The sequence below is a fragment of the Oncorhynchus mykiss genome, chromosome 6 (assembly GCF_013265735.2).
Source record: "Oncorhynchus mykiss isolate Arlee chromosome 6, USDA_OmykA_1.1, whole genome shotgun sequence".
In the NCBI taxonomy this organism is placed as follows: domain Eukaryota; kingdom Metazoa; phylum Chordata; class Actinopteri; order Salmoniformes; family Salmonidae; genus Oncorhynchus; species Oncorhynchus mykiss.
In genome coordinates, this window is record NC_048570.1 from 100,367,975 (window position 1) to 100,512,153 (window position 144,179).

Sequence of the window (144,179 nt, forward strand, 5' to 3'; positions counted from 1 at the left end):
TCATTGAAATAACCTCAGTGTTCTCCATCTAGCTAGCTAACACTTTGTGTCATTGAAATAACCTCAGTGTTCTCCATCTAGCTAGCTAAGACTTTGTGTCATTGAAATAACCTCAGTGTTCTCCATCTAGCTAGATAACACTTTGTGTCATTGAAATAACCTCAGTGTTTTCCATCTAGCTAGCTAACACGTGTCATTAAAATAACCTCAGTGTTCTCCATCTAGCTAGCTAACACTGTCATTAAAATAACCTCAGTGTTCTCCGTCTGGCTAGCTAACACTGTTTCATTAAAATCACCTCAGCGTTCACCATCTAGCTAGCTAAGACTTTGTGTCATTGAAATAACCTCAGTGTTCTCCATCTAGCTAGATAACACTTTGTGTCATTGAAATAACCTCAGTGTTCTCCATCTGGCTAGCTAACACTGTCGTTAAAATAACCTCAGTGTTCACCATCTGGCTAGCTAAGACTGTGTCATTGAAATAACCTCAGTGTTCTCCATCTAGCTAGCTAACACTTTGTGTCATTGAAATAACCTCAGTGTTCTCCATCTAGCTAGCTAACACTGTGTCATTGAAATAACCTCAGTGTTTTCCATCAAGCTAGCTAACACGTTGTGTCATTGAAATAACCTCAGTGTTCTCCATCTGGCTAACTAACACTTTGGGTCATTGAAATAACCTCAGTGTTCTCCATCTAGCTAGCTAACACTTTGTGTCATTGAAATAACCTCATTGTTCTCCATCTGGCAAGCTAACACTTTGTGTCATTGAAATAACCTCAGTGTTCTCCATCTAGCTAGATAACACTTTGTGTCATTGAAATAACCTCAGTGTTCTCCATCTAGCTAGCTAACACGTGTCATTAAAATAACCTCAGTGTTCTCCATCTAGCTAGCTAACACTGTCATTAAAATAACCTCAGTGTTCTCCGTCTGGCTAGCTAACACTGTTTCATTAAAATCACCTCAGCGTTCTCCATCTAGCTAGCTAACACTTTGTGTCATTAAAATAACCTCAGTGTTCTCCATATAGCTAGCTAACACTGTCATTAAAATAACCTCAGTGTTCTCCATCTGGTTAGCTAACACTGTCGTTAAAATAACCTCAGTGTTCACCATCTGGCTAGCTAAGACTGTGTCATTGAAATAACCTCAGTGTTCTCCATCCAGCTAGCTAACACTTTGTGTCATTGAAATAACCTCAGTGTTCTCCATCTAGCTAGCTAACACTGTGTCATTGAAATAACCTCAGTGTTTTCCATCAAGCTAGCTAACACTTTGTGTCATTGAAATAACCTCAGTGTTCTCCATCTAGCTAGCTAACACTTTGGCTCATTGAAATAACCTCAGTGTTCTCCATCTAGCTAGCTAACACTTTGTGTCATTGAAATAACCTCATTGTTCTCCATCTGGCAAGCTAACACTTTGTGTCATTGAAATAACCTCAGTGTTCTCCATCTAGCTAGCTAACACTTTGTGTCATTGAAATAACCTCAGTGTTCTCCATCTGGCCAGCTAAGACTTTGTGTCATTGAAATAACCTCAGTGTTCTCCATCTAGCTAGCTAAAACTTTGTGTCATTGAAATAACCTCAGTGTTCTCCATCTGGCTAGCTATCACTTTGTGTCATTGAAATAACCTCAGAGTTCTCCATCTAGCTAGCTAAGACTTTGTATCATTGAAATAACCTCAGTGTTCTCCATCTAGCTAGATAACACTTTGTGTCATTGAAATAACCTCATTGTTCTCCATCTGGCAAGCTAACACTTTGTGTCATTGAAATAACCTCAGTGTTCTCCATCTGGCTAGCTAACACTTTGTGTCATTGAAATAACCTCAGTGTTCTCCATCTAGCTAGCTAACACTTTGTGTCATTGAAATAACCTCAGTGTTCTCCATCTGGCTAGCTATCACTTTGTGTAATTGAAATAACCTCAGAGTTCTCCATCTAGCTAGATAAGACTTTGTGTCATTGAAATAACCTCAGTGTTCTCCATCTAGCTAGATAACACTTTGTGTCATTGAAATAACCTCAGTGTTCTCCATCTAGCTAGCTAACACGCGTCATTAAAATAACCTCAGTGTTCTCCATCTAGCTAGCTAACACTGTCATTAAAATAACCTCAGTGTTCTCCATCTGGTTAGCTAACACTGTCGTTAAAATAACCTCAGTGTTCACCATCTGGCTAGCTAAGACTGTGTCATTGAAATAACCTCAGTGTTCTCCATCCAGCTAGCTAACACTTTGTGTCATTGAAATAACCTCAGTGTTCTCCATCTAGCTAGCTAACACTGTGTCATTGAAATAACCTCAGTGTTTTCCATCAAGCTAGCTAACACTTTGTGTCATTGAAATAACCTCAGTGTTCTCCATCTAGCTAGCTAACACTTTGGCTCATTGAAATAACCTCAGTGTTCTCCATCTAGCTAGCTAACACTTTGTGTCATTGAAATAACGTCATTGTTCTCCATCTGGCAAGCTAACACTTTGTGTCATTGAAATAACCTCAGTGTTCTCCATCTAGCTAGCTAACACTTTGTGTCATTGAAATAACCTCAGTGTTCTCCATCTGGCCAGCTAAGACTTTGTGTCATTGAAATAACCTCAGTGTTCTCCATCTAGCTAGCTAAAACTTTGTGTCATTGAAATAACCTCAGTGTTCTCCATCTGGCTAGCTATCACTTTGTGTCATTGAAATAACCTCAGAGTTCTCCATCTAGCTAGCTAAGACTTTGTGTCATTGAAATAACCTCAGTGTTCTCCATCTAGCTAGATAACACTTTGTGTCATTGAAATAACCTCAGAGTTCTCCATCCAGCTAGCTAAGACTTTGTGTCATTGAAATAACCTCAGTGTTCTCCATCTAGCTAGATAACACTTTGTGTCATTGAAATAACCTCAGTGTTCTCCATCTAGCTAGCTAACACGTGTCATTAAAATAACCTCAGTGTTCTCCATCTAGCTAGCTAACACTGTCATTAAAATAACCTCAGTGTTCTCCGTCTGGCTAGCTAACACTGTTTCATTAAAATCACCTCAGCGTTCTCCATCTAGCTAGCTAACACTGTCATTAAAATAACCTCAGTGTTCTCCATATAGCTAGCTAACACTGTCATTAAAATAACCTCAGTGTTCTCCATCTGGTTAGCTAACACTGTCGTTAAAATAACCTCAGTGTTCACCATCTGGCTAGCTAAGACTGTGTCATTGAAATAACCTCAGTGTTCTCCATCCAGCTAGCTAACACTTTGTGTCATTGAAATAACCTCAGTGTTCTCCATCTAGCTAGCTAACACTGTGTCATTGAAATAACCTCAGTGTTTTCCATCAAGCTAGCTAACACTTTGTGTCATTGAAATAACCTCAGTGTTCTCCATCTAGCTGGCTAACACTTGGTGTCATTGAAATAACCTCATTGTTCTCCATCTGGCAAGCTAACACTTTGTGTCATTGAAATAACCTCAGTGTTCTCCATCTAGCTAGCTAACACTTTGTGTCATTGAAATAACCTCAGTGTTCTCCATCTGGCCAGCTAAGACTTTGTGTCATTGAAATAACCTCAGTGTTCTCCATCTAGCTAGCTAAAACTTTGTGTCATTGAAATAACCTCAGTGTTCTCCATCTAGCTAGATAACACTTTGTGTCATTGAAATAATCTCAGTGTTCTCCATCTAGCTAGCTAACACTGTCATTAAAATAACCTCAGTGTTCTCCGTCTGGCTAGCTAACACTGTTTCATTAAAATCACGTCAGCGTTCTCCATCTAGCTAGCTAAGACTTTGTGTCATTGAAATAACCTCAGTGTTCTCCATCTAGCTAGATAACACTTTGTGTCATTGAAATAACCTCAGTGTTCTCCATCTGGCTAGCTAACACTGTCGTTAAAATAACCTCAGTGTTCACCATCTGGCTAGCTAAGACTGTGTCATTGAAATAACCTCAGTGTTCTCCATCTAGCTAGCTAACACTTTGTGTCATTGAAATAACCTCAGTGTTCTCCATCTAGCTAGCTAACACTGTGTCATTGAAATAACCTCAGTATTTTCCATCAAGCTAGCTAACACGTTGTGTCATTGAAATAACCTCAGTGTTCTCCATCTGGCTAGCTAACACTTTGGGTCATTGAAATAACCTCAGTGTTCTCCATCTAGCTAGCTAACACTTTGTGTCATTGAAATAACCTCATTGTTCTCCATCTGGCAAGCTAACACTTTGTGTCATTGAAATAACCTCAGTGTTCTCCATCTGGCTAGCTAACACTTTGTGTAATTGAAATAACCTCAGAGTTCTCCATCCAGCTAGCTAAGACTTTGTGTCATTGAAATAACCTCAGTGTTCTCCATCTAGCTAGATAACACTTTGTGTCATTGAAATAACCTCAGTGTTCTCCATCTAGCTAGCTAACACGTGTCATTAAAATAACCTTAGTGTTCTCCATCTAGCTAGCTAACACTGTCATTAAAATAACCTCAGTGTTCTCCGTCTGGCAAGCTAACACTGTTTCATTAAAATCACCTCAGCGTTCTCCATCTAGCTAGCTAACACTTTGTGTCATTAAAATAACCTCAGTGTTCTCCATCTAGCTAGCTAACACTGTCATTAAAATAACCTCAGTGTTCTCCATCTGGCTAGCTGACACTGTCGTTAAAATAACCTCAGTGTTCACCATCTGGCTAGCTAAGACTGTGTCATTGAAATAACCTCAGTGTTCTCCATCCAGCTAGCTAACACTTTGTGTCATTCAAATAACCTCAGTGTTCTCCATCTAGCTAGCTAACACTTGTGTCATTGAAATAATCTCAATGTTCTCCATCTAGCTAGCTAACACTTTGTGTCCGGGCGGGGATGTTTACACTAGAGCAACAGGCGAAAATGGCGGTGATGTCACCTGTGACATGAGTTCAATTCCCGACTTCTCTCTGTCCCAACTGACATAGGAACTTCTACAGACGTGTAAATCAGAACATTGGTACATTGTGGAAGGCAACCTGTCTGTCTACAGAGACTAGTGGCCAGAGGGAATCACAGTCAGAATAACAAAGTCTCAGTGTAGTATCAGTGGCCAGAGGGAATCACAGTCTGACTACCTGAGATAATCCCAGAGAATTCCAGTCTGACCAACGGACAGAATCCCAGAGAATCCCAGTCTGACTAACGGACAGAATCCCAGAGAATCCCAGAGAATCCCAGTCTGACTAACGGACAGAATCCCAGTCTGACTAATGGACAGAATCCCAGAGCATCACAGTCTGACTACCTGAGAGAATCCCAGAGCATCCCAGTCTGACTACCTGAGAGAATCCCAGAGCATCACAGTCTGACTACCTGAGAGAATCCCAGAGAATCCCAGTCTGACTACCTGAGAGAATCCCAGAGAATCCCAGTCTGACTAACGGACAGAATCCCAGAGAATCCCAGTCTGACTACATGAGAGAATCCCAGAGCATCCCAGTCTGACAACCTGAGAGAATCCCAGAGAATCCCAGTCTGACTAACGGACAGAATCCCAGAGCATCACAGTCTGACTAACAGACAGAATCCCAGAGAATCCCAATCTGACTAACGGACAAAATCCCAGAGAATCCCAGTCTGACTACCTGAGAGAATCCCAGAGAACCCCAGTCTGACTACCTGAGAGAATCCCAGAGAATCCCAGTCTGTCTACCTGAGAGAATGCCCGAGAATCCCAGTCTGACTACCTGAGAGAATGCCAGAGAATCCCAGTCTGACTACCTGAGAGAATCCCAGAGAATCCCAGTCTGACTACCTGAGAGAATACTAGTAAAACCAGACAATGAATAACAGTACCTGTTGGCTGCTGACCCCCGCTGTGTTGGAAAATAACATGACCTCCCCACTACGTGTTGGCCAATCCCAGAGAATCCCAGTCTGACTACTTGACAGAATACCAGAGAATCACAGTGTTGGCCAATCACATGACCTCCCCCCACTGTGTTGGCCAATCACATGACCTAGAGTCTTCAGGTAGTTTATTTTGGTCCACACAGAGCGGAGACAAAGACTTACAGAGGGACGGTCCATCCATCCTCTACCGGCTCCAGGGTGGTGTGTAACCTTCCCAGGCTGAACACCCACACCCTGACAGTGGGCACAGCACCGGGCACAGCCCCCCCTACCCTCCAGAGACTGGTGGAGGAGCTGAGACCCCTGGTCAGGGTGAGCTGTGAACCCCTGGTACCTTACTACCCTAACACAACACTATCCCTGGTACCTCACCACCCTAACACTACTCTACCTCTACCCCTGGTACCTTACCACCCTAAAACTACTCTACCCCTGGTACCTTACCACCCTAACACTACTCTACCCCTGGTACCTTACCACCCTAACACTACTCTACCTCTACCCCTGCTACCTTACCACCCTAAAACTACTCTACCCCTGGTACCTTACCACCCTAAAACTACTCTACCCCTGGTACCTCACCACCCTAACACTACTCTACCCCTGGTACCTTACCACCCTAACACTACTCTACCCCTGGTACCTCACCACCCTAACACTACTCTACCTCTACCCCTGGTATCTCACCACCCTAACACTACTCTACCCCTGGTACCTTACCACCCTAACACTACTCTACCTCTGGTACCTCACCACCCTAACACTACTCTACCCCTGGTACCTTACCACCCTAACACTACTCTACCTCTACCCCTGGTACCTTACCACCCTAACACTACTCTACCCCTGGTACCTTACCACCCTAACACTACTCTACCTCTACCCCTGGTACCTTACCACCCTAACACTACTCTACTCCTGGTGCCACACCACCCTAACACTACTCTACCTCTACCCCTGGTACCTTACCACCCTAACACTACTCTACCCCTGGTACCTTACCACCCTAACACTACTCTACCTCTACCCCTGGTACCTTACCACCCTAACACTACTCTACCCCTGGTACCTTACCACCCTAACACTACTCTACCTCTACCCCTGGTACCTCACCACCCTAACACTACTCTACCCCTGGTACCTCACCACCCTAACACTACTCTACCTCTGGTACCTCACCACCCTAACACTACTCTACCCCTGGTACCTTACCACCCTAACACTACTCTACCCCTGGTATCTCACCACCCTAACACTACTCTACCCCTGGTACCTTACCACCCTAACACTACTCTACCCCTGGTACCTTACCACCCTAACACTACTCTACCTCTACCCCTGGTACCTTACCACCCTAACACTACTCTACCCCTGGTATCTCACCACCCTAACACTACTCTACCTCTACCCCTGGTATCTCACCACCCTAACACTACTCTACCCCTGGTACCTTACCACCCTAACACTACTCTACCCCTGGTACCTTACCACCCTAACACTACTCTACCCCTGGTACCTTACCACCCTAACACTACTCTACCCCTGGTACCTCACCACCCTAACACTACTCTACCCCTGGTATCTCCCCACCCTAACACTACTCTACCTCTACCCCTGGTACCTTACCACCCTAACACTACTCTACCCCTGGTACCTCACCACCCTAACACTACTCTACCCCTGGTACCTCCCCACCCTAACACTACTCTACCCCTGGTATCTCACCACCCTAACACTACTCTACCCCTGGTACCTTACCACCCTAACACTACTCTACCCCTGGTACCTTACCACCCTAACACTACTCTACCCCTGGTACCTTACCACCCTAACACTACTCTACCTCTACCCCTGGTACCTTACCACCCTAACACTACTCTACCCCTGGTACCTTACCAACCTAACACTACTCTACCCCTGGTACCTTACCACCCTAACACTACTCTACCCCTGGTACCTCCCCACCCTAACACTACTCTACCTCTACCCCTGGTACCTCACCACCCTAACACTACTCTACCTCTACCCCTGGTACCTCACCACCCTAACACTACTCTACCCCTGGTACCTTACCACCCTAACACTACTCTACCCCTGGTACCTTACCACCCTAACACTACTCTACCTCTACCCCTGGTACCTTACCACCCTAACACTACTCTACCCCTGGTACCTTACCAACCTAACACTACTCTACCCCTGGTACCTTACCACCCTAACACTACTCTACCCCTGGTACCTCCCCACCCTAACACTACTCTACCCCTGGTACCTTACCACCCTAACACTACTCTACCCCTGGTACCTCACCACCCTAACACTACTCTACCCCTGGTACCTTACCACCCTAACACTACTCTACCCCTGGTACCTTACCACCCTAACACTACTCTACCCCTGGTACCTTACCACCCTAACACTACTCTACCCCTGGTACCTTACCACCCTAACACTACTCTACCCCTGGTACCTTACCACCCTAACACTACTCTACCTCTACCCCTGGTACCTTACCACCCTAACACTACTCTACCCCTGGTACCTTACCACCCTAACACTACTCTACCCCTGGTACCTTACCACCCTAACACTACTCTACCCCTGGTACCTTACCACCCTAACACTACTCTACCCTGGTACCTCACCACCCTAACACTACTCTACCCCTGGTACCTTACCACCCTAACACTACTCTACCCCTGGTACCTCACCACCCTAACACTACTCTACCCCTGGTACCTTACCACCCTAACACTACTCTACCCCTGGTACCTTACCACCCTAACACTACTCTACCCCTGGTACCTCACCACCCTAACACTACTCTACCCCTGGTACCTTACCACCCTAACACTACTCTACCCCTGGTACCTCACCACCCTAACACTACTCTACCCCTGGTACCTTACCACCCTAACACTACTCTACCCCTGGTACCTCACCACCCTAACACTACTCTACCCCTGGTACCTTACCACCCTAACACTACTCTACCCCTGGTACCTCACCACCCTAACACTACTCTACCTCTACCCCTGGTACCTCACCACCCTAACACTACTCTACCCCTGGTACCTTACCACCCTAACACTACTCTACCTCTACCCCTGGTACCTTACCACCCTAACACTACTCTACCTCTGGTACCTCACCACCCTAACACTACTCTACCTCTACCCCTGGTACCTTACCACCCTAACACTACTCTACCCCTGGTACCTTACCACCCTAACACTACTCTACCCCTGGTACCTTACCACCCTAACACTACACTACCCCTGGTACCTTACCACCCTAACACTACTCTACCCCTGGTATCTCACCACCCTAACACTACTCTACCTCTACCCCTGGTACCTTACCACCCTAACACTACACTACCCCTGGTACCTTACCACCCTAACACTACACTACCCCTGGTACCTTACCACCCTAACACTACTCTACCTCTACCCCTGGTACCTTACCACCCTAACACTACACTACCCCTGGTACCTTACCACCCTAACACTACTCTACCTCTACCCCTGGTACCTTACCACCCTAACACTACACTACCCCTGGTACCTTACCACCCTAACACTACACTACCCCTGGTACCTTACCACCCTAACACTACTCTACCCCTGGTATCTCACCACCCTAACACTACTCTACCTCTACCCCTGGTACCTTACCACCCTAACACTACTCTACCCCTGGTACCTCACCACCCTAACACTACTCTACCCCTGGTATCTCACCACCCTAACACTACTCTACCCCTGGTACCTCACCACCCTAACACTACTCTACCCCTGGTACCTTACCACCCTAACACTACTCTACCCCTGGTACCTTACCACCCTAACACTACTCTACCCCTGGTACCTTACCACCCTAACACTACTCTACCCCTGGTACCTTACCACCCTAACACTACTCTACCCCTGGTACCTTACCACCCTAACACTACTCTACCTCTGGTACCTTACCACCCTAACACTACTCTACCCCTGGTACCTTACCACCCTAACACTACACTACCCCTGGTACCTTACCACCCTAACACTACTCTACCCCTGGTACCTTACCACCCTAACACTACACTACCCCTGGTACCTTACCACCCTAACACTACTCTACCCCTGGTACCTTACCACCCTAACACTACTCTACCCCTGGTACCTTACCACCCTAACACTACTCTACCCCTGGTACCTTACCACCCTAACACTACTCTACCCCTGGTACCTTACCACCCTAACACTACTCTACCCCTGGTATCTCACCACCCTAACACTACTCTACCCCTGGTACCTTACCACCCTAACACTACTCTACCCCTGGTACCTTACCACCCTAACACTACTCTACCCCTGGTATCTCACCACCCTAACACTACTCTACCCCTGGTATCTCACCACCCTAACACTACTCTACCCCTGGTATCTCACCACCCTAACACTACTCTACCCCTGGTATCTCACCACCCTAACACTACTCTACCCCTGGTATCTCACCACCCTAACACTACTCTACCCCTGGTATCTCACCACCCTAACACTACTCTACCCCTGGTATCTCACCACCCTAACACTACTCTACCCCTGGTACCTTACCACCCTAACACTACTCTACCTCTACCCCTGGTACCTTACCACCCTAACACTACTCTACCTCTACCCCTGGTACCTCACCACCCTAACACTACTCTACCCCTGGTACCTTACCATCCTAACACTACTCTACCCCTGGTACCTTACCATCCTAACACTACTCTACCCCTGGTACCTCACCACCCTAACACTACTCTACCACTGGTACCTTACCATCCTAACACTACTCTACCCCTGGTACCTCACCACCCTAACACTACTCTACCTCTGGTACCTCACCACCCTAACACTACTCTACCCCTGGTATCTCACCACCCTAACACTACTCTACCTCTACCCCTGGTACCTTACCACCCTAACACTACTCTACCCCTGGTACCTCACCACCCTAACACTACTCTACCCCTGGTACCTTACCACCCTAACACTACTCTACCCCTGGTACCTTACCACCCTAACACTACTCTACCCCTGGTACCTTACCACCCTAACACTACTCTACCCCTGGTACCTTACCACCCTAACACTACTCTACCTCTGGTACCTCACCACCCTAACACTACTCTACCCCTGGTACCTCACCACCCTAACACTACTCTACCCCTGGTACCTCACCACCCTAACACTACTCTACCCCTGGTATCTCACCACCCTAACACTACTCTACCCCTGGTACCTTACCACCCTAACACTACTCTACCCCTGGTACCTCACCACCCTAACACTACTCTACCCCTGGTACCTTACCACCCTAACACTACTCTACCTCTACCCCTGGTACCTCACCACCCTAACACTACTCTACCCCTGGTACCTCACCACCCTAACACTACTCTACCCCTGGTACCTTACCACCCTAACACTACTCTACCCCTGGTACCTCACCACCCTAACACTACTCTACCTCTACCCCTGGTACCTCACCACCCTAACACTACTCTACCCCTGGTACCTTACCACCCTAACACTACTCTACCTCTACCCCTGGTACCTTACCACCCTAACACTACTCTACCTCTGGTACCTCACCACCCTAACACTACTCTACCCCTGGTACCTTACCACCCTAACACTACTCTACCCCTGGTACCTTACCACCCTAACACTACTCTACCTCTACCCCTGGTACCTTACCACCCTAACACTACTCTACCTCTACCCCTGGTACCTTACCACCCTAACACTACTCTACCTCTACCCCTGGTACCTTACCACCCTAACACTACTCTACCTCTACCCCTGGTACCTTACCACCCTAACACTACTCTACCTCTGGTACCTCACCACCCTAACACTACTCTACCCCTGGTATCTCACCACCCTAACACTACTCTACCTCTACCCCTGGTACCTTACCACCCTAACACTACTCTACCCCTGGTACCTCACCACCCTAACACTACTCTACCTCTACCCCTGGTATCTCACCACCCTAACACTACTCTACCCCTGGTACCTTACCACCCTAACACTACTCTACCTCTACCCCTGGTATCTCACCACCCTAACACTACTCTACCTCTACCCCTGGTATCTCACCACCCTAACACTACTCTACCCCTGGTACCTCACCACCCTAACACTACTCTACCCCTGGTATCTCACCACCCTAACACTACTCTACCCCTGGTACCTTACCACCCTAACACTACTCTACCCCTGGTACCTTACCACCCTAACACTACTCTACCCCTGGTATCTCACCACCCTAACACTACTCTACCCCTGGTACCTTACCACCCTAACACTACTCTACCCCTGGTACCTCACCACCCTAACACTACTCTACCCCTGGTATCTCACCACCCTAACACTACTCTACCCCTGGTACCTCACCACCCTAACACTACTCTACCCCTGGTACCTTACCACCCTAACACTACTCTACCCCTGGTACCTCACCACCCTAACACTACTCTACCCCTGGTACCTCACCACCCTAACACTACTCTACCCCTGGTACCTCACCACCCTAACACTACTCTACCCCTGGTACCTTACCACCCTAACACTACTCTACCCCTGGTATCTCACCACCCTAACACTACTCTACCCCTGGTATCTCACCACCCTAACACTACTCTACCCCTGGTACCTTACCACCCTAACACTACTCTACCCCTGGTACCTTACCACCCTAACACTACTCTACCCCTGGTACCTTACCACCCTAACACTACTCTACCCCTGGTACCTTACCACCCTAACACTACTCTACCCCTGGTACCTTACCACCCTAACACTACTCTACCTCTACCCCTGGTATCTCACCACCCTAACACTACTCTACCTCTGGTACCTTACCACCCTAACACTACTCTACCCCTGGTACCTTACCACCCTATCACTACTCTACCTCTACCCCTGGTACCTTACCACCCTAACACTACTCTACCTCTGGTACCTCCCCACCCTAACACTACTCTACCCCTGGTACCTTACCACCCTATCACTACTCTACCTCTACCCCTGGTACCTTACCACCCTAACACTACTCTACCTCTGGTACCTCCCCACCCTAACACTACTCTACCCCTGGTACCTTACCACCCTATCACTACTCTACCTCTACCCCTGGTACCTTACCACCCTAACACTACTCTACCTCTGGTACCTCCCCACCCTAACACTACTCTACCCCTGGTACCTTACCACCCTAACACTACTCTACCCCTGGTACCTTACCACCCTAACACTACTCTACCCCTGGTACCTCACCACCCTAACACTACTCTACCCCTGGTACCTTACCACCCTAACACTACTCTACCTCTACCCCTGGTACCTCACCACCCTAACACTACTCTACCCCTGGTACCTTACCACCCTAACACTACTCTACCTCTACCCCTGGTACCTCACCACCCTAACACTACTCTACCTCTGGTACCTCACCACCCTAACACTACTCTACCCCTGGTATCTCACCACCCTAACACTACTCTACCTCTACCCCTGGTACCTTACCACCCTAACACTACTCTACCTCTACCCCTGGTATCTCACCACCCTAACACTACTCTACCCCTGGTACCTTACCACCCTAACACTACTCTACCCCTGGTATCTCACCACCCTAACACTACTCTACCCCTGGTACCTTACCACCCTAACACTACTCTACCCCTGGTACCTTACCACCCTAACACTACTCTACCCCTGGTACCTTACCACCCTAACACTACTCTACCCCTGGTACCTTACCACCCTAACACTACTCTACCCCTGGTACCTTACCACCCTAACACTACTCTACCCCTGGTACCTTACCACCCTAACACTACTCTACCCCTGGTACCTCACCACCCTAACACTACTCTACCCCTGGTATCTCACCACCCTAACACTACTCTACCCCTGGTACCTTACCACCCTAACACTACTCTACCTCTACCCCTGGTACCTCACCATCCTAACACTACTCTACCTCTACCCCTGGTACCTTACCACCCTAACACTACTCTACCTCTACCCCTGGTACCTCACCATCCTAACACTACTCTACCTCTACCCCTGGTACCTTACCACCCTAACACTACTCTACCTCTACCCCTGGTACCTTACCACCCTAACACTACTCTACCCCTGGTACCTTACCACCCTAACACTACACTACCCCTGGTACCTTACCACCCTAACACTACTCTACCCCTGGTACCTTACCACCCTAACACTACACTACCCCTGGTACCTTACCACCCTAACACTACACTACCCCTGGTACCTTACCACCCTAACACTACTCTACCCCTGGTATCTCACCACCCTAACACTACTCTACCCCTGGTACCTTACCACCCTAACACTACTCTACCCCTGGTACCTCACCACCCTAACACTACTCTACCCCTGGTACCTCACCACCCTAACACTACTCTACCTCTACCCCTGGTACCTCACCACCCTAACACTACTCTACCTCTACCCCTGGTATCTCACCACCCTAACACTACTCTACCTCTACCCCTGGTACCTCACCACCCTAACACTACTCTACCTCTACCCCTGGTATCTCACCACCCTAACACTACTCTACCTCTACCCCTGGTATCTCACCACCCTAACACTACTCTACCTCTACCCCTGGTACCTCACCACCCTAACACTACTCTACCTCTACCCCTGGTACCTTACCATCCTAACACTACTCTACCCCTGGTACCTTACCACCCTAACACTACTCTACCCCTGGTACCTTACCATCCTAACACTACTCTACCCCTGGTACCTCACCACCCTAACACTACTCTACCTCTGGTACCTCACCACCCTAACACTACTCTACCCCTGGTATCTCACCACCCTAACACTACTCTACCTCTACCCCTGGTACCTTACCACCCTAACACTACTCTACCCCTGGTACCTCACCACCCTAACACTACTCTACCCCTGGTACCTTACCACCCTAACACTACTCTACCCCTGGTACCTTACCACCCTAACACTACTCTACCTCTACCCCTGGTACCTCACCACCCTAACACTACTCTACCCCTGGTACCTTACCACCCTAACACTACTCTACCCCTGGTACCTTACCACCCTAACACTACTCTACCCCTGGTACCTTACCACCCTAACACTACTCTACCCCTGGTACCTTACCACCCTAACACTACTCTACCTCTGGTACCTCACCACCCTAACACTACTCTACCCCTGGTACCTCACCACCCTAACACTACTCTACCCCTGGTACCTCACCACCCTAACACTACTCTACCCCTGGTATCTCACCACCCTAACACTACTCTACCCCTGGTACCTTACCACCCTAACACTACTCTACCCCTGGTACCTCACCACCCTAACACTACTCTACCCCTGGTACCTTACCACCCTAACACTACTCTACCTCTACCCCTGGTACCTCACCACCCTAACACTACTCTACCCCTGGTACCTCACCACCCTAACACTACTCTACCCCTGGTACCTTACCACCCTAACACTACTCTACCCCTGGTACCTCACCACCCTAACACTACTCTACCTCTACCCCTGGTACCTCACCACCCTAACACTACTCTACCCCTGGTACCTTACCACCCTAACACTACTCTACCTCTACCCCTGGTACCTTACCACCCTAACACTACTCTACCTCTGGTACCTCACCACCCTAACACTACTCTACCCCTGGTACCTTACCACCCTAACACTACTCTACCCCTGGTACCTTACCACCCTAACACTACTCTACCTCTACCCCTGGTACCTTACCACCCTAACACTACTCTACCTCTACCCCTGGTACCTTACCACCCTAACACTACTCTACCTCTACCCCTGGTACCTTACCACCCTAACACTACTCTACCTCTACCCCTGGTACCTTACCACCCTAACACTACTCTACCTCTGGTACCTCACCACCCTAACACTACTCTACCCCTGGTATCTCACCACCCTAACACTACTCTACCTCTACCCCTGGTACCTTACCACCCTAACACTACTCTACCTCTACCCCTGGTACCTCACCACCCTAACACTACTCTACCTCTACCCCTGGTACCTTACCACCCTAACACTACTCTACCCCTGGTACCTCACCACCCTAACACTACTCTACCTCTACCCCTGGTATCTCACCACCCTAACACTACTCTACCCCTGGTACCTTACCACCCTAACACTACTCTACCTCTACCCCTGGTATCTCACCACCCTAACACTACTCTACCTCTACCCTGGTACCTTACAACCCTAACACTACTCTACCTCTACCCCTGGTATCTCACCACCCTAACACTACTCTACCCCTGGTACCTCACCACCCTAACACTACTCTACCCCTGGTATCTCACCACCCTAACACTACTCTACCCCTGGTACCTTACCACCCTAACACTACTCTACCCCTGGTACCTTACCACCCTAACACTACTCTACCCCTGGTATCTCACCACCCTAACACTACTCTACCCCTGGTACCTTACCACCCTAACACTACTCTACCCCTGGTACCTCACCACCCTAACACTACTCTACCCCTGGTATCTCACCACCCTAACACTACTCTACCCCTGGTACCTTACCACCCTAACACTACTCTACCCCTGGTACCTCACCACCCTAACACTACTCTACCCCTGGTACCTCACCACCCTAACACTACTCTACCCCTGGTACCTTACCACCCTAACACTACTCTACCCCTGGTACCTTACCACCCTAACACTACTCTACCCCTGGTACCTCACCACCCTAACACTACTCTACCCCTGGTACCTTACCACCCTAACACTACTCTACCCCTGGTACCTTACCACCCTAACACTACTCTACCCCTGGTACCTTACCACCCTAACACTACTCTACCTCTACCCCTGGTATCTCACCACCCTAACACTACTCTACCTCTGGTACCTTACCACCCTAACACTACTCTACCTCTGGTACCTCCCCACCCTAACACTACTCTACCCCTGGTACCTTACCACCCTAACACTACTCTACCTCTGGTACCTCCCCACCCTAACACTACTATACCCCTGGTATCTCACCACCCTAACACTACTCTACCCCTGGTACCTTACCACCCTAACACTACTCTACCCCTGGTACCTCACCACCCTAACACTACTCTACCCCTGGTACCTTACCACCCTAACACTACTCTACCTCTACCCCTGGTACCTCACCACCCTAACACTACTCTACCCCTGGTACCTTACCACCCTAACACTACTCTACCTCTACCCCTGGTACCTCACCACCCTAACACTACTCTACCCCTGGTACCTTACCACCCTAACACTACTCTACCTCTGGTACCTCACCACCCTAACACTACTCTACCCCTGGTATCTCACCACCCTAACACTACTCTACCTCTACCCCTGGTACCTTACCACCCTAACACTACTCTACCTCTATCCCTGGCATCTCACCACCCTAACACTACTCTACCCCTGGTACCTTACCACCCTAACACTACTCTACCCCTGGTACCTTACCACCCTAACACTACTCTACCCCTGGTACCTTACCACCCTAACACTACTCTACCCCTGGTACCTTACCACCCTAACACTACTCTACCCCTGGTACCTTACCACCCTAACACTACTCTACCCCTGGTACCTTACCACCCTAACACTACTCTACCCCTGGTACCTCACCACCCTAACACTACTCTACCCCTGGTATCTCACCACCCTAACACTACTCTACCCCTGGTACCTTACCACCCTAACACTACTCTACCTCTACCCCTGGTACCTCACCATCCTAACACTACTCTACCTCTACCCCTGGTACCTTACCACCCTAACACTACTCTACCTCTACCCCTGGTACCTCACCATCCTAACACTACTCTACCTCTACCCCTGGTACCTTACCACCCTAACACTACTCTACCTCTACCCCTGGTACCTTACCACCCTAACACTACTCTACCCCTGGTACCTTACCACCCTAACACTACACTACCCCTGGTACCTTACCACCCTAACACTACTCTACCCCTGGTACCTTACCACCCTAACACTACACTACCCCTGGTACCTTACCACCCTAACACTACACTACCCCTGGTACCTTACCACCCTAACACTACTCTACCCCTGGTATCTCACCACCCTAACACTACTCTACCCCTGGTACCTTACCACCCTAACACTACTCTACCCCTGGTACCTCACCACCCTAACACTACTCTACCTCTACCCCTGGTACCTCACCACCCTAACACTACTCTACCTCTACCCCTGGTATCTCACCACCCTAACACTACTCTACCTCTACCCCTGGTACCTCACCACCCTAACACTACTCTACCTCTACCCCTGGTATCTCACCACCCTAACACTACTCTACCCCTGGTACCTTACCACCCTAACACTACTCTACCCCTGGTACCTTACCACCCTAACACTACTCTACCTCTGGTACCTTACCACCCTAACACTACTCTACCCCTGGTACCTTACCACCCTAACACTACTCTACCCCTGGTACCTTACCACCCTAACACTACTCTACCTCTACCCCTGGTACCTCACCACCCTAACACTACTCTACCCCTGCTACCTTACCACCCTAACACTACTCTACCCCTGGTACCTCCCCACCCTAACACTACTCTACCTCTACCCCTGGTACCTTACCACCCTTACACTACTCTACCCCTGGTATCTCACCACCCTAACACTACTCTACCCCTGGTACCTTACCACCCTAGCTAACACTTCTCTTCCTACCTTGTTACCTTACCAGGAACAGCAGAACCAGGGAGGAGAGGAGGAGAGCACAGTAGGAAGTGAGGAGGAGGAGAAAGACACAGATCACAGAGATCCACCTGTCCTCAGTGGAGTCACAGCAACAACAGAAGACATGGGACACACTCAGTCCCTGGAAGACGTGGCCAACTCAGATCCCTCAGACACAGACCTGAAGGAGTGTCTCCAGGAAGGTAAGAGCTGTGTGGGGAGGGAAGCAGACTGCTGTCAGGAGAGCTGTTACACCGTTCACCCAGAGGACCAACCTGCAGACAGTGAATGGTTAACCACAACAGACTCTATCCCCACCACTAAGGGTCTGTCAGACTCTGACCCCTCTCCCCTGTCAGACACTTCTACCCTGGACAATGGACAGGACATGCAGGAGGGTACAGCTGACTCTGTGAGATCATGTCCTATAGAGATAGGGGGCCTCAGTGAGGGTGAACCTCCACTGGAACAAAGTAAGAAAACAGCTTCTGCTAGGGCTGGGGAGGACTCTGGTGGCTCCACAGAGGAACAGTTTCACAACTCTGAGAAGGGCAGCCACGGGGCTCAGGAAACTGGACTCCATTCTGGGGACTGTGATGATAGAGAAATGGGAGATGCCTATGGCCCTGTAGAAACATCTATGGACCATGCAGCTGAGATCTCAGTTATCAGTGGCTCTATGGACAGTACAGTAACAGCAGTATTAAACTGTGGAGCGTTGCTGTTCTCAGGAAGTGGGCCTGCTGATAGAGAATCTGCTGATACACCACCAGAACCCCTGTTAGAGCCTGAACCCCTGTTAGAGCCTACACCAACAGAATCCCTGTTAGAGCCTACACCACCAGAACCCCTGTTAGAGCCTACACCACCAGAACCCATGTTAGAGCCTGAACCCCTGTTAGAGCCTGAACCCCTGTTAGAGCCTACACCACCAGAACCCCTGTTAGAGCCTGAACCCCTGTTAGAGTCTACACCACCAGAACCCCTGTTAGAGCCTACACCACCAGAACCCCTGTTAGAGCCTACACCACCAGAACCCCTGTTAGAGCCTACACCACCAGAACCCCTGTTAGAGACTACACCAACAGAACCCCTGTTAGACCCTGAACCCCTGTTAGAGCCTGAACCCCTGTTAAAGTCTACACCACCAGAACCCATGTTAGAGCCTGAACCCCTGTTAGAGCCTACACCACCAGAACCCCTGTTAGAGCCTGAACCCCTGTTAGAGCCTACACCACCAGAACCCCTGTTAGAGCCTACACCACCAGAACCCCTGTTAGAGACTACACCAACAGAACCCCTGTTAGACCCTGAACCCCTGTTAGAGCTCTACACACCAGAACCCCTGTTAGAGCCGACACTAGAGCCCTACATACCAGAACCCCTATTAGAGCTGACACTAGAGCCCGCAATAGAGCATCACTCAGAGTCCTCATCAGAGCCTCAGTCAGAGCAGGTGTTCGAGGGGGAACTGCCACTAGAGGGCAGTTACAGACAGGGTGACAGAGAAGGTGAGAGACAGGGTGTCAGACAGGGCAAGCCCATAGAGGCTGGTGACTCTGGCCTCAGAGCTGAGATCATGCAGGGTATGTTAGGGTCAGAGGTAACAGAGGGGAGACTGTCTGTACCTGCAGACCTCCAGACAGACCACCAGACAGACTTGCAGGACAGTGAGCCCCCTCCAGAGGACAGGGATGGGACTACCCCCATGGATGGAGACCTCCCGCCCCCAGAAACAGGCTCCAACTCTGGGGGAGCGTCTGGTGGGGCAGGTGGAGAGAAGGATGGAGAGGAGGGTGGAGAGGGTGTAGAGATGGAGATAACGGAGGTCCTAGGGAGACCTAGTGAAGCCCCCTCGGTTCTAGGGGAACACATTAGAGACCCCTCTGACAGGACAGTGAATCAGGAGTCCTGTGGCACCAGGGCGGAGGAGGGGTCAGGACACCCAGACAGTCAACCTGCTACAGACCAAGCCCTCAACCTCAACCCCTCTGTAACCCTCGACCACTCCGTGACCCTAACCCTGACCCTCGACCCCTCTGTGACGTGGTCAGACTGTGGAGATGGAGATGACGTCACTGCTGTAGTGGTGTCCACATGTACAGGGGATGTCCCACCTAACAGTCCAGTGTCACCTGAGAACATACCTGAGAACCTACTTGAGAACCTACCAGAGAATCTACCTGAGAAGGCACCTGAGATCCTACCTGAGATTCTACCTGAGAACTTACCTGAAAACCTACCTGAGAACCTACCTGAGAACGCACCTGGGAACCTACCTGAGATTCTACCTGAGAACGCACCTGAGAACCCTTCTGAGAACCCGCCTGAGATCCCACCTGAGATCCAACAAGAGGACATACCTGAAAACCTACCTGGGATTCTATCTGGGAACCTGCATGAGATCCTACCTGAGAATCTACCTGAGAACCGAAGCGATGCTGTCTGTTCTGCAAGTCACCTTACTGTCCCTGTTGAAGGTAAGGCTTCTTGTATCAAGTCACCTTACTGTCCCTGTTGAAGGCAAGGCTTCTTGCGTTCTTATTAGTTCCATTTCAGATGAGATTACAGTATGGATTAGTTCCATTTCAGATGAGATGACAGTATGGATTAGTTCCATTTCAGATGAGATGACAGTATGGATTAGTTCCATTTCAGATGAGATGACAGTATAGATTAGTTCCATTTCAGATGAGATGACAGTATGGATTAGTTCCATTTCAGATGAGATGACAGTATAGATTAGTTCCATTTCAGATGAGATGACAGTATGGATTAGTTCCATTTCAGATGAGATGACAGTATGGATTAGTTCCATTTCAGATGAAATGACAGTATGGATTAGTTCCATTTCAGATGAAATGACAGTATGGATTAGTTCCATTTCAGATGAGATGACAGTATGGATTAGTTCCATTTCAGATGAGATGACATTATGGATTAGTTCCATTTCAGATGAGATGACAGTATGGATTAGTTCCATTTCAGATGAGATGACAGTATGGATAAATTCCATTTCAGATGAGATGACAGTATGGATTAGTTCCATTTCAGATGAGATGACAGTATGGATTAGTTCAGTATGACTCTTACCAGGGTAACAGTATGACTGGTGTTCCTCTTACCAGGGTAACAGTATGACTGGTGTTCCTCTTACCAGGGTAACAGTAAGACTGGTGTTCCTCTTACCAGGGTAACAGTATGACTGGTGTTCCTCTTACCAGGGTAGCAGTAAGACTGGTGTTCCTCTTACCAGGGTAACAGTAAGACTGGTGTTCGTCTTACCAGGGTAACAGTAAGACTGGTGTTCGTCTTACCAGGGTAACAGTATGACTGGTGTTCCTCTTACCAGGGTATGACTGGGTATGACTGGTGTTCCTCTTACCAGGGTTACAGTACGACAGGTGTGCCTCTTACCAGGGTAACAGTAAGACTGGTGTTCCTCTTACCAGGGTAACAGTAAGACTGGTGTTCGTCTTACCAGGGTAACAGTATGACTGGTGTTCCTCTTACCAGGGTATGACTGGGTATGACTGGTGTTCCTCTTACCAGGGTAACAGTATGACTGGTATTCCTCTTACCAGGGTAACAGTAAGACTGGTGTTCCTCTTACCAGGGTAACAGTATGACTGGTGTTCCTCTTACCAGGGTAACAGTATGACTGGTGTTCCTCTTACCATGGTTACAGTACGACAGGTGTTCCTCTTACCAGGGTAACAGTATGACTGGTATTCCTCTTACCAGGGTAACAGTAAGACTGGTGTTCCTCTTACCAGGGTAACAGTATGACTGGTGTTCCTCTTACCAGGGTAACAGTACGACTCGTGTTCCTCTTACCATGGTTACAGTACGACAGGTGTTCCTCTTACCAGGGTAACAGTAAGACTGGTGTTCCTCTTACCAGGGTAACAGTAAGACTGGTGTTCCTCTTACCAGGGTAACAGTATGACTGGTGTTCCTCTTACCAGGGTATGACTGGGTATGACTGGTGTTCCTCTTACCAGGGTAACAGTAAGACTGGTGTTCCTCTTACCAGGGTAACAGTAAGACTGGTGTTCCTCTTACCAGGGTAACAGTATGACTGGTGTTCCTCTTACCAGGGTAACAGTAAGACTGGTGTTCCTCTTACCAGGGTAACAGTATGACTGGTGTTCCTCTTACCAGGGTAACAGTAAGACTGGTGTTCCACTTACCAGGGTAACAGTAAGACTGGTGTTCCTCTTACCAGGGTAACAGTAAGACTGGTGTTCCTCTTACCAGGGTAACAGTACGACTGGTGTTCCTCTTACCAGGGTAACAGTACGACTGTGTTGGTGGTTCTGTGTTAGGTGTTCCTCTTACCAGGGTAGCAATACGACTGTACATGTTCCTGTCTGCATAAATAGGACCTTCTGAAGACTGTTGTCTGTTCCCGTCTCGAACCTGTTGTCCTGTTGTGTTGTTCTGGTTGCAGACTGTCAGAGTGTGAGTAGTTTCAGCACTACTCTCCACAAAGACTCAGACAGCGACACTGAGAGCGTCTTCAGCACAGGAGAAGACAGTGTTTTCAACAAGGTAAGACTTTTCTTTAGCCTGTTGAGTGTAGGGGGCAGTATTTGATGTTTGGATGAAAAACGTACCCAAATGAAACTGCCTATTTCTCAGGCCCAGAATATGCATATAATTGTCAGATTAGGATAGAAAACACTAAAGCTTCCAAAACTGTCAAAATATTGTCTGTGAGTATAACAGAACTGATATTGCATACGAAACCTGAGGAAAATCAAACCAGGAAGTGCTGTTTTTCTTCAAAATTGGATGGCTGGGTGCCAGCAGCGTTTTGCATGCGCAACAGTTTGGAGCAGACATTTTCTCTCTCTCTCCTATTGAAGAAAGTACAGTCCGGTTTAAATATTATCGATTATATATTGTAAAAACAACCTGAGGATTGATTATAAAAAATGTTTGACATGTTTCTACAAACTTTATGGATACTATTTGGAATTTTCGTCTGCCCGGTCTTGACCGCTCGAGCCTGTGGATTTCTGAACATAACGCGCCAACCAAATGGAGGTATTTTGGATATAAAAATAATCTTTATGGAACAAAAGGAACATTTATTGTGTAACTGGGAGTCTCGTGAGTGCAAACATCCGAAGATCATCAAAGGTAAGCGATTCATTTTATTGCTTTTCTGACTATAGTGAGCAATCTACTTTGCTGCTAGCTGTTTGTAATGTTTTGTCCTTATGTAAACGCTTGGTATGCTTTCATCGAAAAGCTTTTTTGAAATCTGACACGCCAGGTGGATTAACAACAAGCTAAGCTGTGTTTTGCTATATTGCACTTGTCATGAAAATTCAATATTTTTAGTAATTTAATTTGGCGCTCTGTAATTCAGCGGATGTTGACGAAAATGATCCTGCTAACAGGATGGGTGCATCAGGAAGATTTTAAACAGGGATCATTTATTTGTCACTGTAATAGTTTGATGTTTGAATAGAGAATAACAATAGAGATGATGAAAAACTGCTGGTGGCTTCAGGGTGGTTTGCTTTGTGTAAATGATAATGGGGGATGTTAGATAACTTCTCTATGAATGACTCCTGCTCTCCTCTCCTTTGCTCTACTCTCCTCTCCTTTCCTCAACTCTTCTCTCCTATGCTCAACTCTTCTCTCCTTTGCTCAACTCTTCTCTGCTTTGCTCAACTCTCCTCTTCTCTGCACTCTACTCTGGGGGGTTTCACTACTCTGGGGGCTTTCTTTAATCTGGGGGGTTTATCCACTCTATTCTATGCTGGGAGGTTTGTGTGGGTCTCTGCCTGGTCCTCTAGCCAGTGTTAGCTTTGCCGGCTGAACACCTGCGATTAAACAGGGACTCTTTGTCCCTTGCAAACTCAAATGTAAAGTGAGAGTTTTTTTTTTTTTTTTGTGGTTCCTGAAGCGCTGCCTAAAAGCTTTAGGCACCAACTCATAAGCCCACAACACGGTAGTTTTAACTGTATCGAAGTGTAAACTGTCTTCCAGGGAGAGGGCAGCTACCACTTCCTGGGCTTTCCCAGACAATTTACATTGCAACAGGAGCAGCCAAACCTCGAGTGGCCAATGCAGCGCAGCAGCCACAGGCTCAAACGCAGAGAAATAGGAAACAACTTCCGCCTCCAGGAGGGAGCTGTATTTGTGCTGACATCGAAGTGATGATGAGCAGGTTGTGGAGTCGCACTGGTGCCAGCGGCTCCAGCTGTCGGATCCTCACCTCCTTGTCGTTATCCATTTTCCTCATTTCTAAATCAAACGTCATCTGTCTATCTCGCTCTTAATCTTTTTGCTTGATTTCCAAACGGACCAGCCTCACAATCAAAAATGCGTTCTCACTAAACCCTCCCTGACTAGCACCACAAGCTCAGCCTTTAGGGCTTTCACAGGGATGAAGAGTCCATAATGGTCAGCTATGGGGCAAAGGTCTACGTTACGCAACCCCACCAACCGATCAACAGATGGTGCTTCAATAAACTGGGAGACTGCTGAGGCAGCCATCTTGTACACTGCAGCCTACTGAACACACGCAAACTAAACAAGTCAATCAAACTCACAGCCCACCATCACACCATCACACCTCAATCACCAATAACACAGACCTCAGAGCAGCAGGGTCCGGTCACACCTCAATCACCAATCACAGAGCTCAGAGCAGCAGGGTCCGGTCACACCTCAATCAAGAATCAGAGAGCTCAGAGCAGCAGGGTCCGGTCACACCTCAATCACCAATCACAGAGCTCAGAGCAGCAGGGTCCAGTGGGCTTAATGATCCCGGATGAGCCCCCATTATGTTATGTACACCTCTAGGAGGGAACGCAACACCCTGCTACACTGTAGGTGGATGTAAAGAGGTATGGGACTGTAGGTGGAGGTAAAGAGGTATGGGACTGAAGGTAAAGAGGTATGTGACTGTAGGTGGAGGTAAAGAGGTATGGGACTGAAGGTAAAGAGGTATGTGACTGTAGGTGGAGGTAAAGAGGTATGGGACTGAAGGTAAAGAGGTATGTGACTGTAGGTGGAGGTAAAGAGGTATGGGACTGTAGGTGGAGGTAAAGAGGTATGGGACTGTAGGTGGAGGTAAAGAGGTATGTGACTGTAGGTGGAGGTAAAGAGGTATGGGACTGTAGGTGGAGGTAAAGAGGTATGGGACTGTAGGTGGAGGTAAAGAGGTATGTGACTGTAGGTGGAGGTAAAGAGGTATGGGACTGTAGGTGGAGGTAAAGAGGTATGTGACTGTAGGTGGAGGTAAAGAGGTATGGGACTGTAGGTGGAGGTAAAGAGGTATGGGACTGTAGGTGGAGGTAAAGAGGTATGGGACTGTAGGTGGAGGTAAAGAGGTATGTGACTGTAGGTGGATGTAAAGAGACAGAGGCAGAGAATATTACCGTTTACTGGGAATTAATTTCCTCCTTCACACGGTAAATTGAGGAAAAGGGGCTGGATGGAACCAAAGCAAAGAGAGCCCACTCTCCTACCTTACCTACCCTCTCCTACCTTACCTACCCTCTCCTACCCTCTCCTACCTTACCTACCCTCTCCTACCTTACCTACCCTCTCCTACCCTCTCCTACCTTACCTACCCTCTCCTACCCTCACCTACCTTACCTACCCTCTGCTACCCTATCCTACCTTACCTACCCTCTCCTACCTTACCTACCCTCTCCTACCCTCTCCTACCTTACCTACCCTCTCCTACCTTACCTACACTCTCCTACCCTCTCCTACCTTACCTACACTCTCCTACCCTCTCCTACCTTACCTACCCTCTCCTACCCTCTCCTACCTTACCTACCCTCTCCTACCTTACCTTACCTACCCTCTCCTACCTACCCACCACTTACCTAACCTTAACGCCACCTGGCGAGCTAACCAAAATACAGGGGATGGTCCTCCCAGGTCTTACCTAGTGTGCATAGAGAAAGAAAGAAAGAAAGAAAGAAAGAAAGAAAGAAAGAAAGAAAGAAAGAAAGAAAGAAAGAAAGAAAGAAAGAAAGAAAGAGCATACTTAAATTCACACAGGACACCGGATAATAGACTGACCCTAGCCCCTCGACACATAAACTACTGCAGCATAAATACAGGAGGCTGAGACAGGAAGTGTCAGGAGACACTGTGGCCCCATCCGATGTTACCCCCGGACAGGGTCAAACAGGAAGGATATAACCCCACCCACTTTGCCAAAGCACAGGACCACACCACTAGAGGGATATCTTCAACCAACAACTTAACATCCTGAGACAAGGCCGAGTATAGCCCACAAAGATCTCCGCCACGGCACAACCCAAGGGGGGGGCGCCAACCCAGACAGGAAGATCACGTCAGTGACTCAACCCACTCAAGTGACGCACCCCTCCTAGGGACGGCATGAAAGAGCACCAGTAAGCCAGTGACTCCGCCCCTGTAATAGAGTTAGAGGGAGAGAATCCCAGTGGAAAGAGGGGAACCGGCCAGGCAGAGACAGCAAGGGCGATTCGTTGCTCTAGAGCCTTTCCGTTCACCTTCACACTCCTGGGACAAACTACACTCAATCATATGACCCACTGAAGAGATGACTCTTCAGTAAAGACTTAAAGGTTAAGACCGAGTTTGTGTCTCTGACATGGGTAGGCAGACCGTTCCATAAAAATGGAGCTCTATAGGAGAAAGCCCTGCCTCCAGCTGTTTGCTTAGAAATTCTAGGGACAATTAGGAGGCCTGCGTCTTGTGACCGTAGCGTACGTGTAGGTATGTACGGCAGGACCAAATCGGAAAGATAGGTAGGTGCAAGCCCATGTAATGCTTTGTAGGTTAGCAGTAAAACCTTGAAATCAGCCCTTGCCTTGACAGGAAGCCAGTGTAGGGAGGCTTAAAGGGAAGACATCCTCCTCCCTCATGTGGTACCCTTCCTGCAGGCTTATCCTGACATGACCCTCCAGCATGACAACGCCACCAGCCATACTGCTCGTTCTGTGTGTGATTTCCTGCAAGACAGGAATGTCAGTGTTCTGACATGGTCAGCGAAGAGCCCGGATCTGGGACCTTTGGATCGGAGGGTGAGGGCTAGGGCCATTCCCCCCAGAAATGTCTGGGAACTTGCAGGTGCCTTGGTGGAAGAGTGGGGTAACATCTCACAGCAAGAATTGGCAAATCTGGTGCAGTCCATGAGGAGGAGATGCACTGCAGTACTTAATGCAGCTGGTGGCCACACCAGATACTGACTGTTACTTTTGATTTTGACCCCCCCCCCTCCCTTTGTTCAGGGACACGTTATTCCATTTCTGTTAGTCACATGTCTGTGGAATTTGTTCAGTTTATGTCTCAGTTGTTGAATCTTGTTGTGTTCATAGAAATATTTAATATGTTTAAGTTTGCTGAAAAAAAACCCGCAGGGTGACATACAGTACAGTGTCCAGTATCTATTACATACAGTACAGTGTCCAGTATCTATTACATACAGTACAGTGAACTACTAGACTCATGACAGTGTCCAGTATCTATTACATACAGTACAGTGAACTACTAGACTCATGACAGTGTCCAGTATCTATTACATACAGTACAGTGAACTACTAGACTCATGACAGTGTCCAGTATCTATTACATACAGTACAGTGAACTACTAGACTCATGACAGTGTCCAGTATCTATTACATACAGTACAGTGAACTACTAGACTCATTACAGTGTCCAGTATCTATTACATACAGTACAGTGAACTACTAGACTCATGACAGTGTCCAGTATCTATTACATACAGTACAGTGAACTACTAGACTCATGACAGTGTCCAGTATCTATTACATACAGTACAGTGAACTACTAGACTCATTACAGTGTCCAGTATCTATTACATACAGTACAGTGAACTACTAGACTCATTACAGTCCAGTATCTATTACATACAGTACAGTGAACTACTAGACTCATGACAGTGTCCAGTATCTATTACATACAGTACAGTGAACTACTAGACTCATTACAGTGTCCAGTATCTATTACATACAGTACAGTGAACTACTAGACTCATTACAGTGTCCAGTATCTATTACATACAGTACAGTGAACTACTAGACTCATGACAGTGTCCAGTATCTATTACATACAGTACAGTGAACTACTAGACTCATGACAGTGTCCAGTATCTATTACATACAGTACAGTGAACTACTAGACTCATGACAGTGTCCAGTATCTATTACATACAGTACAGTGAACTACTAGACTCATGACAGTGTCCAGTATCTATTACATACAGTACAGTGAACTACTAGACTCATGACAGTGTCCAGTATCTATTACATACAGTACAGTGAACTACTAGACTCATGACAGTGTCCAGTATCTATTACATACAGTACAGTGAACTACTAGACTCATGACAGTGTCCAGTATCTATTACATACAGTACAGTGAACTACTAGACTCATGACAGTGTCCAGTATCTATTACATACAGTACAGTGAACTACTAGACTCATGACAGTGTCCAGTATCTATTACATACAGTACAGTGAACTACTAGACTCATGACAGTGTCCAGTATCTATTACATACAGTACAGTGAACTACTAGACTCATGACAGTGTCCAGTATCTATTACATACAGTACAGTGAACTACTAGACTCATGACAGTGTCCAGTATCTATTACATACAGTACAGTGAACTACTAGACTCATGACAGTGTCCAGTATCTATTACATACAGTACAGTGAACTACTAGACTCATGACAGTGTCCAGTATCTATTACATACAGTACAGTGAACTACTAGACTCATGACAGTGTCCAGTATCTATTACATACAGTACAGTGAACTACTAGACTCATGACAGTGTCCAGCATCTATTACATACAGTACAGTGAACTACTAGACTCATGACAGTGTCCAGTATCTATTACATACAGTACAGTGAACTACTAGGAGGATGGCAGACTCATTACAGTGTCCAGTATCTATTACATACAGTACAGTGAACTACTAGACTCATGACAGTGTCCAGTATCTATTACATACAGTACAGTGAACCACTAGGAGGATGGTAGACTCATAACGGTGTCCAGTATCTATTACATACAGTGTCCAGTATCTATTACATACAGTACATTGAACCACTAGGAGGATGGTAGACTCATAACGGTGTCCAGTATCTATTACATACAGTGTCCAGTATCTATTACATACAGTACATTGAACCACTAGGAGGATGGTAGACTCATTACAGTGTCCAGTATCTATTACATACAGTACAATGAACCACTAGGCTCATGATAGTGTCCAGTATCTATTACATACAGTACATTGAACCACTAGGAGGATGGTAGACTCATGACAGTGTCCAGTATCTATTACATACAGTACATTGAACCACTAGGAGGATAGCAGACTCATTACAGTGTCCAGTATATATTACATACAGTACATTGAACCACTAGGAGGATAGCAGACTCATGACAGTGTCCAGTATCTATTACATACAGTACATTGAACCACTAGGAGGATAGCAGACTCATGACAGTGTCCAGTATCTATTACATACAGTACATTGAACCACTAGGAGGATAGCAGACTCATTACAGTGTCCAGTATCTATTACATACAGTACATTGAACCACTAGGAGGATGGTAGACTCATTACAGTGTCCAGTATCTAATACATACAGTACATTGAACCACTAGGAGGATGGTAGACTCATTACAGTGTCCAGTATCTATTACATACAGTACATTGAACCACTAGGAGGATAGCAGACTCATTACAGTGTCCAGTATCTATTACATACAGTACATTGAACCACTAGGAGGATAGCAGACTCATTACAGTGTCCAGTATCTATTACATACAGTACATTGAACCACTAGGAGGATAGCAGACTCATTACAGTGTCCAGTATCTATTACATACAGTACATTGAACCACTAGGAGGATGGTAGACTCATTACAGTGTCCAGTATCTATTACATACAGTACATTGAACCACTAGGAGGATGGTAGACTCATTACAGTGTCCAGTATCTATTACATACAGTACATTGAACCACTAGGAGGATGGTAGACTCATAACGGTGTCCAGTATCTATTACATACAGTGTCCAGTATCTATTACATACAGTACATTGAACCACTAGGAGGATGGTAGACTCATTACAGTGTCCAGTATCTATTACATACAGTACAATGAACCACTAGGCTCATGATAGTGTCCAGTATCTATTACATACAGTACATTGAACCACTAGGAGGATGGTAGACTCATGACAGTGTCCAGTATCTATTACATACAGTACATTGAACCACTAGGAGGATAGCAGACTCATTACAGTGTCTAGTATCTATTACATACAGTACATTGAACCACTAGGAGGATAGCAGACTCATGACAGTGTCCAGTATCTATTACATACAGTACATTGAACCACTAGGAGGATGGTAGACTCATTACAGAGTCCAGTATCTATTACATACAGTACATTGAACCACTAGGAGGATGGTAGACTCATTACAGTGTCCAGTATCTATTACATACAGTACATTGAACCACTAGGAGGATAGCAGACTCATTACAGTGTCCAGTATCTATTACATACAGTACATTGAACCACTAGGAGGATAGCAGACTCATGACAGTGTCCAGTATATATTACATACAGTACATTGAACCACTAGGAGGATAGCAGACTCATGACAGTGTCCAGTATCTATTACATACAGTACATTGAACCACTAGGAGGATAGCAGACTCATGACAGTGTCCAGTATCTATTACATACAGTACATTGAACCACTAGGAGGATAGCAGACTCATTACAGTGTCCAGTATCTATTACATACAGTACATTGAACCACTAGGAGGATGGTAGACTCATGACAGTGTCCAGTATCTATTACATACAGTACATTGAACCACTAGGAGGATAGCAGACTCATTACAGTGTCCAGTATCTATTACATACAGTACATTGAACCACTAGGAGGATAGCAGACTCATTACAGTGTCCAGTATCTATTACATACAGTACATTGAACCACTAGGAGGATGGTAGACTCATTACAGTGTCCAGTATCTATTACATACAGTACATTGAACCACTAGGAGGATGGTAGACTCATTACAGTGTCCAGTATCTATTACATACAGTACATTGAACCACTAGGAGGATGGTAGACTCATTACAGAGTCCAGTATCTATTACATACAGTACATTGAACCACTAGGAGGATAGCAGACTCATGACAGTGTCCAGTATCTATTACATACAGTACATTGAACCACTAGGAGGATAGCAGACTCATGACAGTGTCCAGTATCTATTACATACAGTACATTGAACCACTAGGAGGATAGCAGACTCATGACAGTGTCCAGTATCTATTACAGACAGTACATTGAACCACTAGGAGGATAGCAGACTCATGACAGTGTCCAGTATCTATTACATACAGTACATTGAACCACTAGGAGGATGGTAGACTCATTACAGTGTCCAGTATCTATTACATACAGTACATTGAACCACTAGGAGGATAGCAGACTCATGACAGTGTCCAGTATCTATTACATACAGTACATTGAACCACTAGGAGGATGGTAGACTCATTACAGTGTCCAGTATCTATTACATACAGTACATTGAACCACTAGGAGGATGGTAGACTCATTACAGTGTCCAGTATCTATTACATACAGTACATTGAACCACTAGGAGGATGGTAGACTCATTACAGTGTCCAGTATCTATTACATACAGTACATTGAACCACTAGGAGGATGGTAGACTCATGACAGTGTCCAGCATCTATTACATACAGTACATTGAACCACTAGGAGGATGGTAGACTCATTACAGTGTCCAGTATCTATTACATACAGTACATTGAACCACTAGGAGGATAGCAGACTCATTACAGTGTCCAGTATCTATTACATACAGTACATTGAACCACTAGGAGGATGGCAGACTCATTACAGTGTCCAGTATCTATTACATACAGTACATTGAACCACTAGGAGGATGGTAGACTCATTACAGTGTCCAGTATCTATTACATACAGTACATTGAACCACTAGGAGGATGGTAGACTCATTACAGTGTCCAGTATCTATTACATACAGTACATTGAACCACTAGGAGGATGGTAGACTCATTACAGTGTCCAGTATCTAATACATACAGTACATTGAACCACTAGGAGGATGGTAGACTCATTACAGTGTCCAGTATCTATTACATACAGTACATTGAACCACTAGGAGGATAGCAGACTCATTACAGTGTCCAGTATCTATTACATACAGTACATTGAACCACTAGGAGGATGGTAGACTCATTACAGTGTCCAGTATCTATTACATACAGTACATTGAACCACTAGGAGGATGGTAGACTCATTACAGTGTCCAGTATCTATTACATACAGTACATTGAACCACTAGGAGGATGGTAGACTCATTACAGAGTCCAGTATCTATTACATACAGTACATTGAACCACTAGGAGGATGGTAGACTCATTACAGTGTCCAGCGGATCAAGTATTTTTTTATTTTACCTTTAATTAACTAGGCAAGTCAGTGAAGAACAAATTATTATTTTCAATGGGTTAACTGCCATGTTCAGGGGCAGAACGACAGACCTTGTCAGCTCGGGGATTCGATCTTGCAACCTTTCGGTTCCTAGTCCAACGCTCTAACCACTAGGCTACCCTGCCGCCCCTATCATTCAGTCCTATCAGTTATTGGTCTCTCTCCTGTCATCTCCCACATAACATCTCTCTCTCTCTCTCTCTCTGTCTCTGTCTCTGTCGCTGTCTCTCTCTGTCTCGCTGTCTCTCTCTCGTAACTAAGCTCCCCCTGATCTGTCTAACTACTCTCTGTTTCCAGGGGGATGATACGGTGATGGGGGACAGCACCAGTGAGGTGTCTGTATCCTGTTCCTCCACAGATGACACGGCCAGCGGGGATCCGACCAGCTCCAGCCCAGAGAGCTGTGTGGAGGGGGGCCTGGGGGAGAGGGGCTGCAGGGACCACGGCCGCAGCTGGAGCCCTGTAGAGGGCCACACACAAGGGCCCACGGCAAGAGAAGGTCCAGGAGGAGAGGCAGAGGAAGAGGTGAAGGACAGACTGACGGAGGTGCCACGGCGCCCAGCTAAACATCGTCCCAGCATCAGGTCTCTGTCCCCGTTCAGACGCCACAGCTGGGGAGCAGGGAAGAACACAGCAGGAAACGGAGACATGAACCAATGCAGGTACAGGAGACTGGAGCTGAACTGAGCAGGGCCGGGAGGTTCTGAGGAGGGTCTGTTGAGGCACAACTTTTACCAGCACAACAGTTGCAGTCATGTGGATACACTTTACTGTACTTTACTGTACAATACTGTAAATTACTGTACGTTACTGTACAATACTATACTTTACTGTACAATACTGTAAATTACTGTACGTTACTGTACAATACTGTAAATTACTGTATGTTACTGTACTATAGTTTCCACACCCATCCATCAGTTTTGATCACTGATCATAACATGCCAGGCTGTCATCTTGATGTGTGTAGAAATCCATTTAATCTCTCTATCGTTCCTCTCATCCCTTATCTTCTATCTCCTTCAGGGCCACACAAAGTCCCGGGGAAGGACAGCCAACGTTTCACAGGAGAAGGTACTAATGGAACTTATATTATGTTCATTAGATTGACGTTGTTTAACAATGGAAGCACTACAACGCCCCAAAATACTGCATCCTCATACTGAACATTTAGTACATTACCCCAAAGTACTGAATCCTCATACTGAACATTTAGTACATTACCCCAAAGTACTGCATCCTCATACTGAACATTTAGTACATTACCCCAAAGTACTGCATCCTCATACTGAACATTTAGTACATTACCCCAAAGTACTGCATCCTCATACTGAACATTTAGTACATTACCCCAAAGTACTGCATCCTCATACTGAACATTTAGTACATTACCCCAAAGTACTGCATACTCATACTGAACATTTAGTACATTACCCCAAAGTACTGCATCCTCATACTGAACATTTAGTACATTACAACACCCCAAAGTACTGCATCCTCATACTGAACATTTAGTACATTACCCCAAAGTACTGCATCCTCATACTGAACATTTAGTACACTACAACACCCCAAAGTACTGCATCCTCATACTGAACATTTAGTACATTACCCCAAAGTACTGCATCCTCATACTGAACATTTAGTACATCACAACACCCCAAAGTACTGCATCCTCATACTGAACATTTAGTACATCACAACACCCCAAAGTACTGCATCCTCATACTGAACATTTAGTACATTAGTACATCATACTGAACACTGATGCTCAGTTCCACTCAGACCCTCTCCCTCTCCACTCAGACCCTCTCCCTCTCCACTCAGACCCTCTCCCTCTCCACTCAGACCAAACCATTGACTTAAACACATCCCAGTAACTCCATTCCCCTCCACCACCTCTGAGTGGTTCTGCCGTGGTTCTAAGGTACTGTGTCTGAGTGGTTCTGCCGTGGTTCTAGGGTACTGTGTCTGAGTGGTTCTGCCGTGGTTCTAAGGTACTGTGTCTGAGTGGTTCTGTCGTGGTTCTAAGGTACTGTGTCTGAGTGGTTCTGCCGTGGTTCTAAGGTACTGTGTCTGTGTGATTGGTACTGTGATTGTCAAAGGTACTGTGGTTGTCTAAGGTACTGTGGTTGTTTAAGGTACTGTGGCTGTTTATGGTACTGTGGTCGTCTAGGGTACTGTGGTTGTCTAAGGTACTGTGTCTGTGTGATTGGTACTGTGGTTCTGCCGTGGTTTTTCCAACATGCCATACCATTCTGTAGCACCCCGCAAGCTGTGCTGCAGTATGACACAACTTTTATAGGAAGAACTAGTGTACATGACTCAGGCTGGTTCCCAGAGTATCCCTGTACAATATCTTCACCAGACTCCATCAACCATCTCCCTGTACAATATCTTCACCAGACTCCATCAACCATCTCCCTGTACAATATCTTCACCAGACTCCATCATCATCAACCATCTCCCTGTACAATATCTTCACCAGACTCCATCATCATCAACCATCTCCCTGTACAATATCTTCACCAGACTCCATCATCATCAACCATCTCCCTGTACAATATCTTCACCAAACTCCATCATCATCAACCATCTCCCTGTACAATATCTTCACCAGACTCCATCATCATCAACCATCTCCCTGTACAATATCTTCACCAAACTCCATCATCATCAACCATCTCCCTGTACAATATCTTCACCAGACTCCATCATCATCAACCATCTCCCTGTACAATATCTTCACCAGACTCCATCATCATCAACCATCTCCCTGAACAATATCTTCACCAAACTCCATCATCATCAACCATCTCCCCGTACAATATCTTCACCAAACTCCATCATCATCAACCATCTCCCTGTACAATATCTTCACCAGACTCCATCATCATCAACCATCTCCCTGTCCACCTTCCTCTGATCAAGACATGAACTGATCAAGACATGACCTGTCCTCTCCATCTCCCTGTCCACCTTCCTGTGGTTGTGAAGGTGGGGTCTGATGGTGCTTTTTGAAACCTGGTGACCCCAAGGCCTGCAATTCTTTCACAGTGATTCTTGGGGATTTTGTTGCTTCTCTCACCATCCTCCTCCCTATCTTGGGGGGCAAAATTAATTTGCATCTTCTACCGGTGAGGTTTTCAACTGTTCCATATCTTTTGAATTTTCAAAAAATTTCCCTGACAGTGCTCAGTGGTATATTCAATAGTTTGTGGATCTTCTTGTAGCCGTGACCAGATTTATGAAGGTCTACGACCATCTGTCTCGTTTGAACTGCCAGTTCTTTTCTCCATGGTGTTGGATGACAAAGGGAAATTGCATGCCTGTTACCTCATTTTATACCCTAGTGAAACAGGAAGTGATGTAATGGCTCAATATAGTTCTTTAACACTTAGACGCACTTAATTTAATAAGTGGAATTTAATTCCTGGTTTAATTTTGGTAGGTGTTATTTACAATAATATTTAAGGGTGCCATTAGTTGTGAAACCTTGATTTTGGAGGACATTGATTTTTAATTAAATCGATAAATTATTTTGGTTGGTTCTGTTGAAACATGATTAAAGTCCAGTATTTCTCACATGTTGGTATTTTGAGTTTATCTCTATATTTATATTGTTTATATATTTTTAAAGTTTTGTTTGTGCATTGCCAGTCAGGGCTGCCAGTCATTTTGGAGCCCACTGTCCATTGCCACTCAGTGTCTATGATACAGCACATTATTAGGGTAATTTATAGTATGGTACACCACAATCTGTAATATGTCCTATGTACAGTCCAGCAGATTGACTTGTTCTTCTTCTCAGCTACAGCCTGGAGGGTCTGAGTGAAGTAAGTGATGACGGGAAGTCGGCCCTGGGCGCCATTACCCAGGAGGCCAGGCTGCGTGGAGTGGTCTGTCACCAGGGCAGCAACGAGGAGAGGGTCAGGTCTCTAGAATCTCTGACAGAAGAACACCAATCTGAGCTGGGGGTTCGCACCACGGAGCACGGACAGGTAAGTCATTATGGATCTGCAACACAGTCTCCACCTAACATTCAAATAGTTGTATTGTTGTGAGGCGGCAGGTAGCCGGTTAGAGGCAGGTAGCCTAGAGGTTAGGTAGCCTAGTGGTTAGGTGCAGGTAGCCTAGTGGTTAGAGGTTAGGTAGCCTCGTGGTTAGAGGCAGGTAGCCTAGTGGTTAGAGGCAGGTAGCCTAGTGGTTAGAGGCAGGTAGCCTAGTGGTTAGAGGTTAGGTAGCCAAGTGGTTAGAGCAGGTAGCCTAGTGGTTAGAGGAAGGTAGCCTAGTGGTTAGAGGCAGGTAGCCTAGTGGTTAGAGGTTAGGTAGCCTAGTGGTTAGAGGCAGGTAGCCTAGTGGTTAGAGGAAGGTAGCCTAGTGGTTAGAGGTTAGGTAGCCTAGTGGTTAGAGGCAGGTAGCCTAGTGGTAGAGGCAGGTAGCCTAGTGGTTAGAGGTTAGGTAGCCTCGTGGTTAGAGGCAGGTAGCCTAGTGGTTAGAGGCAGGTAGCCTAGTGGTTAGAGGCAGGTAGCCTAGTGGTTAGAGGTTAGGTAGCCTAGTGGTTAGAGCAGGTAGCCTAGTGGTTAGAGGAAGGTAGCCTAGTGGTTAGAGGCAGGTAGCCTAGTGGTTAGAGGCAGGTAGCCTAGTGGTTAGAGGCAGGTAGCCTAGTGGTTAGAGGCAGGTAGCCTAGTGGTTAGAGGCAGGTAGCCTAGTGGTTAGAGGCAGGTAGCCTAGTGGTTAGAGGAAGGTAGCCTCGTGGTTAGAGCAGGTAGCCTAGTGGTTAGAGGTTAGGTAGCCTAGTGGTTAGAGGCAGGTAGCCTAGTGGTTAGAGGCAGGTAGCCTAGTGGTTAGAGGTTAGGTAGCCTAGTGGTTAGAGGCAGGTAGCCTAGTGGTTAGAGGTTAGGTAGCCTAGTGGTTAGAGGCAGGTAGCCTAGTGGTTAGAGGCAGGTAGCCTAGTGGTTAGAGGTTAGGTAGCCTAGTGGTTAGAGCAGGTAGCCTAGTGGTTAGAGGCAGGTAGCCTAGTGGTTAGAGGCAGGTAGCCTAGTGGTTAGAGGTTAGGTAGCCTAGTGGTTAGAGCAGGTAGCCTAGTGGTTAGAGGCAGGTAGCCTAGTGGTTAGAGGCAGGTAGCCTAGTGGTTAGAGGTTAGGTAGCCTAGTGGTTAGAGGCAGGTAGCCTAGTGGTTAGAGGCAGGTAGCCTAGTGGTTAGAGGTTAGGTAGCCTAGTGGTTAGAGCAGGTAGCCTAGTGGTTAGAGGCAGGTAGACTAGTGGTTAGAGGCAGGTAGCCTAGTGGTTAGAGCAGGTAGCCTAGTGGTTAGAGCAGGTAGCCTAGTGGTTAGAGCAGGTAGCCTAGTGGTTAGAGCAGGTAGCCTAGTGGTTAGAGGCAGGTAGCCTTTTTTATTGTTCTTAGCTGTCTTGCCTAGTTAAATAAAGGTTAAAAAATGATTTGGTTGATTGTTTTTTGTTTTTCTACATCAGAAGTCCAGGAGGTATCGTCCGTTGAGACACAGCTGTCCTCCCATGACACTCCCCCTGACCAAGTCAGTGTCCACGCTCAGAATCAACCAGAGAGACATGGATAGTCAGTACAGTATACCTCTTAGTCTAACCCTGACCTTGACCCTGACCCTAACCAAGTCAGTGTACTTCATCCCCATCTGATAGTTTGGTGTCTCCATTCAGTCTCAGTGCTCCATCCCTCTCTATCAGGTCTAGTTCCTGTGACATGTTGGGTTCTCTACCAGGTCTAGTTCCTGTGACATGTAGGGTTCTCTATCAGGTATAGGTCCTGTGACATGTAGGGTTCTCTATCAGGTCTTGGTCCCTGTGACATGTAGGGTTCTCTACCAGGTCTAGGTCCTGTGACATGTAGGGTTCTCTACCAGGTCTAGTTCCTGTTACATGTAGGGTTAGGTCTAGGGTTACATGTAGGGTTAGGTTACATGTAGGGTTAGGTCTTTTGACATGTAGGGTTCTCTACCAGGTCTAGGTCCTGTGATAACGGGTTCTCTACCAGGTCTAGTTCCTGTGACATGTAGGGTTCTCTACCAGGTCTAGTTCCTGTTACATGTAGGGTTAGGTCTAGGGTTACATGTAGGGTTAGGTTACATGTAGGGTTAGGTCCTTTGACATGTAGGGTTCTCTACCAGGTCTAGGTCCTGTGATAACGGGTTCTCTACCAGGTCTAGTTCCTGTGATAACGGGTTCTCTACCAGGTCTAAATCCTGTGACATGTTGGGTTCTCTATCAGGTCTAGGTCCTGTGACATGTTGGGTTCTCTACCAGGTCTAGTTCCTGTTACATGTAGGGTTCTCTATCAGGTCTAGGTCCTTTGACATGTAGGGTTCTCTACCAGGTCTAGGTCCTGTGATAACGGGGTCTCTATCAGGTCTAGGTCCTGTGATAACAGGCTTTCTATCAGGTCCTGTGACATGTAGGGTTCTCTATCAGGTCTATGTCCTTTGAAAAGTAGGGTTCTCTACCAGGTATAGGTCCTGTGATAATGGGGTTTCTATCAGGTGTAGTTCCTGTGACATGTAGGGTTCTCTATCAGGTCTAGGTCCTGTGACATGTTGGGTTCTCTATCAGGTCTAGGTTCTGTGACATGTACGGTTCTCTATCAGGTCTAGGTCCTGTGACATGTAGGGTTCTCTATCAGGTCTATGTCCTGTGACATGTAGGGTTCTCTACCAGGTCTAGGTCCTGTGACATGTAGGGTTCTCTATCAGGTCTAGGTCCTGTGACATGTAGGGTTCTCTATCAGGTGTAGGTTCTGTGACATGTACAGTTCTCTATCAGGTCTAGGTCCTATGACATGTGGGGTTCTCTATCAGGTCTATGTCCTGTGACATGTAGGGTTCTCTACCAGGTCTAGGTCCTGTGACATGTAGGGTTCTCTATCAGGTATAGGTCCTGTGACATGTAGTGTTCTCTATCAGGAATAGGTCCTGTGATAATGGGGTTTCTATCAGGTCTAGATCCTGTGACATGTAGGGTTCTCTACCAGGTCTAGGTCCTGTGATAACGGGTTCTCTTCCAGGTCTAGTTCCTTTGACATGTTGGGTTCTCTATCAGGTCTAGGTTCTGTGACATGTAGGGTTCTCTATCAGGTCTATGTTCTGTGACATGTAGGGTTCTCTATCAGGTCTAGGTCCTGTGATAATGGGGTTTCTATCAGGTGTAGTTCCTGTGACATGTAGGGTTCTCTATCAGGTCTAGGTCCTGTGACATGTTGGGTTCTCTATCAGGTCTAGGTTCTGTGACATGTACGGTTCTCTATCAGGTCTAGGTCCTGTGACATGTAGGGTTCTCCATCAGGTCTATGTCCTGTGACATGTAGGGTTCTCTACCAGGTCTAGGTCCTGTGACATGTAGGGTTCTCTATCAGGTATAGGTCCTGTGACATGTAGTGTTCTCTATCAGGAATAGGTCCTGTGATAATGGGGTTTCTATCAGGTCTAGATCCTGTGACATGTAGGGTTCTCTACCAGGTCTAGGTCCTGTGATAACGGGATCTCTTCCAGGTCTAGTTCCTGTGACATGTTGGGTTCTCTATCAGGTCTAGGTCCTGTGACATGTTGGGTTCTCTACCAGGTCTAGGTCCTGTGACATGTTGGGTTCTCTATCAGGTCTAGGTTCTGTGACATGTAGGGTTCTCTATCAGGTCTATGTCCTGTGACATGTAGGGTTCTCTATCAGGTCTTGGTCCTGTGACATGTAGGGTTCTCTATCAGGTCTAGGTCCTGTGATAATGGGGTTTCTATCAGGTGTAGTTCCTGTGACATGTAGGGTTCTCTATCAGGTCTAGGTCCTGTGACATGTTGGGTTCTCTATCAGGTCTAGGTTCTGTTACATGTACGGTTCTCTATCAGGTCTAGGTCCTGTGACATGTAGGGTTCTCTATCAGGTCTATGTCCTGTGACATGCAGGGTTCTCTACCAGGTCTAGTTCCTGTTACATGCAGGGTTCTCTATCAGGTCTAGGTCCTTTGACATATAGGGTTCTCTACCAGGTCTAGGTCCTGTGATAACGGGGTCTCTATCAGGTCTAGGTCCTGTGATAACAGGCTTTCTATCAGGTCTTGGTCCTGTGACATTTAGGGTTCTCTACCAGGTCTAGGTCCTGTGATAATGGGGTCTCTATCAGGTCTTGTTCCTGTGACATGTTGGGTTCTCTATCAGGTCTAGGTCCTGTGACATGTAGGGTTCTCTACCAGGTCTAGTTCCTATGACATGTAGGGTTCTCTATCAGGTCTAGGTCCTGTGATAACGGGGTTTCTATCAGGTCTAGATCCTGTGACATGTAGGGTTCTCTATCATGTCTAGTTCCTGTGACATGTAGGGTTCTCTATCAGGTCTAGGTCCTGTGATTATGGGGTCTCTATCAGGTCTAGTTCCTGTGACATGTTGGGTTCTCTATCAAGTCTAGTTCTTGTGACATCTAGGGTTCTCTAACAGGTCTTGGTCCTGTGACATGTAGGGTTCTCTACCAGGTCTAGGTCCTGTGACATGTAGGGTCTCTACCAGGTCTAGGTCCTGTGATAACGGGGTTTCTATCAGGTCTAGATCCTGTGACATGTTGGGTTCTCTACCAGGTCTAAGTCCTGTGATAACGGGGTTTCTATCAGTTCTAGTTCCTTTGACATGTTGGGTTCTCGATCAGGTCTAGATCCTGTGACATGTAGGGTTCTCTACCAGGTCTAGGTCCTGTGACATGTAGGGTTCTCTACCAGGTCTAGGTCCTGTGATAACGGGTTCTCTACCAGGTCTAGTTCCTGTGATAACGGGTTCTCTACCAGGTCTAGTTCCTGTGACTTGTTGGGTTCTCTATCAGGTCTAGGTGCTGTGACATGTTGGGTTCTCTACCAGGTCTAGGTCCTGTGACATGTAGGGTTCTCTACCAGGTCTAGGTCCTGTGATAACGGGGTCTCTATCAGGTCTAGGTCCTGTGATAACAGGCTTTCTATCAGGTCTTGGTCCCTGTGACATGTAGGGTTCTCTATCAGGTCTAGGTCCTTTGACATGTAGGGTTCTCTACCAGGTCTAGGTCCTGTGATAATGGGGTTTCTAGATATCTAGGGCGCTTATAGTAAGTACACTAGGATAGAGGGCTCTTCGAGTTAGTACACTGAGGTAGTTATCCCCAATTGACTGCACCAGTACCCTCTTAGTATTGTAGCTACAGGATCAGTGTTAATCAACAGATGTCACCTAGAACTCTGGGATTGCGGTTGATGTAGTTGCTAACCAGCTGTGGGTCCTTCAGTGAGCTAGACAGCTGAAGTGTAAAAGCCTGTTGTTGACCCATCCTCTTAGCAGGTCAGAGCTAGCATCCTAGGAATCAACCTGTGGATACTGTAGGTAATAATAAATAATATAGCATGGCTTTCCACTGGTAGAAACTATGTTGTTACTATAGCTGTTGATATACTCTCCTTCACCAGCTCTCCGTCTATATTTCGGTGTGAAAGCTCATTGACTGAGTTATACACAGTATTTAAGACCAACATTTTCTCTCCTCCAACCCGCTGCATTAAAATAGATAATCTGCTTTTATCCCTGATTGGGAGAAGACTTGGGGCTGTATGATTATAAGAAGACCTGGGGCTGTGTGATTATGAGAAGACTTGGGGCTGTGTGATTATGAGAAGACTTGGGGCTGTGTGATTAGGAGAAGACTTGGGGCTGTGTGATTAGGAGAAGACTTGGGGCTGTGTGATTATGAGAAGACTTGGGGCTGTGTGATTAAGAGAAGACATGGGGCTGTGTGATTGAGAATACTTGGGTCTGTGTGATTATGAGAAGACTTGGGGCTCAATGATTATGAGAAGACTTGGGGCTGTGTGATTAGGAGAAGACTTGGGGCTGTGTGATTAGGAGAAGACTTGGGGCTGTGTGATTAGGAGAAGACATGGGGCTGTGTGATTAGGAGAAGACATGGGGCTGTGTGATTAGGAGAAGACATGGGGCTGTGTGATTAGGGGAAGACTTGGGGCTGTGTGATTAGGAGAATACTTGGGGCTGTGTGATTAGGAGAAGACATGGGGCTGTGTGATTAGGAGAAGACATGGGGCTGTGTGATTAGGAGAAGACTTGGGGCCGTGTGATTAGGAGAAGACTTGGGGCTGTGTGATTAGGAGAAGACTTGGGGCTATGTGATTAGGAGAAGACTTGGGGCTGTGTGATTAGGAGAAGACTTGGGGCTGTATGATTATGAGAAGACTTGGGGCTGTGTGATTAGGAGAAGACTTGGGGCTGTGTGATTAGGAGAAGACTTGGGGCCGTGTGATTAGGAGAAGACTTGGGGTCGAGTGCTGATTCAGGAAAATTGTAGCCATCAGATCATAATGAATTAGATTACATGGACAGGTGGGGACCTGAACCTAGACCAGCACTCTTACCCTGAGACCTGATCCTAGACCTGATCCTAGATCACCACTCCTACCCTGAAACCTGATCCTAGATCAGCACTCCTACCCTGAGACCTGATCCTAGACCAACACTCCTACCCTGAGACCTGAACCTAGACCTGATCCTAGATCACCACTCCTACCCTGAAACCTGATCCTAGATCAGCACTCCTACCCTGAGACCTGATCCTAGATCAGCACTCCTACCCTGAGACCTGATCCTAGATCAGCACTCCTACCCTGAGTTGCTTGATAGGTTGATCTAACTGACCCCTGGGGGTTATAGCTGGTCCTTTCCATCTCCTCTTCCTCTTCAGGTGCCAGGTCATTCTCCAGCACTTCTGGCTCTCTGGCTTACAGGTGAGGAAGGACTACTGCATTACTCATTACAGAGTTACAGCACATGTGGTGTGTAGTGTGTTGTGTGTGTGGCATGTCAAATCAAATCAAATCGAATTTTATTTGTCACATACACATGGTTAGCAGATGTTAGTGCGAGTGTAGCGAAATGCTTGTGCTTCTAGTTCCGACAATGCAGTAATAACAAGTAATCTAACTAACAATTCCAAAACTACTGTCTTGTACACAGTGTAAGGGGATAAAGAATATGTACATAAGGATATATGAATGAGTGATGGTACAGAGCAGCATAGGCAAGATACAGTAGATGGTATCGAGTACAGTATGTACAAATGAGATGAGTATGTAAACAAAGTGGCATAGTATAGTATAAAGTGGCTAGTGATACATGTATTACATAAGGATACCGTCGATGATATAGAGTACAGTATATACGTATGCATATGAGATGAATAATGTAGGGTAAGTAACATTTATATAAGGTAGCATTGTTTAAAGTGGCTAGTGATATATTTACGTCATTTCCCATCAATTCCCATTATTAAAGTGGCTGGAGTTGAGTCAGTGTCAGTGTTAGTGGTGGCTGTTTAACAGTCTGATGGCCTTGAGATAGAAGCTGTTTTTCAGTCTCTCGGTCCCAGCTTTGATGCACCTGTACTGACCTCGCCTTCTGGATGATAGCGGGGTGAACAGGCAGTGGCTCGGGTGGTTGATGTCCTTGATGATCTTTATGGCCTTCCTGTGACATCGGGTGGTGTAGGTGTCCTGGAGGGCAGGTAGTTTGCCCCCGGTGATGCGTTGTGCAGACCTCACTACCCTCTGGAGAGCCTTACGGTTGTGGGCGGAGCAGTTGCCGTACCAGGCGGTGATACAGCCCGCCAGGATGCTCTCGATTGTGCATCTGTAGAAGTTTGTGAGTGCTTTTGGTGACAAGCCAAATTTCTTCAGCCTCCTGAGGTTGAAGAGGCGCTGCTGCGCCTTCTTCACGATGCTGTCTGTGTGAGTGGACCAATTCAGTTTGTCTGTGATGTGTATGCCGAGGAACTTAAAACTTGCTACCCTCTCCACTACTGTTCCATCGATGTGGATAGGGGGGTGTTCCCTCTGCTGTTTCCTGAAGTCCACAATCATCTCCTTAGTTTTGTTGACGTTGAGTGTGAGGTTATTTTCCTGACACCACACTCCGAGGGCCCTCACCTCCTCCCTGTAGGCCGTCTCATCGTTGTTGGTAATCAAGCCTACCACTGTTGTGTCGTCCGCAAACTTGATGATTGAGTTGGAGGCGTGCGTGGCCACGCAGTCGTGGGTGAACAGGGAGTACAGGAGAGGGCTCAGAACGCACCCTTGTGGGGCCCCAGTGTTGAGGATCAGCGGGGAGGAGATGTTGTTGCCTACCCTCACCACCTGGGGGCGGCCCGTCAGGAAGTCCAGTACCCAGTTGCACAGGGCGGGGTCGAGACCCAGGGTCTCGAGCTTGATGACGAGCTTGGAGGGTACTATGGTGTTGAATGCCGAGCTGTAGTCGATGAACAGCATTCTCACATAGGTATTCCTCTTGTCCAGATGGGTTAGGGCAGTGTGCAGTGTGGTTGAGATTGCATCGTCTGTGGACCTATTTGGGCGGTAAGCAAATTGGAGTGGGTCTAGGGTGTCAGGTAGGGTGGAGGTTATATGGTCCTTGACTAGTCTCTCAAAGCACTTCATGATGACGGATGTGAGTGCTACGGGGCGGTAGTCGTTTAGCTCAGTTACCTTAGCTTTCTTGGGAACAGGAACAATGGTGGCCCTCTTGAAGCATGTGGGAACAGCAGACTGGTATAGGGATTGATTGAATATGTCCGTAAACACACCGGCCAGCTGGTCTGCGCATGCTCTGAGGGCGCGGCTGGGGATGCCGTCTGGGCCTGCAGCCTTGCGAGGGTTAACATGTTTAAATGTCTTACTCACCTCGGCTGCAGTGAAGGAGAGACCGCATGTTTTCGTTGCAGGCCGTGTCAGTGGCACTGTATTGTCCTCAAAGCGGGCAAAAAAGTTATTTAGTCTGCCTGGGAGCAAGACATCCTGGTCCGTGACTAGGCTGGATTTCTTCCTGTAGTCCGTGATTGACTGTAGACCCTGCCACATGCCTCTTGTGTCTGAGCCGTTGAATTGAGATTCTACTTTGTCTCTGTACTGGCGCTTAGCTTGTTTGATAGCCTTGCGGAGGGAATAGCTGCACTGTTTGTATTCGGTCATGTTACCAGACACCTTGCCCTGATTAAAAGCAGTGGTTCGCGCTTTCAGTTTCACACAAATGCTGCCATCAATCCACGGTTTCTGGTTAGGGAATGTTTTAATCGTTGCTATGGGAACGACATCTTCAACGCAAGTTCTAATGAACTCGCACACCGAATCAGCGTATTCGTCAATGTTGTTATCTGACGCAATACGAAACATCTCCCAGTCCACGTGATGGAAGCAGTCTTGGAGTGTGGAGTCAGCTTGGTCGGACCAGCGTTGGACAGACCTCAGCGTGGGAGCCTCTTGTTTTAGTTTCTGTCTGTAGGCAGGGATCAACAAAATGGAGTCGTGGTCAGCTTTTCCGAAAGGGGGGCGGGGCAGGGCCTTATATGCGTCGCGGAAGTTAGAGTAACAATGATCCAAGGTCTTTCCTCCCCTGGTTGCGCAATCGATATGCTGATAAAATTTGGGGAGTCTTGTTTTCAGATTAGCCTTGTTAAAATCCCCAGCTACAATGAATGCAGCCTCCGGATAAATTGTTTCCAGTTTGCAAAGAGTTAAATAAAGTTCGTTCAGAGCCATCGATGTGTCTGCTTGGGGGGGGATATATACGGCTGTGATTATAATCGAAGAGAATTCTCTTGGTAGATAATGCGGTCTACATTTGATTGTGAGGAATTCTAAATCAGGTGAACAGAAGGATTTGAGTTCCTGTATGTTTCTTTCATCACACCATGTCACGTTGGCCATGAGGCATACGCCCCCGCCCCTCTTCTTCCCAGAAAGATGTTTGTTTCTGTCAGCGCGATGTGTGGAGAAACCCGTTGGCTGCACCGCTTCGGATAGAGTCTCTCCAGTGAGCCACGTTTCCGTGAAGCAAAGAACGTTACAGTCTCTGATGTCCCTCTGGAATGCTACCCTTGCTCGGATTTCATCAACCTTGTTGTCAAGAGACTGGACATTGGCAAGAAGAATGCTAGGGAGTGGTGCGCTCTGTGCCCGTCTCCGGAGTCTGACCAGAAGACCGCCTCGTTTCCCTCTCTTTCGGAGTCGTTTTTTTGGGTCGCTGCATAGGATCCACTCCGTTGTCCTGTTTGTAAGGCAGAACACAGGATCCGCGTCGCGAAAAACATATTCTTGGTCGTACTGATGGTGAGTTGATGCTGATCTTATATTCAGTAGTTCTTTTCGACTGTATGTAATGAAACCTAAGATGACCTGGGGTACTAATGTAAGAAATAACACGTAAAAAAACAAAAAACTGCATAGTTTCCTAGGAACGCGAAGCGAGGCGGCCATCTCTGTCGGCGCCGGAAGTATATGTCGCATGCTTATATTACTATACTGGTGGTACCTGGAAATCCCCACAAGGACAGTAAAACAAGGACGTCCCCATGAGGACAAATTCTATTTTGGGCTTAGGGGTTAGGTTTAGGGTTAGGTGTTAGGTTTAGGGTTGGGGTTAGGGTTAAGGTTAGGTGTTAGGGGTTAGGTTTAGGGTTGGGGTTAGGAGTTAGGGTTAGGTGTTAGGGGTTAGGTTTAGGGTTGGGGTTAAGAGTTAGGGTTAGGGGTTAGGGTTAGGGTTAGGGTTAGTTGTTAGGGGTTAGGTTTAGGGTTGGGGTTAGGTGTAGGGTTAGGTTTAGGTGTTAGGGGTTAGGTTTACGGTTAGATGTTAGGGGTTAGGTTTAGGGTTAGGTGTTAGGGGTTAGGTTTAGGGTTAGATGTTAGGGGTTAGGTTTAGGTGTTAGGGGAAAGGTTTAGGGTTTGGGTTAGGAGTTAGGTTTAGGGTTAGGTGTTAGGGGTTAGGTTTAGAGTTGGGGTCAGGTTTTAGGATTAGGGGCTAGGTTTAGGGTTGGGGTTAGGGGTTAGGATTAGAGTTGGGGTCAGGTTTAGGATCAGGGGTTATGGGTCAGGTTTTATGATTAGGGGCTAGGTTTAGGGTTGGGGTTAGAAGTTAGGGAAAAAATAATATAATTAAATTTTAGCTCCCCACAAGGACAGTAATACCAGATGTGTGTGTATGTCTGTGTGTATGTATGTGTATATACAGTTGAAGTCGGAAGTTTACATACACTTAGGTTGGAGTCATTAAAACTCGTTTTTCAACCACTCCACAAATTTCTTGTTAACAAACTATTAGGACATCTTAGGACATCTACTTTGTGCACGACAACCATTCTTTACAGACAGATTATTTCACTTATAATTCACTGTATAACATTTCCAGTGGGTCAGAAGTTTAAATATACTGAGTTGACTGTACCTTTAAACAGCATGGAAAAATACAGAAAATTATGTCAAGTTTTAGAAGCTTCTGATAGGCTAATTGACATCATTTGAGTCAATTGGAGGTGTACCTGTGGATGTATTTCAAGGCCTACCTTCAAACTAAGTGCCTCTTTGCTTCATGGGAAAATCAAAAGATATCAGCCAAGACCTCAGAAAAAACTTTGTAGACCTCCACAAGTCTGGTTCATCCTTGGGAGCAATTTCCAAACACCTGAAGGTACCACATTCATCTGTACAAACAATAGTACGCAAGTATAAACACCATGGGACCACGCAGCCGTCATACCGCTCAGGAAGGAGACGCGTTCTGTCTCCTAGAGATGAACATACTTTGGTGCGAAAAGTGCAAATCAATCCCAGAACAACAGCAAAGGACCTTGTGAAGATGCTGGAGGAAACCGGTACAAGTATCTATATCCACAGTAAAACGAGTCCTATATTGACATAACCTGAAAGGCCGCTCAGCAAGGAAGAAGCCACTGCTCCAAATCCGCCATAAAAAAGCCAGACTACGCAACTGCACATGGAGAAATGTCCTCTGTTCTGATGAAACAAAAATAGAACTGTTTGGCCATAATGATCATCGTCATGTTTGGAGGAAAGAGGGGGATGCTTGCAAGCTGAAAAACACCATCCCAACCGTGAAGCACGGGGGTGGCAGCATCATGTTGCGGGGGTGCTTTACTGCACGAGGGACTGGTGCACTTCACAAAATAATTTTCTATCCTCATGATGCCACCTATGTGGACACATTGAATCAACAACTCAAGACATCAATCAGGAAGTTAAAGCTTGGTCGCAAATGGGTCTTCCAAATGGACAATGACCCCAAGCATACTTCCAAAGTTGTGGCAAAATGGCTTACTAAGGACAACACAGTCAAGGTATTGGAGTGGCCATCACAAAGCCCTGACCTCAATCCTATAGAACATTTGTGGGCAGAACTGAAAAACCGTGTGCGAGCAATTAGGCCTACAAACCTGACTCAGTTACACCAGCTCTGTCAGGAGGAATGGGCCAAAATTCACCCATCTTATTGTGGGAAGCTTGTGGAAGGCTACCCGAAACGTTTGACCCAAGTTAAACAATTTAAAGGCAATGCTACCAAATACTAATTGAGTGTATGTAAACTTCTGACCCACTGGGAATGTGATGAAAGAAATAAAAGCTGAAATAAATAATTCTCTCTACTACTATTCTGACATTTCACATTCTTAAAATAAAGTGGTGATCCTAACTGACCCAAGACAGGGAATGTTTACTAGGATCAAATTCCAGGAATTGTGAAAAACTGAGTTTAAATGTATTTGGCTAAGGTGTATGTAAACTTCCGACTTCAACTGTATATACAGGTATATATATAGGTATATATAGGTATATATATATATTAGTGGGTGTGTCCCTTCTCTGTGTGTGCATTCATGCGGACTTTTGTGTGTATATGCATGTGTGTGTGTTTGTGTGTATGAACCTCTCTGTCCCCTGTGTGTCAGTATATCTGAGGAGGACATAGAGGGTCCCCTGAGGACTGACTTTGATGGAAAGAGTGGAACCAAGGTTAGCCGAACCTTCAGCTACCTCAAGAACAAGATATACAAGAAGACCAGGGTGAGTACTACTACACTACTGCATTATTACTAAACTACTACTACATTACTATTACACTAACAATACATTGCTACTGCATTACTACTAAACTACTACTACATTACTACTACACTAACAATACATGACCACTACGTTACTACTACATTAATAATACACTACTACTACATTACTACACTACTGCTGCATTACTACTACACTACTGCATTATTGCTAAACTACTACAGCATTACTATTACACCAACAATACATTACTACTACATCACTACTACACTAACAATACATTACTACTATGTTACTACTACACTAATAATACACTACTACTACATTACTACACTACTACTGCATTACTACTACACTACTGCATTATTGCTAAACTACTACAGCATTACTATTACACCAACAATACATTACTACTACATCACTACTACACTAACAATACATTACTACTACATTACTGCTACATTACTACTAAACTACTACAACATTACTACTACACTACTGCATTATTACTAACCTACTACAACATTACTACTACACTAATAATACATTGCTACTGCATTACCACTAAACTACATTATTACTACACTAAAATACATTACACTACATTACTACTACACTACTACTAAACCACATATTACTACTACTAAACTACCACTACTACTATGTTACTACTACTACAACACTACCACTACATTACTACTACTATAACTACTACTAGTGCATTACTACTACTACACCACTACTACCACATTACCACTAAACCACTAATGCATTACTACTACACTACTACTAAACTACTACTACATTTCTACTACATCACTACTAAACTACCACTACATTACTACTACAACATGATTACTACTAAACTACAACTAAACTACTACTAAACTACTGCTACATAACTACTAAACTGCTACTAGGTTACTACTACATTACTACTACTACTACTACTACTACTACAACACTACTACTACATTACTACTAAACGACTACTACATTAATACTACATCACTTTTTATTGCAGATTTCTTTTAGGGGGTAGTTCAGCTTTAATATTTCATATAGAATGTAGCTTCCATCAATATAATTGTCTGCATCACTTCCAATCCCCCATATATACATACATATACATACACTACAGGTCAAACGTTTTTACCTGCTCATTCAAGGGTTTTTCTTTATTTTTTATTATTTTCGGCATTGTAGAATAATAGTGAAGACATCAAAACTAGGACATAACACATGTGAAATCATGTTGTAACCAAACAAGTGTTAAACAAATCAAATTTTATTTTATTTTTGAGATTCTTCAAAGTAGCCACCCTTTGCCTTGATGACAGCTTTGCATTCTCTCAACCAGCTTCATCTGGAATGCTTTTCGTCTTGAAGGAGTTCTCACATATGCTGAGCACTTGTTAGCTGCTTTTCCTTCACTCTGCGGTCCAACTCATTCCAAACCATCTCAATTTGGTTGAGTTTGGGTGATTGTGGAGGCCAGGTCATCTGATGCAGCACTCCATCACTCTCCTTCTTGGTCAAATAGCCCTTACACAGCCTAGAGGTGTTTTGGGTCATTGTCCTGATGAAAAACAAATGATAGTCACACTAAGCGTAAACCAGATGGGATGGCGTATCACTGCAGAGTGCTGGGGTAGCCATGCTGGTTAAGTGTCCCTTGAATTCTCAATAAATCAAAGACAGTGTCACCAGTAAAGCATCCCCATACCATAACACCTCTTTGTACTCTGCTTTACGGTGGGAAATATACATGCGGAGATCATCCGTTCACCTACTCTGCGTCTCTCAAAGACACAGAGGTTGGAACCAAAAATCTCCAATTTGGACTCCAGACCAAAGGACAAATTTCCACCGGTCTAATGTCCATTGGTCGTGTTTCTTGGCCAAAGCAAGTCTCTTCTTTTTATTGGTGTTCTTTAGTAGTTCTTTCTTTGCAGCAATTCATGATGGTTTTTGCAACTGCACTTGATGGAACTTTCAAAGTTCTTGAAATGTTCCATATTGACCTTCATGTCTTGACAGTCCATCAATACTGTGTTTCTCTTTGCTTATTTGAGCTGTTCTTGCCATAATATGGACTTGGTCTTTTACCAAATATGGCTATCTTCTGTATACCAACCCTACCTTGTCACAACACAACTAATTGGCTCAAATGCATTAAGAAAGAAATACATTTCACAAATTAACTTTTAAGAAGGCACACCTGTTAATTGAAATGCATTCCAGGTGAATACTTCATGAAACCGGTTGAGAGAATGCCAAGAGTGTGCAAAGTTGTTGTCAAGGCAAAGGGTGGCTATTTGAAGAATCTCAAATAGAAATTACATTTTGAATTGTTTAACACTTGTTATTGTTATGATTCCATTTGTTATTTAGTTTTGATGTCTTCACTGTTATTCTAATTCTATTGGTTGCAAGAATTGTAATAATAAAAAATAAAAAAATCAGTTTTGAATCCGGCATCGTTTTGCATATCAGTTCATAAACCATGTGCCATGGAATCGGTACGTCAAAAATCTGTCCCCAACTATTTTGCAGGTTAAATGGCAGAGCTGTCAGTGTTTCGGTCCATAAATGAAACTGTTATACTTTTTATTCATCACAATTTTCTTTAAAAAAATGGTCTTTAATTCAGGGCCGACAGACAAGTTCCTCACTTTTCCCCCTTCCACTTTCCTCTTCCATTTTTGTGGTAATGCTGCAATTAGTTGGTTGTATTTTGGGGATCAGACATTTCCATATGATTTTGTTAGCTGCATGTCCTATTTTTGATATCATTTTTGAAGATTCTAACTTTTAAATCAATTTTTTAAATCAATTAGTATATTTGAGTGTAATATTTCCTGTAATATTTGTTCTGCCTTTTCTGGTTAAATTGAAATTGTTTCCACCTTTTCAAGGCTTGTTTTAAAAATAACGATATTTGGGAGATGATTTCCTTTACAACATCTCACTCTCAGTTATTTGTAATCTGAATAAAGGGAAAAGGGTCATTATTTAACATGGGGACATTCTTACTAATCTGGTAAACTGGGTAATCAAGGTAAACTGGGAAATGACTAAAGAGTTAATCAAGGTAAACTGGGATATGACTAAAGAGTTAAGCAGGGTAAACTGGGATATGACTAAAGAGTTCAGCAGGGTAAACTGGGAAATGACTAAAGAGTTCAGCAGGGTAAACTGGGATATGACTAAAGAGTTAAGCAGGGTAAACTGGGATATGACTAAAGAGTTCAGCAGGGTAAACTGGGATATGACTAAAGAGTTCAGCAGGGTAAACTGGGATATGACTAAAGAGTTAAGCAGGGTAAACTGGGATATGACTAAAGAGTTAATCAAGGTAAACTGGGAAATGACTAAAGAGTTAAGCAGGGTAAACTGGGATATGACTAAAGAGTTAAGCAGGGTAAACTGGGATATGACTAAAGAGTTAAGCAGGGTAAACTGGGATATGACTAAAGAGTTCAGCAGGGTAAACTGGGATATGACTAAAGAGTTAATCAAGGTAAACTGGGAAATGACTAAAGAGTTAAGCAGGGTAAACTGGGATATGACTAAAGAGTTAAGCAGGGTAAACTGGGATATGACTAAAGAGTTCAGCAGGGTAAACTGGGATATGACTAAAGAGTTAAGCAGGGTAAATTGGGATATGACTAAAGAGTTTAATCAAGGTAAACTGGGATATGACTAAAGAGTTAATTAGGGTGATTTTTCCACATAATAGACATTTACCTTTCCATGGTAGCAAGATTTGTTTTTGCTAACTTTCTATGGAAATGTATTGGAGTGAGATCATTTATTTATTTCAGGATTTGTATATACCGAGAACACCTGGTTTACATTTCCCCAATTAAGCGACTTGTAATTAACCCTCTGTTTCCCATCATGTTTTGTGTGTAATTGTTTTCATATTAGGTAGTGTTAGTTTATGCACTCTACTTTTAATCCGGAGAGGTTAGAAAAAGTATCTAGATCCTCGTTGAGGCTGTGGAGGGATCCAAGTTGTGGATTTTACAGAAAACATGAATCATCAGCGTACAGTGACTCCTTTGTTTTTCAACCCTGGATTTCTAATTGGATTTCTAATTCTAATTAATTCTATGTGCTTTAATTCTATGTGCTAGAGTTTTTGCATCACAGCACTGAAGTGCAAGTGGCCTCCAAGTTGTTTTAATGAACTGGATCTTTATATTTACCACTTGGATCCTGTTTCAGTAATAATGAAATCAGACCTAGTTGAGTGTCTGATAATCTACCATTTACATAGGACCGTTCCACAGGTGCATGTTCATTAATTGTTTTTGGTTCATTGAACAAGCATGGGAAACAATGTTTGAACCCTTTACAATGAAGATCTGTGAATTATTATATATATATTTTTAATTATCTTTGAAAGACAGGGTCCTGAAAAAGGGAAGTTTCTTTTTTTGCTGAGTTTACTACTACTATTATAGGCTACCTCGAGCAAGATGTACAAGAAGACCAGGGTGACCATTATCATCCAATAATCTCATCATTATTAATCACAAGGCTAAATCTCAGGATTAACCCAAGCTGTTTGCAGTCCTCTGCTGAAATACAGATGTCATATCTTAATTTGATCATCCTGTTGTTGCTGGATTTTTCCTGTGTGTATTGTAGGTTTAAAAAGTTTGTAATTTCCCATTTCAGACTTGATTTTCCCTAATGAAAAATGTATCAACACCTACAAAAATATGTCCATTAATCATAATCCACATAACAATTCACATTTCCTGTTGCTGCAGGATTATTTTGCTGCTGTGTGAAACTGGCTCAAATAAAGATACGACATCTGTACTTGACATCTTACCATTGTCACAGTCACTGTTCAGAACGCACTAGTGTTTCAGAGGAACCCCAATCTGTTTTCACAAATAAACATTTCAACTCTGAAAAACTTCAGTGAAGGTGATAAATTGACCCCTTGCTATGGGTTTTAACCACATTGATATATTATTATTAAGAGCTTTGGTGGTGTTACACCAAGAGGTCTGTTTTAACCACGTTGATATATTATTATTAAGAGCTTCGGTGGTGTTACACCAAGAGGTCTGTTTTCACGTTTCACCGTGACATGACCCTCATTTGATCTGACTCAGTTGATGACGTTTGTGCTAATGTTACAGTGTTGTGTTGTGTTGCAGAGATGAGAGATAGATACCAGAGAAACAGAATAGTATTAGTAGCGGAGGCAGCAGCGCTGAGCGGTAAGAGAAGTAGAACAGGAAGAGGACACTCTCTCTATGGACTCCATCTCTCTCTCTCTCTCTGTCACCACAGCAGCTAGCCAGTCGCTTTAAAGGGCCAACAGCTTTAATGACAGACCTCAGCCACGACCAGCAGCTAAGACAGACCTCAGCCACGACCAGCAGCTAAGACAGACCTCAGCCATGACCAGCAGCTAAGACAGACCTCAGCCCCGACCAGCAGCTAAGACAGACCTCAGCCACGACCAGCAGCTAAGACAGACCTCAGCCACGACCAGCAGCTAAGACAGACCTCAGCCAAGACCAGCAGCTAAGACAGACCTCAGCCACGACCAGCAGCTAAGACAGACCTCAGCCCCGACCAGCAGCTAAGACAGACCTCAGCCCCGACCAGCAGCTAAGACAGACCTCAGCCACGACCAGCAGCTAAGACAGACCTCAGCCACGACCAGCAGCTAAGACAGACCGCTAGAGTTCTATGATATTCTATGAATACCTGTCTCTTACTACTGGAGATGGTGGTTAAGTTAGAAACACTGTACACTGTTGCATCATTTCCTGGTGCTCTCTGTCTCTCTCCCTACTCTGATAGGAACTGGTCACCCCCTGTACACTGTTACATCACTTCCTGGTTCTCACTGTCTCTCTCCCTACTCTGATAGGAACTAGTGTTGTGAAGTGCTGTGGTACTGTGGTGTTCAGTCAGTGGAGGCTGTGGTTTAGATGGTTGAAGCATTGTAAGGTTAGATATCAGCCTGTCTGGGGCTCACAGTCACTGAAAGTAACAGAGATGTTGTATCGAAGGTTCTTTGATGTCAAAGGTCTCTCCATGAAGTTAAAGTGTGGGCGAGGACTAGAGGTAGGTACAGTAGGAGGACAGGGGTAGAGGACAGGGGTAGAGGACAGGGGTAGAGGACAGGGGTAGGGGACAGGGGTAGGTACAGTAGGAGGACAGGGGTAGATACAGTAGGAGGACAGGGGTAGATACAGTAGGAGGACAGGGGTAGGGGACAGGGGTAGGTACAGTAGGAGGACAGGGGTAGAGGACAGGGGTAGATACAGGGGTAGAGGACAGAGGTAGGGGACAGGGGTAGGTACAGTAGGAGGACAGGGATAGAGGACAGAGGTAGGGGACAGGGGTAGGTACAGCAGGAGGATGGGGTAGGTACAGCAGGAGGACAGGGGTAGAGGACAGGGATAGGTACAGCGGTAGGGGACAGGGGTAGGTACAGCAGGAGGACGGGGGTAGAGGACAGGGGTAGATACAGTAGTAGGACAGGGGTAGAGGACAGGGGTAGATACATTTGGAGGACAGGGGTAGAGGACAGGGGTAGGTACAGCGGTAGGGGACAGGGGTAGTGGACAGTAGGAGGACAGGGGTAGTGGACAGTAGGGGGACAGGGGTAGAGGACAGTAGGAGGACAGGGGTAGGTTCTGCAGGAGGACAGGGGTAGAGGACAGGGGTAGATACAGTAGGAGGACAGGGGTAGAGGGCAGGGGTAGATACAGTAGTAGGACAGGGGTAGAGGACAGGGGTAGATACATTTGGAGGACAGGGGTAGAGGACAGGGGTAGGTACAGCGGTAGGGGACAGGGGTAGTGGACAGTAGGAGGACAGGGGTAGTGGACAGTAGGGGGACAGGGGTAGAGGACAGTAGGGGGACAGGGGTAGAGGACAGGGGTAGGTACCGCAGGAGGACAGGGGTAGAGGACAGTAGGAGAACAGGGGTAGAGGACAGTAGGATACAGATGGGTTTGGTAGGATACAGATGGGTTTGGAAGGATACAGATGGGTTTGGTAGGATACAGATGGGTTTGGTAGGAAAGAGATGGGCTTGGTAGGAAACAAATGGGTTTGGTAGGATACAGATGGGTTTGGAAGGATAAAGATGGGTTTGGAAGGATACAGATGGGTTTGGTAGGATACAGATGGGTTTGGAAGGATACAGATGGGTTTGGTAGGATACAGATGGGTTTGGTAGGAAAGAGATGGGCTTGGTAGGAAACAAATGGGTTTGGTAGGATACAGATGGGTTTGGAAGGATACAGATGGGTTTGGAAGGATATAGATGGGTTTGGTAGGATACAGATGGGTTTGGAAGGATACAAATGGGTTTGGTAGGAAAGAGATGGGCTTGGAAGGATACAGATGGGTTTGGTAGGATACAGATGGGTTTGGAAGGATACAGATGGGTTTGGAAGGATACAGATGGGTTTGGTAGGATACAAGATGGGTTTGGTAGGATACAAGATGGGTTTGGTAGGATACAGATGGGTTTGGTAGGATACAGATGGGTTTGGTAGGATACAAGATGGGTTTGGTAGGATACAAGATGGGTTTGGTAGGATACAAGATGGGTTTGGTAGGATACAGATGGGTTTGGTAGGATACAGATGGGTTTGGTAGGTCTGGGAGGAATGAACAGTGTGATTCTGGTCCTGTTAGCATCTCCATTTCCAATAGGTGTAAATATATCCTGTTCATTTAGCCTGTTTTCAGCTGTTTATCTATTTTTGATCTTGTCTTTAACCAATCAAAATGCCTCTGCATTGACAACATTGAGAGTTTCATTCAGTTTGTTTAAATAGCAGATTTGTCAGAGGATAACCCATGTATTGTGTGCTTAGTTTTGAGAACCAGCTACTGGAAGTCATTGTTTTAAACACGCTTGACCTTGATTTTTTGAGAAAAGTTGTTGAGATGACCAAGTTGTTATTCTGTATTGGAGAGTTTTTATGCTATTCAGCTGCGTGCAACTTCCTGTATGTAAGGGGAAGTGAGCGTAAAGGGGAAGAGGCGATGTAAGCTAGATTCCAACATGTGGTCGGGAGGCGCTGTAGGGAGGGTGTGATGTAATCCTGTCAAATTGGGTAACAACGTGGAGGGCTCCATATGACTCCACATTGACGTGATTGGTCGACGGTAGGTGGGGGGGCGGGAAGCCTTGTGTAAACACAAATTCACTTCCTCAACAACTTCCTTGACAACAGCTCTGTGCATACTCTGCGAAACACAGGAAGTATTAATGGCCGTGACTTCTGCAGAGGCAGTATGATTGTAAACGCTGCAAAGTCAACGCAGACGTCGGATTATATAAGGACTAGTTACCATGAAGAGTATCAGATCCTGGTCAGTAGAGGTCATCTGTGGTCTATATAAGGACTAGTTAACATACAGAGTAACAGATCCTGGTCAGTAGAGGTCATCTGTGGTCTATATAAGGACTAGTTACCATGAAGAGTATCAGATCCTGGTCAGTAGAGGTCATCTGTGGTCTATATAAGGACTAGTTAACATACAGAGTAACAGATCCTGGTCAGTAGAGGTCATCTGTGGTCTATATAAGGACTAGTAACCATACAGAGTAACAGATCCTGGTCAGTAGAGGTCATCTGTGGTCTATATAAGGACTAGTTACCATAAAGAGTAACAGATCCTGGTCAGTAGAGGTCATCTGTGGTCTATATAAGGACTAGTTACCATAAAGAGTAACAGATCCTGGTCAGTAGAGGTCATCTGTGGTCTATATAAGGACTAGTTACCATAAAGAGTAACAGATCCTGGTCAGTAGAGGTCATCTGTGGTCTATATAAGGACTAGTAACCATACAGATCCTGGTCAGTAGAGGTCATCTGTGTTCTATATGAGGACTAGTAACCATACAGAGTAACAGATCCTGGTCAGTAGAGGTCATCTGTGGTCTATATAAGGACTAGTTACCATACAGATCCTGGTCAGTAGAGGTCATCTGTGGTCTATATAAGGACTAGTAACCATACAGAATAAGATATCCTGGTCAGTAGAGGTCATCTGTGGTCTATATGAGGACTAGTAACCATACAGAGGTAACAGATCCTGGTCAGTAGAGGTCATCTGTGGTCTATATAAGGACTAGTTACCATAAAGAGTAACAGATCCTGGTAAGTAGAGGTCATCTGTGGTATATATAAGGACTAGTAACCATACAGATCCTGGTCAGTAGTGGTCATCTGTGGTCTATATAAGGACTAGTAACCATACAGAACCTGGTCAGTAGAGGTCATATGTGGTCTATATAAGGACTAGTAACCATACAGATCCTGGTCAATAGAGGTCATCTGTGGTCTATATAAGGACTAGTAACCATACAGAGTAACATATCCTGGTCAGTAGAGGTCATCTGTGTTCTATATAAGGACTAGTAACCATACAGAACCTGGTCAGTAGTGGTCATATGTGGTCTATATAAGGACTAGTAACCATACAGAGTAACAGAACCTGGTCAGTAGAGGTCATCTGTGGTCTATATAAGGACTAGTAACCATACAGATCCTGGTCAGTAGAGGTCATCTGTGGTCTATATGAGGACTAGTAACCATACAGAGTAACAGATCCTGGTCAGTAGAGGTCATCTGTGGTCTATATAAGGACTAGTTACCATACAGATCCTGGTCAGTAGAGGTCATCTGTGGTCTATATAAGGACTAGTTACCATAAAGAGTAACAGATCCTGGTCAGTAGAGGTCATCTGTGGTCTATATAAGGACTAGTAACCATACAGATCCTGGTCAGTAGAGGTCATCTGTGTTCTATATGAGGACTAGTAACCATACAGAGTAACAGATCCTGGTCAGTAGAGGTCATCTGTGGTCTATATAAGGACTAGTTACCATACAGATCCTGGTCAGTAGAGGTCATCTGTGGTCTATATAAGGACTAGTAACCATACAGAATAAGATATCCTGGTCAGTAGAGGTCATCTGTGGTCTATATGAGGACTAGTAACCATACAGAGGTAACAGATCCTGGTCAGTAGAGGTCATCTGTGGTCTATATAAGGACTAGTTACCATAAAGAGTAACAGATCCTGGTAAGTAGAGGTCATCTGTGGTATATATAAGGGACTAGTAACCATACAGATCCTGGTCAGTAGAGGTCATCTGTGGTCTATATAAGGACTAGTAACCATACAGATCCTGGTCAGTAGAGGTCATCTGTGGTCTATATAAGGACTAGTAACCATACAAATCCTGGTCAGTAGAGGTCATCTGTGGTCTATATCAGGACTAGTAAACATACAGAGTAACAGATCCTGGTCAGTAGAGGTCATCTGTGGTCTATATGAGGACTAGTAACCATACAGAGTAACAGATCCTGGTCAGTAGAGGTCATCTGTGGTCTATATCAGGACTAGTTACCATACAGAGTAACAGATCCTGGTCAGTAGAGGTCATATGTGGTCTATATAAGGACTAGTAACCATACAGATCCTGGTCAGTAGAGGTCATCTGTGGTCTATATAAGGACTAGTAACCATACAGATCCTGGTCAGTAGAGGTCATCTGTGGTCTATATGAGGACTAGTAACCATACAGAGTAACAGATCCTGGTCAGTAGAGGTCATCTGTGGTCTATATAAGGACTAGTAACCATACAGAGTAACAGATCCTGGTCAGTAGAGGTCATCTGTGGTTTATATGATGACTAGTAACCATACAGAGTAACAGATCCTGGTCAGTAGAGGTCATCTGTGTTCTATATGAGGACTAGTAACCATACAGAGTAACAGATCCTGGTCAGTAGAGGTCATCTGTGGTCTATATGAGGACTAGTAACCATACAGAGTAACAGATCCTGGTCAGTAGAGGTCATCTGTGGTCTATATAAGGACTAGTTACCATACAGATCCTTTCTAGGCAGGGAAAGGAGGAACGGAGAGAGAGGGTAGCTGTACTGTCTGACCTCATTCTGTTTCTGGGCAGGGAAAGGAGGAACGGATGGAGAGGGTAGCTGTACTGTCTGACCTCATTCTGTTTCTAGGCAGGGAAAGGAGGAACGGAGAGAGAGGGTAGCTGTACTGTCTGACCTCATTCTGTTTCTAGGCAGGGAAAGGAGGAACGGAGAGAGAGGGTAGCTGTACTGTCTGACCTCATTCTGTTTCTACTTCTAATCCCCCTTCTTCCAACTGCAGGAAAAGGATGGAGAGAAGAGTCGAGACAAAGACGAGAGGAGAGAGGCGAAGGCCAGAGAGAGATGTACGCTGAACGGACATCACTTCAGCATGGTCTCCTCCCAGACACAATCCTCCTCCTGCCACCAATGCAGCAAAACCATCAACACTAAGGATGCCTTTCTCTGCACCAGTAAGACAGCATCAGTCAATACAACGCTAACAAAACCAACTATTAGCAGGTTTAGTAGATACACACCATATCGCTCAAGATGGCGCCGACAGAGAGGGCTGCCTTGCTTCTAATCCTTAGGAAACATTTCAGTATTTATTTTTATTTTGATGTATTATTTCTTACATTGTTAGCCCAGACAACCTTAAGTTTTATTACATACAGCCGGGAAGAACTATTGGATATCAGAGCGATGTCAACTTACCAACACTACGACCAGGAATACGACTTTCCCGAAGCGGATCCTTTGTCCGCACCACTCGGGGCAATTGAACTGATTCCAAAGGCTGATCCAAAACAGATCAGTCTTCTGGTCAGACTTTGGAGGTGCTCACACGACCCACCACTCCCGAGTATATTACTCTCCAATGTCCAGTCCCTAGATAACAAGGTCGATGAAATCAGGGCGAGGTTTGCTTTCCAGAGAGACATCAGGGATTGTAACATACTCTGTTTCACGGAACCATGGCTCTCTCGGGATATGCTGTCGGAGACGGTACAACTACCTGGTTTCTCAGTGCGTCGCGCCGACAGTAATAAACATCTCTTTGGGAAGAAGGGCGGGGGTTTCATGTTTAATGACTCATGGTGTAATTGTAACAACAGGAATTCAAGTCTTTTTGTTCACCTGACCTAGAATTCCTCATAATCAAATGCCGACCATATTATCTCTCAAGATAATTATATTTTGTTATTGTCACAGCCATATATATCCCCCCTCAAGTTGATACCACAATGGCCTTCAAGGAACTTCAATGGACTATATTGGACACCATATATGCTGAGGCTGAATTAATTGTAGCTGGGGATTTTAACAAACAAAATTTGAGAACAAGGCTACCTAAATTCTATCAGCATATCGACTGTAGCACTCGCACTGGAAAACCACTGGATCATTGCTACTCTAACTTCCGCAATGCTTACAAGGCCCTCCCCCGCCCTTATTTAGTCAAATATGAACACGTATCTATTTTGCTCCTCCATTCCTATATGCAGAAACTTAAACAGGAAGTACCCATGCTAAGGACTATTTAACGCCAGTCTGACCAATCGGGAATCCACGTTTCAAGATTGTTTTGATTACAGGGACTGGGATATGTTCTGGATAGTGTCAGAGAATAATACCATAGGGCTTTGCACAATTGGCCCAGCGTCGTCCGGGTTTGGCCGGGGTGGGCCGTCATTGTAAATATATAAAGAATTTTATCTTACCTGACTTGCCTAGTTAAAGGTTAAAATAAATAAAAAGTTAAAATTAAATCAAATCATCCAAATGTCGACAAAATGGAGTCGCAATTCAACGGCTCAGACACGAGACGATTGTCTGCAGACAATCACGGACTGCAAAAGTTAAACCAGCCACGTCACGGACACCGACGTCTTGCTTCCAAGTAAACTAAACACCTTCTTTATCCACTTTGAGGATAATACAGTGCCACCAACGTGGCCCGCTACCAAGGACTGTGGAATCTCTTTCTCCGTGGCTGACGGAGTTCCTCTGCGTACACATTTTAAGTTCCTCTGCGTACACATCACTGACAATCTGAAATGGTCCATCCAAACAGACAGTGTGGTGAAGAAGGTGCAACAACGCCTCTTCAACCTCAGGAGGCTGAAGAAATGTGGCTTGTCACCTAAAACCCTCACAAACTTTTACACATGCACAATCGAGAGCATCCTTTCGGGCTGTATCACCGCCCGGAACGGCAACTGCACCGCCCACAACCGCAAGGCTCTCCAGAGGGTAGTGCGGTCTGCACAACGCATCATCGGGGACAAACTACCTGCCCTCCAGGACACCTACATCACCCGATGTCACAGGAAGGCCATAAAGATCATCAAGGACAATAACCACCCGAGCCACTGCCTGTTCACACCACTACCATCCAGAAAGCGAGCCCAGTACAGGTGCATCAAAGCTGAGACTGAAATAGCTTCTATCTCTAGGCCATCATACTGTTAATGGAAGCCTCTCAAACATAATCCAGGTAGAATCAGGAATTCCCCAGGGCAGCTGTTTAGGCCCCTTGAAGGTAGAATCAGGAATTCCCCAGAGTAGCTGTTTAGGCCCCTTGTGTTTTTTCAACCTTTACTAACTGAATGCCACTGACTTTGAGTAAAGACAGAGTGTCTATGTATATGGATGACGGAGTTGATGTCAGACAACAATCTGAATGAGTTGTGACGTTCGACAACAACCTGAATGAGTTTGTTTTACAGAGTTGACGTTAGACAACAATCTGAATGAGTTTGATTTATGGAATTGAAGTGGTATACAAGGTAACAATTTAGTTTTTCTTCAGTTGCTTTATGACTAAAAACTAATCAAAATAAACATATTTAAACCAAAATGAATATTCTATCAAGGAGATGGAGTTGACAGTTCATTGTTGTGACAATGGTGATTTCAATATTTTTTGTTTTCATCTATTAAAAGTAGAGAACTTTCCAGAGTAGTCTTCTTGTACTACATAGAATGAGGACATGCAGAAGGGGTCCTTATGGTATAGCTGTCCCTGCTCATCCCTGATTCATTTAGAATTTAAGACCAATCTGACGGAGTTCACCATATCTCCAGGCACATCTTTTAGGAATCACATTTTTTAAGACTATTTCTCTTAAAAGGCAGAGATGGCTCTCACAATAAACTACAACATATTTATTTTAAAACTATAAAAATATTATTGCCTGTTTATAGAATAAAAAATGTATAATTGGAGAGTTGAAATTTGTATAATTTGCTCCAGACAAGGGCATGTCTAGGCATAGAGCCGATATGAAAATGTACAATATAGAAAATATTTAGAAAATTACAAAAGCAAATCTTTCCCTAAATAAAATTCCACTAAATGCAATTTAATCTGAATTAATACAACAAAAGAAAAACAAATTGACTATAAATATAAAGTTTCCCAACAAGGATTGTCCCAACTTTCAAGAATCCCTGAAGGACTATGGTGCCATTCTGGACATACGCCAACTCTCTAGTTCTGTAGACCAGTCCACTTCTCTGGTTCTGTAGACCAGTCCACTTCTCTGGTTCTGTAGACCAGTCCAACTCCCTGGTTCTGTAGACCAGTCCAACTCTCTGGTTCTGTAGGCCAGTCCAACTCTCTGGTTCTGTAGACCAGTCCAACTCTGTAGACCAGTCCACTTCTCTGGTTCTGTAGACCAGTCCAATTCTCTGGTTTTGTAGACCAGTCCAACTCTCTGGTTCTGTTGACCAGTCCAACTCTCTGGTTCTGTTGACCAGTCCAACACTCTGGTTCTGTTGACCAGTCCAACACTCTGGTTCTGTTGACCAGTCCAACTCTCTGGTTCTGTTGACCAGTCCACTTCTCTGGTTCTGTAGACCACTCCAATTCTCTGGTTTTGTAGACCAGTCCAACTCTCTGGTTCTGTTGACCAGTCCAACTCTCTGGTTCTGTTGACCAGTCCAACACTCTGGTTATGTTGACCAGTCCAACACTCTGGTTCTGTTGACCAGTCCAACACTCTGGTTCTGTAGACCAGTCCAACTCTCTGGTTCTGTTGACCAGTCCACTTCTCTGGTTCTGTAGACCACTCCAACTCTCTGGTTCTGTTGACCAGTCCAACTCTCTGGTTCTGTAGACCAGTCCAACTCATTGGTTCTGTAGACCAGTCCAACTCATTGGTTCTGTAGACCAGTCCAACTCATTGGTTCTGTAGACCAGTCCAACTCATTGGTTCTGTAGACCAGTCCAACTCTCTTGTTCTGTAGACCAGTCCAACTCTCTGGTTCTGTTGACCAGTCTAACTCCCCAGTCACAGTTCATAACACGTGAAAGAACTCCCCTGGAAGATTATTCTGTTGAAGTTCTTACTTTAATATTTAGAGTTGCATTTTATTTTGTATTTTTCAGATTGCAATGCACATGTTCATAAGAGTTGTAGAGAAAGCCTGCCTGTCTGTGCCAAGGTGAAGATGAAGGTAAGGAAAAACTGTATTTAAAACTATTTTCAGACCGTTTTGTCAGCCTACAAAATGAGTAGCCTACAAGGACATCATGTTTTCATGTACTAGATCATTTTGTCAGCCAATAGGATGAGTAGCCTACAAGAACATCATGTTTTTATGTACTAGATCATTTTGTCAGCCAATAGGATGAGTAGCCTACAAGGATATCATGTTTTTATGTACTAGATCATTTTGTCAGCCAATAGGATGAGTAGCCTACAAGGACATCATATTTTTATGTACTAGATCATTTTGTCAGCCAATAGGATGAGTAGCCTACAGACCATCAAGGTCATGAACTTATTTACACTACTGAAGTCCTGGATTGTTTTCCCTCCAGACGCCCAGACAGCAGTTTGCAGTTCCAGATTCAGCCACCATTCCTGTTGTCACCCGGAGACCAAAACGAGGGTTAAACCGTGAGTCCATCTTAAATATACTCAATAGTCATACTGTTGGTGTTAACCAGAGCCACCACAGCCATGTCCTGGTCCCAGATCTGTTGGTGTTAACCAGAGTCACCACAGCCATGTCCTGGTCCCAGATCTGTTGGTGTTAACCAGAGTCACCACAGCCCTGTCATGGTCCCAGATCTGTTGGTGTTAACCAGAGTCACCACAGTCCTGTCCTGGTCCCAGATCTGTTGGTGTTAACCAGAGTCACCACAGTCCTGTCCTGGTCCCAGATCTGTTGGTGTTAACCAGAGCCACCACAGCCCTGTTCTGGTCCCAGATCTGTTGGTGTTAACCAGAGTCACCACAGCCATGTCCTGGTCCCAGATCTGTTGGTGTTAACCAGTTAGAATACAATCAAATTCTGCATGTATCTGTTCCCAATAGAGTCCTACAGGGCTGGATGTATCTGTTCCCTATAGAGTCCTACAGGGCTGGATGTATCTGTTCCCTATAGAGTCCTACGGGGCTGGATGTATCTGTTCCCAATAGAGTCCTACAGGGCTGGATGTATCTGTTCCCTATAGAGTCCTACAGGGCTGGATGTATCTGTTCCCTATAGAGTCCTACAGGGCTGGATGTATCTGTTCCCTATAGAGTCCTACAGGGCTGGATGTATCTGTTCCCTATAGAGTCCTACAGGGCTGGATGTATCTGTTCCCTATAGAGTCCTACAGGGCTGGATGTATCTGTTCCCTATAGAGTCCTACAGGGCTGGATGTATCTGTTCCCTATAGAGTCCTACAGGGCTGGATGTATCTGTTCCCTATAGAGTCCTACAGGGCTGGATGTATCTGTTCCCTATAGAGTCCTACAGGGCTGCATGTATCTGTTCCCTATAGAGTCCAACAGGGCTGGATGTATCTGTTCCCTATAGAGTCCTACAGGGCTGCATGTATCTGTTCCCTATAGAGTCCTACAGGGCTGGATGTATCTGTTCCCTATAGAGTCCGACAGGGCTGGATGTATCTGTTCCCTATAGAGTCCTACAGGGCTGGATGTATCTGTTCCCTATAGAGTCCTACAGGGCTGCATGTATATGTTACCTAAAGAGTCCTACGGGGCTGGCTGGATGTATCTGTTCCCTACAGAGTCCTACGGGGCTGGCTGGATGTATCTGTTCCCTATAGAGTCCTACAGGGCTGCATGTATTTGTTCCCTATAGAGTCCTACAGGGCTGGATGTATCTGTTCCCTATAGAGTCCTACAGGGCTGGATGTATCTGTTCCCTATAGAGTCCTACAGGGCTGGATGTATCTGTTCCCTATAGAGTCCTACAGGGCTGGATGTATCTGTTCCCTATAGAGTCCTACAGGGCTGGATGTATCTGTTCCCTATAGAGTCCTACAGGGCTGGATGTCTCTGTTCCCTATAGAGTCCTACGGGGCTGGATGTCTCTGTTCCCTATAGAGTCCTACGGGGCTGGATGTCTCTGTTCCCTGTAGAGTCCTACGGGGCTGCATGTATCTGTTCCCTATAGAGTCCTACGGGGCTGGATGTCTCTGTTCCCTATAGAGTCCTACAGGGCTTGATGTATCTTTTCCCTATAGAGTCCTACAGGGCTGGATGTCTCTGTTCCCTATAGAGTCCTACAGGGCTAGATGTATCTGTTCCCTATAGAGTCCTACGGGGCTGGATGTATCTGTTCCCTATAGAGTCCTACGGGGCTGGATGTCTCTGTTCCCTATAGAGTCCTACAGGGCTGGATGTATCTGTTCCCTATAGAGTCCTACAGGGCTGGATATATCTGTTCCCTATAGAGTCCTACGGGGCTGGATGTCTCTGTTCCCTATAGAGTCCTACAGGGCTTGATGTATCTGTTCCCTATAGAGTCCTACAGGGCTAGATGTATCTGTTCCCTATAGAGTCCTACAGGGCTAGATGTATCTGTTCCCTATAGAGTCCTACAGGGCTAGATGTATCTGTTCCCTATAGAGTCCTACAGGGCTGGATGTCAACATTAGTGCACTACGTAAGGATTAGGGTGCCATGTGGGACGTAACCCAATACCATCCTACCGCATTCCCCTGTTAACGCTGGCCCTCTCTTATGACATCACAGCGGGTGCATCGAGGGAGCGACCCTGGTCAGCCATCTTGTCTCCAGAAGACCACTCCTCATTGGTTGTTCCCTCCCGAAGACATACCTCCATCATACCCTTCCACGGCTCCAACCTGTCAAAGAGCATCTCCATATCCAACATCGCTGGGTGAGCAACCCTAACCCTATCCCTAACCCTAACCCTGAGCCTGTTCTTAAACCGAAACCTAACCCTAACCATAATCCTAACTCTGACCCTGTCCCTGTTCCTAACCATAACCCTGACTCAAACCCTGACCCTGTTCCTAACCATAACCCTGACTCAAACCCTGACCCTGTTCCTAACCATAACCCTGACTCAAACCCTGACCCTGTTCCTAACCATAACCCTGACTCAAACCCTGACCCTGTTCCTAACCATAACCCTGACTCAAACCCTGACCCTGTTCCTAACCCTAACCCTGACCCTGTTCCTAACCATAACCCTGACTCATACCCTGACGCTGTTCCTAACCATAACCCTGACTCAAACCCTGACCCTGTTCCTAACCATAACCCTGACTCTGACCCTGACCCTGTTCCTAACCATAACCCTGACTCAAACCCTGACCCTGTTCATAACCCTAACCCTGACCCTGTTCCTAACCATAACCCTGACTCAAACCCTGACCCTGTTCCTAACCCTAACCCTGACTCATACCCTGACGCTGTTCCTAACCATAACCCTGACTCAAACCCTGACCCTGTTCCTAACCATTAACCCGACTCAAACCCTGACCCTGTTCCTAACATAACCCTGACTCTGACCCTGACCCTGTTCCTAACATAACCCTGACTCAAACCCTGACCCTGTTCCTAACCATAACCCTGACCCTGACCCTGTTCCTAATGCTAATCCTGTACCTGTCCCTAATCCTGACACGAACCTTAAATCTGACACGGACCCTGTTCCTAACCCTGACTCTAACCCAACCCTAACTCCAACCCAACCCTAACCCTGACTCTAACCCAACCCTAACCCAATCCTAATCCAACCCTAACCTTGACTCTAACCCAACCCCTAACCCAACCCTAACTCCAACCCAACCCTGACTCTAACCCAACCCTAACCCTGACTAACCCAACCCTAACCCTGACCCTAACCTAACCCTGACCCAAACCTAACCTGACTATGACCCTAACCCTGACCCTAACCTAACCCAACCCTAAATTGCAGACATACTTGTTTCCTAATGGTCATCTCTTTGTCGATGTGATTTATTTTTACTGAGCCTCCGTCTCTGACACTGGCACCTCTACTTCAGTCTGGGCCTCCGTCTCTGACACTGGCACCTCTACTTCAGTCTGGGCCTCCGTCTCTGACACTGGCACCTCTACTTCAGTCTGGGCAAAGTGGTTTTCTTAGCCTTTTTTTGGTTGTGCCGTTGTATTTCATGGTACGGCGTTGTATATTCCCACCAGATTTAAACGGCTGATGTTGACCATATATGGTTCATTAGGGGTGTTTTGAAATGCAAATAGCCAAAGTCATGGACGAGCACTGATGCTGAGAACAATTAGTATTTATCAAATCAAATCAAATGTATTTATATAGCCCTTCGTACATCAGCTGATATCTCAAAGTGCTGTACAGAAACCCAGCCTAAAACCCCAAACAGCAAGCAATGCAGGTGTAGAAGCACGGTGGCTAGGAAAAACTCCCTAGAAAGGCCTAAACCTAGGAAGAAACCTAGAGAGGAACCAGGCTATGAGGGGTGGCCAGTCCTCTTCTGGCTGTGCCAGGTTATAACAGAACATGGCCAAGATGTTCAAATGTTCATAAATGCTAAGATAGACATCAGGGATTGTAACATTCTCTGCTTCACGGAAACATATGTTGTTGGAATCGGTTCAGCCACAGGGCTTCTCCATGCATCGCGCCGATAGAGATGAACACCTGTCTGGCAAGAAGAAGGGTTTGGGTGTATTCTTTATGATTAACGACTCATTGTGTAATCATAACAACATTCAGGAACTCAAGTCCTTCTGCTCACCCAAATTCCTTACAATCAAATGCCGGCCATTTTACCTACCAAGAGAATTCTCTTCAGTTAGGTCACAGCTGTGTAGATTCCCCCTCAAGCAGAGAGCAAGGCGGACATCACGGAACTTCACTGGACTATGTAAACTGGAAACCATATATATATTCTGAGGATGCATTTATTGTAGCTGGGGATTTTAACAAAGCAAATTTGAGAACAAGTCTACCTAAATTCTTCCAACATATTGATTATGCTACATGCAAGGGCAAAACTTCCGCGATGCTTACAAAGCCCTCCCCCGCCCTCCCTTCAGCAAAACCGACCACGACGCCATCTTGCTCCTATCGTCCTATAGGCAGAAACTCAAACAGGGTGTACCAGTGACGAGAACCATTCAACATTGGTCAGACCCATCGGAAGCCACGCTTCAAGATTGTTTTGATCACGCGGACTGGAATATTTTCCGCTCAGCCGCAGAGAACAACATCGACCTATATGCTGACATTTATAAAGAAGTGCATTGGAGATGTTGTACCCACTGTGACTATTAAAACTCTAAGCAGAAACCGTGGATGGAAGGCGGCATTCGCACAAAACTGAAAGCGTGATCCACCTTATTTAACCATGGAAAGAGGTCTGGAAATATGACTGAATATAAACAGTGTAGGTACTCCCTCCGCAAGGCAATCAAACAAGCGAAATGCCAGTACAGCAACAAGGTGGATTCACAATTCAATGGCTCAGACACGAGAAGCATGTGGCAGGGTCTACAGGAAATCACGGACTACAAAAAGAAAACCAGCTATGTCATGGAAACCGACGTCACGCTTCAAGACAAACTAAACTTATTTGCCCGCTTTGAGGATAATACAGTGCCACAATCCCGGTCCGCTAACAAGGACTGCTTCCCCCACCCCCTTTCCTTCTCCATGGCTGACGTGAGTAAAACATTTAAATGTGTTAACCCTCACAAGGCTGCTGTCCCAGACGGCATCCCTAGCCGCGTCCTCAGAGCATGTGTGGCTGTGTTTACGGGGCGTTTACAGACATTTTCAATCGCTCCCTATCCCAGTCTATTGTCCCTACATGCTTCAAGATGGCTACCATTTGTTCCTGTACCCACAAAGGCAAAGATAACTGAACTAAATGACTACCGCCCCGGCACTCAATTCTGTCATCGATAAACACTTATCCGACCATCACCCCTGGTGAGACAAAACAGTGACTCGTCCGTGAAGAGCACTTTTTTTGCCAGTCCTGTCTGGTCCAGCGATGTTGGGTTTGTGCCCATAGGCGACGTTGTTGCCGGTGATGTCTGGTGAGGACCTGACTTACAACAGTCCTACAATCCCTCAGTCCAGCCTTTCTTTGCCTATTGCGGACAGTCTGAGCACTGTTGGAGGGATTGTACATTCCTGGTGTAACTCGGGCAGTTGTTGTTGCCATCCTGTACCTGTCCCGCAGGTGTGATGTTTGGATGTACCAATCCTGTACAGGTGTTGTTAAACGTGACCTGCTACTGCAAGGACGATCATCTGTCCGTCCTGTCTCCCTGTAGCGCCGTATTAGGTGTGTCACAGTGCGGACATTGCAATTTATTGCCCTGGCCACATCTGCAGTCCTCATGCCTCCTTGCAGCATGCCTAAGGCATGTTCATGCAGATGAGCAGGGACCCCGGGCATCTTTCTTTTGGTGTTTTTCAGAGTCAGTAGAAAGGCCTCCTTAGTGTCCTAAGTTTTCATAACTGTGACCTTAATTGCCTACCATCTGTAAGCTGTTAGTGTCTTAACGACCGTTCCACAGGTGCATGTTCATTAATTGTTTATGATTAATTGAAAAAGCATGGGAAACAGTGTTTAAACCCTTTACAATGAAGATCTGTGAAGTTATTTGGAGTTTACAATAGTAGTATTTTTTTAGAATAGCTTCTAATATTAATAAATGAGCTCCCAGGTGTTTGATGACATGCCTATCAAGGGTATGCGGTACCTGTCCCATTCTACTGACTCTCTATGTCCTCTCTCTCTATGTCCTCTCTCTCTCTCTATGTCCTCTCTCTCTCTATGTCCTCTCTCTCTATGTCCTCTCTCTCTTTATGTCCTCTCTCTCTATGTCCCCTCTCTCTTTATGTCCTCTCTCTCTCTATGTCCTCTCTCTCTCTATGTCCTCTCTCTCTCTATGTCCTCTCTCTCTCTATGTCCTCTCTCTCTATGTCCTCTCTCTCTCTATGTCCTCTCTCTCTCTCTGTCCTCTCTCCAGTCACCAGGTGTTTGATGACATGCCTATCAAGGGTCTGCGGTACCTGTCCCATTCTACTGACTCTCTGTGCAAGACCAACCTGGTCAATGAATCTACAGAGTCACTCACAGACGAAGGTTCGTAGGTTACTAATCTCTCTCAACAGCTATGGATAGAATGACTAACATGCTTTGTGTCTTTAAATACATCTCAAATGGCACCCTATTTCCTGTTTAGTTCCCTACTATAGACCAGACCACTACTATAGACCAGACCACTACTATAGACCAGACCACTACTATAGACCAGACCACTACTATAGACCAGACCAGAACACTACTATAGTCCAGGCCAGAACACTACTATAGTCCAGGCCAGAACACTACTATAGACCAGGCCAGAACACTACTATAGACCAGAAAACTATCACCGTCACCATCACACAGTCACCGTCACCATCACAGTCACAGTCAGTCACCATCACACAGTCACCATCACACAGACGCCATCACCACATAGTAAACACATACTTTACCCCCAGCCCCCAGCAAACACACGTAGACCCCAGTAAACACACGTTGCCCCCAGACCCCAGTAAACACACGTTGCCCCCAGACCCCAGTAAACACACGTTGCCCCCAGACCCCAGTAAACACACGTTGCCCCCAGACAACACACGTTGCCCCAAGACCCCAGTAAACACACGTTGCCCCAAGACCCCAGTAAACACACGTTGCCCCCAGACCCCAGTAAAGGTAAAGCGTCAGGTAGCCTAGAGGTTAGTGTTGTGTCAGTAACCGAAAGGTCGCTGGTTTGAATACCCGAGCTGAGCGAGGCACTTAATCCTAATTGCTCCCGTAAATGTGTCTGGATTATAGTGTCTACGATAATGTCTAGATAAATACCTGTGAATGCTATCTGAGTGTTGTGTTTCATAATCTAGGCACAGAGATGATTGACAGTCAGCTGATGGGGGAGTTTGAGGAAGACCTGAAAGAGCTGGAAGCAGACTCCTGGAGCAACGTTATGGACAGCAACTTCCTCAAACATCTGAATAAGGATGTCATCAAGAGACAGGAAGTCATCTACGGTACCTACCACTGCTACACTACCTACCACTGCTACTGTACCCTACCTTGATTTATACCAGGTACTACTACCCCTCTATCTAGAGTTACAGCGCACTACTACCCCTCTATCTAGAGTTACAGCGCACTACTACCCCTCTATCTAGAGTTACAGCGCACTACTACCCCTCTATCTAGAGTTACAGCGCACTACTACCCCTCTATCTAGAGCTGGACATACCCTGATCTCCCCAAGTTTATCCCCCTCCTAACCTTAACCCCTCCCTGTATCTCCTCTTCCAGAGTTGATGCAGACAGAGATGCACCACGTGAGGACCCTGCTGATCATGATGGAGGTGTACAGTAAGGGTCTAGTGAAGGAGCTGCAGCTGGAGCCTCAGACACTAGACAGGCTGTTCCCTGCCCTGGGGGAGCTCCTGGACCTCCACACCTCCTTCCTGACATGTCTCCTGGAGAGGAAGAGAGAGAGCCAGCAGGAGGGGGAGGACGGAGGATTCATCATCAACAAGATAGGAGACATCCTGGAGACACAGGTTAGAGGAGGGAGAGAGCCCCCACTACAGAACACCCCACCACACTACAGAACACCACAAAACAGAAAACAGGACATCCTCCTCCCCCCACACACCACAGAAACAGTTGAGGAGCACCTGGTGTCTCTCTACACCACATCATAGAGACAGTTGAGGAGGTCCTGGTAGGAGAGCATGTTGTCTCTCTACACCAGATCATAGAGACAGTTGAGGAGGTCCTGGAAGGAGAGCATGTTGTCTCCACACCACATCATAGAGACAGTTGGAGGTCCTGGAGGGAAATCATGTTGTCTCTACACCACATCATAGAGACAGTTGAGGAGGTCCTGGAAGGAGAGCATGTTGTCTCTACACCAGATCATAGAGACAGTTGAGGAGGTCCTGGAAGGAGAGCATGTTGTCTCTACACCACATCATAGAGACAGTTGGAGGTCCTGGAAGGAGAGCATGTTGTCTCCACACCACATCATAGAGACAGTTGAGGAGGTCCTGGAAGGAGAGCATGTTGTCTATATACACCAGATCATAGACAGTTGAGGAGGTCCTGGAAGGAGGGCATGTTGTATCCACACCACATCATAGAGAGACAGTTGAGGATGTCCTGGAAGGAGGGCATGTTGTCTCTATACACCAGATCATAGACAGTTGAGGAGGTCCTGGAAGGAGAGCATGTTGTCTCCACACCACATCATAGAGAGACAGTTGAGGATGTCCTGGAAGGAGGGCATGTTGTATCCACACCACATCATAGAGAGACAGTTGAGGATGTCCTGGAAGGAGGGCATGTTGTCTCTATACACCAGATCATAGACAGTTGAGGAGGTCCTGGAAGGAGAGCATGTTGTCTCCACACCACATCATAGAGACAGTTGAGGAGGTCCTGGAAGGAGAGCATGTTGTCTCCACACCACATCATAGAGAGACAGTTGAGGATGTCCTGGAAGGAGAGCATGTTGTATCCACATACTCAGTCTGACACCTTCCACCTTTATGTTTTAAACAAAACATACCAGACACCAATAATAATGACCTAAATAGATGTATTCCATTTAGTTGTAGATTCATATTGTTACTCACGCCTCTTGGAGGAGGGAACGCAAAAACCCTCCTACACTTAACTCCCTGTGGCGGTAGAGAGGTATGTGACTGTAGGTGGCGGTAGAGGGGTATGTGACTGTAGGTGGAGGTAGAGAGGTATGTGACTGTAAGTGGAGGTTAAGAGGTATGGGACTGTAGGTGGAGGTAGAGAGGTATGTGACTGTAGGTGGAGGTAGAGAGGTATGTGACTGTAGGTGGAGGTAGAGAGGTATGTGACTGTAGGTGGAGGTAGAGAGGTATGGGCCTGTAGGTGGAGGTATAGAGGTATGGGACTGTAGGTGGAGGTATAGAGGTATGGGACTGTAGGTGGAGGTGAAGAGGTATGGGACTGTTGGTGGAGGTATAGAGGTATGTGACTGTAGGTGGAGGTATAGAGGTATGGGACTGTAGGTGGAGGTATAGAGGTATGGGACTGTAGGTGGAGGTAAAGAGGTATGTGACTGTAGGTGGAGGTATAGAGGAATGGGACTGTAGGTGGAGGTAAGGATGTATGGGACTGTAGGTGGAGGTAAAGAGGTATGTGACTGTAGGTGGAGGTATGGGACTGTAGGTGGAGTTATAGAGGAATGGGACTGTAGGTGGAGGTATAGATGTATGTGACTGTAGGTGGAGGTATAGAGGAATGGGACTGTAGGTGGAGGTATAGAGGAATGGGACTGTAGGTGGAGGTATAGAGGAATGGGACTGTAGGTGGAGGTAAAGAGGTATGTGACTGTAGGTGGAGGTAAAGAGGAATGGGACTGTAGGTGGAGGTAAGGATGTATGGGACTGTAGGTGGAGGTAAAGAGGAATGGGACTGTAGGTGGAGGTAAAGAGGTATGTGACTGTAGGTGGAGGTAAAGAGGTATGGGACTGTAGGTGGAGGTATAGAGGTATGGGACTGTAGGTGGAGGTAAAGAGGTATGTGACTGTAGGTGGAGGTAAAGCGGTATGGGACTGTAGGTGGAGGTATAGAGGTATGTGACTGTAGGTGGAGGTATGTGTCTGTAGGTATAGAGGTATGTGTCTGTAGGTGGAGGTAAAGATGTATGGGACTGTAGGTGGAGGTAGAGAGGTATGTGTCTGTAGGTGGAGGTATAGAGGTATGTGACTGTAGGTGGAGGTAGAGAGGTATGTGACTGTAGGTGGAGGTAGAGAGGTATGTGTCTGTAGGTGGAGGTAGAGAGGTATGTGACTGTAGGTAGAGAGGTATGTGACTGTAGGTATAGAGGTATGTGACTGTAGGTGGAGGTATAGAGGTATGTGACTGTAGGTGGAGGTAGAGAGGTATGTGTCTGTAGGTGGAGGTATAGAGGTATGTGACTGTAGGTGGAGGTAGAGAGGTATGTGTCTGTAGGTGGAGGTATAGAGGTATGTGACTGTAGGTAGAGGTATAGAGGTATGTGACTGTAGGTGGAGGTATAGAGGTATGTGACTGTAGGTAGATGTATGGGCCTGTAGGTAGAGGTATAGAGGTATGTGCCTGTAGGTGGAGGTAGGGATGACAGAGGCAGAGAACATTACCGTTGACAGGGAATGCATTTCCTTCACACGGTAATTTGGGGAAAAGGGTCTGGACGGAACCAAAGCAAAGTGAACGTTAAAGCCCCCTCTCCTACCTTACCTATTTTAGCACCACCATACAGGGATGGGTCCGCCCAGGTCTTACCTAGTGTGCATAGACAGAATACATACTACGGGTATAAGTATGCCCGCAGGCCTCTTGCCCAAACACTCCCAGAGTGCCTCCCCCCCGGGAACAAAAACAGAATAATTACTAACGTAAAGTTAACAATTCAAACAAACCAAAAAACATGAGGTCCTACGGCAGCATACCTCTGCAGGAGCGCTACAAAATACTTTACAACAACTTATACCCTACAACCACACACACAACTTATACCAACCCTACAACCAACACAACACAGCACATACAACTTATACCAACCAACACAGCACAACACATACAACTTATACCAACCCTACAACCACACAACTTATACCAACCCTACAACACAGCACATACAACTTATACCAACCCTACAACCAACACAGCACATACAACTTATACCAACCCTACAACCAACACAGCACATACAACTTATACCAACCCTACAACCAACACAGCACATACGAAGAAGCTCTCTTTTCCTAACAAAGGAACACTGGCTTTTAAAGCTGCAGAAAGAGTCGGTAATTGAAGACAACTGTATCCCCTGACGAGAGGGCGGGGTCAGAGCGCCAATTAGCAATGGGGCCGACCAATCAGCTGCTTGGAATCCAAGGAAGCCCGTTCCTGAAACACACACATACAAACCCACAACACAGAAACTTGGGAAAGGTAACACATTTCATGCCTGTTGCTGTTTTTCAGTTCTCAGGGACCAAAGCAGCGATAATGAAGAGAGTTTACGGGAAGTTCTGCAGCCGCCACAACGAGGCCGTAAACATCTACAAGGAGCTGCACTCCAAAGACAAACGCTTCCAGGCCTTCATCAGGGTAAACACTTACCTGTTCACTACTCATTTACAGCATCCATTATCATTAGACATCAGCTAAACCAATATCACATATCATCTCTGTGTCTAGTCATCTAACTGTTACATCTAATCAATTCTGTCTTCCTATTATGTGACTTTTAAGAAGAAGATGAGTAGCAGTATCGTCCGGAGGCTAGGTATCCCAGAGTGCATTCTGTTAGTCACCCAGAGGATCACCAAGTACCCCGTCCTGATGCAGAGGATACTACATCACACCAAAGGTTTGTCTGCTGCCCCCAGTTCTGCCCTCTGCTGGACAGATGAGGTGGTCTCTATATATATATACACACACACACACACACACACACACACACACACACACACACACACACACACACACACACACACACACACACACACACACACACACACACACACACACTGCCCCCAGCTCTGCCCTGCCCTCTGCTGGACAGATGAGGTAGTCTCTGTACACACACACACACACACACACACACGAACACACACACACACACACACACACACACACACACACACACACACTGCCCCCAGCTCTGCACTGCCCTCTGCTGGACAGATGAGGTAGTCTCTGTACACAAAACAACCTCTCTCTCAACGTCAACAAGACCAAGGAGCTGGTCGTGGACAACAGGGAGGAGGTCAGAACCCTGGCAGTGTGGTGCCATGACAACAACCTCTCTCTCAACGTCAGCAAGACCAAGGAGCGGATGGTGGAGTACAGGGAACAGGGGTGGGTCCACACCCTCACCCCACCCCCACCCCCATCCACAAGGACGCAGTGGAGAGGGTCAAGAGCTTCAAGTTCCTCGGTGTCCACATCACTGAGGACTTCACATTGTCCTCTCACACATTTTGTTACATTACAGCCTTATTCGGGGCAGCAGGGTAGCCTAGTGGTTAGAGCATTGGACTAGTAACCAGAAGGTTGCAAGTTCAAACCCCTGAGCTGACAAGGTACAAATTTGTTGTTCTGCCCCTGAACAGGGGAAAATAAGAATTTGTTCTTAACTGACTTGCCTAGTTAAATAAAGGTAAAAAACATTTATAATAATAAATTCTAAAATATATATTTGTTCATCATCAATCTACACACAATACTCCATTATGAAAATGCAATAACAGGTTTTAGAAATGTTTGAAAATGTATTTAACAATTTTAAAACAGAAATAATTTACTTACATCCTGTTTCCATTGATCATCCGTGAGATGTTTCTACAACTTGATTGGACTCTACCTGTGGTAAATTCTATTGATGTGACATGACTTGGAAAGGCACAATCCTGTCTATATAAGGTCCCACAGTCGAAAGTGCATATCAGAGTAGAAAGGTTGAAGGAATTGTCCGTAGAGCTCCGAGACAGGGCTGTGAAGTACATATATAAATCAGCTGGGTCTTTCTGGCTAAGTCTCTAAGAGCTGGGAGTCTTTCTGGCTAAGTCTCTAAGAGCTGGGAGTCTTTCTGGCTAAGTCTCTAAGAGCTGGGAGTCTTTCTGGGTAAGTCTCTAAGAGCTGGGAGTCTTTCTGGGTAAGTCTCTAAGAGCTGGGAGTCTTTCTGGGTAAGTCTCTAAGAGCTGGGAGTCTTTCTGGGTAAGTCTCTCTGAGAGCTGGGAGTCTTTCTGGGTAAGTCTCTATGAGCGTTGCACACCGTGATTGTTATGGGGTACTGTGTGTAGGCCAGTGACATTATGGGGTATTGTGACATTATGGGGTATTGTGTGTAGGCCAGTGACATTATGGGGTATTGTGACATTATGGGGTATTGTGTGTAGGCCAGTGACATTATGGGGTATTGTGTGTAGGCCAGTGACATTATGGGGTATTGTGACATTATGGGGTACTGTGTGTAGGCCAGTGACATTACGGGGTATTGTATGTAGGCCAGTGACATTATGGGGTATTGTGTGTAGGCCAGTGACATTATGGGGTATTGTGTGTAGGCCAGTGACATTATGGGGTATTGTGTGTAGGCCAGTGACATTACGGGGTACTGTGTGTAGGCCAGTGACATTACGGGGTACTGTGTGTAGGCCAGTGACATTACGGGGTATTGTGTGTAGGCCAGTGACATTATGGGGTATTGTGTGTAGGCCAGTGACATTATGGGGTATTGTATGTAGGCCAGTGACATTATGGGGTATTGTATGTAGGCCAGTGACATTATGGGGTATTGTATGTAGGCCAGTGACATTATGGGGTATTGTATGTAGGCCAGTGACATTATGGGGTATTGTGTGTAGGCCAGTGACATTATGGGGTACTGTGTGTAGGCCAGTGACATTATGGGGTACTGTGTGTAGGCCAGTGACATTATGGGGTACTGTGTGTAGGCCAGTGACAAAGAAAATCTAAGTTAATAATTTTTTTAATTCAAGATATATAATAAAATGTGGAATAAGGCAAGGGGTGTGAATACCTGGCCCTGGTGAAATGTAGTGCACTATATATTTGGAATAGGGTGCTATTTGGGACTCAGTCCTTCTTAGCGGTGCTTTTAGAGGAGTTCTCCTGCCAGTTTGAATGAAGAGAGGAGGAGGAGGAGGAGGAGACTGTCTGTTATACTGACCACATGGTGGAGCTTCATCCAGAATGAAGAGAGGAGGAGGAGGAGGAGGAGGAGGAGGAGGCGGTCTGTTATACTGACCACATGGTGGAGCTTCATCTAGAATGAAGAGAGGAGGAGGAGGAGGAGACTGTCTGTTATACTGACCACACGGTGGAGCTTCATCTAGAATGAGGAGGAGGAGGAGGAGGAGGAGGAGGAGACGGTCTGTTATACTGACCACATGGTGGAGCTTCATCTAGAATGAAGAGAGGAGGAGGAGGAGGAGGAGACGGTCTGTTATACTGACCACATGGTGGAGCTTCATCTAGAATGAAGAGAGGAGGAGGAGGAGGAGGAGGAGGAGACGGTCTGTTATACTGACCACATGGTGGAGCTTCATCTAGAATGAAGAGAGGAGGAGGAGGAGGAGGAGACGGTCTGTTATACTGACCACATGGTGGAGCTTCATCTAGAATGAAGAGAGGAGGAGGAGGAGGAGGAGGAGGAGGAGGAGGAGGAGGAGGAGACGGTCTGTTATACTGACCATATGGTGGAGCTTCATCCAGAATGAAGAGAGGAGGAGGAGGAGGAGGAGGAGGAGGAGGAGACTGTCTGTCTGTTATACTGACCACATGGTGGAGCTTCATCTAGAATGAAGAGAGGAGGAGGAGGAGGAGGAGACGGTCTGTTATACTGACCATATGGTGGAGCTTCATCTAGAATGAAGAGAGGAGGAGGAGGAGGAGGAGGAGGAGGAGGAGGAGACTGTCTGTTATACTGACCACATGGTGGAGCTTCATCTAGAATGAGGAGGAGGAGGAGGAGGAGGAGGAGGAGGAGGAGACTGTCTGTTATACTGACCACATGGTGGAGCTTCATCTAGAATGAAGAGAGGAGGAGGAGGAGGAGGAGGAGGAGGAGACTGTCTGTTATACTGACCATATGGTGGAGCTTCATCCAGAATGAAGAGAGGAGGAGGAAGAGGAAGAGGAGGAGGAGACTGTCTGTCTGTTATACAGAACATATGGTGGAGCTTCATCCAGAATGAAGAGAGGAGGAGGAGGAGGAGGAGGAGGAGGAGGAGGAGACTGTATGTTATACTGACCATATGGTGGGGCTTCGTCTAGAATGAAGAGAGGAGGAGGAGGAGGATGAGGAGGAGGAGACTGTATATTATACTGACCACATGGTGGATTTTCATCTAGAATGAAGCTAACCTTGTTTGTCTCTTTCTTTCATTCTTGTGTGTGTGTGTGTGTGTGTGTGTGTGTGCGGGTGTGTGTGTGTGTGTGTGTGTGTGTGTGTGTGTGTGTGTGTGTGTGTGTGTGTGTGTGTGTGTGTGTGTGTGTGTGTGTGTGTGTGTGTGTGTGTGTGTGTGTGTGTGTGTGTGTGTGTGTGTGTGTGTGTGTACTTTGACCATCCCCTCCCCACAGAGAATGAGGAAGACCATGAGGACCTGAGTGATGCTCTATACCAGGTCAAGGAGGTCATCACTGCAGTGGACAGCAAGGTAATATAATAATACAATATTCATATTAGGTCAACTGAAATGTGTTAATACTGTATTCATAATAGGTGAACTGACCTATGATAATAATTGTCATGTTGCTAGGTGAACTGACCTATGATAATAAATGTCATGTTGCTAGGTGAACGAGCATGAGAAGAAGAGGAGGCTGAAGGACATCTACAGCCGAACAGACAGCAAGTCCATTATGAGGATGAAGAGCGGTCAGATGTTTGCTAGAGAGGACCTGCTCAGAGGGAGAAGATTGCTGTATGATGGACCTCTGCAGCTGAAGAACTCACAGGGGAAACTCAAGGGTGAGGAGGACACCAATATCACTGATATCTAACCCTGACCTCTAACCTCTGGTCTCCTCTCTCTGGATGTAACAGCCATGCTTCTCTCTGATATCTAAACCTGACCTCTAACCTCTGGTCTCCTCTCTCTAGATGTAACAGCCATGCTTCTCTCTGATATCTAAACCTGACCTCTAACCTCTAACCTCTGGTCTCCTCTCTCTAGATGTAACGGCCATGCTTCTCTCTGATATTGTCGTCTTCCTGCAGGAGAAAGACCAGAAATTCGTCTTTGCCTCTCTGGTAGGTGATTGGTTAAGACCAGAAATATGTAAATATCTCTTTGGCTCTTTGGTATCTTATTGGTTTAGTCAATTTTTCCATTACAATCAAGTCATTTAGCAGACACTCTTATCCAGAGTACCATACAATCATCAGAAATACATAATTACATCTCTGGAATGTGATTGGTCGATCCTCCCACTCAGTAATAATAATGGGTCTATTCAGTAATAATAATGGGTCTATTCAGTAATAATAATGGGTCTATTCAGTAATAATAATGGGTCTATTAAGTAATAATTATGTGTCTATTTAGTAATAATAATGGGTCTATTCAGTAATAATAATGGGTATATTCAGTGATAATAATGGGTCTATTCAGTAATAATAATGGATCTATTCAGTAATAATAATTATGTGTCTATTTAGTAATAATAATGGGTCTATTCAGTAATAATAATGGGTATATTCAGTGATAATAATGGGTCTATTCAGTAATAATAATGGGTCTATTCAGTAATAATAATTATGTGTCTATTTAGTAATAATAATGGGTCTATTCAGTAATAATAATGGGTATATTCAGTAATAATAATGGGTATATTCAGTGATAATAATGGGTATATTCAGTAATAATAATGGGTCTATTCAGTAATAATAATAGGTCTATTCAGTAATAATTATGTGTCTATTTAGTTATAATAATGGGTCTATTCAGTAATAATAATGGGTCTATTCGGTGATAATAATGGGTCTATTCAGTATTAATAATGGGACTATTCAGTAATAATAATGGGTCTATTCAGTAATAATAATGGGTCTATTCAGTAATAATAATGGGTCTATTCAGTAATAATAATGGGTCTAAGCCTCCTGACATCTGATCCAGCAGTTGTGCTGTTTTTCTTGCAGAAATTACAGCTCAATGGGATGTGTTTGGTTATGGGTAGGTTGGATAGGTCCCGACAGCCAGTAATTTAGAGAAGTCCTTGGCTGGGTTATGCGTAGGTTGTATTGGGCCCAACAGCCAGTAATTTAAGGAAGTCCTTGGCTGGGTTATGGGTAGGTTGTATTGGGCCCAACAGACAGTCATTTAGGGAAGTCCTTGGCTGGGTTATGGGTAGGTTGTATTGGGCCCAACAGACAGTCATTTAGGGAAGTCCTTGGCTGGGTTATGGGTAGGATGTATTGGGCCCAACAGACAGTCATTTAGGGAAGTCCTTGGCTGGGTTATGGGTAGGTTGTATTGGGCCCAGCAGCCAGTAATTTAGGGAAGTCCTTGGCTGGGTTATGGGTAGGTTGGATATGGCCCAACAGCCAGTAATTTAGAGAAGTCCTTGGCTGGGTTATGGGTAGGTTGGATAGGGCCCGACAGCCAGTAATTTAGAGAAGTCCTTGGTTGGGGAATAATAAGCATGTTCACCATGGAAATACATTGTAACATGTTGGTAGATGGACAGCAGGATAGTTTAAATACATTGTAACATGTTGGTAGATGGACAGCAGGATAGTTTAAATACATTGTAACATGTTGGTAGATGGACAGCAGGATAGTTTAAATACATTGTAACATGTTGGTAGATGGACAGCAGGATAGTTTAAATAAATTGTAACATGTTGGTAGATGGACAGCAGGATAGTTTAAATACATTGTAACATGTTGGTAGATGGACAGCAGGATAGTTTAAATACATTGTAACATGTTGGTAGATGGACAGCAGGATAGTTTAAATACATTGTAACATGTTGGTAGATGGACAGCAGGATAGTTTAAATACATTGTAACATGTTGGTAGATGGACAGCAGGATCGTTTAAATACATTGTAACATGTTGGTAGATGGACAGCAGGATAGTTTAAATACATTGTAACATGTTGGTAGATGGACAGCAGGATAGTTTAAATACATTGTAACATGTTGGTAGATGGACAGCAGGATGGTTTAAATACATTGTAACATGTTGGTAGATGGACAGCAGGATAGCTTAAATGCATTGTAACATGTTGGTAGATGGACAGCAGGATAGTTTAAATACATTGTAACATGTTGGTAGATGGACAGCAGGATAGTTTAAATACATTGTAACATGTTGGTAGATGGACAGCAGGATAGTTTAAATACATTGTAACATGTTGGTAGATGGACAGCAGGATAGCTTAAATACATTGTAACATGTTGGTAGATGGACAGCAGGATAGTTTAAATACATTGTAACATGTTGGTAGATGGACAGCAGGATAGTTTAAATACATTGATCTGTACATCAATTGGATGTTTTTGGACAAACAATTGTTAATCATCATTGCAATCTCCAGTATTATGTTAATTCATCAATCAATTAAATATATTTACAAAGCCCTTTTAATATCAGCAGATATCTCAAAGTGTTATACAGAAACCCAGCCTAAAACCCCAGCAAACAATGCAGATGTAGAAGCACGGTGGCTTGGAAAAACTCCCTAGAAAGCCAGGAGCCTAGGAAAAAACCTAGAGAGGAACCAGCCTCCGAGGGGTGGCCAGTCCTCTTCTGGCTGTACCGGGTGGAGGTTTACAGTATAAAAGTACATGGCCATAAAGGCCAGATTGTTATTCAATATGTTCAGACGTTCATAGATGACCAGCAGAGTTAAATAATAATAATCACAGTGGTTGTAGAGGGAGCAACAGGTCAGTATCTCAGGAGTAAATGTCAGTTGGCTTTTCATAGCCGAGCAATCAGATTTCGAGACAGCAGGTGCGTTAGAGAGAGAGAGTCAAAAATAGCTGACTATACTGACTGTGCTAGTGGCAGACTCCACTATGCTGGCAGGCTCGCTAACAGCCTGTTGCCTGGCTAACAGCCTGCTGCCTGGCCTGCACCCTATTTCATTGTGGCGCTAGAGGAGTTAGAGCCCGTCTATGCTGACAGATAAGATGAGAGCATCCTAGCCCTTCCAGCTAGGATGGAGTGCGTCACTCCTCAGCAGGCCAGGCTCGGTCCTGTTTGTGGGTGAGTCCCAAAAAGAGGGCCAATTATCTACAATGTCTATCTTTTGGGAGGGACAGAAAACAGTTCTCAACCAGCAATTGAGTTGTGAGACTCTGCTGTAGAGCTCATCACTCCCTCTGACTGAGAGGGGGCCAGAGACAATTACTCGATTCCGACACATCTTTCTAGCTGATTTACACTGTTGGATTCAATATTCTGAACATTGAGATATTAAAGACATGATAGATCAGACGCATAGTATATTAAGGAGTGAGATCTGTAGAAAGACAGAGTGGCTGTGGAATGTGCTGGGTGGACGGGAGGAGATCAAAAGATTGCTATAGGGGAGGCAGATGGACATCTGTGGACGAGGTGAAGGAGGGGTTGAGGTCAGGAGGTAAGGTCAGATCCCCTGAAGGGAGTAATAAAGGTTTACTACTTCCTGTGGAACCATAAGATGTAAAGATTGGAGAGAAGGAGAAGTGTCTTAAGGGGAATATATATCTACCTGTGATGGGAGAAATGTTGGGTTGTCTGAATTACTGTACAGATCCTTTGGGAAGAATTAACCCTGGTTCAATCTTCTCTAGTGTCCGTGAGTTACTTACTCTGAAATACAAGAACCTAACAACACGCTGAAGCTATGTTGCGCTTGGTGACCTCCTAACATAGTTGGTGCCGACGTGGATAACAATATCCCTACACTTAGACAATGACTTATCAATGACCCGAGCCCAGCTCATTGAATCCCTACCATTGTGACGCTGAATTGTCATAATGCTTCAGCAAATGTACATGATCCCAGGGGCGTTGGAAGACACAATGTAAATAACCTAATTTATGTCCATCTAACTGCCCTGAATGTCTCTGCTGATCCTACTGCTATTGTAGGCAGTAATCATATGCCTATGAACCAGAGTTATACTGTTAGCACTGAGGCGGTGTGCCCTAGCAGGAAGTCTACAGTGTGCATCTCACCCTGCACTAATAAAAATAACCTGAGCATGTCTACCTCTGCGAAGCTTCCCAGTAAAGCAAGAAAAACAATCAAGCATCCCAGAAAAGGGTTAGAAATAGCCCATGTTAACATACAGTGCCTTGTGAAAGTATTCGGCCCCCTTGAACTTTGCGACCTTTTGCCACATTTCAGGCTTCAAACATAAAGATATAAAACTGTATTTTTTTGTGAAGAATCAACAACAAGTGGGACACAATCATGAAGTGGAACGACATTTATTGGATATTTCAAACTTTTTTAACAAATCAAAAACTGAAAAATTGGGCGTGCAAAATTATTCAGCCCCCTTAAGTTAATACTTTGTAAGTCGCTTGGGGTATGTCTCTATCAGTTTTGCAAATCGAGAGACTGAAATTTTATCCCATTCCTCCTTGCAAAACAGCTCGAGCTCAGTGAGGTTGGATGGAGAGCATTTGTGAACAGCAGTTTTCAGTTCTTTCCACAGATTCTCGATTGGATTCAGGTCTGGACTTTGACTTGGCCATTCTGACACCTGGATATGTTTATTTTTGAACCATTCCATTGTAGATTTTGCTTTCATTGACAAATCTCCGTCCCAGTCTCAGGTCTTTTGCAGACTCCATCAGGTTTTCTTCCAGAATGGTCCTGTATTTGGCTCCATCCATCTTCCCATCAATTTTAACCATCTTCCCTTTCCCTGCTGAAGAAAAGCAGGCCCAAACCATGATGCTGCCACCACCATGTTTGACAGTGGGGATGGTGTGTTCAGGGTGATGAGCTGTGTTGCTTTTACGCCAAACATAACGTTTTGCATTGTTGCCAAAAAGTTCAATTTTGGTTTCATCTGACCAGAGCACCTTCTTCCACATGTTTGGTGTGTCTCCCAGGTGGCTTGTGGCAAACTTTAAACGACACTTTTTATGTATATCTTTAAGAAATGGCTTTCTTCTTGCCACTCTTCCATAAAGGCCAGATTTGTGCAATATACGACTGATTGTTGTCCTATGGACAGAGTCTCCCACCTCAGCTGTAGATCTCTGCAGTTCATCCAGAGTGATCATGGGCCTCTTGGCTGCATCTCTGATCAGTCTTCTCCTTGTATGAGCTGAAAGTTTAGAGGGACGGCCAGGTCTTGGTAGATTTGCAGTGGTCTGATACTCCTTCCATTTCAATATTATCGCTTGCACAGTGCTCCTTGGGATGTTTAAAGCTTGGGAAATCTTTTTGTATCCAAATCCGGCTTTAAACTTCTTCACAACAGTATCTCGGACCTGCCTGGTGTGTTCCTTGTTCTTCATGATGCTCTCTGCGCTTTTAACGGACCTCTGAGACTATCACAGTGCAGGTGCATTTATACGGAGACTTGATTACACACAGGTGGATTGTATTTATCATCATTAGTCATTTAGGTCAACATTGGATCATTCAGAGATCCTCACTGAACTTCTGGAGAGAGTTTGCTGCACTGAAAGTAAAGGGGCTAAATAATTTTGCACGCCCAATTTTTCAGTTTTTGATTTGTTAAAAAAGTTTGAAATATCCAATAAATGTCGTTCCACTTCATGATTGTGTCCCACTTGTTGTTGATTCTTCACAAATTTATGTTTGAAGCCTGAAATGTGGGAAAAGGTCGCAAAGTTCAAGGGGGCCAAATACTTTCGCAAGGCACTGTATGTAGCTTAAGTAAACAAGGTTCATGAAATCAATAATTTGCTAGTAACAAATGACATTCATATACTAACAATCTCTGAAACTCACTTAGATAATACATATAGGTATAGGTATATATCATATACCTTTGATGATACAGTGATAGCAATAAAGCAAAAACAGAAATGACAAAGGTGGAGGTGTGGCTGTTTATATTCAGAACCGCAACAGCCTTCAGGGTACATTCCTGTAAAGCTTAGTGAGGATCTCGTGTTAAATACTGTTGAAGTAATATGGCTACAGGTTCATCTGCCTCATCTAAAGCCCATTCTGGTGGGAAGCTGCTATAGACCACCAAGTGTTAACAGTCAGTATCTGGATAGCATTTGTGAAATACTTGTATGTGGTATTAATATAGTTATATTTTCTGGGTGATTTAAATATTGACCTGCTTTCATCAGGTTGCCAACTCAACAGAATGTTACTACTTATCTTCGGCTGGTGGAGGTCCTGGAGAACCACGTCCAGATAAAGCATCATGTTAATGTTACTACTTATCTTCGGCTGGTGGAGGTCCTGTAGAACCACGTCCAGATAAAGCATCATGTTAATGTTACTACTTATCTTCGGCTGGTGGAGGTCCTGACGAACCACGTCCAGATGAAGCATCATGTTAATGTTACTACTGGTTGGCTGGTGGAGGTCCTGACGAACCACGTCCAGATAAAGCATCATGTTAATGTTACTACTGGTTGGCTGGTGGAGGTCCTGTAGAACCACGTCCAGATAAAGCATCATGTTAATGTTACTACTTATCTTCGGCTGGTGGAGGTCCTGTAGAACCACGTCCAGATAAAGCATCATGTTAATGTTACTACTGGTTGGCTGGTGGAGGTCCTGTAAAACCACGTCCAGATAAAGCATCATGTTAATGTTACTACTGGTTGGCTGGTGGAGGTCCTGTAGAACCACGTCCAGATAAAGCATCATGTTAATGTTACTACTTATCTTCGGCTGGTGGAGGTCCTGTAGAACCACGTCCAGATAAAGCATCATGTTAATGTTACTACTGGTTGGCTGGTGGAGGACCTGTAGAACCATGTCCAGATAAAGCATCATGTTAATGTTACTACTGGTTGGCTGGTGGAGGTCCTGTAGAACCATGTCCAGATAAAGCATCCGGGGTGAAAAAGTTCAATGAAAAAGGTCTAGCGAGGAAAAAACTGAGACGTTGGTAAATGTGTTTAATGCAGATTTTGATTAAATGGTTATTAAAAGTCCAAGCGAAAGGTTTGGCTGGTAGCCAAGTAGCAACACACAGCACACCCGCACGAAGTCCAGATGGTGTGACTTTGAGGTTGTGGTAAATAACATTTGTTGCTTAACTCAAGTGAACGTACATTGAATTCTGCATTGTTGAGGGAGAGTTTGCAATTAAACCTTTCATTGTACTGTTTACACCAACTGTATTCTGTAAACGTGACAAATAAGCTTTGATTTGCATATAACTCTTTTAATAGCTCAATGACTAAGCAATATTGATGCCCAGAGAATAACCAGAGAGGTGATTCAGATATGGACACTGAGCTGCAGGTGGATGATATTATGCAGACTTTCATATAAGGCTTAATCTCTCTCGCTCCCTTTCCATCTCCCTCTCTCATTCTACCTCTTTCTGTCCCACCCCTTTCCCTCCATTCATCTTTGTTGAATATATTATCTCTCTCCCCTCTATCCCTCTCTCTCTTATTCTCTCTCTCCCATCTATCACTCTCTCCCCTCTGTCTCTCTCTCCTCTATCCCACTCTCTCTTATTCTCTCTCTCCCATCTATCACTCTCTCTCTCCTCTCTACCCCCACCCTCTCTCTCCATGTCACCTCTCTCCCCTCTCTCTCTTTCTCTTTCTCCCTTTCTTCTCTCTCCCCTTCTCTCTCTGCTTCACTCTCCCTCTTCCTGCCTTTAATCCATCCGTTAATCATCCCTCCCTCTCTTCCATCGCCCCATAGGACCAGCGCTCCACGGTCCTCTCCCTCCAGAAGCTGATCGTTAGAGAGGTGGCTAACGAGGAGAAGGGTCTCTTCCTGATAACAGCAGGGATGGAGAAACCAGAGATGGTGGAGGTACACACTGCAACCAAGGAGGAACGCAACACCTGGATGCAAATCATACAGGAGGCCATGCAGTCCATGTAAGTCTGAACTCCGAACCATGGAGAGAGAGAATGTGCTATCATTCTGTACCTAGGGATGGAGGGATGTACAATATGTTGTAATGCTCTATTGGAGTATTGACTGTTCTCTGTCTGGCTTCATCACCTCATGGGCAGGCTGCCACTGTAGGCTACTCTACCCTAGGCTTTCTCAGCAGTAGAGAGAAGACTAGCGCTGTCAACAGGCTTCTATAGGATGCTAAGAGGACATGTGAATGGCTGGAAATGGGAGTGGTTTGTACTAATGATGTTGCTTTACAGAGAGAAATATGAGGATGAGGAGAACCCCAGTGAAACGGAGGAGGACAAGAGACTGCTGGAGACCAAAGCTAAGGAGATGAGAGGTGAGGAGACTCCCTTGACCATAGACCCCCTCAGCCACTCTCAGCCCATCCCACCTATCACCATAGACCCCCTCAGCCCATCCCACCTATAACCATAGACCCCCTCAGCCACACTCAGCCCATCCCTCTTATCACCATAGACCCTCTCAGCCCATCCCAACTATCACCATATACCCCCTCAGCCACTCTCAGCCCATCCCAACAATCACCATAGACCCACTCAGCAACTCTCAGCCCATCCCACCTATCACCATAGACCTCCTTAGCAATTCTCAGCCCATCCCACCCATCACCATAGACCTTAGCAATTCTCAGCCCATCCCACCTATCACCGTAGACCCACTCAGCAACTCTCAGCCCATCCCACCTATCACCGTAGACCCCATCAACAACTCTCAGCCCATCCCACCTATCACCATAGACCACCCTTTTTTGGTTTCAATGTGCCATATATTTTTCAATTGTTTTACATACATTTTCTAACCCTTTCTAATTGCATATTATCCACAGAGCTGAAGATTACAACCTTACTATGATATTGATTGATTGTGTATGGCTTTCCAAACACTGTTATTCGTAAGATTTGTTTTATTAAGTGAATATTGTGATTATTTTTTAATCATTACTGAACCTGTGACCAGAAACAAGCTACCATAATAAATTATCTAGTGTTTCTGTCTCTTCGCAACAAAATCTACAAAGCTAAGATTGTTGTATGACCCTTATATATCAAGGCACAAGGTGAGATGCAGACACAGGAGACAGATGGTTGGAGTCTTACAATGTTTATTAATCCAAAGGGGTAGGCAAGAGAATGGTCGTGGACAGGCAAAAAGGTCAAAACCAGATCAGAGTCCAGGAGGTACAGAGTGGCAGACAGGCTCGTGGTCATGGCAGGCAGAATGGTCAGGCAGGCGGGTACAGAGTCCAGAAACAGGCAAGAGTTAAAACCGGGAGGACTAGAAACAGGAGAACGCAAAAAGCAGGAGAACGGGAAAAACGCTGGTTGACTTGGAAAAACATACAAGACGAACTGGCACAGAGAGACAGGAAACACAGGGAGAAATACACTGCGGAAAATAAGCGACACCTGGAAGGGGTGGAGACAATCACAAGGACAGGTGAAACAGATCAGGGCGTGACATTATATGTAGCATTCTGTTGGTGGCAAAAATGTTGTATCATAATTTGAAAAATGTAAAAACTCTAAGTGTTGTTTTTTTGTCAGCTCGTACATCATGTGCCATGGAATCGGTATATCGGGAAATCTCTTCCCATTTATTTTGCAACCTGTATGGCACAGCTGTCCAAATGTACAGGATAACGTTACATTTGGGGTTTAACTATAACTTGTACAGAGCATTCGGACCCCTTCACTTTCTCCTAATTTTGTTACTTATTCTAAAATTGATGAATGTTTTTTTCCTGGTCAATCTACACACAATACCCTGTAATGACAAAGCAAAAACAGGTTTTTATAAATGTTTGCAAATGTATAAAAAAAAACAGATACCGTATTTGCGTATTCAGTCCCTTTGCTATGAGACTTGAAATTGAGCTCAGGTGCATTCTGTTTCCATTGATCATCCTTGAGATGTTTCTACAGCTTGATTGGAGTCCACCTGTGGTAAATGTAATTGACTGAACATGATTTGTAAAGGCACACACCTGTCTATATAATGTCCCACAGTTGACAGTGCATGTCAAAGCAAAAACAAAGCCATGAGGTCGAAGGAATTGTCCGTAGAGCACCGAGACTGGATTGTGTCAAGGCACAGATCTTGGGAAGGGTGCCAGAAAATGTCTGCAACATTGAAGGTCCCTAAGAACACGGTGCCTCCATCATTCTTAAATGGAAGAAGTTTGGAACCAGCCAAGACTCTTCCTAGAGCTGGCCGCCTGGCCAAACTAAGCATTCGGGGGAGAAGTACCTTGGTCAGGGAGGTGATCAAGAACCCAATGGTCACTCTGACAGAGTTTTTAATCCCCTGGATTTCTAACTCCTTGATGTTCTTGTTGGATCTAATTTTAATAGCCAGCATTTCAATGGCCATAATAAATAGATATGGAGACATTGGACAGCCCTGTTGTACTCCTCTTAAAATAAAAAATAACTATTTACTATTTTACACCTGTGGTTGCTATACATAACTTTAACCGAATGTGTAAGAGATTCACCGAAATTAAAGTAATCCAGGCATTTATATATAAATTCTAGTCGTACTTTATCAAACACCTTTTCAAAATCTGCTATGAAGACCAGGCCGGTTATCTCTGATGTTTCATAATGTTCAATTGTTTCAAGTAATTATATTATCACCAATGTATCGTCCATGTAAAAAACCTGTCTGATCAGGATGAACAATAATATCTGGTAAAAAAAAATAAATTCTATGTGCTATTTATTTCTCCAGGATTTTATCATCACAACATTTGAAGGGTCTGGTAGGCTTGCATCACTGGGCAGCTCACGGCTGGGTTTCCCTTTGTACTCCGTGACAGTTTGATAGCCCTGCCACATCTAGTAGGATTTGTATTGACATTTTTACTGTCGGAGGTCGTAGCTGGATTTCTTATAAGCATTTGGATTGGTGTCCCTCCCCTTGAAATCGGCAGCTCAAGCCTCTAACTCAGTGCGGATGTTGCCTGTAATCCATGGGTTCTGGTTGGGATACTCACGCATGGTCACTGTGGGGACGACGTCGTCAATGCACTTATTAATAAAGTCAGTAACTGATGTGGTAAAACTCCTCAATGTTATTGGATGAATCCCAGGGAAATATTCCAGTCTGTGCTAGCGAAACAGTCCTGTAGCTTCAGACCACTTCTGTATTGAGCTTGTCACTGGTACTTCCTGTTTGTGTTCTTGCTTGTAAGCAGGAAGCAGGAGGATAGAGTTATGGTCAGATGGAGAGTGAGGAAGAGCTTTGTATGCGTCTCTGTGTGTGGAGTAAAGGTGATCTAGAATTTTTTTCTCCCTCTAGTTGCACAGGACGTTCTGGTAGAAATGCCAAAGAGGGCATTTATTTATTATTTCTATATTTGTTCATTTAAGTTCTGTTCAAATACCTAACTTCAGTATATATCAATGTTAGCTACAATCATAGCCACAGCAGTTCTATAGCCATCGGATGAGATGGAGACTGTGTGTTAGAGATGACGTATACTCTATAAGACATGGATGATTCTGTGAAGGGTACACTCATCAACACTGACAATACCTCATCTCCCTTCCAGAGATGATTCTGTGAAGGGTACACTCATCAACACTAGCAATACACCATCTCCCTTCCAGAGATGATTCTGTGAAGGGTACATTCATCAACAGTAACAATACCTCATCTCCCTTCCAGAGATGATTCTGTGAAGGGTACACTCATCAACAGTAACAATACCTCATATTCCTTCCAGAGATGATTCTGTGAAGGGTACTCTCATCAACACTAGCAATACACCATCTCCCTTCAAGAGATGATTCTGTGAAGGGTACATTCATCAACAGTAACGATACCTCATCTCCCTTCCAGAGATGATTCTGTGAAGGGTACACTCATCAACAGTAACAATATCTCATCTCCCTTCCAGAGATGATTCTGTGAAGGGTACACTCATCAACACTGACAATACCTCATCTCCCTTCCAGAGATGATTCTGTGAAGGGTACACTCATCAACACTAGCAATACACCATCTCCCTTCCAGAGATGATTCTGTGAAGGGTACACTCATCAACACTGACAATACCTCATCTCCCTTCCAGAGATGATTATGTGAAGGGTACACTCATCAACAGTAACAATACCTCATCTCCCTTCCAGAGATGATTCTGTGAAGGGTACACTCATCAACACTGACAATACCTCATCTCCCTTCCAGAGATGATTCTGTGAAGGGTACACTCATCAACACTAGCAATACCTCATCTCCCTTCCAGAGATGATTCTGTGAAGGGTACACTCATCAACAGTAACAATACCTCATCTCCCTTCCAGAGATGATTCTGTGAAGGGTACACTCATCAACAGTAACAATACCTCATCTCCCCTGCAGAGATGCTGAGGAAGAAGGATGAACAGATCATGTGTATGCTGGAGGAGAAGATGGCCGTGTTTAGGGAGATGTGTGAGGTCCGGAGCCCTGGAACCCCCCCAGGAACAGGCCCAGGAGAGGACCAGGGCCCCAGCCAGGTCACCAGGGCCAAGGGGCTGTTCAGGGCTGGGAGCGGAGCGAGCTCTGAGGACATACCTAAAGGAGAACCCATCATAAAGGGAGCACTACAGGAAGGTTAGTAGACAGACTAGTCTCTCACCATGAATGTAACAATAGCCCATCAAATGGGAACCAGGGGTGGAGGCCAGACTGTAGACATGGTGTGGTAACAGTAGCCCATCTAATGGGAACCAGGGGTGGAGGCCAGACTGTAGACATGGTGTGGTAACAGTAGCCCATCTAATGGGAACCAGGAGTGGAGACCAGACTGTAGACATGGTGTGGTAACAACAGCCCATCTAATGGGAACCAGGGGTGGAGGAGACATGGTGTGGTAACAGTAGCCCATCTAATGGGAACCAGGGGTGGAGACCAGACTGTAGACATGGTGTGATAACAACAGCCCATCTAATAGGAACCAGGGGTGGAGGCCAGACTGTAGACATGGTGTGGTAACAGTAGCCCATCAAATGGGAACCAGGGGTGGAGACCAGACTGTAGACATGGTGTGGTAACAGCCCATCTAATGGGAACCAGGGGTGGAGACCAGACTGTAGACATGGTGTGGTAACAACAGCCCATCTAATGGGAACCAGGGGTGGAGGAGACATGGTGTGGTAACAGTAGCCCATCTAATGGGAACCAGGGGTGGAGACCAGACTGTAGACATGGTGTGGTAACAGCCCATCTAATGGGAACCAGGGGTGGAGACCAGACTGTAGACATGGTGTGGTAACAACAGCCCATCTAATGGGATCCAGGGGTGGAGACCAGACTGTAGACATGGTGTGATAACAACAGCCCATCTAATAGGAACCAGGGGTGGAGGCCAGACTGTAGACATGGTGTGGTAACAGTAGCCCATCTAATGGGAACCAGGGGTGGAGGAGACATGGTGTGGTAACAACAGCCCATCTAATGGGAACCAGGGGTGGAGACCAGACTGTAGACATGGTGTGGTAACAACAGCCCATCTAATAGGAACCAGGGGTGGAGACCAGACTGTAGACATGGTGCATTAGACCTAACAGTGGCTTCCAATGTCGCATTATCTTTCACTGTCTTCCTGATCTATCAGATGTTCTCCTCTGATGTGAGAACGTACTGGGAAGGTTGATTGCAAAGACTGTTTGATTAAGAAGATATTGATGCAAAGATTAGAAACACTGTTAATATCTACGGTACAGTACGGTCAGTAACATAGTTATTATCATTTGGTTAGTGAAATCCTTTCTCTCTCTCTCTCTGCTCTTCTGTACTTTCTCTTTCCCCCTCATCTCTCAATCTCTCTCTCTTTCTCTCTCTTTCTCTCTCTCTCTGTGACAGTGGAGACGTTGCAGGCGCTGGTGAACGGTACTCTGGGTGGAGCGATGGGGGGGCAGCAGGTGGTGTGGGTCCCAGAGACAGAAGGAGGAGGAGGAGTGGTGGGCCCGGGCCCTGTATGTCTCCTTCGCAGGGCCGAGACTTTCGGAGGCTTTGACTCTCAGCAGATACACATCTCTAAGAGTAAGACACATCCCTGTCAGTAATACGTATTCACTATCAAGGGTTGAGAAGCCTTGAGAGCCTCAGATGGGCCTCTGTTTTCCTTGTTAATCATGTCAATAATGGAGTTTAAGATCAAAGATGGATCCCTTTAACTTAGAGCATCTATCTGATTAGTTTGACCTCATTCTCAAGCCTTGGTTTGACCTCATTCTCAAGCCTTGGTTTGACCTCATTCTCAAGCCTTGGTGTTTCGTGTGACTTGTGTTAATGCCGGGCAACATGTCTTCTACATATCTGATGAGTGTCTTGTGTTGTATAGATGGGGACAAAGAAGAGGGAGAGGACAGAGCAGACCTTCGCAGGACAGAGTCAGACGGTGTACTGAAGAAGGTTACCCACAATCCACCAAGCTATATCTGACAGTAAACCAGCTGGTGGTCCTCAATACACCAAGCTATATCTGACAGTATACCAGCTGGTGGTCCTCAATACACCAAGCTATATCTGACAGTATACCAGCTGGTGGTCCTCAATACACCAAGCTATATCTGACAGTATACCAGCTGGTGGTCCTCAATACACCAAGCTATATCTGACTGTATACCAGCTGGTGGTCCTCAATACACCAAGCTATATCTGACTGTATACCAGCTGGTGGTCCTCAATACACCAAGCTATATCTGACTGTATACCAGCTGGTGGTCCTCAATGCACCAAGCTATATCTGACAGTATACCAGCTGGTGGTCCACAATACACCAAGCTATATCTGACTGTATACCAGCTGGTGGTCCTCAATACACCAAGCTATATCTGACTGTATACCAGCTGGTGGTCCACAATACACCAAGCTATATCTGACAGTATACCAGCTGGTGGTCCACAATACACCAAGCTATATCTGACAGTATACCAGCTGGTGGTCCTCAATACACCAAGCTATATCTGACAGTATACCAGCTGGTGGTCCTCAATACACCAAGCTATATCTGACAGTATACCAGCTGGTGGTCCACAGTCCACCAAGCTATATCTGACAGTATACCAGCTGGTGGTCCACAATCCACCAAGCTATATCTGACAGTATACCAGCTGGTGGTCCTCAATACACCAAGCTATATCTGACAGTATACCAGCTGGTGGTCCTCAATCCACCAAGCTATATCTGACTGTATACCAGCTGGTGGTCCACAGTCCACCAAGCTATATCTGACAGTATACCAGCTGGTGGTCCTCAATACACCAAGCTATATCTGACAGTATACCAGCTGGTGGTCCTCAATACACCAAGCTATATCTGACAGTATACCAGCTGGTGGTCCTCAATACACCAAGCTATATCTGACAGTATACCAGCTGGTGGTCCACAGTCCACCAAGCTATATCTGACAGTATACCAGCTGGTGGTCCTCAATACACCAAGCTATATCTGACAGTATACCAGCTGGTGGTCCTCAATACACCAAGCTATATCTGACAGTATACCAGCTGGTGGTCCACAATACACCAAGCTATATCTGACTGTATACCAGCTGGTGGTCCTCAATACACCAAGCTATATCTGACAGTATACCAGCTGGTGGTCCTCAATACACCAAGCTATATCTGACAGTATACCAGCTGGTGGTCCTCAATACACCAAGCTATATCTGACAGTATACCAGCTGGTGGTCCTCAATACACCAAGCTATATCTGACTGTATACCAGCTGGTGGTCCTCAATACACCAAGCTATATCTGACTGTATACCAGCTGGTGGTCCTCAATACACCAAGCTATATCTGACTGTATACCAGCTGGTGGTCCTCAATACACCAAGCTATATCTGACTGTATACCAGCTGGTGGTCAACAATCCACCAAGCTATATCTGACAGTATACCAGCTGGTGGTCCTCAATCCACCAAGCTATATCTGACAGTATACCAGCTGGTGGTCCTCAATACACCAAGCTATATCTGACAGTATACCAGCTGGTGGTCCTCAATCCACCAAGCTATATCTGACTGTATACCAGCTGGTGGTCCACAGTCCACCAAGCTATATCTGACAGTATACCAGCTGGTGGTCCTCAATACACCAAGCTATATCTGACAGTATACCAGCTGGTGGTCCTCAATACACCAAGCTATATCTGACAGTATACCAGCTGGTGGTCCTCAATACACCAAGCTATATCTGACAGTATACCAGCTGGTGGTCCACAGTCCACCAAGCTATATCTGACAGTATACCAGCTGGTGGTCCTCAATACACCAAGCTATATCTGACAGTATACCAGCTGGTGGTCCTCAATACACCAAGCTATATCTGACAGTATACCAGCTGGTGGTCCACAATACACCAAGCTATATCTGACTGTATACCAGCTGGTGGTCCTCAATACACCAAGCTATATCTGACAGTATACCAGCTGGTGGTCCTCAATACACCAAGCTATATCTGACAGTATACCAGCTGGTGGTCCTCAATACACCAAGCTATATCTGACAGTATACCAGCTGGTGGTCCTCAATACACCAAGCTATATCTGACTGTATACCAGCTGGTGGTCCTCAATACACCAAGCTATATCTGACTGTATACCAGCTGGTGGTCCTCAATACACCAAGCTATATCTGACTGTATACCAGCTGGTGGTCCTCAATACACCAAGCTATATCTGACTGTATACCAGCTGGTGGTCCTCAATACACCAAGCTATATCTGACTGTATACCAGCTGGTGGTCCACAGTCCACCAAGCTATATCTGACAGTATACCAGCTGGTGGTCCTCAATACACCAAGCTATATCTGACAGTATACCAGCTGGTGGTCCTCAATACACCAAGCTATATCTGACAGTATACCAGCTGGTGGTCCTCAATACACCAAGCTATATCTGACAGTATACCAGCTGGTGGTCCACAGTCCACCAAGCTATATCTGACAGTATACCAGCTGGTGGTCCTCAATACACCAAGCTATATCTGACAGTATACCAGCTGGTGGTCCTCAATACACCAAGCTATATCTGACAGTATACCAGCTGGTGGTCCACAATACACCAAGCTATATCTGACTGTATACCAGCTGGTGGTCCTCAATACACCAAGCTATATCTGACAGTATACCAGCTGGTGGTCCTCAATACACCAAGCTATATCTGACAGTATACCAGCTGGTGGTCCTCAATACACCAAGCTATATCTGACAGTATACCAGCTGGTGGTCCTCAATACACCAAGCTATATCTGACTGTATACCAGCTGGTGGTCCTCAATACACCAAGCTATATCTGACTGTATACCAGCTGGTGGTCCTCAATACACCAAGCTATATCTGACTGTATACCAGCTGGTGGTCCTCAATACACCAAGCTATATCTGACTGTATACCAGCTGGTGGTCAACAATCCACCAAGCTATATCTGACAGTATACCAGCTGGTGGTCCTCAATCCACCAAGCTATATCTGACAGTATACCAGCTAAATATTTCCAAAAGAGTTCTTCAGCTGTCCCCAAAGGATAACCATTTTGGGTTCCAGGTAGAACCTTCTGTGGAAAGGGTTCTATATGTAAACCAAACGGGTTCGCCGGTAGGATGTGTGTTTGTTTGTTTTGAGGCTCTGAGGCCATGTGTCTGACCAGGAAGTGGTCGAGTCGTTACAGTTCAGTACATCAAACTCATTACATCATTAAAGTATTGAACATGAACAGAGTCATTAGGATGCAATAATCTGCCTCTGCTATGAATTAGCCGTGGGACTCTTCCTGCCAAGCCCATCTCTAATACTGCTATGAATTAGCCGTGGGACTCTTCCTGCCAAGCCCATCTCAAATACTGCTATGAATTAGCCGTGGGACTCTTCCTGCCAAGCCCATCTCTAATACTGAACACTTAATAACACAGGACACTAGTTGTGTAATAATGGACCTAATACAATGACTACAGTGGTGGCTTCCCAGCACATGGTGATAGCTCCAACACACACACACCACACACCACACACCACACACCACACACCACACACCACACAGACACAGACACACACACACACATTCCTCTCCTGTGTTCAGTAATGCTGGAGTTTTGTGTTGTCAGGGGGAGAATGCGACCATGATGCTGTTACTGAAGAGGAACACTGAGGTAAGACAGATATCTGACCAGACTACCACATAAACATACACCCCAGTCCCAGAATATAAATATACACCCCAGACCCAGAACATAAATATACACCCCAGACCCAGAACATAAATATACACCCCAGATCAAGGACATAAATATACACCCTGGTCCCCAGAACATAAATATACACCCAGGACCATAAATATACACCCCAGACCCAGAATATAAATATACACCCCGGACCCCAGAACATAAATATACACCCCAGACCCCAGAACATAAATATACACCCCAGATCCAGGACATAAATATACACCCCAGACCCCAGAACATAAATATACACCCCAGACCCAGAACATAAATATACACCCCAGACCCAGAACATAAATATACACCCCAGACCCCAGAACATAAATATACACCCCAGACCCAGAACATAAATATACACCCCAGACCCCAGAACATAAATATACACCCCAGACCCAGAACATAAATATACACCCAGACCCCAGAACATAAATATACACCCCAGACCCAGAACATAAATATACACCCCAGACCCAGAACATAAATATACACCCCAGACCCAGAACATAAATATACACTCTAGACCCCAGGACATAAATATACACCACAGACCCCAGGACATAAATATACACCCCAGACCCCAGGACATAAATATACACTCTAGACCCCAGAACATAAATATACACCCCAGACCCAGAACATAAATATACACCACAGAACATAAATATACACTCCAGACCCCAGAACATAAATATACACCCCAGACCCAAAATATAAATATACACCCCAGACCCAGAACATAAATATACACCCCAGACCCAGAATATAAATATACACCCCAGATCAAGGACATAAATATACACCCTGGTCCCCAGAACATAAATATACACCCAGGACCATAAATATACACCCCAGACCCAGAATATAAATATACACCCCGGACCCCAGAACATAAATATACACCCCAGACCCCAGAACATAAATATACACCCCAGATCCAGGACATAAATATACACCCCAGACCCCAGAACATAAATATACACCCCAGACCCAGAACATAAATATACACCCCAGACCCAGAACATAAATATACACCCCAGAACATAAATATACACCCCAGACCCAGAACATAAATATACACCCCAGATCCAGAACATAAATATACACCCCAGACTCAGAACATAAATATACACCCAGACCCAGAATATAAATATACACCCTAGACCCAGAACATAAATATACACCCTAGACCCAGAACATAAATATACACCCCAGACCCAGAACATAAATATACACCCCAGACGCAGAACATAAATATACACCCCAGACCCCAGAACATAAATATACACCCCAGACCCAGAACATAAATATACACCCCAGACGCAGAACATAAATATACACCCCAGACCCCAGAATATAAATATACACCCCAGACCCAGAACATAAATATACACCCCAGACGCAGAACATAAATATACACCCCAGACCCCAGACCATAAATATACATCCCAGACCCCAGAACATAAATATACACCCTAGACCCAGAACATAAATATACACCCCAGACCCAGAACATAAATATACACCCCAGGACATAAATATACACCCCAGACCCAGAACATAAATATACACCCCAGACCCCAGGACAAAAATATACACCCTAGACCCAGAACATAAATATACACCCCAGACCCCAGGACATAAATATACACCCCAGACCCAGAACATAAATATACATCCCAGACCCCAGGACAAAAATATACACCCCAGACCCCAGGACATAAATATACACCCCAGACCCCAGGACATAAATATACACCCCAGACCCAGAACATAAATATACACCCCAGACCCAGATTATAAATATACACCCTCAGACCCAGAATATAAATATACACCCCAGACCCCAGGACATAAATATACACCCCAGACCCCAGAACATAAATATACACCCCAGATCCAGGACATAAATATACACCCCAGACCCCAGAACATAAATATACACCCCAGACCCAGAACATAAATATACACCCCAGACCCAGAACATAAATATACACCCCAGACCCCAGAACATAAATATACACCCCAGACCCAGAACATAAATATACACCCCAGACCCCAGAACATAAATATACACCCCAGACCCAGAACATAAATATACACCCAGACCCCAGAACATAAATATACACCCCAGACCCATAACATAAATATACACCCCAGACCCAGAACATAAATATACACTCTAGACCCCAGGACATAAATATACACCACAGACCCCAGGACATAAATATACACCCCAGATCAAGGACATAAATATACACCCTGGTCCCCAGAACATAAATATACACCCAGGACCATAAATATACACCCCAGACCCAGAATATAAATATACACCCCGGACCCCAGAACATAAATATACACCCCAGACCCCAGAACATAAATATACACCCCAGATCCAGGACATAAATATACACCCCAGACCCCAGAACATAAATATACACCCCAGACCCAGAACATAAATATACACCCCAGACCCAGAACATAAATATACACCCCAGAACATAAATATACACCCCAGACCCAGAACATAAATATACACCCCAGATCCAGAACATAAATATACACCCCAGACTCAGAACATAAATATACACCCAGACCCAGAATATAAATATACACCCTAGACCCAGAACATAAATATACACCCTAGACCCAGAACATAAATATACACCCCAGACCCAGAACATAAATATACACCCCAGACGCAGAACATAAATATACACCCCAGACCCCAGAACATAAATATACACCCCAGACCCAGAACATAAATATACACCCCAGACGCAGAACATAAATATACACCCCAGACCCCAGAATATAAATATACACCCCAGACCCAGAACATAAATATACACCCCAGACGCAGAACATAAATATACACCCCAGACCCCAGACCATAAATATACATCCCAGACCCCAGAACATAAATATACACCCTAGACCCAGAACATAAATATACACCCCAGACCCAGAACATAAATATACACCCCAGGACATAAATATACACCCCAGACCCAGAACATAAATATACACCCCAGACCCCAGGACAAAAATATACACCCTAGACCCAGAACATAAATATACACCCCAGACCCCAGGACATAAATATACACCCCAGACCCAGAACATAAATATACATCCCAGACCCCAGGACAAAAATATACACCCCAGACCCCAGGACATAAATATACACCCCAGACCCCAGGACATAAATATACACCCCAGACCCAGAACATAAATATACACCCCAGACCCAGATTATAAATATACACCCTCAGACCCAGAATATAAATATACACCCCAGACCCAGAATATAAATATACACCCCAGACCCCAGAATATAAATATACACCCCAGACCCAGATTATAAATATACACCCCAGACCCCAGGACAAAAATATACACCCCAGACCCAGAACATAAATATACATCCCAGACCCCAGAACATAAATATACACCCCAGACCCAGAATATAAATATACACCCTAGACCCAGAATATAAATATACACCCTAGACCCCAGAACATAAATATACACCCCAGACCCAGAATATAAATATACATCCCAGACCCAGAACAAAAGCAGGTCCTCCAACCCTTCATAGTGTGATCCATCTCTGTTGTCTTCTAGCAGGTCCTCCAACCCTTCATTGTGCTATCCATCTCTGTTGTCTTCTAGCAGGTCCTCCAACCCTTCATAGTGCTATCTATCTCTGTTGTCTTCTAGCAGGTCCTCCAACCCTTCATAGTGTGATCCATCTCTGTTATCTTCTAGCAGGTCCTCCAACCCTTCATTGTGCTATCTATCTCTGTTGTCTTCTAGCAGGTCCTCCAACCCTTCATTGTGCTATCTATCTCTGTTGTCTTCTAGCAGGTCCTCCAAACCTTTATTTTGTGATCCATCTCTGTTGTCTTCTAGCAGGTCCTCCAACCCTTCATAGTGCTATCTATCTCTGTTGTCTTCTAGCAGGTCCTCCAACCCTTCATAGTGTGATCCATCTCTGTTGTCTTCTAGCAGGTCCTCCAACCCTTTATTGTGTGATCCATCTCTGTTGTCTTCTAGCAGGTCCTCCAACCCTTCATAGTGCTATCTATCTCTGTTGTCTTCTAGCAGGTCCTCCAACCCTTCATTGTGCTATCTATCTCTGTTATCTTCTAGCAGGTCCTCCAACCCTTCATTGTGCTATCTATCTCTGTTATCTTCTAGCAGGTCCTCCAACCCTTCATTGTGCTATCTATCTCTGTTGTCTTCTAGCAGGTCCTCCAACCCTTTATAGTGTGATCCATCTCTGATATCTTCTAGCAGGTCCTCCACAGTGTGAGCCACATCCATGACCTGCTCTACACCCTGCAGGTCAGTGTCCTCACCTGTCCTTTCTCCTGATGACTTGGGGCCAGCTGTATTGTACTTAACCAGAAGAAGCTGAATGACTCCTCCACTTCACTCTGACTGTGTTTTTGTGCAGTGTATCGGTCACTGTGTCCCCACAGACAGTGGTATATCTGTGTCCCCACAGACAGTTGTATATCTGTGTCCCCACAGACAGTGGTATATCTGTGTCCCCACAGACAGTGGTATATCTGTGTCCCCACAGACAGTGGTATATGTGTCTCTGTGTCCCCGCAGACAGTGGTATATGTGTCTCTGTGTCCCCACAGACAGTGGTATATGTGTCTCTGTGTCCCCACAGATAGTGGTATATGTGTCTCTGTGTCCCCACAGACAGTGGTATGTGTCTCTGTGTCCCCACAGACAATGGTATATGTGTCTCTGTGTCCTCACAGACAGTGGTATATCTGTATCTTTGTCCCTGCAGGCAGTGGTAGTCCAGCAGGACAGCTTCATTGAGGATCAGCGCCAGGCTCTCACCAACCGCCCCGAACGCCTCACCTCCTTCTTCTCCTCCCGTCCCTCCTCAACTCCCTGATCGAGCAGGAGAAACAGCGCAGCCTGGAGAAACACAGGCAGGAGACGGCCGCGCTGCAGCGCCAGCAGGCCACACACGACCGGGAGAAGAGGAGGAGGGAGAGGGAGTGGGAGGTGCGGGAGCAGCAGCTGACAGACAGGGAGGTGCAGCTCCTGGTACAGGAAGAGGAGACGGGGAGGAGGAGCAGGGAGCTAGTTACGGAGAGGGCGGAGCTACAAAGGAAGAAGAAGGACTATCTGATAGATCTAGAGAGACTGAGAGACGCTCAGGGGAAACTAGATCGAGACAGAGAAAACATACACAGAGAAATGGAGAGGGTGGAACACATGAGAATGGCTAAGGTAAGATGCTATAATATCTATGATAATTTTTCTAAACTATCTATTTATATTAAAATAGATATACTATAATATCGTATCATATTCAGAATATTGTATCTAACTATACTATTCATACAATAATATCCATATAATATCTATACTCTAATATCTGTCATATTTATAAAATATTATCTGTAATATACTATCTATATTATATCTATGCTATATCTATACTATAATATCTATCATAGTATAGTACAGATAATATATTATATATATTATATAATATCTACACTACAATATCATCTATCATATCTACACTATCAATATCTATCATATTTATAATGTATTATCTATACTATATATACTATTGTCAAGACGTATCGGTTAATGTGCGACTGCTGCTCATCGAATGATTAACGGTTTATAATTGCGTGATTAAATGAAACAGGGAATTATTAACTCATTAACCTGTTAACTGATTAACCTGGGGCACCATGGGAAAAATGTTTTTTATTGAGTTTCTCTTTCCCAAATTAACTCAAAGTATATCAGAATATACATTTTACCACAGTCGCTAATTAATCAATTTCCTCTACAGTCTCGTTCTGAACGTCGCATAATCCGTGAATCTGCACAAACCCGAGTCCCACCAATGAGTTCGTACCACACCAATTTAGTTGATTTTTTAAATGACTAACAAGCTAAAATGATAAGAAAAGATACATACACAAAAACACATTCGAGGCTATTGATTAAAACTTAGTACAATGGACCAACACACTGTGACGCGTGTCGCCCAAAATGGGGATTTAAAAGAGAAAGAGAAAATACATGAGAGAAATATACATTTGCATTAGTCAGCTATGCTTATTTTAACCCTAACCTTGCCCCGAACTGGCGCTCTTATGGGTCAGAGTATAAATACGTAATTACGTGTTGAAGGTCACCGATGGGAGTCTCCGGTGGGCCGTTTCAGCTTCTCAGATGGCTCACTTCTCTGGTGAAACTCTCTAGTTGTCCTCACGATGTCAGTGTCCTTTGTAATAGTGTTCTGTTTCCTCGCCCTTGTTCTGAAAGGGGTCTTCCGAGGACAGCCAGCCATGTAGCTCAGGGCTCACAGCGTAGGAATGAAAGCAGTGTAGATACAGGATTCGATGGAGAGTGGAGGCTGGGTGGTCGGTTCTGAATTCTTAGATGCAGCTACTCATCCGTAGCATGGATAGAAGAGGGTTCCTTTGTCTTCAACCTCGTGTTGCGTTTTGGGTTCGTTGACTACTCATCCGTAGCAGGGATAGAAGAGGGTTCCTTTGTCTTCAACCTCGTGTTGTGTTTTGGGTTCGTTGACTACTCATCCGTAGCAGGGATAGAAGAGGGTTCCTTTGTCTTCAACCTCGTGTTGCGTTTTGGGTTCGTTGACTACTCATCCGTAGCATGAATAGAAGAGGGTTCCTTTGTCTTCAACCTCGTGTTGTGTTTTGGGTTCGTTGACTACTCATCCGTAGCATGGATAGAAGAGGGTTCCTTTGTCTTCAACCTCGTGTTGCGTTTTGGGTTCGTTGACTACTCATCCGTAGCAGGGATAGAAGAGGGTTCCTTTGTCTTCAACCTCGTGTTGCGTTTTGGGTTCGTTGACTACTCAGACATTGGCTGCAGCTCGGGTCACTTAGTCTAACATGTTCATTCTTAACTCACAGGTCTTATACCCTCGGGTCAGAAGTGGGCGTAACCGCCTTTTAGGGCAATTCTCTAGGCCAAGTTACGAGGCAAGGTCTGGATTTTACTCAGATCCAATTTAGACAATTAACTTCACATTTAATCTTTACAAAAACGTTCTTTCATTTGGACATTTTCCACCCAACGTACAATGTATAAACATACAAGAACAACTCTTCAAGTTACACTGTTTTGGTTATAAAGTCGTCCTTTAACTTTTAACAACAAAACAAAAATGACATGCATTTTCAAATTCCAACTTTTGTCATTGCCACCATTGTGGCTGACCAAACCCATTTTCACAAAGTCCATTTATTGCATGAAAATGTTCTCAGTAGTGAGAGGACAAAGAAATTGTGTCTGCTGCCTTAGATTTACAACGGGAGTGAGGTGTCATAAACCATCTTCACATCTCTTCTCCTCTGGTGGGGGTAAGAGATCTCTCTGTAGGATTGTGGACCCCGGTAACCTGAGCCGAGCAGGACATTCATGACACTGTCTATATCTATACTATAATATTTATCATATTTATTATATATTATCTGTACACTATAATTTCTATCATATTTATAATATATCATTTACACTACATTTATACTATCTATGTTATATCTATACTACAATCTCCATGCTATAATATCTGTCATATTTATAGTATATTATCTATACTATCATATCTATCACATTGACAATATATTATCTATACTACACTATCTATACTATCATATTGACAATATATTATCTATACTACAATATCTATACTATTTTATATATATCAACTTTACTCTACTATAATATTTGTACCATATTATCTATCATATACTATCTATATTATATATATGTGTGTATATATATATACACTATAATATAGTATCTATACTGTCTATATTATATCTGTACTATAATATCAATCATATTTATAATATACTATCTGTTCTATACTATAATATCCATGCTATAATATCTATCATATTTAAAATATTTTATATATACTATACTGACTGTATTATATCTATACTACAATATCTATATTATTTATATACTACAGCATAATATCTATCATATTTAAAATATTTTATATATACTATACTGACTGTATTATATCTATACTACAATATCTATATTATTTATATACTACAGCATAATATCTATCATATTTATAATTGTTACGGTTTTCTTTGGGTGAAGGAGAGTCGGACCAAAATGCAGCGTGGTAATTTTAAAACATGTTTAATGATGAAGAAAAAACAAACAATACAAAAACAACAAACGTAACGTGAAAACCTCTACAGCCTCTCTGGTGACAACAAACACAGAGACAGGAACAATCACCCACCAAACACTCAAAGAATATGGCTGCCTAAATATTTATTTATTTTATTTATTTTACCTTTATTTAACCAGGTAGGCAAGTTGAGAACAAGTTCTCATTTACAATTGCGACCTGGCCAAGATAAAGCAAAGCAGTTCGACAGATACAACAACACAGAGTTACACATGGAGTAAAACAAACATACAGTCAATAATAAAGTATAAACAAGTCTATATACAATGTGAGCAAATGAGGTGAGAAGGGAGGTAAAGGCAAAAAAGGCCTTGGTGGCAAGGTAAATACAATATAGCAAGTAAAACACTGGAATGGTAGTTTTGCAATGGAAGAATGTGCAAAGTAGAAATAAAAATAATGGGGTGCAAAGGAGCAAAATAAATAAATTAATTAAATACAGTTGGGAAAGAGGTAGTTGTTTGGGCTAAATTATAGGTGGGCTATGTACAGGTGCAGTAATCTGTGAGCTGCTCTGACAGTTATGGTTATGGTTATAGTTATAGTTATGGTTCCCAATCAGAGACAACGATAAACACCTGCCTCTGATTGAGAACCAATTCAGACAGCCATAGACTTTGCTAGAGAACCCCACTAAACCACAATCCCAATACCTACGAAAACCCTAAGACAAAACACACCACATAAATAAACCCATGTCACACCCTGGCCTGACCAAAATAATAAAGAAAACACAAAATATAAAGACCAGGGCGTGACAATAATATACTATCTATACTATCCTATCTATATTATTTCTGTACTATAATATGTATCATATTTATTATATATTATCTATACTATACTGTATATCATATTTATAATATTATCTGTTCTATACTGTCTATCTATACTACAATATCTATATTATTTCTATACTATAATATCTATATCTTTACTATTATATCTATACTATAATATCTATCATATTTATAATATACTATCTATACTATACTATCTATATTATTTCTATACTATAATATCTATCATATTTATAATATAATATCTGTACTATAATATATATATTTATAATATATTATCTCTACTATACTATGTATATTATGTCTATACTATACAAATCATATTTATAATATACTATAACACCTGTACTCTAATATGTATCATATTTATAATTTATTATCTATACTATAATATCTATATTATCTATACTATTATACCTCGTGTCTGAGCCGCTGAGTTGCGACTCCATTTTGTCCCTATACCGACATTTCGCTTGTTTAATTATTATATATATTCTTTATTTAACCTTTATTTAACTAAGCAAGTCAGTGAAGAACAAATACTTATTTTCAATGACGGCCTAGGAACAGTTAACTGCCTTGTTCAGGGGCAGAATGACAGAGTTTTACCTTTTCATCTCGGGGATGTGATCTAGCAACCTTTCGGTTACTGTCCCAATGCTCTAACCACTAGGCTACCTGCCGCCCCAAAATTTTGAAGAGTGAATTCGTGGTCGGATTTGCCGAAGGGAGGGTGGGGGAGGGCCTTGTTTGCCTTGTGGAAGTGTAGCAGTGGTCCAGTGTATTGCCCTTGTGCTACCTTCAATATGCTGATATAATTTAGGTAGCCTTGTTCACAAATTTGCTTTGTTAAAATCTCTTGCTACAATAAATGCAGCTTCAGGATATATGGTTTTCAGTTTAGTTTCCAGCTAATTTCCTTGAGGGCCGTCGAGGTATCTGCTTGGGGGTGATATCACGGCTGGGACCATGATCGAAGAGAATTCTCTTGTGAGATAATGTGGTCGGCATTTGATTGTTTGGAATTCTAGGTCAGTTGAACAAAATGAATAGAGTTCCTGTATGTTGTTATGATTACACCATGAGTCGTTAATCATGAAGCATACATCCCCGCCCTTCCTCTTCCCAGGGAGATGTCTGTTTCTATCGGCATGATGCATGAAGAAGCCCGGTGGCTGTATCGACTCAGACAACATCATTATAATGTTTAATATAATGTAATATCACATTCATAACCGCACCTCCTGTCATCTCCAACAGAGGTGGATACAGAGAACTCCCTCCTCTACCTCAGACGACTCCCCCCACTTCCCCCCCTCTACCTCGCTGGACAAAGATCCAATGGACCCGGCTGAGCTCTCCTCCTCTCCCAGGAAAGAATCCCTGACCTCGTCAAAAGGGAAGAGCCTAAACCCGTTCTCTGAGGCCCCAGCCCTAAAGGCCCCTAGTGGAGACAGTCAGAACCAGATACCTAACAGACTGCTGCAAGGACAGTCAGCAGGTATAACTACACTACAGTGTTGGGACAGGGAGGACAGTCAGCAGGTATAACTACACTACAGTGTTGGGACAGGGAGGACAGTCAGCAGGTATAACTACACTACAGTGTTGGGACAGGGAGGACAGTCAGCAGGTATAACTACACTACAGTGTTGGGACAGGGAGGACAGTCAGCAGGTATAACTACACTACAGTGTTGAGACAGGGAGGACAGTCATCAGGTATAACTACACTACAGTGTTGGGACAGGGAGGACAGTCAGCAGGTATAACTACACTACAGTGTTGAGACAGGGAGGACAGTCAGCAGGTATAACTACAGTGTTGAGACAGGGAGGCCAGTCAGCAGGTATAACTACAGTGTTGAGACAGGGAGGACAGTCAGCAGGTATAACTACAGTGTTGAGACAGGGAGGACGGTCAGCAGGTATAACTACACTACAGTGTTGAGACAGGGAGGACAGTCAGCAGGTATAACTACAGTGTTGAGACAGGGAGGACAGTCAGCAGGTATAACTACACTACAGTGTTGAGACAGGGAGGACAGTCACCAGGTATAACTACACTACAGTGTTGAGACAGGGAGGACAGTCAGCAGGTATAACTACAGTGTTGAGACAGGGAGGACAGTCACCAGGTATAACTACAGTGTTGAGACAGGGAGGACGGTCAGCAGGTATAACTACACTACAGTGTTGAGACAGGGAGGACAGTCAGCAGGTATAACTACAGTGTTGAGAGAGGGAGGACAGTCAGCAGGTATAACTACACTACAGTGTTGAGACAGGGAGGACGGTCAGCAGGTATAACTACACTACAGTGTTGAGACAGGGAGGACAGTCAGCAGGTATAACTACACTACAGTGTTGAGACAGGGAGGACAGTCACCAGGTATAACTACAGTGTTGAGACAGGGAGGACAGTCAGCAGGTATAACTACAGTGTTGAGACAGGGAGGACAGTCACCAGGTATAACTACACTACAGTGTTGAGACAGGGAGGACAGTCAGCAGGGATAACTACACTACAGTGTTGAGACAGGGAGGCCAGTCAGCAGGTATAACTACAGTGTTGGGACAGGGAGGCCAGTCACCAGGTATAACTACACTACAGTGTTGAGACAGGGAGGACAGTCAGCAGGTATAACTACACTACAGTGTTGAGACAGGGAGGACAGTCAGCAGGTATAACTACACTACAGTGTTGAGACAGGGAGGACAGTCAGCAGGTATAACTACAGTGTTGGGACAGGGAGGACAGTCAGCAGGTATAACTACACTACAGTGTTGAGACAGGGAGGACAGTCAGCAGGCATAACTACAGTGTTGGGACAGGGAGGCCAGTCAGCAGGTATAACTACACTACAGTGTTGAGACAGGGAGGACAGTCAGCAGGTATAACTACACTACAGTGTTGGGACAGGGAGGCCAGTCAGCAGGTATAACTACAGTGTTGAGACAGGGAGGACAGTCAGCAGGTATAACTACACTACAGTGTTGAGACAGGGAGGACAGTCAGCAGGTATAACTACACTACAGTGTTGAGACAGGGAGGACAGTCAGCAGGTATAACTACACTACAGTGTTGGGACAGGGAGGCCAGTCAGCAGGTATAACTACAGTGTTGGGACAGGGAGGACAGTCAGCAGGTATAACTACACTACAGTGTTGAGACAGGGAGGACAGTCAGCAGGCATAACTACAGTGTTGGGACAGGGAGGCCAGTCAGCAGGTATAACTACAGTGTTGGGACAGGGAGGCCAGTCAGCAGGTATAACTACAGTGTTGGGACAGGGAGGCCAGTCAGCAGGTATAACTACAGTGTTGGGACAGGGAGGCCAGTCAGTAGGTATAACTACACTACAGTGTTGAGACAGGGAGGACAGTCAGCAGGTATAACTACAGTGTTGAGACAGGGAGGACAGTCAGCAGGTATAACTACAGTGTTGGGACAGGGAGGCCAGTCAGCAGGTATAACTACACTACAGTGTTGAGACAGGGAGGACAGTCAGCAGGTATAACTACACTACAGTGTTGAGACAGGGAGGACGGTCAGCAGGTATAACTACACTACAGTGTTGAGACAGGGAGGACAGTCACCAGGTATAACTACAGTGTTGAGACAGGGAGGACAGTCAGCAGGTATAACTACACTACAGTGTTGAGACAGGGAGGACAGTCAGCAGGTATAACTACACTACACTGTTGAGACAGGGAGGATAGTCAGCAGGTATAACTACACTGTTGAGACAGGGAGGACAGTCAGCAGGTATAACTACACTACAGTGTTGAGACAGGGAGGCCAGTCACCAGGTATAACTACACTACAGTGTTGAGACAGGGAGGACAGTCAGCAGGTATAACTACAGTGTTGAGACAGGGAGGACAGTCAGCAGGTATAACTACACTACAGTGTTGAGACAGGGAGGACAGTCAGCAGGTATAACTACACTACACTGTTGAGACAGGGAGGACAGTCACCAGGTATAACTACAGAGTTGAGACAGGGAGGATAGTCACCAGGTATAACCACACTACACTGTTGAGACAGGGAGGACAGTCAGCAGGTATAACTACACTGTTGAGACAGGGAGGCCAGTCAGCAGGTATAACTACACTACAGTGTTGAGACAGGGAGGACAGTCAGCAGGTATAACTACACTGTTGAGACAGGGAGGACAGTCAGCAGGTATAACTACACTACAGTGTTGAGACAGGGAGGACAGTCAGCAGGTATAACTACACTGTTGAGACAGGGAGGCCAGTCACCAGGTATAACTACACTACAGTGTTGAGACAGGGAGGACAGTCACCAGGTATAACTACAGTGTTGAGACAGGGAGGACAGTCAGCAGGTATAACTACACTACAGTGTTGAGACAGGGAGGACAGTCAGCAGGTATAACTACACTGTTGAGACAGGGAGGCCAGTCACCAGGTATAACTACACTACACTGTTGAGACAGGGAGGCCAGTCACCAGGTATAACTACAGTGTTGAGACAGGGAGGACAGTCACCAGGTATAACCACACTACAGTGTTGAGACAGGGAGGACAGTCAGCAGGTATAACCACACTACACTGTTGGGACAGGGAGGACAGTCAGCAGGTATAACTACAGTGTTGAGACAGGGAGGACAGTCAGCAGGTATAACTACACTACAGTGTTGAGACAGGGAGGACAGTCAGCAGGTATAACCACACTACACTGTTGGGACAGGGAGGACAGTCAGCAGGTATAACTACAGTGTTGAGACAGGGAGGATAGTCAGCAGGTATAACTACACTACAGTGTTGAGACAGGGAGGACAGTCACCAGGTATAACCACACTACACTGTTGGGACAGGGAGGACAGTCACCAGGTATAACTACACTACACTGTTGGGACAGGGAGGACAGTCAGCAGGTATAACTACAGTGTTGAGACAGGGAGGACAGTCAGCAGGTATAACTACAGTGTTGGGACAGGGAGGCCAGTCAGCAGGTATAACTACACTACAGTGTTGAGACAGGGAGGACAGTCACCAGGTATAACTACAGTGTTGAGACAGGGAGGACAGTCAGCAGGTATAACTACAGTGTTGAGACAGGGAGGCCAGTCAGCAGGTATAACTACACTACAGTGTTGAGACAGGGAGGACAGTCACCAGGTATAACTACACTACAGTGTTGAGACAGGGAGGACAGTCACCAGGTATAACTACAGTGTTGAGACAGGGAGGACAGTCAGCAGGTATAACTACAGTGTTGAGACAGGGAGGCCAGTCACCAGGTATAACTACACTACAGTGTTGAGACAGGGAGGACAGTCACCAGGTATAACTACACTACAGTGTTGAGACAGGGAGGCCAGTCACCAGGTATAACTACACTACAGTGTGTAGACTTTCCCTAGGCAGTGTAAATACGACAGTGGTTTGATTGTAGTCTGTTTATCTGTTTGTCTCCGTAGATACCCAGCACCTAGAGCCTCCTATAGATGGAGAGATCTACTTCTGCTGAGGAGACCCTTCTTCATCTCCTGTCAATGTCCCTCTCACCAGCTGACTGGAAGGCCAAGTTGCCAAAGTCCCCCCATCGTCAAACCCTCTAAGTCCTCACAAACACTCCCAACTGACACACAATAGGAAGTGGAAGGTCTCTCGTCATGTGAGTCATAAGCTCCAGCTGCAATGTTCTGTCTCAGTGCTCACTACAGATTGGCTCCTGACTGTCACCTTCTCGAAAAATATAACAATAAGGAAACTGTTTCTATGTTAGATACTGTAGGTTAAAGACTGTCTATAACAATAAGGAAACTGCTTCTATGTTAGATACTGTAGGTTAAAGACTGTCTATAACAATAAGGAAACTGTTTCTATGTTAGATACTGTAGGTTAAAGATTGTCTATAACAATAAGGACACTGCTTCTATGCTAGATACTGTAGGTTAAAGATTGTCTATAACAATAAGGAAACTGTTTCTATGTTAGATACTGTAGGTTAAAGACTGTCTATAACAATAAGGAAACTGTTTCTATGTTAGATACTGTAGGTTAAAGACTGTCTATAACAATAAGGAAACTGCTTCTATGTTAGATACTGTGGGTTAAAGATTGTCTATAACAATAAGGACACTGCTTCTATGCTAGATACTGTAGGTTAAAGATTGTCTATAACAATAAGGAAACTGTTTCTATGTTAGATACTGTGCTCCTGATGTGCTTGACATGTTGCAATAATCTCAATACATTTTACATGTGATGCTATTGATCACATGAATCATATTTTCTGGTGCATGTCCAAGATCGATAATCAATATGTTGTTTATACAGATCAGTCTACACAATATTGATACTATATAGTCCCATAAGAACTGGAGAAAACTCAAAGACTGATGTCAGTTGATCGTTGTTGTGGTTCAATGTTTAAGAGCCACTTGTTACTAATAGCTGAAGAACCAGAGAACACATATGGAATCATGTTGTAACCAAAAGTACGTTAAACAAATCAAAATATATTTTATATTTCAGATTCTTAAAAGTAGCCACCCATTGCCTTGATGACAGCTTTGCACACTCTTGGCCTTCTCTCAACCAGCTTCATGAGGTAGTCACCTGGATTTTTTAAAAATTAATAGGTGTGCCTTGATTAAAGTACATTTGTGGAATGTCTTTCCTTCTTAGGAATGGTATACAGAATATAGCCCTATTTGGTAAATGACCAAGTCCATATTATGGAAAGATCAGCTCAGTCGCAAAAACCATCAAGTGCTCTGATAAAACTGCCTCATTAGGACCGCTACAAGAAAGGAAGACCCAGAGTTTCCTCTGCTGCAGAGGATAAGTACATTAGAGTTCACTGTCTCTCATTAGGACCGCTACAAGAAAGGAAGACCCAGAGTTTCCTCTGCTGCAGAGGATAAGTACATTAGAGTTCACTGTCTCTCATTAGGACCGCTACAAGAAAGGAAGCCCCAGAGTTTCCTCTGCTGCAGAGGATAAGTACATTAGAGTTCACTGTACCTCAGATTGCAGCCTAAGTAAATGCTTCAAAGAGTTCAAGTAACAGACACATCTCAACATCAACTGTTCAGAGGAGACTGTTTGAATCAGGCCTTCGTGGTCGAATTGATGCAAAGAAACCACTACTAAAGGACACCAATAAGAAGAAGAAACTTGCTTGGGTCTAGAAACACGAGCAATGGACATTAGACCGGTGGAAATCTGTCCTTTGGTCTGATGAGTCCAAATTTGAAATGTTTGGTTCCAACCACCATGTCTGTGTGAGATGCAGAGTAGGTGAACGGATGATCTCCACATGTGTGGTTCCCACCTTGAAGCATGGAGGAGGAGGTGTGATGGTGCTTTGTTGGTGACACTGTCTGTGATTTATTTACAATTCAAGGCACACTAAGCCAGCATGGCTACCACAGCATTCTGCAGCGATACGCCATCCCATCTGGTTTGCGCTTAGTGGGACTATCATTTGTCTATCAACAGGACAATGACCCAAAACACACCTCCAGGCTGTGTAAGGGATATTTGACCAAGAAGGAGAGTGATGGAGTGCTACATCAGATGACCTGGCATCCACAATCACCTGACCTCAACCCAATTGAGATGGTTTGGGATGAGTTGGGCCGCAGAGTGATGGAAAAGCAGCCAACAAGTGCTCAGCATATGTGGGAACTCCTTCAAGAATGTTCCAGGTGAAGCTGGTTGAGAGAATGCCAAGAGTATGCAAAGCGGTCATCAAGGCAAAGGGTGGCTACTTTGAAGAATCTCAAATCTCAAATATATTTGTTATTTGTTTAAAACTTCTTAGGGCTGAGATCCCGTTAACGTGGTCGATATGACAACAGCCAGTGAAAGTGCAGGGCGCCAAATTCAAAACAACAGAAATCTCATAATTAAAATTCAAACGATTATGTTAGGTCAGAGCCAAGCAACAGAAAAACACAGCCATTTTCCAGGTAAAGAGTGGAGTCACAAAAATCTGAAATAGAGATAGAATTAATCACTAACCTTTGATGATCTTCATCAGATGACACTCATAAGACTTCATGGTAGACAATACATTTATGTTTTGTTCGATAAAAAAAAGTTCATATTTATATAAAAAAATCTCAGAGCGTTATGTTCAGTAGTTCCAAAAACATCCGGTGATATTGAAGAGAACATCAATTTACAGAAATACTCATTATAAATGTTGATGAAAATACAAGTGCTTTACAGCGAAAGCACCACAAACTATTATGTTAGGAGAATCTATTATGTTGAAGAATCTAAAATATGAAACATATTTTGATTTGTTTAACACTTTTTTTGGTTACTACATGATTCCATATGTGTTATTTCCTAGTTTTTATGTCTTCACTCTTATTCTACAATGTAGAAAATAGTAAAAACTAAAAACCCTTGAATGAGTAGGTGTGTCCAAACTTTTGACTGGTAATGTATATAAATCCCCAACGTAACAACATGTCCAATCATGACGTCCGTCAGAATGGGGAATGCAAACAATTGTGCTAATGAATGCTAAACTTAATCATTTTCACCTGACAGTATATGTCATGCGTAGATGTAATAGGTGGCAGGGAAGTCAGGCGCAGGAGAGTCAAATGGAGTGTAAAATGGAGTCTTTTAATAAAGTCCACGGAGTATGCTCCATAACACTAAATGTACATAAACATGGGTACAAGGACCCGACGCACACCTATACAACAATCACACTACACTGACAATAAAACAATCTCTGACAAAGACATGAGGGGAAACAGAGGGTTAAATACACAACAGGTAATGAATGGGATTGAAAACAGGTGTATGGGAAGACAAGACAAAACCAATGGAAAATGAAAAAAGGATCAATGATGGCTAGAAGACCGGTGACGTCGAACGCCGAGCACCGCCCGAACAAGGAGAGGCAACGACTTCGGCAGCAGTCGTGACAGTACCCCCCCCCTGACGCGCGGCTCCAGCTGCGCGTCGACACCGGCCTCGGGGACGACCCGGAAGGCGAGGTGCAGGGCGATCCGGATGGAGACGGTGGAATTCTGATAACATGGAAGGATCTAACACGTCCTCCACCGGAACCCAGCATCTCTCCTCCGGCCCGTACCCCTCCCAGTCCACGAGGTACTGAAGGCCCCTCGCCCGACGTCTCGAATCCAAAATGGATCGAACAGAGTACGCCGGAACCCCCTCGATGTCTAGAGGAGGCGGAGGAACATTACGCACTTCAGCCTCCTGGAGCGGGCCAGCCACCATCGGCCTGAGGAGAGACACATGGAACGAGGGGTTAATACGGTAATGAGTGGGTAGTTGTAACCTATAACATACCTCGTTCACTCTCCTCAGGACTTTAAACGGCCCCACAAACCGCGGACCCAGCTTCCGGCAGAGAAGGCGAAGGGGCAGGTTTCGGGTCGAGAGCCAGACCCTGTCCCCTGGTGCGAACACTGGGGCCTCACTGCGGCGACGGTCTGCGCCAATTTTCTGGCGCCTTATGGCACGCTGAAGGTGGACGTGGGCTGCCTCCCAGGTCTCCTCAGCGTGCTGAAACCAATTGTCCACCGCAGGGGCCTCGGTCTGGCTCTGATGCCAAGGAGCCAGAACCGGCTGATACCCTAATACACATTGAAAGGGAGTAAGGTTAGTGGAGGAGTGACGTAGCGAGTTCTGAGCCATCTCTGCCCAGGGCACGAACTTCGCCCACTCCCCCGGCCGATCCTGGCAATAAGACCGCAGAAACCTACCCACATCCTGGTTAACTCTCTCCACCTGCCCATTACTCTCGGGGTGAAAACCTGAGGTAAGACTAACCGAGATCCCCAGACGCTCCATGAACGCCTTCCAGACCCTTGATGTGAACTGGGGACCCCGATCAGACACTATATCCTCAGGCACCCCATAGTGCCGGAAAACGTGTGTAAACAGGGCCTCTGCAGTTTGTAAGGCCGTAGGGAGACCGGGCAAAGGGAGGAGACGACAGGACTTAGAAAACCGATCCACAACGACCAGGATCGTGGTGTAACCCTGTGAAGGTGGAAGATCGGTCAAAAAATCCACCGACAGGTGTGACCACGGCCGTTGAGGAACGGGTAGAGGTTGTAGCTTACCTCTGGGCAGGTGTCTAGGAGCCTTGCACTGGGCGCACACCGAGCAGGAAGAAACATAAATCCTCACGTCCTTAGCTAAAGTGGGCCACCAGTATCTCCCGTCAAGACAGCGCATCGTCCGACCTATCCCAGGATGACCAGAGGAGGGTGACGTGTGAGCCCAATATATCAATCGGTCGCGTACAGCAGACGGAACGTACAGACGACCAGCTGGACACTCAGGGGGAGAAGGCTCTGCACGTGACGCCCGCTCAATGTCCGCGTCCAGCTCCCACACTACTGGCGCCACCAAACACGAAGCTGGGAGTATGGGAGTGGGATCCATGGACCGCTCCTCTGTGTCATACAGCCGAGACAATGCGTCTGCCTTAACGTTCTGGGAGCCTGGTCTGTAAGAAAGAGTAAACACAAAACGAGTGAAAAACATGGCCCACCTTGCCTGGCGAGGATTCAATCTCTTTGCCTGCCGGATATACTCCAGATTGCGGTGGTCAGTCCAGATGAGAAAAGGGTGTTTAGCCCCCTCAAGCCAATGCCTCCACACCTTCAAAGCTTCTACGACAGCTAACAGCTCCCGGTTCCCCACATCATAGTTTCGCTCCGCCGGGCTGAGCTTCTTAGAAAAGAAAGCACAGGGGCGAAGCTTCAGTGGCGTACCCGAACGCTGAGAGAGCACTGCTCCTATCCCAGCTTCGGATGCGTCCACCTCCACTATGAATGGCAAAGAGGGATCCGGATGAGCCAGCACAGGCGCAGAAGTAAACAGAGTCTTCAGGTGCTCAAAAGCCCTGTTCGCCTCAGCCGACCACTGCAAGCGCACCGGGCCCCCCTTTAGCAGTGAGGTAATGGGAGCTGCCACCTGACCAAAACCCCGGATAAACCTCCGGTAGTAATTGGAAAACCCCAAAAAACGCTGCAACTCCTTTACAGTGGTTGGAGTCGGCCAATTACGCACGGCTGTAATGCGGTCGCTCTCCATCTCCACTCCTGAAGTGGAAATCCGATGCCCTAGGAAGGAGATGGATTGTTGGAAAAACAAGCATTTCTCAGACTTGACATATAGATCATGCTCCAACAGGCGACCAAGCACCCTGCGCACCAGGGACACATGCTCGGCGCGTGTAGCAGAGTATATCAGAATATCATCGATATACACCACTACACCCTGCCCGTGCAGGTCCCTGAAGATCTCATCTACAAATGATTGGAAAACTGATGGAGCATTCATCAACCCATATGGCATGACCAGGTACTCATAATGACCTGAGGTGGTGCTAAATGCCGTCTTCCACTCATCACCCTTCTTAATACGCACCAGATTGTACGCACTCCTGAGATCCAATTTTGTGAAAAAACGTGCCCCGTGCATTAACTCAATAATCGTATTGATCAGAGGTAGCGGGTAACTATATTTCACTGTGATTTTATTAAGACCTCGATAATCAACGCACGGGCGTAAACCGCCATCCTTTTTTTTCACAAAAAAGAAACTCGAAGAGACGGGTGAAATGGATGGCTGAATGAACCCCTGATGCAGGGATTCAGAGATATGTCTCCATAGCCTCCGTCTCCGCTTGCGACAGGGGATACACGTGACTCTTGGGATATGCAGCGTCTACCAGGAGATCTATCGCACAATCCCCCAGTCGATGGGGTGGTAATTGAGTCGCCTTCTTTTTACAGAAGGCGAGAGCCAAATCGGCATATTCGGGGGGAATGCGCACGGTGGAGACCTGGTCTGGACTTTCCACCGTAGTAGCACCAACGGAAACCCCTAAACACCTACCTGAGCATTCTCGCGACCACCCTGTGAGAGCCCTCTGTGGCCAAGAAACAGTGGGGTTATGACAAACTAACCAGGGTAGGCCTAGCACCACAGAATACGCAGGAGAATCAATAAGGAAAAGACTAATCTTCTCCTTGTGACCCTCCTGCGTTATCATACACAAAGGTGCGGTTACCTCCCTGATAAACCCTGACCCTAATGGTCGACTATCTAAGGCATGAATAGGGAAAGGCATATCCACAGGAACAATAGGGATCCCTAAACTATGAGCTAGACTTTTATTAATGAAATTTCCAGCCGCACCCGAATCTACTAGCGCCTTATACTGGGAATGCAGTGAAAAGTCAGGAAAAGAGACAGAGACAAACATTAGTGCAGCAGAGGGCTCTGGATGAGAATGGTGCCTACTCACCTGGGGTGACGCCAGAATGCCCTGCCTGCCCTCTCTATTCCCAGAGGAACCAACCCGGCACCGACCAGCAGTGTGCTCTCTGCGACCTTGAATGGTGCTCGAGCGGGAACCCCCTCCGGTCTCCCTGCGCACCATCCCTCCCAATTCCATAGGTTCGGGAGAGAGGGTGCGGGAGGATGGAACAACCAGACCCCGATCTAGACGTCCACGAGTAGCCAGCATGTTGTCCAGCCTGATGGACATGTCCACCAGCTGGTCGAAGGTGAGGGTGGTGTCTCTACAGGCCAGCTCCCGACGGACGTCCTCGCGTAGACTACAACGGTAATGGTCGATCAGGGCCCTGTCGCTCCATCCAGCGCCGGCAGCCAAGGTCCTAAACTCCAAGGCAAAATCCTGTGCACTCCTCGTCTCCTGCCTCAGATGATAGAGAAGCTCACCCGCTGCTTTGCCTTCAGGTGGGTGATCGAATACTATCCGGAATTGGCGGGTGAACTCCTCAAAATGGTCCAGCGCCGCAACCTCCCTACTACACACAGCGCTGGCCCATTCCAGGGCTTTCCCGGTGAGGCATGAGATGAGGGCGTAACTCTTCTCACGGTCAGATGGTACTGGGGAGGCCGTGGCTAGATACAAGTTCAGTTTAAGGAGGAAACCCTGGCAGCCGGCAGTATCTCCGTTGTATCCCGTAGGTAGGGATAAATGGATCCTCGATTCCGGAGAGGAAAAATCGTTCACGGGAGATTCCGGTTGTGGTGGTGGCGCTGGAGAAACTCCCTGTCTCTCCCAGCGATCCATTTTCATGGCAATGTGATCCATGACGGAGCTGATAACGTCAATCTCCCTAGCTTGTTCCTGAACGCGTTCCTCCAGCTCCATGGGCATAGTGTCCTCTCCTGCTGACTTCATATATTTGGTCAGAGATTCTGTCATGCGTAGATGTAATAGGTGGCAGGGAAGTCAGGCGCAGGAGAGTCAAATGGAGTGTAAAATGGAGTCTTTTAATAAAGTCCACGGAGTATGCTCCATAACACTAAATGTACATAAACATGGGTACAAGGACCCGACGCACACCTATACAACAATCACACTACACTGACAATAAAACAATCTCTGACAAAGACATGAGGGGAAACAGAGGGTTAAATACACAACAGGTAATGAATGGGATTGAAAACAGGTGTATGGGAAGACAAGACAAAACCAATGGAAAATGAAAAAAAGGATCAATGATGGCTAGAAGACCGGTGACGTCGAACGCCGAGCACCGCCCGAACAAGGAGAGGCAACGACTTCGGCAGCAGTCGTGACAGTATATTTGACTTGTTAACCTTTCTTAGGGCTGCTCTGTCTGTCTGTCGATTTTATTTCATATGTGGGTTCATTGTCCCCAAGATGAGTATGGAGTATGAAATAATACAATATAATGAGTAGTCAGGAGTTAGTTCCTTATTAAATGAAATAAATAATTTAATAGAAACACAATGTGGACCCCTCAATGGGCTCTGGTTAAAACTAGTGCACTATGTAGGGAATAGGGTGCAATAGGGCTCTGGTCTAAAGTAGTGCACTATATAGGGAATAGGGTGCCATTGGGCTCTGGTCTAAAGTAGTGCACTATGTAGGGAATAGGGTTCCATATGGCTCTGGTCTAAAGTAGTGCACTATGTAGGGAATAGGGTGCCATAGGGCTCTGGTCTAAAGTAGTGCACTATATAGGGAATAGGGTACCATTTGGGACCCTTGTTTAGCTTTCAATATAAAGATGAAGTGCACAAAATACAACCCAACATCTTGTCAGGATGATCCACAGGTGGTTTTCGACCTCTGTCTTCGGGTTGAAAAGTTCCTGTAACTTTAATACACTGATCAGGGTTTACTGTTGAATATTCCCAGAATATTGAGGGAAGAAGGAATCAGCGATCCTCAGATCTCTGGAAAACCAGGGAATCAGCAATCCTCAGATTTATGGAAAACCAGGGAATCAGCGATCCTCAGATCTCTGGAAAAACAGGGAATTATTTTGAAAGTTACTGGAATTCTGCAACCCTGCTCTGTTTGGAAAGGAAAGACATGTTTTTAATTAAGGTACAGAAATGTTCTCTTTCTGAATAATGTCAAATAATAAAACTGAATAAACAAATATGTAAAATAAAAAGACTGATGTAAAAGTCTGAATCATTTGTTTTAGTGTTGATCTGTGATTTATGTCAGCGTTTTATGATGAGACGTTATCTCTGATTCCCAGCTGTTTGGTGGAATGTCACGTAAAGTCATATTTCCCTCATAATAAAGAACTCTTATGGAAGTTCATCTGATTAGAATGTCTACTCAGTTACTTCTTCTACTGTTAGTTAGTGGGGATGGCAACGCTACCAATATAGTAGACAATGGCCCCGTTCCAGCCTGTTGTTTGTAAGTGGGGATGGCAACGCTGCCAATATAGTAGACAATGTTCCAGCCTGTTGTTCGTTAGTGGGGATGGTGATAATACCAATATAGTAGACAATGGCCCCGTTCCAGCCTGTTGTTAGTTAGTGGGGATGGTGATACTACCAATATAGTAGACAATGGCCCTGTTCCAGCCTGTTGTTAGTTAGTGGGGATGGTGATACTACCAATATAGTAGACAATGGCCCCGTTCCAGCCTGTTGTTAGTTAGTGGGGATGGCAACGCTACCAATATAGTAGACAATGGCCCCGTTCCAGCCTGTTGTTAGTTAGTGGGGATGGAAACGCTACCAATATGGTAGACAATGGCCCCGTTCCAGCCTGTTGTTAGTTAGTGGGGATGGTGATACTACCAAGGGAGGGCACTGGTTGCAGGAGGGAGGGCACTGGTTGCACCCTACAGGAGGAGGTAGGGGACTGGTTGCACCCTACAGGAGGAGGGAGGGGACTGGTTGAACCCTACAGGAAGAGGGAGGGGACTGGTTGAACCCTACAGGAAGAGGGAGGGGACTGGTTGCATCCTACAGGAAGAGGGAGGGGACTGGTTGCATCCTACAGGAAGAGGGAGGGGACTGTTTGCACCCTACAGGAAGTGGAGGGGACTGGTTGAACCCTACAAGAGGAGGGAAGGGACTGGTTGCATCCTACAGGAAGAGGGAGGGGACTGGTTGAACCCTACAGGAGGAGGGAGGGGACTGGTTGCACCCTACAGGAGGAGGGAGGGGACTGGTTGCACCCTACAGGAAGAGGGAGGGGACTGGTTGAACCCTATAAGAGGAGGGAAGGGACTGGTTGCATCCTACAGGAAGAGGGAGGGGACTGGTTGAACGCTACAGGAGGAGGGAGGGGACTGGTTGCAACCTACAGGAAGAGGGAGGGGACTGGTTGAACGCTACAGGAAGAATGAGGGGACTGGTTGAACCCTACAGGAAGAGGGAGGGGATTGGTTGAACCCTACAGGAGGAGGGAGGGGACTGGTTGAACCCTACAGGAAGAGGGAGGGGACTGGTTGAACCCTACGGGAAGAGGGAAGGGACTGGTTGAACCCTACAGGAAGTGGGAGGGGACTGGTTGAACCCTACAGGAAGTGGAGGGGACTGGTTGAACCCTACAGGAAGTGGAGGGGACTGGTTGAACCCTACAGGAAGTGGGAGGGGACTGGTTGAATATGTAAAGCTATGTGTGTGTGGTGACAGGCAGAGGGGGTTGTGGGACATATTAACACATTCTGTACATGGAAAGTTGTGATTTTTTCACCTCCTTAAGAAATATAATTTGGAGCACAGGAGGTTGTTGGCACCTTAATTGGTGAGGACAGGCTCATAGTAATGGCTGGAGCGGAATGAGTTTCTATGTGTTTGATTCCATTCCATTCACTCTGTTCCAGCCATTATTGTGAGCTGCCCTCCCCTCCGCCAGCCTCCACTGATTTGGAGAAATCTCTCTTTTGGGGCACTCCGCATTGTAAAAAGTTTCTCCTTCTCTTTCTAGAGTCAATGAACTTAACCCTCCCTATATGTGAGTCCCGAAAACAATAACCGATCACCTCTGTGATCGTAACTTTGATTCAAAACAGAAGTCAGAGATGATGTAGTTAGTCCATTTATAGCCATCGTGTTTGAAAAGAAACTTAAAGAATCCAAGGAAAGATAAGTTAACATACAGACATGTACATTATGTACATTCACTTCAATTCAAATAGAATTGTACTTTGTTGGCTGTTGATTGGTGAGTTTCTCCCTTCCTCCAGTTCATTGGACAGAAATCAGGGAGCCTCATTAGCATGAGAACTCTGACGCAGCCAATTGGAGTGCAGTAAGGCTTTTATCAAGTCCCTGCCAATAGTTTGACAGTATCAGTTTCTCCCCAAAAAAGGTGTGTGTCCTTCGCGACAGACATGGCAGACTGACATCTCCAAATGAAACGTAAATATATTAAAGATATGTAATATATAAATATATACTAATGAAAAGGAAACACAGGAACGTTTCATCTTCTGTCGTGCTGTCACCGTACCTTAAAGACATGATCACCGTACCTTAAAGACATGATCACCGTACCTTAAAGACATGATCACCGTACCTTAAAGACATGATCACCGTACCTTAAAGATATGATCACCGTACCTTAAAGACATGATCGCCGTACCTTAAAGACATGATCGCCGTACCTTAAAGACATGATCGCCGTACCTTAAAGACATGATCGCCGTACCTTAAAGACATGATCGCCGTACCTTAAAGACATGATCACCGTACCTTAAAGACATGATCACCGTACCTTAAAGACATGATCACCGTACCTTAAAGACATGATCACCGTACCTTAAAGACATGATCACCGTACCTTAAAGACATGATCACCGTACCTTAAAGACATGATCACCGTACCTTAATGACATGATCACCGTACCTTAAAGACATGATCACCGTACCTTAAAGACATGATCACCGTACCTTAAAGACATGATCACCGTACCTTAAAGACATGATCACCGTACCTTAAAGACATGATCACCGTACCTTAAAGACATGATCACCGTACCTTAAAGACATGATCACCGTACCTTAAAGACATGATCACCGTACCTTAAAGACATGATCACCGTACCTTAAAGACATGATCACCGTACCTTAAAGACATGATCGCCGTACCTTAAAGACATGATCGCCGTACCTTAAAGACATGATCACCGTACCTTAAAGACATGATCACCGTACCTGATCACCGTACCTGATCACCGTACCTTAAAGACATGATCACCGTACCTGAAAGACATGATCGGCGTACCTTAAAGACATGATCACCGTACCTTAAAGACATGATCACCGTACCTTAAAGACATGATCACCGTACCTTAAAGACATGATCGCCGTACCTTAAAGACATGATCACCGTACCTTAAAGACATGATCACCGTACCTTAAAGACATGATCGCCGTACCTTAAAGACATGATCACCGTACCTTAAAGACATGATCACCGTACCTTAAAGACCTGATCACCGTACCTTAAAGACATGTACCTTAAAGACATGATCACAGTACCTTAAAGACATGATCACCGTACCTTAAAGACATGTACCTTAAAGACATGATCACCGTAACTTAAAGACATGTACCTTAAAGACATGATCACCGTACCTTAAAGACATGTACCTTAAAGACATGATCATCGTACCTTAAAGACATGATCACCGTACCTTGAAGACATGATCACCGTACCTTAAAGACATGATCACCGTACCTTAAAGACATAATCACCGTACCTTAAAGACATGATCACCGTACCTTAAAGACATGATCGCCGTACCTTAAAGACATGATCACCGTACCTTAAAGACATGATCACCGTACCTGATCACCGTACCTTAAAGACATGATCGCCGTACCTTAAAGACATGATCACCGTACCTTAAATACATGATCACCGTACCTTAAAGACATGATCACCGTACCTTAAAGACATGATCACCGTACCTTAAAGACATGATCACCGTACCTGATCACTGTACCTTAAAGACATGTACCTTAAAGACATGATCACCGTACTTTAAAGACACGATCACCGTACCTTAAAGACATGATCACCGTACCTTAAAGACATGATCACCGTACCTGATCACCGTACCTTAAATACATGATCACCGTACCTTAAAGACATGATCACCGTACCTTAAAGACATGATCACCGTACCTTAAAGACATGATCACCGTACCTGATCACTGTACCTTAAAGACATGTACCTTAAAGACATGATCACCGTACCTTAAAGACATGATCACCGTACCTTAAAGACATGTACCTTAAAGACATGATCAACGTACCTTAAAGACATGTACCTTAAAGACATGATCATCGTACCTTAAAGACATGATCACCGTACCTTAAAGACATGATCACCGTACCTTAAAGACATGATCACCGTACCTTAAAGACATGATCACCGTACCTTAAAGACATGATCACCGTACCTTAAAGACATGATCGCCGTACCTTAAAGACATGATCACCGTACCTGATCACCGTACCTTAAAGACATGATCACCGTACCTTAAAGACATGATCACCGTACCTTAAAGACATGACCACCGTACCTTAAAGACATGATCACCGTACCTTAAAGACATGATCACCGTACCTTAAAGACATGATCACCGTACCTTAAAGACATGATCGCCGTACCTTAAAGACATGACCTTCATTTACACTATTTTTTGTGTGTTTTTCTTGCAGTGTTTTTTTAACATCATCTTCATTGAATAACTATAGATCATATACAGGTACATTCAGAAAGTATTCTGACCCCTTGACTTTTTCCACATTATGTTACATTACAGCCTTATTCTAACATGGACACACACAATACCCCATAACGACAAAGCAAAATAATGTTGTCATTTTTTATTGCAAATGTATAAATTTAAAAAACACTAAAATATCACATTTCCATTAATATTCAGACCCTTTACTCAGTACTTTGTTGATGCACCTTTGGCAGTGATTACAGCCTTGAATCGTTTTGGGTGTGACGCTACAAGCTTGGTACACCTGTATAGGAGGTTTCTCCCATTCTTCTCTGCAGATCCCCTCAAGCTCCTTCAGATTGGATGGGGAGCGTCGCTGCACAGCTATTTTCAGGTCTCTCCCAGAGATGTTGGATCGGGTTCAAGTCTGAGCTCTGGCTGGGCCACTAAAGGACTTTCAGAGACTTGTCCCGAAGCCACTCCTGCATTGTCTTGGCTGTATGCTTAGGGTCGTTGTCCTGTTGAAAGGTGAACTTTCACCTCAGTCTGAGGTCCTGAACGCTCTGGAGCAGGTTTTCATCAAGGATCTCTCTGTACTTTGCTCCGTTCATCTTTCTCTCGATCCTGACTAGTCTCCCAGTCCCTGCCACTGAAAAACATCCCCACAGCATGATGCTGCCACTACCATGCTTCACCGCAGAGATGGTGCCACCATCACCATGCTTCACTGTTGGTGACAGGTTTCATCCAGATGTGACGCTTTGCATTCAGGTCAAAGAGTTCAATCTTGGTTTCATCAGACCAGAGAATCTTGTTTCTCTTGGTCTGAGTCCTTTAGGTGCCTTTTGGCAAACTGCAAGTGGGCTGTCATGTGCCTTTTACTGAGGAGTGGCTTCCATCTGGTCACTGCCATAAAGACCTGATTGGTGGAGTGCTGCGGAGATGGTTGTCCTTCTGAAAAGTTCTCCCATCTCCACAGAGGAACTCTGGAGCTCTGTCAGAGTGACCATCAGGTACTTGGTCACCTCCCTGACCAAGGCTCTGCTGGTTGGCCAGCTCTAGGAAGAGTTTGGTGATGCCAAACGTCTTCCATTTAAGAATGATGGAGGCCACTGTGTTCTTGGGAACCTTCAATGCTGCAGAAATGTGTTGGTACTGTAGTGGAAATTTCCTGTATTTACCAAATCATGAGACCAAACAAGTCAGAGTTATCATAAAGTCCATCTTTAAATATTATGAGCTCCATCACAACCCTGTGACTCTCAGATCAATTCAGTGTCTATAAATGAATTCTCTGAGAGTGCTTACACATTGCAACTGAGATCCTTTATAGCAAAGACACACATAGCCAGACAGCATTGGCTATAAATTATCATTCAGCTTTGTCTCCTAAACTATGTTCTCATCTCGCTCTTGGTACCACTCAGGACCATAAAACAAAACCTCACTAACCGGCATATATCAAATACACCCCCTCCTGGACAAGATCACAGAGACACAGTGACTGGCACACAGACATTGTGGAGCCAAGAGATAATTGGTCATCCCTTAACATGGTTTCAAATATATGTTTACATATGAAGACAAGCTTGATCTCTCCCCTCTCTGTGGCCCAAGTAACTGACCCCCATGACAGAGAAAGGATAACTGCAAATGGCCACCACTATAGTACAACAAGATACATTCTAAATGAGAAGTAACTCACAAGCATATAATGAAAATAAAACATCTTATCTATGTTACCCAACTATTCTGATTAATCCCCAACAATACCCTTCCCCAGATCCGTGCCTCGACACAATCCTGTCTCAGAGCTCTAGGGACAATTCCTTCAACCTCATGGCTCAGTTTTTGCTCTGATATACACTGTTAACTGTGGGATCTTATATAGGCAGGTGTGAGTCTTTCCAAGTCATGTCCAATTCATTGAATTTACCACAGTTGGACTCCAATCAAGTTGTAGAAACATCTCAAGGATGATCAATGGAAACAAGATGCACCTGAGCTCTTTTTCAAGTCTCATAGCAAAGGGTCTGAATACTTATGTAAATAAGGTATTTATGTTTTGTATCTTTAATACATAAAAAAAAAATCTAAAAACCTGTTTTCACTTTGTCATTATGGGGTATTGTGTGTAGATTGATGAGGAAAAAAATATATTTTAATCAATTTTAGAATAAGGCTGTAACGTAGCAGAATGTGGAAAAAGTCAAGGGTCCTGAATACTTTCCGAAGGCACTGAATATACACTGAGTGGACAGAACATTAGGAACACCTTTCCATGACAGATTGACCAGGTGTGTACTCTGTATCAGAAAACAAAAATGTAAACGTTTGTTTTTTTGATACTTTTATCCAGTATATGGAAATAGTGGATCAGGCACTTTGAGTCCTTCCCAAACGTTTAGGCTCCTGTTGACAGCGGAACAGTAAGGAACAGGCTGGCTGGTTATTTCCTGGTTGTCTATCAGTCTGTCTGTCCAACAAGCATTACATTCAGACGATCTTAGCCCAACACATCCAGGGTAAAGTTTCCCCTAAGGTACAGATCTAGGATCAGCTTCCCCTCCCCAATCTTAACTGAAATGCAAAACTGATCCAAGGTGAGTGTCTAGGATCAACTCCCTACTCCGTCCAGGTAGAACTGGTGCTAGCCGAGTATATCCAGGTAGACAGGTGTGTCTTTCCCCATGGTATAGAGGACCTTCTGAATGTCCTTGATGTTCAACCTCTGATGTGGTTCCCTCTGCCAGCAGCCCAGCATCAGGTCATACACCTCCTTGGGACAACCCCTTGGCCTGTCCAGGACCTGACCCTGTACTAAACACTCTATGACCTGAAGAGACAGAGAGAGGAGGGGTTAGGGTGTAGTGGTTAGGGGTCATACACCTCCTTGGGACAAACCCTCGGCCTGTCCAGAACCTGACCCTGTACTAAACACTCTATGACCTGAAGAGACAGAGAGAGGAGGGGTTAGGGTGTAGGGGTTAGGGGTCATACACCTCCTTGGGACAAACCCTCGGCCTGTCCAGGACCTGACCCTGTACTAAACACTCTATGACCTGAAGAGACAGAGAGAGGAGGGGTTAGGGTGTAGTGGTTAGGGGTCATACACCACCTTGGGACAAACCCTCGGCCTGTCCAGGACCTGACCCTGTACTAAACATTCTATGACCTGAAGAGACAGAGAGAGGAGGGGTTAGGGTGTAGGGGTGTAGGGGTCAGTCAAACAGAGAGACAGAGAGAGGAGGGGTTAGGGTGAAGGGGTTAGGGGTCAGTCAAACAGAGAGACAGAGAGAGGAGGGGTTAGGGTGTAGGGGTTAGGGGTCAGTCAAACAGAGAGACAGAGAGAGGAGGAGTTAGGGTGTAGGGGTTAGGGTGTAGGGGTCAGTCAAACAGAGAGACAGAGAGAGGAGGGGTTAGGGTGTAGGGGTTAGGGGTCAGTCAAACAGAGAGACAGAGAGAGGAGGGGTTAGGGTGTAGGGGTTAGGGGTCAGTCAAACAGAGAGACAGAGAGAGGAGGGGTTAGGGTGAAGGGGTTAGGGGTCAGTCAAACAGAGAGACAGAGAGAGGAGGGGTTAGGGTGTAGGGGTTAGGGGTCAGTCAAACAGAGAGACAGAGAGAGGAGGGGTTAGGGTGTAGGGGTCAGTCAAACAGAGAGACAGAGAGAGGAGGGGTTAGGGGTCAGTCAAACAGAGAGACAGAGAGAGGAGGGGTTAGGGTGTAGGGGTTAGGGGTCAGTCAAACAGAGAGACAGAGAGAGGAGGGGTTAGGGTGTAGGGGTTAGGGGTCAGTCAAACAGAGAGACAGAGAGGAGGGGTTAGGGTGTAGGGGTTAGGGGTCAGTCAAACAGAGAGACAGAGAGAGGATGCAGAGATTATTGTACACCTGTTTTTTCACTACATACATTTGGGTTTCAAAACATTAAAATGCTCTCACTGACTACAGGTTAATATTTTTTTCTAGAAACGTGGGGAATATCAATTTCAAAGAAAATATTGACACTTCAAGTGCATGAATTACGAGGGGAATGTGCACCCCTTCACAGGATATTTCTTAAGGGCAGTTTGAATGTACTAATAAACTTGCTTTGTAAGAGTAATATTAAGAAGAGGTGGGCCGGGCCTCAGGAAGAGCTGGGCCGGTCCTCAGGAAGAGGTGGGCGGGAATCAGGAAGAGGTAGCCGGCGCCTCAGGAAGAGGTGGGCCGGGCCTCAGGAAGAGGTGGTCAGGCCTCAGGAAGAGGGCCTCAGGAAGAGGTGGGCCGGGCCTCAGGAATAGGTGGGCCAGGCCTCAGGAAGAGGGCCTCAGGAAGAGGTGGGCCGGGCCTCAGGAAGAGGTGGGCCGGGCCTCAGGAATAGGTGGGCCAGGCCTCAGGAAGAGGGCCTCAAGAAGAGGTGGGCCGGGCCTCAGGAAGAGGTGATAGTCACTAGGGGTGCTCCTAAATGTGTTTTATAGTCACTAGGGGTGCTCCTAGGGGTGCTCCTAAATGTGTTATATAGTCACTATTGGTGCTCCTAGCGGTGCTCCTAAATGTGTTGTATAGACACTAGGTGTGCTCCTAGGGGTGCTCCTAAATGTGTTATATATAGTCAATAGGGGTGCTCCTAAATGTGTTATATAGTCACTAGGGGTGCTCCTAGGGGCATCAGGAAGAGGTGGGCCTAGCCTCAGGAAGTGCTGGGCCGGGCCTCAGGAAGAGGTGGGCCGGGCCTCAGGAAGAGCTGGGCCGGTCCTCAGGAAGAGGTGGGCCGGGCCTCAGGAAGAGGTGGGCCTGGCCTCAGGAAGAGGTGGGCCGGGCCTCAGGAAGTGCTGGGCCGGGCCTCAGGAAGAGGTGGTCACTAGGGGTGCTCCTAAATGTGTTTTATAGTCACTAGGGGTGCTCCTAGGGGTGCTCCTAAATGTGTTATTTAGTCACTATTGGTGCTCCTAGCGGTGCTCCTAAATGTGTTATATATAGTCACTAGGCGTGCTCCTAAATGTGTTATATAGTCACTAGGGGTGCTCCTAAATGTGTTATATAGACACTAGGGGTGCTCCTAGGGGTGCTCCTAAATGTGTTATATAGACACTAGGGGTGCTCCTAGGGGTGCTCCTAAATGTGTTATATAGTCACTAGGGGTGCTCCTAAATGGGTTATATAGACACTAGGGGTGCTCCTAAATGTGTTATATAGACACTAGGGGTGCTCTTAGGGGTGCTACTAAATGTGTTATATAGTCACTAGGGGTGCTCCTAAATGTGTTATCTAGACACTAGGGGTGCTCCTAAATGTGTTATATAGACACTAGGGGTGCTCCTAAATGTGTTATATAGACACTAGGGGTGCTCCTAAATGTGTTATATAGACACTAGGGGTGCTTCTAAATGTGTTATATAGTCACTAGGGGTGCTCCTAAATGTGTTATATAGACACTAGGGGTGCTCCTAGGGGTGCTACTAAATGTGTTATATAGACGCTAGGGGTGCTCCTAGGGGTGCTCCTAAATGTGTTATATAGACACTAGGTGTGCTCCTAAATGTGTTACATAGACACTAGGGGTGCTCCTAGGGGTGCTCCTAAATGTGTTATATAGACACTAGAGGTGCTCCTAGGGGTGCTCCTAAATGTGTTATATAGTCACTACTTTTGTCTTCAGACCACCAATACAAATGTGATTTGAAATGGCGTCCTATTGCCTAAATAGTCCACTACTCTTGACCAGAGCCCTACGGGACGCAGGCAAGGTGTTAGTGGTCCAGTATACCTCGTTGTTGGCCAGCTGAAACCACGGCTGCTTCCCGTAGGTGAAGATCTCCCAGAGGATGACTCCAAAGCTCCAAACGTCACTTTCTGTTGTGAACTTTCTGTACATGATGCTCTCAGGGGGCATCCAGCGGATCGGCAACATGGTGTGACCTCCGACCTGAAACAGGTTAACAGGACTACATTAGTACAGTGCTGTGTGACCTCCGACCTGAAACAGGTTAACAAGACTACATTAGTACAGTGCTGTGTGACCTCCGACCTGAAACAGGTTAACAGGACTATATTAGTACAGCGCTGTGTGACCTCCGACCTGAAACAGGTTAACAGGACTATATTAGTACAGCGCTGTGTGACCTCCGACCTGAAACAGGTTAACAGGACTATATTAGTACAGCGCTGTGTGACCTCCGACCTGAAACAGGTTAACAGCTAATCACGGTGCTGACAGCAACAACAAGACTGATGTTACTGTTGTAATCACGGTCCTGTCAGCATCAACATGACTGATGTTACTGTTGTAATCATGGACAGCATCAACAAGACTGATGTTACTGTTGTAATCATTGACAGCATCAACAAGACTGATGTTACTGTTGTAATCATGGACAGCATCAACAAGACTGATGTTACTGTTGTAATCATTGTCCTGACAGCATTAACAAGACTGATGTTACTGTTGTAATCATGGACAGCATCAACAAGACTGATGTTACTGTTGTAATCATGGACAGCATCAACAAGACTGATGTTACTGTTGTAATCACAGTCCTGACAGCATCAACAAGACTGATGTTACTGTTGAAATCATGGGCCTGACAGCATCAACATGACTGATGTTACTGTTGTAATCATGGACAGCATCAACAAGACTGATGTTACTGTTGTAATCATGGACAGCATCAACAAGACTGATGTTACTGTTGTAATCATGGTCCTGACAGCATCAACATGACTGATGTTACTGTTGTAATCATGGACAGGATCAACAAGACTGATGTTACTGTTGTAATCATTGACAGCATCAACAAGACTGATGTTACTGTTGTAATCATTGACAGCATCAACAAGACTGATGTTACTGTTGTAATCATTGACAGCATCAACAAGACTGATGTTACTGTTGTAATCATGGACAGCATCAACAAGACTGATGTTACTGTTGTAATCACGGTCCTGACAGCATCAACATGACTGATGTTACTGTTGTAATCATTGACAGCATCAACAAGACTGATGTTACTGTTGTAATCACAGTCCTGACAGCATCAACAAGACTGATGTTACTGTTGTAATCACAGTCCTGACAGCATCAACAAGACTGATGTTACTGTTGTAATCACAGTCCTGACAGCATTAACAAGATTGATGTTGCTGTTGTAATCATGGACAGCATCAACAAGACTGATGTTACTGTTGTAATCATGGACAGCATCAACAAGACTGATGTTACTGTTGTAATCATGGACAGCATCAACAAGACTGATGTTACTGTTGAAATCACGGTCCTGACAGCATCAACATGACTGATGTTACTGTTGAAATCACGGTCCTGACAGCATCAACAAGACTGATGTTACTGTTGTAATCATGGACAGCATCAACAAGACTGATATTACTGTTGTAATCATTGACAGCATCAACAAGACTGATGTTACTGTTGTAATCACGGTCCTGACAGCATCAACATGACTGATGTTACTGTTGTAATCATGGACAGCATTAACAAGACTGATGTTACTGTTGTAATCACGGTCCTGACAGCATCAACAGGACTGATGTTACTGTTGTAATCATGGAAAGCATCAACAAGACTGATGTTACTGTTGTAATCATGGTCCTGACAGCATCAACAAGACTGATGTTACTGTTGTAATCATGGACAGCATCAACAAGACTGATGTTACTGTTGTAATCATGGACAGCATCAACAAGACTGATGTTACTGTTGTAATCATGGACAGCATCAACAAGACTGATGTTACTGTTGTAATCATGGTCCTGACAGCATCAACATGACTGATGTTACTGTTGTAATCATGGACAGGATCAACAAGACTGATGTTACTGTTGTAATCATTGACAGCATCAACAAGACTGATGTTACTGTTGTAATCATTGACAGCATCAACAAGAAAGATGTTACTGTTGTAATCATTGACATCATCAACAAGACGGATGTTACTGTTGTAATCATGGACAGCATCAACAAGACTGATGTTACTGTTGTAATCACGGTCCTGACAGCATCAACATGACTTATGTTACTGTTGTAATCATGGACAGCATCAACAAGACTGATGTTACTGTTGTAATCATGGTCCTGACAGCATCAACATGACTGATGTTACTGTTGTAATCATGGACAGCATCAACAAGACTGATGTTACTGTTGTAATCATTGACAGCATCAACAAGACTGATGTTACTGTTGTAATCATTGACAGCATCAACAAGACTGATCTTACTGTTGTAATTCAGGACAGCATCAACAAGACTGATGTTACTGTTGTAATCATGGACAGCATCAACAAGACTGATGTTACTGTTGTAATCACGGTCCTGACAGCATCAACATGACTGATGTTACTGTTGTAATCATTGACAGCATCAACAAGACTGATGTTACTGTTGTAATCACAGTCCTGACAGCATCAACAAGACTGATGTTACTGTTGTAATCACAGTCCTGACAGCATTAACAAGATTGATGTTGCTGTTGTAATCATGGACAGCATCAACAAGACTGATGTTACTGTTGTAATCATGGACAGCATCAACAAGACTGATGTTACTGTTGTAATCATGGACAGCATCAACAAGACTGATGTTACTGTTGAAATCACGGTCCTGACAGCATCAACATGACTGATGTTACTGTTGAAATCACGGTCCTGACAGCATCAACAGGACTGATGTTACTGTTGTAATCATGGACAGCATCAACAAGACTGATATTACTGTTGTAATCATTGACAGCATCAACAAGACTGATGTTACTGTTGTAATCACGGTCCTGACAGCATCAACATGACTGATGTTACTGTTGTAATCATGGACAGCATTAACAAGACTGATGTTACTGTTGTAATCACGGTCCTGACAGCATCAACAGGACTGATGTTACTGTTGTAATCATGGAAAGCATCAACAAGACTGATGTTACTGTTGTAATCATGGTCCTGACAGCATCAACAAGACTGATGTTACTGTTGTAATCATGGACAGCATCAACAAGACTGATGTTACTGTTGTAATCATGGACAGCATCAACAAGACTGATGTTACTGTTGTAATCATGGACAGCATCAACAAGACTGATGTTACTGTTGTAATCATGGTCCTGACAGCATCAACATGACTGATGTTACTGTTGTAATCATGGACAGGATCAACAAGACTGATGTTACTGTTGTAATCATTGACAGCATCAACAAGACTGATGTTACTGTTGTAATCATTGACAGCATCAACAAGACTGATGTTACTGTTGTAATCATTGACATCATCAACAAGACGGATGTTACTGTTGTAATCATGGACAGCATCAACAAGACTGATGTTACTGTTGTAATCACGGTCCTGGCAGCATCAACATGACTGATGTTACTGTTGTAATCATGGACAGCATCAACAAGACTGATGTTACTGTTGTAATCATGGTCCTGACAGCATCAACATGACTGATGTTACTGTTGTAATCATGGACAGCATCAACAAGACTGATGTTACTGTTGTAATCATTGACAGCATCAACAAGACTGATGTTACTGTTGTAATCATTGACAGCATCAACAAGACTGATGTTACTGTTGTAATCATTGACAGCATCAACAAGACTGATGTTACTGTTGTAATCATGGACAGCATCAACAAGACTGATGTTACTGTTGTAATCACGGTCCTGACAGCATCAACATGACTGATGTTACTGTTGTAATCATTGACAGCATCAACAAGACTGATGTTACTGTTGTAATCACAGTCCTGACAGCATCAACAAGACTGATGTTACTGTTGTAATCACAGTCCTGACAGCATCAACAAGACTGATGTTACTGTTGTAATCACAGTCCTGACAGCATCAACAAGACTGATGTTACTGTTGTAATCACAGTCCTGACAGCATTAACAAGATTGATGTTGCTGTTGTAATCATGGACAGCATCAACAAGACTGATGTTACTGTTGTAATCATGGACAGCATCAACATGACTGATGTTACTGTTGTAATCATGGACAGCATCAACAAGACTGATGTTACTGTTGAAATCACGGTCCTGACAGCATCAACATGACTGATGTTACTGTTGAAATCACGGTCCTGACAGCATCAACAAGACTGATGTTACTGTTGTAATCATGGACAGCATCAACAAGACTGATGTTACTGTTGTAATCATTGACAGCATCAACAAGACTGATGTTACTGTTGTAATCACGGTCCTGACAGCATCAACATGACTGATGTTACTGTTGTAATCATGGACAGCATTAACAAGACTGATGTTACTGTTGTAATCACGGTCCTGACAGCATCAACAGGACTGATGTTACTGTTGTAATCATGGAAAGCATCAACAAGACTGATGTTACTGTTGTAATCATGGTCCTGACAGCATCAACAAGACTGATGTTACTGTTGTAATCATGGACAGCATCAACAAGACTGATGTTACTGTTACTGAACAACACAATACTGGATGGAGTACCATGACCAACACAATACTGGATGGAGTACCACGACCAGCACAATACTGGATTGAGTACCATGACCAACACAATACTGGATGGAGTACCACGACCAGCACAATACTGAATGGAGTACCAGGACCAACACAATACTGGATGGAGTACCAAGACCAACACAATACTGGATGGAGTACCAAGACCAACACAATACTGGATGGGCTACCACAACCAATTCAATACTGGATGGAGTACCACGACCAACACAATACTTGATGGAGTACCACGACCAAAACAACACTGGATGGAGTACCACAACCAATACAATCCTGGATGGAGTACCACGACCAACACAATACTGGATGGAGTACCACGACCAACACAACACTGGATGGAGTACCACGACCAATACAATCCTGGATGGAATACCACGACCAACACAATCCTGGATGGAGTACCACGACCAACACAATCCTGGATGGAGTACCACACACTGGCTGTGTGTTCCTCCCTCACGATCAGCCTCCTCTCTGCTCCTCTCTGCTCCTTTCTGTCTGATTGGCAGAGATATTATCTGGCCATGTAACACAATGCCAGCCCTGGCATCTCACAGTCCCTATCAGCCTGCCTGACTGGCAACCACACAGAGGCATGCTCTTCAGCCCTGTGGAGATATCAGCCTGTCCTGGTTTCAACTACAGAGGCATGCTCTTCAGCCCTGTGGAGATATCAGCCTGTCCTGGTTTCAACTACAGAGGCATGGTCTTCAGCCCTGTGGAGATATCAGCCTGTCCTGGTTTCAACTACAGAGGCATGCTCTTCAGCCGTGTGGAGATATCAGTCTGTCCTGGTTTCAACTACAGAGCCATGCTCTTCAGCCCTGTGGAGATATCAGCCTGTCCTGGTTTCAACTACAGAGGCATGCTCTTCAGCCCTATGGAGATATCAGCCTGTCCTGGTTTCAACTACAGAGGCATGCTCTTCAGTCCTGTGGAGATATCAGCCTGTCCTGGTTTCAACTACAGAGGCATGCTCTTCAGTCCTGTGGAGATATCAGCCTGTCCTGGTTTCAACTACAGAGGCTAAGTACTTTTGTTCTACTCTGTCTGGTCGGGCACTGATGATGGGCGATTAGTCCTGGCTCGTAGCCAGCCTTCTAATTCAACCCAATGTTTTTTGATGGGATTGAGGTCAGGGGCTCTGTGCAGGACGGTCAAGTTCTTCCACACCGATCTCAACAAACCTTTTCTGTATGGACCTCGCTTTGTGCACAGGGGCATTGTCATGCATAAACAGGAAAGGGCCTTCCCCAAACTGTTACCACAAAGTTGGAAGCACAGAACCATCATCTAGCCACTCCTCAGCACTGTCAACTGTGGGACCTTATATAGACAGGTTTGTGCCTTTCCAAATCATGTCCAATCAATTAAATTTACCACAGGTGGACTCCAATCAAGTTGTTAGAAACATCTCAAGGATGATCAATGGAAACAGGATGCACCTGAGCTCTGAGGGTCTGAATACTTATGTAAATAAGGTATTTCTGTTTTTTATTTATAATATATTACAACATTTCTAACAACTTGTTTTCACATTTGTCATTAAGTGGTATTGTGATGTCATTACGGGGAATTGTGATGTCATTACGGGGAATTGTGATGTCATTACGGGGAATTGTGATGTCATTACGGGGAATTGTGATGCCATTAAGGGGAATTGTGAGGTCGTTAAGGGGAATTGTGATGCCATTAAGGGGAATTGTGATTGTAAAAAAAGTACATTTTAGATGTCTCTCTCACACGTTCATTACTTGAGGTTGTTGGGAAGAACAGAAATTCACCAGATTGTAACAATAACATGTTGACAGGTTGACATGAGGCAGCTTCCTCCACAGACGCCACTACGCCCCCTCGTGGACTGCCCCACTGTGGTTACTTCAAGAGGGGCACTACATCCCCTCGTGGACTGCCCTACTGTGTTTACTGTGAATTTTTTTTGCTCTACATTAAAAACGTATTTGGGATAGGGGGCAGTATTTTCACATCCGGATGAAAAGCGTTCCCAAAGTAAACTGCCTGCTACTCAGGCCCAGATGCTAGGATATGCATATCATTATTAGATTTGGATAGAAAACACTCTGACATTTCTAAAACTGTTAGAATAATGTCTGTGAGTATAACAGAACTGAGTTGGCAGGTGGAACCCCGAGCACAATCCAACCTGGGATTTATTTCTAGGTCAATCTGTTTTGCATTAGATTTCTATGGTAAGCCCTATTTAATAGGAATCTGCTTGTAGTTCCTATAGCTTCCACTAGATGTCAACAGTCTTTAGAAATTGGTTGATGTTGATGATGATGATCCACCTGCTCTTCCATGTGTCACTCCAGGTGGACTCAAATCTTTTGGTGCGAACGCACTTCACTTTCTTTTCACTTTGTTTTCGTTATTTCTGACTTTTGTGTCGTGCCTGGCTGGTTGAAATATGATTTTCATGTGTTTGTATGCGGGGTGCTGTCCTCAGATAATCGCATGGTCTGCTTTTGCCGTGAAGCCTTTTTGAAATCTGACACTGTGGCTGGATTAAGTTCAGATGTATTTTGCTGTATAAACTTGTATGTTTAATGAATTCTTATTATGAGTATTTCTGTTTTTGGATTTGGCGCGCTGCAATTTCACTGGATGTCGTCAAATCAATCCCGTTATCGGGATTCGAGCGGGAAGGGATCACTAAGAAGTTAAAGGAAATGGCACAGGTGTTCATAAATTAACAAATCTCTCAGTCCAAATGCTATAGTCCTTCCATACATGAGTCCTTACCCTGTAGTAGTCTGTGCTGTAGATGTCTCTGGACATCCCGAAGTCTCCTATCTTCACAAGCAGCCCGTTGCCCACTAGACAGTTCCTGGTGGCCAGGTCTCTGTGGACAAAGTGCTGGGAGGTCAGGTACACAATGCCGGCTGAGATCTGGGTAGCGATGTGTAACATCTGGGACAGACCCAGCTCTCCGTCAGTTTGAACGGGATGGCCATCCACAAGGATCATAGCATCTGGACCATGGACTCTGGAGAGAGAGAAACATAAACCTTCATCTATACAGTATGAAGAGGCTGGCCATCTGGACCATGGACTCTGGAGAGAGAGAAACATAAGCCTTCATCTATACAGTATGTAGAGGCTGGCCATCTGGACCATGGACTCTGGAGAGAGAGATACATAAGCCTTCATCTATACAGTCTGTAGAGGCTGGCCATCTGGACCATGGACTCTGGAGAGAGAGAAACATAAGCCTTCATCTATACAGTATGTAGAGGCTGGCCATCTGGACCATGGACTCTGGAGAGAGAGAAACATAAGCCTTCATCTATACAGTATGTAGAGGCTGGCCATCTGGACCATGGACTCTGGAGAGAGAGAAACATAAACCTTCATCTATACAGTATGTAGAGGCTGGCCATCTGGACCATGGACTCTGGAGAGAGAGACACATACACCTTCATCTATACAGTCTGTAGAGGCTGGCCATCTGGACCATGGACTCTGGAGAGAGAGATACGAAACAGAACAGAGGAGTAGTAGAGACAGAGGAGGAGTAGAGACAGAGGAGTTTGATCTCTTACATTAGCTTGATAACTGTGGACATTTTTGCTTTCTTTTTGTTCTAAATAGAGACGGCATGTTGGATTGTGTCAAAATGCAGGAAATTAGCTTTAGATTCCCCCCAAATATTCCAGACCTCCCGTCAGGTTATGTCCCCCCCACTTCTAAAACCAAAGAGGCGCCCCTGTGTACCAGCATTGTTCCTATACTACCTGAGGAACTTGTTGAGGTCCCCATGCTTCATGTACTCAAACACCATGATGAGGGGATCTCCATCCACACAGACCCCATAGAACTTAACAATGTGGTCGTGCTGGAGGTTGGTGAGCAGCTCAGCTTCTCTCTGGAAGTCTTTTCTGGCTGACAGGTTGGGGTCCTTCAGGCTCTGGGAACCAAAGGGACACGCTGTTGGTTTCAGGGTCTGTGGATGAGATGGAGAAGTACTGTTGGTTTACTGCTGGTACTACTGTAGTAGTAAACACATTGATATCAGACATCTTATAGACAACAGACAGGTTGAGGTCCTTCACGCTCTGGGAACCAAAGGGACATGCTGTTGGTTTCAGGGTCTGTGGATGAGATGGAGAAGTACTGTTGGTTTACTGCTGGTACTACTGTAGTAGTAAACACATTGATATCAGACATCTTATAGACAACAGACAGGTTGAGGTCCTTCAGGCTCTGGGAACCAAAGGGACACGCTGTTGGTTTCAGGGTCTGTGGATGAGATGGAGAAGTACTGTTGGTTTACTGCTGGTACTACTGTAGTAGTAAACACATTGATATCAGACATCTTATAGACAACAGACAGGTTGAGGTCCTTCAGGCTCTGGGAACCAAAGGGACACGCTGTTGGTTTCAGGGTCTGTGGATGAGATGGAGAAGTACTGTTGGTTTACTGCTGGTACTACTGTAGTAGTAAACACATTGATATCAGACATCTTATAGACAACAGACAGGTTGAGGTCCTTCAGGGTCTGGGAAGAAGAGAGATGTACTGTTGGTATACTGCTGGATGATGTCTGTAAATTACTAGTAGATCTTCAGTTATACAAACCTAAAAAAACACCTCATCACTCAGTAACATCCCATCATCACTCAGTAATATCCCCTCATCACTCAGTAATATCCCCTCATCACTCAGTAACATCCCCTCATCACTCAGTAACATCCCCTCATCACTCAGTAACATCTCCTCATCACTCAGTAACAACACATCCCCTCATCACTTAGTAACATCCCCTCATCACTCAGTAACATCGCATCATCACTCAGTAACATCCCCTCATCACTCAGTAACATAACATCCCCTCATCACTCAGAAACATCCCCTCATCACTCAGTAACATCCCCTCATCACTCAGAAACATCCCCTCATCACTCAGTAACATCCCCTAATCACACAGTAACATCACATCCTCTCATCACTCAGTAACATCCCCTCATCACTCAGTAACATCCCCTCATCACTCCGTAACAACACATCCCCTCATCACTCCGTAACATCCCCTCATCACTCAGTAACATCCCCTCATCACTCAGTAACATCCCCCCATTACTCAGTAACATCCCCTCATCACCCAGTAACATCCCCTCATCACTCAGTAACATCCCCTCATCACTCAGTAACATCCCCTCATCACTCAGAAACATCCCCTCATCACTCAGAAACATCCCCTCATCACTCAGTAACATCCCCTCATCACTCAGTAACAACACATCCCCTCATCACTCAGTAACAACACATCCCCTCATCACTCAGTATCAACACATCCCCTCATCACTCAGTAACATCACATCCCCTTATCACTCAGTAACATCCCCTCATCACTCAGTAACATCACATACCCTCATCACTCAGTAACGTAGCCAGACAACATGGTCACAGTGTTCTGGTGACTGCTCTAAACAAACTGTCTGGAC

General features: G+C 45.2%; 2 protein-coding genes across 2 annotated transcripts in view; one reads left to right on the forward strand and one right to left on the reverse strand.

Moving 5' to 3' along the window:
• The first annotated feature begins 56,072 nt into the window (after nt 1-56,072).
• LOC110516616 (A-kinase anchor protein 13) lies at nt 56,073-115,762 on the forward strand. Its single transcript, XM_036981729.1, is given in 24 exon segments — nt 56,073-56,255; nt 61,348-61,519; nt 65,443-65,510; nt 65,878-65,956; nt 68,051-68,198; nt 72,311-72,426; nt 73,233-73,379; nt 73,660-73,910; nt 77,362-77,487; nt 77,632-77,749; nt 81,487-81,563; nt 81,703-81,877; nt 82,083-82,159; nt 89,744-89,925; nt 90,208-90,290; nt 94,340-94,573; nt 95,825-96,004; nt 96,306-96,376; nt 100,071-100,115; nt 104,484-104,534; nt 104,998-105,096; nt 105,099-105,449; nt 110,490-110,730; nt 114,681-115,762. Coding segments are annotated over 24 exon segments (3,210 nt in total). The 5' UTR covers nt 56,073-56,186; the 3' UTR covers nt 114,731-115,762.
• Nucleotides 115,763-130,388: 14,626 nt separating this feature from the next.
• The window catches only part of LOC110512363 (NT-3 growth factor receptor-like), a 215,210-nt gene continuing 201,419 nt past the window's right edge, over nt 130,389-144,179 (reverse strand). The window contains exons 14-17 of the mRNA XM_036981730.1: nt 142,469-142,677; nt 141,477-141,720; nt 133,970-134,128; nt 130,389-131,059 (exon numbers count right to left, since the gene is read on the reverse strand). Of these exons, the coding sequence (XP_036837625.1) occupies nt 130,874-131,059; nt 133,970-134,128; nt 141,477-141,720; nt 142,469-142,677 (798 nt within the window). The 3' untranslated portion in view covers nt 130,389-130,873. The remainder of the gene's footprint in view (nt 131,060-133,969; nt 134,129-141,476; nt 141,721-142,468; nt 142,678-144,179) is intronic.